This window comes from Pelecanus crispus, chromosome 1 (assembly GCF_030463565.1).
Source record: "Pelecanus crispus isolate bPelCri1 chromosome 1, bPelCri1.pri, whole genome shotgun sequence".
NCBI lineage: Eukaryota > Metazoa > Chordata > Aves > Pelecaniformes > Pelecanidae > Pelecanus > Pelecanus crispus.
Window position 1 is genome coordinate 189,349,784 of NC_134643.1, and position 144,179 is coordinate 189,493,962.

Here is a 144,179-nt window from a genome sequence, read left to right on the forward strand (position 1 = left end):
ATAGTTATGTTTAGTGATGTTACAGTTTGATAAGGCACTATATGCCTGCATATATCTTTACACATTCTCTGTCACAGTCTTCACAATGAATAAAATTTTATGAGAATAGTGGCATGTGGTAGCAGCACATTTGAAAATTACTTCTTCTGAGCTGTGGAAACCCAATAAAATGGAAACTGAAGCATGGAACTGAGGGAGGCTGGGGGGGTTGGTGCACTTTTGGTTCACCTGCAAAGATGGTACACGTACTGCCTACCCTTTCAATATTTAAGTTGTTTTAGTAAAGGTAAGTATTTGTCACTTCTTTGCTTGTACCATTGTTTCCCCTTTCTGATACATTATCTGAACTAAGGCAGGTGGAGTCATAACATTTTCTGTGAAATAAAATGCAAATTCTGCTATGCAAATGGACCATTAAGAACTGAATTAGATTAAGCAGTGGTGGTAAATCAGCAATTATACTGCTTTTTTTTTTTTTTCCCCCTTTTTTCTTTTTAAATAGCAAGATTCCAGCACAAATAAAATCAAACAAGTCTGCAACACATGTTGTAGATGGTAATGCTAGTCACCACTAGAAGAGAAATCGTAGGGCTGCTGATGTGCTTTGCTGAATCTAGTATACATTTTACCACCGCTCTGATGCAGTCTTTAAAGCTAAGGATGCTGAGCAAAGTGCTTTGAGTCAGCTGGTAACACAGTATATTAATTGCAGCTCATAATAACTTCCATTTTTACATAATTGTTGCATAGTTGTGCATGTTATGCCAAATAAAATCCTCAGTCTGGACTGGTGATTGTGATTAATATTTATGCTGCTGTTAAAAATGAGCACTGTTTTAGCTTCATCAATGTTGAAGATTTTCTGGATTATTTGTAAAAAGAAACAAAAATAATAATTAAAGAAATCCCCAAACTGAGCAAACAGGTGGTCCTTCAAATACAATTCTAACTGAATTTTATCTGGCTGCAAAAATGCGTTCTGTGCTAACCAACACATGCATTGAACCAGGATTGGTCTTTCTCCAGACCACTCTTCAAGACTTGGAAATGTTGACTAGCATTTTCTAGTACGCCTTACAAACACTCAGGATGAAGGAAATAAAGAAAGTGAATGAAGAGAGCTGGCATCCACTTACAAGAAGCTATGGGATTCAAGATTTGGCAGCAGCGCCTGGTGGCTCCTCACAGTTGAATGTTATCATTGCCCATAGAAGCTTGAATTTCTGCCAAGCAGGAGGTGATGTGAACTGCACCTTGGACTAGAGGAATTACTGGCTATCAGCAGAGCTGTCTCAGGTTTACATTCCTGATCCCACGGTAAGCTTGGCAAATCTCCATGAAAGCTTTTTGAACAAGAGTGCTTGATTCAGATGTCCTCCAATTGTTCTTGCTTCCCCTACTGTTGCAGTAATATGGTGGTTCCCTGACATTTCACCTATGCTAAGGGGATAAGAAGTAATAGGAACTGAGAGTTTGCCCAAAGCATCATATTCTCTTTCCTCCTCTATCTTGATTTCTGCTTCCAACCACAGTAATTTTTGCAGTTGCAATGGTTTTAAGTCTTAGCAGTCCAGAGAAGATTATTAATAAGTGCTGGAGAAGGAATCTTTTCAAAACGGTGATTTCTTTGGAAATTAAAGCACTGAATGTACTTGCTAGCATTCTACAGGCTTTGCCTGGGTTTTTAGATCTTCCATTCCTCTCCTATTTTAGTCCACTGGAACAGGTGTACTTAGAAATAATGGTGGTGTATTTATAGTCATCAACAGTGTTACTCAACTGAGTTGTGGAGGAAAAGGTGTCCATGAACAAGGTTATATTTGCCATTTTTCCTGTGGCTTTTTTTTTTTTTTTCCTTTTGGGTTCTGGAGACTACTTTTCAAAGACTTTTGCTTTTTCAAAAGGTAATTGTTCTTTTCCTTTTAAAGGACTGTTGTGTCTTACTTTGACATGTACAAAAAGATTAAATCAACTAAACAAATCCACTTTCTATCCACTTTGCACCCCTAAACGAGTCCACTAAACAGACTCTGCTAGAATTGGAGCACTGAGTGGCAGACAGTTGGTGTATAGCAGGGAGCTTGGTTCACTTACTTGCACCGGTTAATGGAAGTGCAAAAGTTATTATGGAAGCATAATTACCAACCACTGGAGTCTCTTTCAGAAGAATATGGCACAAAAGAAGCCCAGAGTCTGGACAGCACTCTTATTCTGGAGCTTTCCACTACTATAGATTTTGAACTGAGGCAAAGCCTCAATGTTTTTAAGAAGCTTATCCTCTGGTCAATGATAAAGGTTTATTAACAGCTGCTAATCTCTATTCTAAATCTCTTATAGCACGATACCATAATGGTATTAAAATAGTTTCACTTGTATTCTTTTCAGCTGTATTTACTATATTCACTTGGTGTTATACAAATCCTTATTCTCAACTTAGAATGAGACACAAGGGAATAGAAAATCATACCTATAGCAAATACGGCTTTAAGCATAGAAACTCAAAGGGTATTCAGAGTAAGTACAATTTCTCATCTGGTCTAAGACAGTCCCTAAACATGTACTTATAATGAAATACATTGTTATAAATCATATTATGGTTAGAAAATACTAAATACATTAGTTAGTTATCCAGAATATACATATCAGATGATTTTTTTCAGTAAAAAAAAACTAAAAAGAAATATTTTTCACTATAGATGAAATAGCTATATGTTTAGTTATCAAGGAAACATCCTGATTTAGAGCTGCCTAGTTTACGAAGTGTGATACTCCTCTTAACAGGATCTCCCACTGAATAGTGAGTGAAGAATTTGTTTATAAAAAGACAAGTGTTTTAATAGGAAAATAAAAATATTGTTTTAATATATTGTAGCAACTTTATTATGATCACATTTTAAAACAAAGAACTTTAAGAAATAAATGGAGGTCTTATCTACAAATATTAATATTTTTTTAATTGTATGGTATGAGGTATGAAACATCTTTGAAGGCAGATGAGGAATCTGCTCTAAATTCTCTACATGAGATAAATTTACAATGTGTAAGTATTTTAAACGGCCATATGAAAAGGAGGGGGTGGTGACTAATAAAAGGGGCACTTGCAGAAATCATTATAGCATCTAGCATCATAAAAGATGCCTGTCGTAAAAGAGTTAAAAATATAGATGGATTGAACATTTTTCTGAAGACAGTAATAACAGAAGTAGATAAATGTCATTTTCTGATGGTCAGACAGATATGGTGTTTCCATTTTAATGTTGATGTCAGCACAGTAATCCATTTTTTATCACTTTCAAATCAAACCACTGAAAAGAGTTCTGTATGTGATTGCCCCTAAAATGATGGAAAATTTGCAGCTGTTACAAAATGTAATTGCAAATTTGTTAAGGAGTATTTCTTCTTGCAAACATACTGAAGATATGTTTTCTGTACTGCACTAGCAATCAACTGATTTCCAGATGGAAGTTCAATGTTGGTTTTGACTTGGAAAAAGTTGAGGATAACTGACTGACTGATCCCCTAGCTCTCTGGCAGCAGTTCAGTAGGTACACTTTAAGATTTCCATAGAGTTAGTGTTCAAGGCACTAAATACAATAAGTTTTCAGAAATGGAATTTTAATTATTCCATTTCTCAGTAGGTCAAAAACTAAATCTGTTGTCCAATAATCTATGTTTGAAGCCATGTCTATACTCTTGCTTATTAGCAAGATAAATCACAGAATGTTTATGGGCATTTTGGAGTTTTGTCCAAATAAAACGTATTATCTCTAGCCCAAAGAACCTAAAGGAGGGAACCATGTCAGAACACTATTTCCATTTTTAAAACTAACAAAGGGCCTACAATTTGACCAACATATATTTCAGAAAAAAATAAAAATAAAAAAATAAAAAAAATTAAAAAGGAATTGGTCTCTGATCAGAGAAAAATGTTTCTCCAAAACTTGAACTAAATGTGAGCTAGGCATTATCAGGAACCATCAGCAATAAATAAACCAAGATACTGTGCTCTCTTCCCTGAATCATAACATATGCATTATGAAATATACATCTCAGAAAATTCTTAGATGGCTCATTAATTCCCTGTTCCATTTCTGCATGCACTACTGATACTAAGGAGACCTTTCACAAATCCAGCTATACATACAGCAGAGAGCTGTCCCTTCTTTCTACTGGAGAAATTTCATTTTTAGGGAAACATTACTAACTGAAGAAATAAGCTTTCAGCTGCTTTCATGTCTTAGACTCAATAAAGGATAAGGATAGAGTATTTATCCCATGAGTGAACACCCTGAAGCAGTTATATGTGGTTGGCTTAAAGGAGATCTAAGAATCTCTGTGTGACAGACTGGCCACTTTCTAAATGAGAAATCAATGACTCTTTATTCTGGGTAAAGAAAAGCCAGGATGGTTTATGACTTGTTCTACATATACTGTGGGGCCAGCCAAGCTCTGAATTACACACAGTTGAAGACAGCAAGACAGCAACATCCCATGTCCATTGAGACCTTCAGCAGCATAAGGTACATTCTGGCAGGACCCTGCACAAACAGAGGCTTGCTAGATTTTGGAATTCAGCCTGTAGAAAGACAAATATATGTAGCAGGAAAAAGGGAAGAAAACAGTGAGGGTTTTCTGTGTCTGGGATAGCCAGATAATTAGATGCAGGCTGGGTTTGTTTCTGGCAAAGAGACTTGCAGAAAACATGCAATGGGTGAAAGGTAATTCTGCCTGCAGGACTAGCACATATCTTCATAATACCTGTAGTATTCTGAGCAAACTAATATTCTATTTAGCTGCCAAAAGCAATGCCTATTTATTTAAATACTCATAAAAAACCCCAAACAAACAGACAAAAAAACCCCAAACCAAACCCCCCAAAAAACCAAAAAAATCCAGCGTGGAGGTTTTACACTATTTGGTGTGTCATTGCTACCATCACAAAGGAGCAGACAGAAAGGGCCACATACTCTGAGGGATTGATGCTCAAACAGAACAAAAAACAAACAAAAAAAGGTTAGTGAAAGTGTTAAATTATAACTACTAACTCAAACAACCAGACATAGAACTTAGTCATATTTTTCCAAGCATTTTGTCACGTTGTTTACAGCAACACGAATAAGATTATTTATCTGTATTACTCAGGCTCTTAAAAAAGAGAAGTTTAGAACAAAACAAAAACCCCAACCCTTTACATTCTTTAGATTTTTTTCTCCACTTGTATACTCAAGCAGTGTTCTGATCTTTCATGTTGGGCTGACAGTCTTTGAGAACTTATACCCTCATTTATTATGCTTTTGGTGAACTCACATGAGTGTACTAAACCAAACTATCCTTTATTCAGCTCCATGTTTCTATGAGCAAATAACAGCCTGTAGGGATTCAGCACATCAGCTGCTTAAAAGATAAACCTACCCAGCTTGATGAAAACTCTTCACCACCTTCCTGTTGAGAGAAAACGGTTACACATTTCTAATAAATGAAGCAGGAACTGTCATTTTTTTTGGCAAACTGATAACTAGCTGTAACAGCCGCATTGCCACAAGTTGCTTTTCCAAAGTAATTACCATCAGGCTCCCTGTGGTATGCAGTGTTTAACACATTTCTTCTGTGTTAATGAATGCAAAAGCAGGCAACACCACTATTAGTAATTGCTTTTTATTCGTAGTCCTCATTTTCCAGATAGGTCACATTAAACACAGCCATTAAACAATAGCGGTTGAGATAATCCATACAATGTATGCTGCTTTTGTTTGGTTTTTGTGTCATTCACCAGTCATTGGTGCAACTTTGAGCCATATGGGGAGACAGGGGCTGATAAATGTGAATGCCAACCTGTATCACAACTGGGCCAGAGAAGTCAAAACCTCAATCAGGTTTCTTTCAACTACACTTCAAATCAACAAATCTTGATAGCCAAAACTCCCATTTGAATTAATGCAATAATAATCACTGCCTGATGTGAAAAGAAAGCAATTAAACAATAATGAGTAGGCGTATATTATGCTAGGCTTCAGACTCCTCCTTGACCTCAGCAATTTCCCTTCCATTGGACAGCAAGCACCTTGAAAGTTTGTTTGAACGCTGCATCTTGCTCCACTATGAGCAATGTTTCACTTCTAGGGGTAACTTGGACTGGGAAACCTATATTCTCAAGTGACATACCACAGTTCAGGAGAATCTCTTTCCTGATAAATATGACAAGAAAAAAACAGAAAAAAAAGGTCTGATTTTGAGTCCTGATTTGATTGGCCAATTGTTTAAGGAACTCCCAGTTGCTGGCTTTCATTAGTAAAAAAAAGATATAGAATGCTTTATTTGCTATTCACAGTGTACAGTACAATTTTATTAGTTACTTAACTTGCCTCCCCTAACTGCCATTCTCTTTATAATCAAGTGGCAGATATTTTCTTTCCGTCTTATAAAACGTGTATGTAAGGAATGAGAGAAATAACTCAGAAACTTTATCTTTCATTGCTGCCTCTTTCTCCAGTGGTGATAGTAGAGATACCGTGGAGAAAAAATACTTTTTTAATTCTTTTGTGTGTAGTACTTCCTTCACACAATCACGCTAATTTTGACTGAAGCAGCAAAACTCACATTGTACAAGCTCTGCTGGTTTATTGGTTCATTATTTATCCATTCTAAATTGTGAAACAGATTTTTTTTAACCTGGGATATCCTTATTGGAAGCAGTATGCCAGAGATCTACAACACAAGGTAGTTGTCAGCCAAATTAAATAAAAGCAAGATTTCCTAAACTCTTCTATAAAGCTGTGAGTCATGAATTCTGAATTACCTCAGAGTGGTAAATAAATAATCACTACTAAATACAGATAATGTGTTAAACAGCTAAAGCTAGTAAATCACTAGTGACAGAGAGCCTTAAGGTAAATTCCTCTTACATTGGCACAGCCCTTTCTCAGAATGTTGTGGTTTTATGTCTTCAGAAACATACAATGAATTGTACAATTGTTTACTCAGTGTTAAAATCATTTATAAAATACACAAATCTCCATCACTTGACTGCATTTACATACTGGCTTAGATTTTGCTGAATAATGGATCTCACTGGCAGAGCTAAAGACTTGGTGCACAGACACTGAAGTGATGGGCACCACGGAAATACGTATAAGAGACTGATCAAACAATAAGAAATCCTCTCCACTATGGAATTTCAAGCTATCAAGCTATCAAGCAAAACCAATCTCGGGTCTCCTGGCCAAAAAAAAAAGAAAAAAATTATATAACACAGACAACACCACATTTTAGATACATAAATTGTCCAAAACATGGAGAGTAGCTTGATAAAACATGTACAAGATCCTTTTTTCACATGTAATTGTGGACTTTTGTAACAGGAGGAGCTAAAAGCAAACTGTCAGAATGGTTGTCTCCCAAAGACAATTAATTGTAGGACTGACTAGCTAAAATCACCCTTTAACAGCAATCTCAACAGCAAAACATGCTGTTGGGTCAAGTTTCTTTCTTGAACTGATAAAAACTATGGCTTTGTGGGATTTGAGATTGCCAACCTCTTTTATGTATGTTTGTACCGTACAGATTAAATTTAGTAAACCTAATATACCATTTTTAAACAATGCGCCACAGTAGTATTTCCAACAGTATCTGAAGTATATGAGACAAATCCTGAGCTAAACATTTTATTCTTCTGCATCCTCTTGTTCTGTGCAAGCTCATTTTGAATGCGGGTTGTTTTTTAACTTTCATCTGAAGGCAATTTTGAATTTTTCAAATGCAATAGAAGCACCCTTAGAAAAAATAATAAAAAGTAGAAACTACATCCCAAGTTATTCCGCAATTACTTTTCAGAACAAAAGAAAACCAGATTAAAAACACCCCCAAAAACTAGCAGTGTATATCTAGAACTGCAGTAAGCAATTGCAAATTCTAAAGAATCAGATAAAGTACTGCCCATGCCACATTGGCACTGACATGTTTTTCAGCTCTATGAACTTAATAGCAAAACTTTGAAAATGGTGGCATCTCTTAAGAAGTCAGTCAAGTATCCTACATTAAACAGGCTGCCTGCATGTGTTTGGGAAAAAAAAAAACCAAACAAACCAAAAAACCAAGGAGGTTCCAGATGTTGGTTCAAGTGTAATTTTTGTTATTAAACATGGGTTTGCAACAGAAGCTTCTACAAGGACTTGCACATAACCATGACTGATGGATGTATTTGTAGGCTGTTCAGCTAGCTCCATCAGCTCACTCAAACACATTTTGAACAGATTATGTACTGCAGTACTTCGTAGACCATACATTAAACAAGAGACTTTGCTCTGAGGCGCTGCTTCCCACAATCCATGGGGAAAAGGAAGCAGGAAAAAACAAAACTCATAGAGTTCGACAGCTACCGAGGCAACACTTGCCATTTACAATATAAGCCCAAATATTTTTGCAACACAACTATATATTAATTTAATAAAATACACAATATAGCTCTTATACACTCAACAATTTGGCTCATATGCACTGAATCTGCAATAAATCAATAAAAATATGTCATTTGATGTAAACACACTGAATCTTCTTACATTTGCACATTTAAATGATCACGTGATTTCTGTGGATGTCTAAGATATTTTCACTTTCCTGAGCTATTTTAGTGTCCACAAATGAATAAAAAAGTGTTAATAATGTTAATTTCCTTTGTGTATTACCCTTAAAGGTAACTATTTTTTTTCAAACTTTATTTTACTTCAGTGTTTTTAAAACTTACTGCTACCTATTTATAGTTTTGTTGGACACTAAAACGCTAAATAGATATTAAAATCTTTTTTTTTTTCTTTTTTATCAAGTGAATTAGCTTATGTATGTGCAGGACAAGATGGACTATATCATTTTACATTTAACCTTAATATGATATGAAGTGTTTTACTAATGATCAGGATATGTTTTGTTGAATAATGGTCTGGAATGGTTTTTTTTTGTTTTCTTGTTTCTCTTTTTTTTTCATATTTGTGGCAGGTAACTTTGTACATAAATGTTTACCACAAATGAATGTTAATGTTTGGTGTCGCTTGGACTACTACAAGAACTCTTTTTAGGACTTTCAGTAGAAGCCTGTGGTGACTGCTGATAATCCACCACAGACCAGAATTATTCAACCCTGTTTTTCTTGGGGTTTATACGTAAACAGTAAAGTTAGCATCAGCTTTTGAGGACAGTCTTAAAGTACCAGACGTATTTCCATTCCATCTTTCTCACACCTTCCTATCAGATTGTCAAAATGGCACCGTCTTTCCTTCTTTCATTTTGTTCTTAGTGTACTTGACTCTGTCCTAATGAAAGTTTGGTCAAAATGAAACCAGTGTTATCTGTCAAAAAGAAAGAGCAGTGAAAAGAACATACTTGTGGGCACTTCAGATGTTCACTAAAAGCCTTAAAGCAGCATTGGTCTTCCTTCATTCCCGTAAATCTGTTACAACCAGGGGATTTATTTTTTTTTACTCTTAATCAGCAGAAGAGGAACATAACTGCCAGCCTGTCCTTATTTTCCCCCTCACTTTCTGATGGCCACAGGGTCGCTTCCCCGACAGTCCTGTAAGAGCTTGTCTATTTCTCTCACAACTTCCTCGGCATCCACCGACTCCCTGCCTAGATCCCGGGCTGAACGGTCTAACTGCTCCAGAACAGAGTCCATCTCACTCGAGTCTCGGCTCACTCGGGAGTGCACATCTGCAAAGGCCCTAGCCATCTGATCTGATGCAATGAAGGGAGTGTCTTTTGACTGTTTACTGGGCGATAGATACTGACTGTCAGTTGACAAGTACTGGCTGCTTGGTTCAGCCAAGGCTCCTGATTTCACTTCACAACCATCCAGTGGTCCTTTTGTTGAGGTGCAAGGCTCAATGCATGTCTTGGTTGGGCTGCTCGATGCTGAGGGAACCTCCTGAAGCAGAGGACTCAGGGCACGTTTGGCTTTTAAGTAAGGTTTAACATTGGCAATGAGAATAGTGTGCTCTCTCTTGTCTTTCCCAAATGTACAAAAAGTCTTTTTCCCAGTGGGATTCACAGTTTCGTATGTCTCAGTCTCAACATTAGCTTCAACTGTGGGTACAAAGAGATTTGTGCGATAATCTGCATTCTCAGCCTGACTGGCTGCAGGGAACTGTGGCATCCAACACCTGTCAGAATGACCAAGCACTCTGCATTCATCTGTGCAGTTAACACATTCTTCTTGCTCTGTAAAACAAAAGAGAAAGAGAAAAAACTCTAATTATAAGTGGATTTCTTTAAACTAATGGATAGGCTATGATGAACACGTGACGGGTTTATTTGACATCTGGTTTCTTAATTATGGAGAAAAAGAAGAACCTATAATTAAAATATTTCAGAAGGATTGCGTAAACCTGTTAGTTGAGACAATAGATTTATTTAACTCTGTTCTCTGTGTATTAAAGCACTCGCACAGCCCAATGGAAGTATAAAGGGGTCATTAGAGAATCATTCTCAGTGGAATTGAGCTTCATCTGTAAACTAATCTGCTGTAGAAATCTGTTAGGCTTTGTTCTATAAAACTCATCCTAGAAAAGAGTGAACAGTACTTAAGGAACTCAAAAGGCATTATCAGGATTAATTTTTCAAATCAAATAACTGAGCAATGACTGCCTTTCTGGAAATACAAATACTTCATAAAAATCAGCAAGCTGGCTTTTCATTTTTGTCACCTCCATTTCATTTATAATTGTTGTGTTGTGTGACAGACACAAAATAAAAAGGTTTTCGTAAAAAGCCTACTTTTCCTGCTGAGAACAGAGAACTAGAATTTTCCATCAGTATGCATTAAATATAAGCTTGTCAAAAAGTGCATATTGCAATTTTATTAGACATGAGTATGGATCATGTAATCAGTTTTCCCCTTTTTTGTTTTGGTGCACGTAAGTGAAAATGGATTTTCTCAATACATACAATTTGGAAGAATGACAAACCGTGACACACTATTTGAATTGATAATGTTTTCAGATAAGATTTCTATATTCTTATTGCTTTCAAAAAATATAGTTAAATAAGATTTTTTTATTCACTACATTTTTAGAACATAAATTTTGATACTTCCTGTCTACAATTCAAAGACATAAAGAAAACTTTCTGCTTTATAAACCTTAGTTTGTCTGTCATTTTACACTAATAGAATATGTTTGGGCCACCATTTACCATTTTATAATTGTACACATGACTCTAACCCAATGTCAGGGCTAAGGAAAATTCCAGAAATATCCCTTAAAACTGTTTTTTAGAAAAACAAAACCCTGAACCAAGCTGCATTCTTTTTCTTCTCAATACGCTCTAGTCAATACTGATAGAATAAATCCTTTTATTACCTCTAGGTTTCAATCAGCTATACACTGGTCTTTAGCTATTAAGCATTGTCTTCCACAAAAAGCAGATGGTTTCAGATATTCATTTTATGTGAGGAATTTGGTATTTTAAAAATGCCTGGAATTCCAGTTAGACTAAAAACTGTGAGTACACCTTTAAAGGTAAGGATGAAACACACACACAGAGACATGCACAACAGGTCTTCAGAAAAGCAGACAAACTTGCCAATCCAAAGATAGGGAAAATTCAAGTGATAATCATCCTTCTAAATTAGAAAATAAATTCCTAGTAATCTTGTAATATCACCACCAGATTCATGGACAGTTGCACTGCAGAAACCTGACACAGAAGAAACGCCAAAGGTGATCTGTGAGAATCCAGTAGTGTGAATGGCTTTGACTGCTTACATTTCTTAAAAGACATGAATAAATGTGACTTAAATTTAAATAAAATTTTGTTATGTCACAATGATCAGTTAAATCAGGGTGAGATAATTTATTCAGAACCGATACTTGTTAATGATACATTTCTGTGAAAAAGTGTCATTCTGTATACATCCTCCCCTCCTTGAAAAGTTTAAAATCTAAGACTGGTGTAAGCCCTAAAAAAATATCAAAAGCAAGACAGAATGAGATACAGGGAGAGTACAGAGTGATTTTTGAGGAAAAGAATGTAACAGAAAGGCTTTAAATATAAAATTCATAGAGGTGAGTCAGCCTCACCTCTGTGCCTGGTAAGATCATGGAACAGATCTTCCTGGAAGTTTTATCAAAATATATGGAAGACAGGGAGGTGATTAGAGACAGCACCTATGGCTTCACCAAGGGCAAATTGTGTCTGACTAATCTAGTGACCTTCTACAATAGAAAGACTGCATCAGTGGACGAGGGAAGGGCTATGGATGTCATCTATGTAGACTTTTGTAAGTCCTTTAATATGGTGCCCCACAATATTCTTGCTGCTAAATTGAAGAGATATGGGTTTCACAGATGGACTGATAGATAAGGAATTGGCTGGATGGCCACATGCAAAGAGTTGCAGTCAATGGCTCAATGTCCAAGTGGAAACCAGAAATGAGTGTGACCCTCAAGGGTCCATACTGGGACCAACATTTAGTATCTGCATCAACGACATAGACAGTGGGATTGAGTGCACCCTCAGCAAATTTGCAGAGCACACCAACCTGAGTGGTGCAGTTGGTTCACTAGAGGAAAGGGATGCCATCCAGAGGCGCATTGACAGGCTTGAGGAACCCATTTGAACCTCATGAAGTTCAACAAGACCAAGTGCAAGGTCCTGCACCTGGGACAGGCAAACCACCAGTATCAATACAGGCTGGGGGATGAAGGGATTGAGAGTAGCCCTGCGGAGAAGGACTTGGGGGTACTGGTGGGTGAAAAACTGGACATGAGCTGGCAATGTGCACTTGAAGCCCAGAAAGCCAATTGTATCCTGGACTACATAAACTGAAAGAGGGTAGATTTAGATTGTGTGTGATTGTGAGATACTGGAACAGGTTTCCCAGGGAAGTTATGGATGCCCCATCACTGGAAGATTTCAATGTCAGGCTGGACAGGGCTTTGAGCAACCTGATCTAGTGAAAGATATTCCTGCCTATTGCAGGGGGGTTGGACTATATGATCTTTCAAGGTCCCTTCCAACCCAAATCATTCTATGATTCTATGACCTCCAAGGAAAAGTAAGCTGCATGCTAGTTTTGGTGTACAATAAAAATTAGAATTATCATAATGAAAAGCAAGAGTAAAAGACAACCCCAACCCTAGGACTGTAACTCACTGATAGAACTGAGAAGAGTTTAAGGAAGAGATTTAAGTTTGTGGTGTTTGATTTTACTTCACTTGAATGATACGGCATTGGTATGCATAACCGTAGAGACAACATGTGGTGACAATTGCTTAATGAAAAGGGAGCTATACAAATAAAGGACATTGTTATACACCTCATCCCACCCGTTGGTTCACCTCCACTAAAGTTCTCTGGATCTAGTTTTCCAGAGCTTCTACAGCATCAAAAAGCTGCTGCTTAAAACAGCCAAGTAAAACTACTTCTCTCTCTCTCAAAAAAACAGAAAACATAAAACATGAAACAAACCAAATCAATATATTTTAAAAGGCACATGAGGCAAGAGCATTGGAGAAGAAGGCTCCAAACTTTAGTATGGGGTGGGCAATAGTTAATATTAACCAGGTTTGATTGCATTTTATCACATAAATCAAACAGAAGTAAACAAACAAAAAAAATGCCCCAAGCCTTTCAATGATAATTCTAGAACTTTACATTTTACAAATGCTTGCTATTAATTAACTTTGTTCTTTTTCTCTTGCTCCTAATCCTACAGAGTAGATCTGTGGCAAGCTCAGCCTCTAGCTTTAAAAATGGACCTATATAATAAGGAGAAATAATAGATGTTTTGTTTAGGGTTTTCTCTAACCATATCTAAAACTGTTTCTCTCTTATATGGAATCCATGACAATGCTGAGTAGAAGTTTTCTGGCACTTTTAAAGGTTTCCCTAAGCAATTAATCAGCTTTCCAACTAACTGTTTTGTTTTGTAAACTTAATGATCCTTTGTATGATTTTTTGTAAATAATTTGGTCCCTTTTTAACAAAAGATGAAAATAAAACCATGCTGCATGTTAGCTACCACAAAATGCTCAGAACTGCACAATCAATGGACCAACATTTCTCTCTGCTGCTCTCTCACTTTTCAATTATTCCATGAAAGTAGGACTCCTCTTTGCTCCTTTCTTTCTCACAGAAAAAAAAAAAAAAAAGCAGCATTTCCTGTAGAACTTTCTAACCGTATTTGAAGTGTCAAGAGCTCATAGTGTACTGGGAGGCCATCAGCAAACACAACTGGGAAGATTTCAATACATTGCAGCCTATTTCACTAAACCACAGAAAGACCATCTATAGAAGGGAAACTCTTCCGGCCTTTCTGGTAGTTGTTCTGTGTCATATTATCTTCAAATAAATTAAATAAATGTTCATATATTTATAAACAATTCTCTGCTATCTACATTGACAACATATATATATGCACATGAAATATACAACTGGGAAATTCCATTTCAACATGGCCTTTTATTCTAAAACTTGACTGAAATGTATTTGCTTAAAAAAATTAATAAAATTATTCCCCGAACGAAGATTGAAATGAACAAACTTCAGATGAAGGGTAAAGATCAGAGAATTTCTCAGCCATTGGAAGTGTTAACTACACTACGTACTCAGTACTGTGCCAAAAACTATGCTTTGAGAATTTCAAGAATGATTAGGTTAATTTTGCTATAACCATGTTCTAAGATTGTAATTCTTAGCTCTTATGCATGTGTCTACACATACACTGGATATGAGGATAACTCTCACACAGTATTTACATTATTCATTACTGCCAATAAAAATACAGTTTGCTGGCAATCTCTATGTAAAAGAGATATATATCATGTAGCAAATATGTTATATATATTGCATGCCATATTTTCCTTCCCCTTCTCATTTCCTGCATTTGCTAAAACAGTTTTTATACTTGCATTCATACTGACAGTATCGACTAACTTTCCATTTCTGCTCCCTGGGCATCCTAGCAGTGACTGAATTAAATATGAAGCCAAAAAAGAAGAAGAAACAAGTACTGAATGACCTTGAAGTGAAAACCACCTGCATTGCATGAGCTTTGGTGCTCTAGTCTTGAAAATCTGTGCCTTTTCACTTCACTCTCTTATGTCACATCATAGGGAACAGATTTTGAGTATTGATTATCATACATTATAACCTGCTTGTCTCACCATTAGCCTGTAATCTTGACTGCTACAGCTAGCAGACAGTGAAGAAAATTGAACAGGCACTTTTGTACTAGCAGCAGAAACTATAACATGAACTATCACCACCAAGGGCCAAATTAGTATGTATGAGAAAACAGAATCAATTTAAAGGTAAATATATAAATATATATATGTAAAATAGGTCATACACTGTGCTGTACAGCAAGATGCGCTGGTAGGGTGATACGCACCATTGGTCTTTACCTCTATACTCGTCTCCCTCCTGTTGAAAATAAACCCCTAACACTGCAAGTGTGTACAATAAACAGAAGCAGCCTAGAGGTTTTCCTAACTCTCTGGAGCTTTAAGGATAAACAATCAGAAGTGCTTTATGCACTTAGGGGAGAACATACACTAAAATAGAACTGCTAAATTATCAGCTCTAGAAAGAAAAGGAAACAAGCTATCTGGAAACAACAGTCACCTAGATAGGAAATGTATACTGAATAGAAATTTAAGATGGTGTAGGATGAAAGTTACGTCAACAACGTATAAAACACAATGCAAAGTATTTATTTTGGTGCAGCATAAGGCATATCTTACATATTTTGTTCTATATCACCAGAGGAGCTATATTTAACATCTGCCTTCTGTAGCAAGGTTAAGGCAAAGGATACTTTTATTGTGTTATCTTTAATTTCCTACACTTTCCTCATAAATATTGTGAACAGAATTAAATATAGGTACTGATTTCACCCTAAATGTATTACACTATAAATTTAATTAATTAATGCTTTAGATAGACGGCTCTTTTCAATGGCTAAAACTGAGTTATCTTAGTTTGACTCACTAATTATATGAAATTTGCATAATGATAACAAAGAAGAAACTCACGAATTCTTTTTTTAAACAGTGACTCAGTGTCGCCAAACTGAGTTAATAAATACAATATTTTTCTAAGTTAATTGGACCCTAATTATTTAAATTACACATACACACAGAAAGCAGAAAAGCAAATAAAAAGTAAATAAACCATGTACATAAAGCATCAGCATGCAAACATTTTCAAGAAATATTTCATGTACTGTGTTTATACGATGAAGAACACTATACTCTGTATTGAAGTACTCCATATAGTGCAATTAGAAATGTCCAGGCTTGTGTATAGGGGAGATCAGACTTTAAACATATGTATAAGCACATATACATATATGCTTTTATAAATTCATATGTGTGTGTATATATATATACACATATATTTAAAATCTGATTTCCCCTATACACAAGCCTGGACACAGACCTAGACCTAGACCTAGACCTAGACCTAGACCTATACAATTGCATTCCTCCCAAAACCTGTACATGATGTTATCAAATTGTATTTGAAGTTAAACAAGGCAGACAGAGTTCGGATTATTGTAACTTATAAGATTTGACCTGGTAAATGGTCATTCTTTTCCAAGAAGTGTTTACTCACAAAATATAAAAAAATGTAGCTTTGTATTACCATATGTTCATCAATGAAGGCTAAATAAGAATATGGCTAGATAAGTACATGAATAGCACTGAATATTTTAAAATGTCAGTAGCTTTTGTTATTTTTTTATTGTCCTAGGACATGCTACCCTGTCTTTCAGATATCTTACTTATTCACACTGTTTTTCTCTTGCAGCAGGTGATGCCTACTTTTTACTATTACATGAACACTTCCTTCTAACTGACTTTTTTTTTTCTTCTTTTCTATAAATATGGAAGCTAAAATATAATCATCAATTGTCAGAGATAGCTCACTGCCCGACTCAGTAGACTGGAATGGCTATCAACTAACAGCTCTAAATGAAAAATACACTGGAGGGCCCATTCCAAAATGTCTCTTCTTTTTGAAGCATGCAGTTTCACACTGCTGATACAATCTACCTTCACTCTTGAAATGCTCTATTCTTCATTGCATTACAGAGTGAACAGTAATGCACATGTTTTCTGACCCTTGTTTCACATTACAAAGAAAAAAGTTCAGCCTTTGAATGCATGCATGGATTTCACACTGACTTCTCTAGGGGATAGATTCATTTCAACCTTGATGTTGTGAATTTGTGTTCATTATTGAAAATATTTCCATTTAGAAATCATTCAATAACGAAACAAGGTGTAAAAACCTCTGTAGCTTATATTTCTCTGGTCTAACCACAAACACACTGTGTAAAAAAACCACCAGTACTTGTTTTAGATTAATAAAATAAGGTACGTTTTATGTATTTTAATACCTTGAACAGATAAGAAAGATCTGTATTTTCTGTACATATGTGTAAACAGATGGACAATAAATGTCATTAATGTCTAATAGAGAATATAAATAACTCTGCCCTTCATAACTTCAGTAATTCCTGTAATATGACCAGAAAACCTCCCAGAACCGATATGAAATGGTGTCTTACTTTTTTATTTGAGACAGGCAATTGCCTTTACTAAAGGACTGAAAAGACTATAAGTAGGTATTTGTTACAGGAGAAAAATAATAGGCTGCTTTGACATGTCCTAAACACTGGGGCTATATGACACTTCTGATGAGAACAATCAGATAAAATACTCCTTCTGTGGTTGCATTCCTGTTTAATTACAATTGATTTTGACATAAATGAGCAGAGGTAAACAAATACTACTATACACATGCTTGCTGTTATTAAACAGAGCTGTCTCCAATCTGAGTATTTATATTGGCTTGTCTGTTTAAGGATCCTTTCAGTTAGGCAAAGCAATTATGTAGCTCAGATTAGCAAAATGACTGGCAGTAAAATAAGAATGGACTGCCACTTTTTTAAACCCCTTGGATCTTGTGGTCTTTTCCTGATATTATAACTACAAGCTTCTGAGATCTATAATCCTTACAGTTTTCCCATTGTTGGCTGTTGGGTTTTTGTTTAGGTTTTTTTGTTTGTTCGCTTGTTTTCTGGACACAGGATAAAGTGAATATTTTTTTTTTTTTTATATTGACATGGCATAACACACTTCAAAAGCAATAAAAAGATGGCAGACCTATGGATTTAATTCTAGTTCACATTTGTCCCAAACCATAAACATTGGACGAACGTTTCAGGATTATATGGAGCATTACAGAGCATTTAAAATATTTCTTACAGAAGTATGCTTTAAATTCATGCTTATGATTTAATGGCAATCACATATTTTTATTTAAAGACAATGTGAGAGCAAGAAAACATTTACGTTACCTGAAAATTTTCCGTCCTCACAGCGGGCTGGTCCACAGATCCCAACAATGGGTCTTTGGCCTCTGCCTTGCTGTTCTGGAGGCAAATCAGACCTGTGAGTCACAGACAGGGATAGGCTCTGCTTCCAAAATTCACAACAATGTCAAAACTTCCACAGCAGAAAACCAATTTCTATCTGTAGCCCAGACACAGCTCACAGCCCTTGAAATTTTTCACTCTGCTTCTCAACAGTACAAACACAGAAATTTATAGTTTGCAGTGAACTGAAAATGTCTGACTAGTAAAAAGGGTGTCTCATTTCTTCCTATCAGAGGAGAAAGAGAATGAGAATGGACACCCAGTTTTGGTTTCCAATGTTTGCCTGTAAATCAGACTAGCACCTACTCTAATTTGCAGCAAAAAGACCATATGGCAGTCGTGAAAATATATTTTGGCCTCTTCCCCATCCCACCATAAAAAACTCTTCCTAGCCCAGGGCTGCAGGGAGTAAACAGGCTCTGCCAGCCCTGCACTTAGCTGAGAAGCTACAGGGAAACTTTAGTAATCTAAAAAATTCATAGTTTTAAACAGTAAATCTTTGCTGTAGACCCCAAAAGCTGTTTCCTGGAAAAGAAGAGAAACAAAACTGCAGTAATTAACAGAAGAGAACAGGCTTGTGGGTCTGTTAGAAAGAACACTTCTGATATAACACATTTTCCTACTCTTGATCAAGGCAGTTCCACAGCTTTTACAGTGGGTTTGTTTCAGTACTGGCACCTAAAAATTCAATGACTCTTAAACCTGAAACCTAACTGAATTTGTGTAATCATGTGCAGAATTTGCATGATATTTACATTGTTTTTTACTAGCTTCATGGTGAGCTAGTCATAATTATAATATCAATAATTTCCATACCTAATTTGTAATATTTAGTAAATACTAACACTCTATATTGTACTGTGGCAATGTTTAGGAGTCCAGTCATTAACCAAGTCCATTGTGAGGCATCCTCTACAAATATTAATAGATTGTACAGTTAGAGACAAAAGGTAACAAGTAATTATGACTAACAAAAGCAATGAATGGGAAGGAAAGACATTAATGAAAATACAATCATGCTGTTGACATTTTCTGAAAAAAACCCAACAATATAAAGGCTCCATAATTTAAAGAAGCTATCCCCATCTGTCACACCATCAAGCCACGAACAATTAGGTATATATTACACCACTGAGCCTTCCTCACTGGTTGCCAATTACCTCAGTTTACAAATCTTTAATTAGAAGGCACCAAGCTTTTTGCTTTGTAAGCTTGTCTCAAATTTGGATATGACAACTTGTTTACAGACTTTGATTGATAAGGGTGCCACTGAGGAGAGAGACATGACAGGCTTCTGAAGAAATCTGTTTCTATGTCTTTTTGGTGGCTCTGTTTGGATCCTGACTATAGGTAGACTCTCTTGAATGAAAGTCTGTCAGGTTCTGTGTAGGAGCAGGATTTTGTTCAAAACAGAATCAATGCAGTAAAGTTTTTCAAATGCTATCTGTTTTGCTTTACAAAGTCTCACAAAAAATGACTAAAGGCTATATGGATGCTGAACCATTCAAAATCTGGACACTTTGGTGAAAGAGAGTAGTTTCCTCCACATTCCTGCCAGCATGCCTGGATTTACATACAAAATCTCCTTTACCAGACATAATGAGACCATGTCTGTTTTATACTGATAGATGGAAAAGCCCACTGGGTATCATTCTCTGCTTCAAAAGGTTGATGTCATATACAGGTCATACACTTTGGACTTCATGGGAGGTACAATGCATCTGACAGAACAGGAGGAAGAACACTTTTCATGATGCTGCTCTCAGAAAAACCCTGAAGTTGTCCAGGCATCTTAAGGAACTCTCACTTGGACATACAGTTACAGAAGTATCTTCTTAGGAAAAAAGAAATTATTTAAGAGCTTCATATACAGTCCCCCCTATGCTATGCTAAGTAACATATTCATTATTTTGATTAGATGGGGCCCTAGACTATTGTTTAGCAGATTGCTGGTGTTGTGTTTTATTACCCCCTTCAAAAGAGATTTGCAGAACAGGATTACCCTCATGCCAATTTATGAAGCACCCAGATTCTCTTAGGAATCTGAGTTTCATAGTGCTATCCTACTTAGTTTTCTGCCTGGAAAGTGCTCCAATTAGTTCAATTAGAAAGAATAATTACAGATTACTTTCTCAAATCTGACTCTCTAAACAGAACTAGTTTGGAAAATAGTATTTTACATGTAAACAGATTCAATACCATATTTTCAGGTTCCCCATGAACTGTAAACGAATTTCTGAAAGACACTTACTGAAGATGACTTCGGAATATTCACATCTTTCTTTCCCCAGATCCTTCATCAATGACCTTAAGTTCCAGATCACTTTCTTATATTTCAAGGACTGAGGAGATTATAGTTATTAACAACACTAATACAGAAAATCTTTCCTGCTAGTTATTTTTACTTGCAGCAGCTGAGCTGCTCAACTGAAAGTCACCTTTTTACTTGTCATCTTTACATTTGTTATAGCTTCAACTTTGGTGTTGGAGTACTGTGATGCAACAAAATGTATCTTTAAGAAAAATTGGTAATTTGAGAACTATTTCCAAAGATGATGTCATTATGTGCTCATTGTTTTCACTAATTTCTTCACTTTTTAAGACTGCTAACTGTTAGAAGCTATTTTTCTGGTCTCTAGCAACCCCTCATCTGAGCCGTGTTCTTATAAAAAGTGTATTTTAGTCCTGGAGATAGATTTAAAGGCTAGTTACAAACATCACCACCAAGTAAGATGCAGTCAGGGTAATTTCTCTTAGCTGTGCCCTCAGCTTACTTATCTGAATACCCTACAAAGGAAATCCAACAATGAGGCATTAGATAAGTTAAACACTGTCCTGGCAAGGCAAGTAAAAGATGCAGCTGCTACCTTTAAAGCTGCTGCAGGATTCAGAATATGTCAGTCAGCATCAATCTATTGACTTCTTTTAAGAATATCTTTGTAGAAGTGATGAAGACACTACACCCCTAGAAAGGGGGCAGACATGCTATAAAATGCATTAAAACCTATTCTAGACATGGATCATGATCAACTTTCTCGGGGTATTTAAAGAGACCTTTTAATTTATCACTATATTTACTTGACTTAGAGTATCATGTATGCTTTCCACCATGACTTGATCTGAATGGGTCCCCCTCCTCCCAGCCTTTTTGTTCTATTGGAAAGAAAAGGCAAGAGATGTGTACAATTATTATTGGCTTGAATTTTTAGTATCACAGATAATGGGAAGCAAAGAAAACTGAGCCCCAATATCTACTGCATGGTTTTTCAAAAGCAGCCTCTGGGTTTCCTAATAAAAACATAGCTTTGCTTTGTTTTTCTTTAAGAAAAAGAATTGCTATAAATCCCAAGGAGACAAAAATTGTGTGTGAAGTACCATATCTGAAAGGAAGGCTCAGTCTGACCTTGAACAGGTTCTGTAAGGAATTAAGGTAAGAAAAAATTGTCTTAAGGGAAAAAAAAACAAACTTTTTTTTTTTTTAAGTCCACCTGTTAGAGCACAAGCATGATATGTATCTTACTCCTCAGGTATCTAAGAAACAGTTTAGCAGAGCTCTAAACTTATTTGTAAGCTCTCAAGTGACTCTGCAGTTCCAGCTGAAGATGGATACAAGGCAGCTAATTTGCTACCACCAAGGGAAAATGTTATAACATAAAAACATTCCCTCCCTTAGCTTCAAAACTGTCGAGTGCCTAGGGAGCCTGACTATTTGTAGAGTTGATACTATGCATATGCTTCCTCTGTAACTGTTACATGCATACATCTGGCATCTGTCTCTGTTAAACAGACTTAATTATCCCTAGTATTACTATGTAAAAAACCTCTAACCTAGATGTTTAATGAAAAAGAAATAAATGAAAGGATATATGTGATTTTTGTAAAATTATTTTTGCATTATTGGCAAGGTATGCAATGAGCTCTGCACTATGGCTATAAGCAAAATATTTTAGCTCTGCCTTCTGAATAACTTTAAATAGAGATTATGCTCTTTTCTTAGCATGACATTTGGCACTTTGTACAGCCTCTTAATCAAATGGGGTTGTTTTAGCTGGAACTCCTTTTTCCATTTATTCTCCTTTTTTTTTTTTTCTTTTTTTCTTTTTTCCTTTCTTGATTGTTGATCCTCCTTTTATCCACATCAGACTTCAGAGCATTTAGTCATTTGCCAAACATAGCTGGACCGATTCTGAAGATATGTAATTTCTTTTTTTCAGGTGATATTAGGGGGACTCTACATGTTAGTACATTATTCAACTCACTGTTGCCAGCAAAGTCAAGACTCAGGCAAAGCACTTGATTTCAGATTTCAATATATTTTTAAAAGATCAAAGAGCATAGCAAATCTTGTTTTTTGGTTAGGCAGACCATGCAGAACAGTAATACTCTAAAAGATGGAGGTAGCTGCATAGTACTAATATTAAATTGAAGGCCTTTTGAAGTTATTTTAACCTTTGTGTCAATGTTCATCTTCCCCCCTGCCCAGCAAAGTAAAAAAAAAAAAAAAAAAGCTTCTAATTGGGAAAACATACAGAAATTACTTTTTCCTGTAAAGTAAGATTAAAAAAAAGGTGATCTGACATCTGACATCATTCATGATAGCAAAAATTAAATATGCTCAAGGTGCATCTTTTACTAAGAATTATTTCTTTGAGCAAGACTATAAAACATAGTCTTTCCTAAGGCACCTGTACCTGCCTAAGTCTATTTAGGATTCAAGGAAAAGGTATTCCTACAGCTGAGGTCTTCTGATGAGCCTCATTTCCTCCTACCATGTGCACTAAATCCTAGTGAGCAGGAAGACAGGCTATAGTTTTTTCACCCCTCCTGTATAAGCTTTATTATGATGCAACAGGGAAGCAAACCAGAGAGAGCTTCTAATCTGCTAGTTAAGGGAGAGTTCTTGTCAATCAAGGGACTGAAAAAAAAAACCCCACGGGAAGTTGACCAGACACTGAATATTGGTTTCATCAGGTGCCTAACAGCAGCTATAACAGAGAATAATTTCATTCAAGAAACAGAGATAGACACATAATTTAATTTCTGACAATTAAAATTAGGCTAGAATTCTTATGCTGTCTCTAGAGGCAATGGAGAAGGATGGATTCAAAGAGACGTTCAGAATGTGAATGGCTCCAGATCTAAAACACTTCCCAGATAGGCTTACCTTATCCTCACTGAATGTGCATGAGTTAATGTCCTGAAGTTATCTACCTCTGTGTTAGAGACATATACCCATCAGTCTGGCTTTTCCTATCAGCTATGTTAAGATTTTCTGCACTCAGAAAATTGTCTGTTTTGAGTCTAAAGGCCCAATATTCCATAATTTAATGTAGATGGGATTTAGGCATGTAACTCAGCATCGTGAGTCCCCTTTTCCAAGATGTGCTCTTAATGCACATTGTCCTCCCATTGGTAAGAAAATTGTCCCCTTGCAAACTCATAACTTAGTGATTACATGCACATATAACTTCTGTGATTTCCACAGAATATTCATTCAGTGTCTAGTCAGATCAAGATTCCTCGTATTTTTCCACTATTTTCTTGCAAAAGCAAAGCAACTTTCTTTCTCCCTTAATGCTGTGTTACCATGCTTATACCAACCTACTACTTTTTTTACACAACTCAAATTTGTGTCAAAGTGTTGCATTTTGAATGCCTGAAGGAACACATTAGGATCTGCTGCTCTTCACTGAGGCAAATTGTAGCTGATCCACTCCCTTCTTGCAGCTGCAGCTCTGGCTCCAACTAAGTTCTTGTCAGAACCATGGCAGGGAGTGGCTTTGCTGATGTGTATAGGTGCTGCCACCTTTACACAAGCAAGATATGTGACATGGTGTGAAGTGGCCTTGTTTTGTTTTGTTTTGTTTTGTTTCCAAAAATTTAGCAAGAGAAATCCAGATCAGCTTATCAACTATACTTTGTCTACAGAGCAAGTTGGCACCTTAAGTATGAGCAGAACATCATCCTAGCTCCTGCTGGAATTCAGAGGCAGAGGCAGATGAGAGCCAATGTCGTTCTTGCCAACTCTTCTGTCCAGCCGTACCTTGCTTTTGCAGCCCAGGCTCTGTTGGCTCACAGATCTAGCTAAATCCTAAACACAGCAGAGTACTGGATACCTTGCAAAGATGTTAAATTCCAATTTTCCCTTTCATCTACAGTTCAAACCTACAGATCTTCTGCAAATATTACCAAAGCATACATTTAGCTTTTGCTTAACTAGGAAAATAGAAGGAAGGGAGCTTCATGAATCATAACCCATATTTATGTACCAATTTTTTCATGCCTACCTGCCTGTCCTGAGAGTACAGCATTGCTTGGATTTTGGAGTCAGACTTTAAGTTATCTGAGATGCCCAAAAGTAAATCATATTATGTCACTTCTCTCCTTTCCAAGGACAAAATAAAATTTATTGAATTAGAGCAGCATACCTGGAATTCCCACCAGACACTGATTCCATTCACAGAAACAAATCTGAGCTCAAAATTCTTATTTTAAAGGTTGAGTAGGACTGAACTTTTCCATTCATTACGTCTGTGGCTTTCAAAATCAACCCAAATATTCCTTCTTTAAATAAATTCTCAGTTTAAATTTGGCATGTTCTTTTTGATTCAACAATGTTGAATTGGTATTTCTCAGAGAGTCAGACTGGGATGATAAACAACTGTCAACAACTTTGTTCATAAAACATCAGTCACAGTCCTCTGAAAAGCTGACACACTTATTTAGCAGTTAATTTTTCTTTAAACATAAACAAGTGGAAAACCAATGATGGTAATCCTGTAAGAGTACATCTGCATTATCAAATATTCCCGTGATATATTACCACAGCTACATTTAGCCACTACAACCTACTGGTCTGCATGATATACAAATAAATTCAATTGCACCTTGATGTTACAAACTGCCTTCAGCATTTTCATCTGCAGTTCATTGCACTTGCATAACTTCAAGAAGTATTTCAGACCCATACTGGACAGGGTAGCAAGGCTAATATTCACAACATATATTGGGATACAATATATATTGGGGTAGATATTTTCAGGTTTGGAGCATTGGGGTTTTTTTGGTAGAAAAAGGCTAAAGGCTGTTAAAAAGAAAATAATCATAATAAAAAATATATGAAAAATATAAAGCTAGCATGGGAAAATAAAAGGCAATTCTTTGATAAGTTAAGCAGTCTGAATAAAAAGAAGTTATTATGTAAGTCTGATTTTCAAGTCAAAAAACAAAAGAGAAGATAACATACATTACATCTAAATGTTTATGTAAAATGTCCTCCCTAAAGTCTCCTAGGATTGATTCTTTAGAAATTAATTTGTTTGCAATCTTTCTTTGAAAAAAATCATATCTAAAGCAATATATTTATTTTGTTTACTGTGAGAATCTATTTTCTAAAACAATCAGCAAATGTTATCCTTGAATATAATTGCCTATTTAATTTCAAACAGGAAATCAAAGTGGAGTAAAAATATAGAATAAAGCATTTCACACAGAGAGGGATATGTATATATCTGACACTTTTTATTTTCTACCTTTGGAAAGGAACATACAGCATTTTCTATAAGCTTTCCGTGTCACAGTTAGCCTGCTCTAGCTATGATGACAACATGCATCTTTAATGACATGGATGAATATATCTAAAATTCAAGTCTTCCTTCTAGCAAAACTGTAATCCTGTACAGAAGGTCAATGACAATCTGCCTATTAAGGCTAACTGTTTGTAAGTAGTAAGCAGCATTTTCTTGCTAGGATTTTTCTCTCTGCTTTGCTATTTGATTTCTTCAGGGACATGCATCTATTTACCACACTAAAACCTGTTGTTCATCTTTTGCATCTAACATATTCTTTGTTCATTTCCTAGAGGTAGACAAACAGAACGGGAGTTATTGTTAGCACTGTCCAAAGACAGTCAGTGCAGATCTAGCTAAAACCCTCCTACTTATTAATCAGCAGTCGGTGTCTGCCAATAGGATTTCAGAATCCCAAAATACAATGTTTAAATGGAAGGGTTAAATTCAGTTTGTTTAATGATATTCTCTGTTCCTGGGATCATTCATCATATTCACGGAACCTGTTTCATGGAGGGACCTAAGGCTGCCAATTAAAATAAATTACACTAGATGGACAGCCATCCAAGTGAATGAGATTGCTGTCATGATGTGAAGTAACTTTATTCATGGTGAGAAGCCATGTTGGTACAGACAGTTCTTTTAATCTGCTCCAAAGGCCCACACATTCCTTGCAGAAAGTTGTGTTTGGGAGGTATCACCTCTAGAGCTAAGCTCCCTGAGAAACGATCATATTAAATGAAACCTGCTGGGGTAATTCATTTAACATTAAAGTGAATTTATCAGCTACTCCCAACTTTTTGAGAGACTAATTGAATTATCAAAGGCTGCAATGGGAAATGTAAAGCCTTCTGAGAACAGATCTGTAATATAGATAAAATCCTTAATTCGTGTCATGTGGTTATCTTAAAATGGAGTAATCACCTGGTACTAAAACACACCCAAATATAAGATTTCTTTTACCTGTCTAAAGCTTCTCTCTATGCACCAAAATTATGGGAAATGTCAAGTGTTTGGGACAAGAGAAAGATAAATTTATTTTAAAACACCTTATTTATTCTGTGCCTTCTTTCAGTATCTTCAGGTGTGCTGGGTGCTCACTACAGTAAGTTCTATCAGATTTATTTTTCAACTGTTTACACATTATAATTTAATCTTTTACTTTTTATAAGCTTTCAGAAAGAATATACAATTTCCCTCATTTTCAGTGGGATCACACATTACAATCAAACATTAATGCATCATCTCCCTGAACTAGGGCATATAATAGTGACAGAAAGGTTGCTATTAGTGCAGACATTAATTTCATCTGTGAAAATTCAACCTTGCCCAAAATTTTGCAAGATAATCATCTGACAATTTATTTTTATTTTTTAATTGTGTCTCTTTGATATACATATATGTTTGGAACTGTAGAACAGATCCTGGCAAAAGATACTAGTGGATTGGGGGTGGGTGAATCTGGCAAAGTTACAGGACAAACAAAATTTATTGTATCCCGCTGACATTTTGTCAGAGATCACCTTCATATACACACATAAACATAAACGTTCACAAGGATTCTGTTGAACCTATATTACTGTGCTTGTTTTGGCTGGGGTAGAGTTAATTGTCTTCATAGCAGCTGGTATGAGGCTATGTTTTGGATTTGTGCTGAAAACAGTGTTGATAATAGAAAGATGTTTCCTTTATTGCTGAGCAGTGCTTACACAGACTTAAGGCCTTTTTTGCTTCTCACATGACCCCATGAACAAGTAGGCTGGGGGTGCACAAGAAGTTGGGAGGGGACACAGCCAGGAGAGCTGACCCCACCTGACCAAAGGGATATTCCATACCATATGATGTCATGCTCAGCATATAAAGTTGGGGGAAGAAGAAGGAAGTGGAGGGATGTTTGGAGTGGAGGGACGTTTGGAGTGGTGGTGTTTGTCTTCCCAAGTAACCATGGCATGTGATGGAGCCCTGCTTTCCTGGAGATGGCTGAACACCTGCCTGCTGATGGGAGTGTTTTGTTTTGCTTGCGTGTGTGGCTTTTGCTTTACCTGTTGAACTGTCTTTATCTCAACCCACGAGTTTTCTCACTTTTACTCTTCTGATTCTCTCCTCCATCCCACCAGGGGGGAGTGGGTGAGCAGCTGTGTAGTGTTTAGTTGCTGGCTGGGATTAAACCATAACAATTATAGAGAAAAAGCTGTGTCTACAATACATACATTTTCATACATTTGTAGCACAAATGTGTGAAAAGTACTTAATTACCCTATCAACAATTATAAAAGTAATTGTAAAAGTACAAAAAGTCATGTTAAAGCTGAAAGTATGAGAGTAAATCTCACAAGACTTGCACGACAGAACAAAAGATACAAGACTAGCTTTGACCATGTAAACCTCCTATGCTGCAATCAAGTGCAGTGACAACAAGCTGGCAGTGTTCACTGGACGAAGAGGTGAAAAGAGGTGATTGCAAGAAGTGTGAAGACAATTCCTATATCCATAATGCATACATCCCAGAGCGCAGGGACATCTGTCGAAATGCTTTTTCTTAACAAGCAGCTTTGGAGATACTTGAGTAAAAGCAGGTAAAGAATCACAAATAGGGGATAATTTAACAAGATCCTATAAGGCATTAGAAAGGACATATATTGTAACTTTATTCTATCGTAGAAGTGTATCCTGTCCCATGAATACAACTGGTGATAATTGTGAGTAATTAATAATTATACCAAGAACAACCTGCTTATCTCTCATGCACAGAGCAAAATCTGTAGCATTCTCAAAACATGCTGGTGTTGTTTATATTTTCCCTTTCTCTTATAGAGACCTCCAAGAGGCATGCAGAATCCATTGCTCGGTGAAGTGGACCAGGGAGTAGATCAGGAGAAGCTGAGGAGCTATTAGTTGTCTCTAATTTATTCTTCTAAATAGAAATTGTCTGCTTAAAGAATATGAGAAGGGAAAGAAAAAGATAACTCCCCCCTGCATTAGACGCACATATATTCTTTCAGTATTTGCAAATCAAACATCTTGCCAGACTGTCAAGAGCCTCAGAAGTCAGATTGCTTGTCCCTGATTTTTGGAGTGCCATTTCACAGCCAATTCCATCTTCTGACTTTCCATCTGCCACCAAAGGAAATTTAAACTTTTTCACAACTCTGAATAGTTTTGCACATTCACTGGCCTTTCATCATCTTTGTTCTTCTGGTCATGACAGTTTTGTCCTCCATGCATTTCTCCACAGGACTGTTAGACTCCCTGTGCTTAATTCTGTTCACTAGACCTATTTCTGTTGCATTGTCTACAAAGATAACATGCTAAGAATAACATATAGTTCCATGAGCAATGGAACTTATTAAAGCTTATTTTCTGAAAATTTTTGTATTATTATTGACTAATGTGTCTTGGAAGGCACAGTCTTCTTGAAGCTTTCTCAGTAACTGAGGCATTGTTAATGACTTTCTTCAGTCAAGAGTCTTCAGTGTCTAATAATCTGTGGCATCAGTTTTTCACTTATATTGAGCACTTATATAGTCTATTACAGCTGTCTATATCCATAAAATTTGTGGAAACTTATTTTTGAGGTCTCTGTCCTTGGATAGATACTGGTTCAGAAGTTACAGGTAATCAGGGAAACAGGCAGATGCAGATTGCAACTTCATGGAGTAAGTTCTAAAAAAAAACTTGAAAATGTATCTAAAAATCAATTTTTTTTTCCACAACTCGTTGTTGAAACACTGCTCTCCTTGCATAACCTTTTTTTTTTCCTTGAATATCTGGAAAGCACCTAGGAGATCATGAACGCTACCATAAACTATCTATTGGTTAAGATTTCAAGTATCACTTTCTGGCCAAATCAATGTAAAATATGTTTAATATTGTATGTTAGATTTTAAAATATGTTAAAATGACTGATTAAAAAGATTCACTAATGCATCCAGGTTGATTCTGACACTGAACTAACTCAGACACTTCCACTCAGCATGCAGTACTGCTTTGTGTTGTTCACACAGACAGGTACATACATTTACACCTAATTAAGGAATGTAAGTGGGACGTAGGCCTAGATTCTGACACTTGCCTGCCTCCAAGGAAGGTGTCCATATGCCAGATAGGCGTCTAACTTCCCATTGTGGTACATGGAGACCTACTTTAAGAAAGTCAACACCATGCACATGCTAGTGTAGATATTTACAGTTGATGTGAATCCCATTGCTCATTAGATGTATGAATGTGGACCAAAATTGCACTCCAAATGTCTAAATATAGATGGAGGTTACCATCTTTAGGCAGAAATACTTGGAAATACTTGGTTCCCTACCCTAAATACAGTCTTCTATAACGAGATACTTTGCACAGAATTTTGGCAGTGATTATGAACAGAGCTGCAGAACTGACATCTAATTTGATTCTTTGTGTTTCTGTGTTAGGAAAGTCCTGTTTTGATTAATCAGTCTTGCTACAAAAATGTGCTATGTCTTTCACAGCAGTTTTGAAGGAAGCTGTTTTGAATTTTCTGGAAGACACGTTCCAGCTTGTTGTGCCAGCTGTGTTACATCACACATCACACACCACACTCACACATGATTAATGAAAACCATATCATCCTACACCAGTCAAGAAAGAACTAACTTAAGTTAACTTGCTTATATTCCTACCCCTTCCATAAGGAGAAAGATCTCCTAGTGTTACTTTAAAACATCGAGCAGATTAGCTTCTGTACTCTCATACTTGGAGGAAAGAACAAGAAAGGAGAAGTTTCAAGAGATTACAGGACAAAATTAATCATAAGAGAACAACATATTTCTATGAGATCAAAATATAAAGATGGGGGGGGGGAGGGGGGGAAGGCAAAACCTGAGGAAATACTTCTGCTGAGAACTGTTTCTCTAAATCAGAATTGCAAGTCTAGATCTACCATTCTCCAGCATGCAACATATTATAAACCTTTAGCCCACAATAAATATTATTTATTTGGATTCAGTTTTAAGTAGAATCTAAGATCAGTTCACACAAGGAAGGGAAGTTTGTTAATAGAATCTTTCAGGTCAACAAACTAAACCTAGCAAGCTTAAGCATGCCATTTTTTACATGAGTAGAAAAAAAAAAATTAAAATGGAGCATTTATCAATAAGTCATTCTGAAGAATTCAAAGCACAAACAAAAATTTACAAGTATGTACATAATACAAGTATGTACATAATACATGTTGGCAAACATGCAGTAAGAGGGAATGTCTGGTATATGTGTATTGCTTTGTTGAAAGACAAAATCCTGTTAAAACCAAAATGAAATAAAAATAACATCAGTGATTATAAAACACTCCTAGTCCACCTTCTGAAGCAGTTTCTTTTCCTCACTAAGTCACAAATACCTTCAAGCTTAACTTTTTAGCTTATTTCAATGGTTGTGTTTAAGCTCAGCTGTGTTAGGTGTGGCTTGCTTGTTTTGCTTTTTTTTCCCCTTTAAACTGGTATTAGGCAAAACTGGAAAAAAAATGGTATGTAACACAAAAGAAGTTTTTTTTCTCCAGTGAGCTCTAAACCAGAATGCATTTCAGCATGACATTTTACTTGAAGATTGTTTTACCAGTATTGGTTCTGTCATAAATATATAGTAAAATTATGTAACTGCAACCACTTCCATAATCTAAAATTAAGAATTAATTTTGCTTTGTAGGAAAAATAAATGTGATGAATTTTAAAATATGTCCAAACTTAAGTTGCTCCACACTTCCATAGTTTTACTCAAAAGGAGGTAAGCTGAAATGAAGACAGTGGGACTTTTTATCCTATGCACATCCAGAGGATATCCTTTTAGAAATATATATTTATATCTGTGGTGATGAACAGGAGAAATACATTCTGAAAAATATGTTTGTTTTCATGAAACAGAAACTATTGCCAAACATGAAAAGCAATATATTATTTAATAATCCTTTTTCTTTTCTTTTTTTTTTATTCTTCAGTCTTTTTTTCTCATCTTGGTTTTCTGTTTGTCTGATCATGTTTCTTTTCCACTGTCCCTCCTTCAAAACGTGTAACACAATGCTCTTTTGATAATTGATGTACAGTTTTCTGGTGTCCACAATTTTACTTTTTCATTGAATAAAAATATCCAGAACTAAAAATAAGCCACAGAATTAATCTCCAAAGCTGAACAAAACCTGAATGGTTATCACCTTTAGTTATTTTAATTTGCATATTTTAATAAGTTCTGTTTTTTTTCCCTCATGAAGTACAGATTTAATAAACTCATAATTGTATACTGACTGCAGTTACATGACACCACGTAAGACATGGAGTCAGTCACATGCACTTATGCAGGCAAAAAGCAGAAATAACATTTCAAGCTGTATATTTTTGGTCAGGTATAGAATTTCTAACAATATGGACAGGCAGATTATAAATGAAAAACTTTTTCATTCTCAGCTGAAATCTGCAGTAAAACAAGTAATAATAAGACAAAGTATTTCATGCTTTAGCAAAAACTGCCTTTTCAGTAAATTTACACTAGGTAGTAATGAGCTATATTGTGCAGTGTTTAATCTGCTCTAAAAAAAGTGGGAAGAAATTCTTCTGCCCAGCTCTCAGGTATTAAGTCCGTATATCTTTTATGTTGACAGTTCAGCTTCAGGCTATAAAATAGAACCTGTTCTACATCTACTGTTTAAAACAAGAGCAGGAAAACTAAACCTCCATCAATCTGCTGTCTTCGTTTTATGGCTTATCTGTGGCAAAAAATGAATCATAAGAAAGATTTGTTCTGATTCCACAGACAGATCCATCAACCCACTGATACCCGTGAACCATGCTTTCCTATAGAGATTGGTGGTAATGGTGCAGTTGCAGTATTAAACATACTATAACATTGAGCTACTGCTATTCACTTGCAATTACAGTAAGGATCTGTAATAAGAATCTATCTAGAAAATGTGCATTCACACACTACACACCCAAAGTAACATAAGTTCACATGGTCTTTTTTTTCACATCTATACCTCTTCCAAATGGCATACTTTCTTTTAGAAGCTCTATCAGGACCAAAGCAAATAGTATAAGACAGTGATACAATTTTTAATATTTTTTTCAGAGGAAATTTCTGTCCAAATCCTTTGACTACAAAAGGCATACAAATATGGGGTTTCTTCATCAAATTACTTGTAAGCTCTTCAAGAAATAACACAGTCTATTGAGTTCTGAGCTGTGACTTTTTAAGCTGCGACTTTTCAAAAAACAAACCCTATACAGCTTTATAATCTCACATGTAAATTTTGGATCACAAGAGAACACAGCCAGCAGATGAAGTATTTGTTCATCTGAAAGAAGCAGTTCAACCAACTGAAGTCTACTTGTGATGGTATGTAGGGTGAGGATAGCAAAGGAATGTGAAGTTGGGAATGCTTGAAAAATAAAATATTTTTAGTTAACAAAAAGAAAATTAAAAATTTGGGGAAAGGATTTATTTCACATCTGAATCCTTCTCCCAAAATGGTCTCTGATTTTATCTTAACCTTGTGAACAGCCATCTCTGAAAAAGTGTGGTAGCAGTTGCATTAAAGCACATGATTCTTTTGGTTACCGGCCACTGCAGAGTGTATTCAGGAATAACTCCCATTGAGGTAAATAGTCTACTTAGGGCAAAAGGGAGTGTACAGTGTAGTGGTGAAGCAAATGATTTAGCATAGTAATTCTGCATATAGTTTCAGCCCCCATTTTCAGATAGCTCTATCCTGACAGCAATTTCATAATGCATTCAAACCCAGTGCCAGAAAATATCAACTAAGTGGAGAAAAAAATTGAGACATTCATAAAAAATGATAGTTCAGTTTGCTTTAAAGCATGACACAAGTGTGAGAAAAAGGGACAGAAAACCACAGAAATATATTTTAGTGGCATTTATTCCATAAAGATTGTGAAAAATGTATCTTGTATGGATTATTTGGATATTTGCAAAGCATGGAAAAAACAGCTAATTACATAAGCTATCAACAACTTCCCATGGAAAGAGCTTATAAGGTTTCTGACCTGATATCATATTCATTTAATCTAATTTATGAAACTGCTTGAGGAAACATTCAGCTGCTTTCTGAAAGACTGACTTGGGGATTATTGGAGCTGTATAATTGTTCAACTGATCAGACTTAAAAAGAAACATTTTGTTTTACATTAATCTTGCAGAAATGGGCAATGAATTTGAGAAATAGATTGCTGTCTAAAAGTCTTGCCAAAAAATGTTTAGCTGAGAGCAACCACAACTACTTTTTTTTTAAGTCTCATTTTCTTATTTTCAATCTTTATTCAACATCTGTTCTTTCCTCCTTCCTCTGTAACAGAATTATGCAGAAATCCAGCATAAAACAGGTTGAGCAGTTAATAACAGGCAGCTTAAACATTTTTTCACACTGATGCCCTGCAGATGTTTCTTTCTTTTTCCTTTGGCTTCTCATTTAACTTGTATACGTTTCTTTCCTGATCTTGAAGTATGCTCTCACAACATATGGGAGCACCTGAAAATAAGTCTGGGAAATGCACATGCTCATAAGCCCCTTATTGTGATAGGTAGTGCATTTAAAGGGAGAGAGTGAAATTCACAGTTCACCCAGTTAAAGCAGAAGGAATTTGATTGAGGTAGATAGTCTCTCACCGCACTCACTCCAGAAAGCCTTCCAGACCTTTTAAAGACATTCTGTATAAAGGTTGACAGTCTTTCAGTATATGTCTCTGTGTATGTTTTCTTTTCTCCAAAATAGGTTCACTTTGCTTTTCTGTATTTGACGTAAACTCACTACACATCTCAAAAGTAATTGTGGCTTCATGATAAATACTCCTCATTTTGCAATACTTCATTTCAGTAATTAGCACTTGACATTTAGACTAAAAGAGATGGAAAAATGTTTTACTGACAGATGTTCAAAAGGTCCACTAAAATATAAGGGTTTTTCCATGCAGAAACAGGTACAAGATGCTGTTTTCCCCTGAATTTCCAAAGAGTTCACTGATTAAGATAAATAAAGGATCCTAATTCATCTGGAAGAAAATGTTTAAAGAAGTCAGGGTGAACTGAGAAAAAAAATACTAAAAGTCTGGTAAATATTCACTTTAGTTCACACCAGAAAAAAAAGGAGTTAAAAATTACAGAAGACAGTACTGTGCAGAAATAGAATGGATTTAATTTTATGTAATACATGTAAACAAACAAAGCACAGTAAGTGTAGTTGAATGTACAACCTATTGTAATTAGAGGATTCTATCTTCAAGTTTGCATAAATACTTTAACTGGAATTATTCCATGAAATCTTGAATTGGTTTATAAAAGATGAATCCAAACAAGACTGATAAGAGTGAACATTCTCCCCATAGGTTTAGAAATGTATAACTCCTCACGTTTGCATTCTGAGGACTGAATAACCTGGGGTTTTTTTCATATTGTCAATAGTTCATTTTTATACTTCTGGTATTTGAGGAAATTATTTTATATTTTCCATATTTTCTGGCAGACTTGTGTAAAAAATATTGATTTTAATATTTTTCCAGCCTGTCTGCTGCATGAAATTTTTACATTTATGTGAAGTTTCACTCATGTATTTATTATATTACAGTTGGATGAGATAATACCCTTTATTAATGAGACAGCATGCAATCTGATGGCTCCTGCTGGAGGAAAAGCATTATCCGCTTTCATTTGTCTCACAAGAAGTGATGAATAGTAAAAAATTAGCACAGAAGACACATGTAAATTCCTAGTTTATCTATGAAACATTTGTTCTTTAAGAGGGTCACAAAACTACAGCTTCTAACCTGTAAGGTTTAAAGTAAAAGAGAAATTATGCCATTGCAGTAGTAAAGTAGATTTGACACAGATAAATCAAAGAATGTTTCTTAACTAAATAAGAATTTTTTAAAAAATCTGAAAGATTAGTATCTTTTCTTTGGGCAAAATTACATGTAGGTTAGTTACAGATTATGAGATTATTTCATTTTCCTTTCTTCTATTGAAAGATGTCTGGTTTCCCTCCCAGGCAGAAGGTTAAAAATAATTTTCAAATGAAAACAAAAAAAACCACCAAACCCTAACCAATCAAAACCAAACCCCAATTTCAAATCTCCCTTTGTGATAAGGTGAGAAAAAGCATTTGATTTTTTTAAACAGTGCCTAATGCTAGAAGCTTCTTTAATAATGAAAGTTTACATGGGTAGCTTTTGTAATGTGCCCAGTCAAGTTAGCTATAAATATGTGCATACATAAGAGAAAAATTCTTTTGTAATGCAAAATTTTACTTTGGAAAAAAAAAAAAATCCATGAAGGAGTTCTTCAGCGTATCCTTCAAAGGACTATCTTTATAATTTCACTTTTAAATTATCAAAGTTGCAGAAGACTCTTTTTGTTCTGCACCATCCTCGCCTACTCCCAGCAAAGGAAACAAAGCAGAAGCAGCAGTTTGGAAGCAGGCAGGAAATGCTAAAGAATGTGAGAAGAAATTGAAATACACCCTGCATCTGGTATATCCTGAAATACCTTGGAAGTCTGCTTAGAACTACCTGCCATGTAGTGTGTTGCTACTTACTGTGCACTCACATGTGCCTAGAAAATTGGGATTCTTGGAATTGATTCAGCCAGGCTATTGGAAGGGGGGTGAGGGGGGTGGGGAGGAGGTAGTAAAAAAAAGAAAATAAAAAAAAGAAGAAGAAAAAAGACAAAAAATACAACAGCTTCTTCAATACAAACACAAAAAGTTCTTTTATATGAGATTGATATAACTGTGGTATGGTTTATGGTAGAGTTTTCCTGCACACTGTTGTAGAAGTATTAACAAAAAGGTAATGAGATACTGTATTGTTGCACTGCAAATTAGATCCTCCTCAGTTAACTTCACATAACCTCTTCCAAGCATCATACAATTTTCTTCAGTTTCAGCATTTACTGATAGGAATTCTACTAAATAGATTACTATAGAAAGTTACTACAATGATTTCACTTGCAGTTTTATGATATTGGGCCCACTGCTCACTATGCTGATCTGAAAAAGGTTCATAATTTTATGTTCTTAAAATGACTAATATTACCAGAATCATGACTTCAGGACATCACAAGGACATGACTTCATGACATCAGGAAGAGCAATACACAGTACTGCTACTGATAGTGGATGTCTTTTTGTTAAACTTCACATACTCTTTGCATGTATGTTAGGGTAATTCTGGGGAACTAATCTTATGCAAAACCAGTTCGTCTTAGATTTAAAATACAAGAGCAGAGAACAATTATTTCTTGTTAGAAGAAAAAATCCTTTCTATACGAGAAATTCAAGATTTTTTCCTACTGTTCACCAACAACAGAGATTTTGTAATTGCTGTTAAGTAATGTTTCATGTGCAGCAGTAAAGATATGATTACTATATATACACAACATCAGTTTAAGTTTCTACCAAGACACGATAGCTGTCAGAAGAAAGTAACGTCCTCATATCTTTGCAGAGGGAAATTTTTCTGGCTTTAAAATATGTTATTTAGAAAGTTGACAAGCCTCAATTAGACACACCAATATTTTTTGGTTTCTTCTTCCATCTGCCAGTCTGCTCTGTACTGAGTTTGCAGTTCACTAGAGGCCTCTAAAAGAAAGATTTCTGTCTTGTTTTCTTGGATACGCACATGATGTGCACTGGCAGACTGATATTTCACACAGAGAAATTCCTCCTGAATTATGTTCAACTCTTTCCCCCCTCCCCTTTATTTTCTGATATTTCATTTTGATTCTTTTCTATTTTCAAGATTTATGATGTTCTACATATTGTGATAATTGTCCTCCTCCTCATGAGATCTGATTTGTATTCTTATCTCCAGATTTCATCACTTCAGAGTTTCCTGACATTGTTGTCAAATTTTCAGGAAATAAGTTTATCCTTGTATCTTGCAAATATACAATTCTGTGTAACCCTGCATCTATGATCTTAATGTTATAAAATATATATTTATACACAGAACAAACTCTTCAGTAGGATAACAAATTAAAATACCGCTTATTTATGGATCTTTTATTAAAGAACTGAAAAAGGAGTTCACTGATACCTTGTTTATAATGGAATGGAAAAATCCTGGGTTTGGGACTTTTTGACATAAATATGGTCAGAGTCCAGCATGACTCTGGGGGTATTCCCTTGCCTTCTTGCATGAGCCATTTCATTACAGATTGTCTTGTCCTGACCTTTGGTGTTCTATGTCAAGATAAAAGATACTAACCTACAAATGTCTCAAATTGACCATATCAGTAACTTTTGTTAAAAACAGTTCACATTCAGACGGCTTCCTAGACTGTTGGATATATGTCAGCAATAAGTACAAGCTATGTGTCTACCAAAAGTCCCAAAATTCAATATAGCTATTCACCAAAAAAGAGGATCATAGCTTAAGAAAATGGTGATCCAAAAAATCTGAATTCTGCCCTTTGCAGCTTAGGAAGACAAACAATGACAACTGGGAGGTAGCTGGTACTAATCCTAGCTAGAACAGACAGTCAAATAAGTCATCTTTCCTTTCTTTGCAAAACCAGTATTCTAATAAATGCTAAGAGATTCACCAACTATAACAAACTGACATTCACTATCCAGTCATCTAAATCCTGAGCAAGCTATGGAAGATGTTAATTAACAAAAATATCTAAGCAAGTTTAATATCCTTGAAAATTCAGTCTGTACTTGGGTCACAGCATAGACTTGACAGTACAGTGTTGGTTGATCTAAAGAGAAAGATAACACATTAATTACTCTTATACTCCTGTATCTCCATATTATTTAATACAGAGTCAACTATGAGATCTGTCTAGCTTGTTTGACCTAGGGAAAATGTGCTATACCTTTTTGTCAGAAATGAGCAATAATAGAACCTATCCTCCACAACTAAGACCTGCACTTTTGGCGAACAGCATAATTATCAGTGTACTTTCAGGTCCTATCTATATATCATGATTAGATGACATATCGTATATATTAGGTGATATAATTCACATGATAAGGACTGAAAAGCCAACAGCTTGCATGTAGCAGACAGCTTTACCTCTCTTTATCTCAGGAAAATGATGCTACCTTCACCAGGGAGATACTTGGACAAGATCAGCTCATGAAGGAATATTTACTAGTTCAGCAGAGTAAATGGTCCTAAAAGACTCACAGGCATATTGTGAAGCTCTCAGAACTATACTGGAGTCTCCTGGGGCTGAAATTGTAACACTATAAAGAATAAAATAATCTGTGTTCTGGGAAGGCTACATTGCTTAGATATGTAAACTGAGAAGTTAGCTTTTTATGCTCCCTACCTACTCAAGGGAAAAAGAAAGGCTCTTTCAGAGGGAATTTCAGTTTAAATTCTTAATATAGAGATTAAAATACTTCTGAAGTAAGGTCTCACTCTTTTTTGGCTACCAAAAATGTAGAAGAAGAGTCATTAACCTCATGAAGTTCAACAAGGCCAAGTGCAAGGTCCTGTACCTGGGTTGGACAATCCCCAATATCAATACAGACTAGGAGATGACTGTATTGAGAGCAATGCTGCAGAGAAGGGGATACTGGTAGATGAAAAAGTGGTCATGAGCTGGCAATGTGCACTTGCAGCCCATAAAGCCAATTGTATCCTGGGCTGCAGCAAAAGAAGAGTGGCCAGCAGGTCAAGGGAGGTGATTCCCCCCTCTGCTCCACCTAGTGAGGCCCCACCTGGAGTACTGTGTCCAGCTCCAGGCGCCCCAGCAGAGGAAGGACATGGACCTGTTAGAAAGGGTCTAGAGGAGGACCATAAAAATGGTCAGAGGGCTGGGATACCTCTCCTATTATGAAGAAAAGCTGAGAGAGTTGGGGTTGTTCAGCCTGGAGAAGAGAAGGCTGCGGGGAGACCTTATTGCAGCCTTTCAATACTTAAAGTGGACTTGTAAGAAAGATCGGGGGAGACTTTTTACCAGTGCCTGTAGTGACAGAACAAGGGACAGTGGTTTTAAACTGAAAGAAGGTAGGTTTAGGTTAGCTATAAGTGAGAAATTTTTTACGATGAGAGTGGTGAGCCCCTGCCCATGGTAGGCGGGTTGGACTAGATGATCTTTAAAGGTCCCTTCAAACCCAAACCACTCTATGATTTTATAATTATAAATCATATATCTTAACTTTTGTGTTCTTTGTTAGCATGAAGTTGTCACAAAAGACAACCTATAAATAATATTTTCCCTTTTTGCTGGTTGGCTACAAAACTGTCTCAGCCAAGCAGAAAGTGATCTGCCCTTGCTCAGGTCTTCCCTTCTCAGATGAAATGTCATCTATGTCGATATGACATTTCATAGTTCAACCAGAATTACAAATTTTAACTAGAATTGAAGTCTTTTGGGACGTAGGCTACCAAAAATGTATTAATTTAAAGTTGAGGTACTCAGCTGTTTTCCCCTTCTAGAGAGAAAATGAGAGATCTTAAGTCAAGAGCTTAATACACCACTGGGAGACACTCAAATACTGCTGTGATGAGTATCAACAGAATGAATAGGAATATCTAATGCATAATAAAAGCAATGTGAAAAAGGGTTGACTTTCAGACAACTACCTGCTCTTTTCATGATAACTTGGCAGCACATGTGCAAGGCATGCATATATATTTATAATCCTTTTTTTTCTACTGCACAATGCTGATAGCTATCTCCTCCTTTACACTATGCCCATTTGACGAGCCTGATTTCTTCAGAAAGAGATACATGCTTTTCACATCCAAATTGAAAATATGGCTGAAAGGTCTGCATGCTTTTAAGTTACTACATTTTGCCAGAACAAGCACGAATGCTAATCATAAGTGTGAAATAACTAACATGAACAAAACTAGCAACGAACCATCCTGCTGGATGGTAGCACATTGGGATGAGTGCAGCATAAAGATTAATATATTAAACAGTGAGGTGGATGACAGAGTACATTTGCTATTACACTTTTTTTCCTGTTGGACTCTTGTTTTGAAAAGCAAATTTAAAAAATAATCTGAAAAAAGACCATTAAAAGATGTTTAGGGCAGGAAGGATTTGGGGCCATTAACCTTGACAGAGCTCTCTTTGCCCTAAGCAATCTTTGTGCTTTCACAACATGAGCCACCAATGTTCATCTGGAGACTGAGATGAAAATACAACTGTATTTCACTCATGGACTAGTACTTATGCTTTGTTAGATGTACCCACTTAGTCACTGACATGGACTCGCTTTCCTGATGCACCTTAAGAGAAATTGTAGTTATTCAAATGTGAAAACTCCATACAATTCTTTTTCTTGCTCATGTATTCCAGTAATTTAGGCTGCGTCCAGGATGATCATGTAACCACCTTCAAATGTATTGCCCTAATCTATAGAGAACTGCCAAGAAGTTTCAAACTTAGACTTCTAAAAAAAGAAAATTACATAGCTGTAAACAAGGACAAAACAATATACAAATTTCTTACTAGAATAAAAAATAAGATTAGAAGCAATGTTTCTGATCAGAGGGAGTCAAACTAATAGAATGAGGTTAGCCAATAAAAAAGAATGAGAAAACGAAAACTGTAGGGAAAAGTGGTGAAAAGATTAAAAAGACATGCCTTATGCAAAATAGGAGAAAAGATGATCAAAAAGTAAAAAGCTAATTATAAGATCAGAGATAGATGCAACATACTGTAATTAAGAGGTAATAAGAGGAAAAATCAAATAGCAAGGTGAAAAATAGTATGAGACTAGCAGGAATGATCTAAAATACTAAATAAGAAAGATAGGAAAGGTGATAGTGCAAGAAAAAGTACACAAGAACACCAAAACACATGAAATGGAAGGAATGTTAAAAGTAAAATGCTGAAGGAGAAATGTAATTTAATAATTGGATCAAAGAAGTGTGGTAGAAGTCACATGGGTGTTACTAAGAACGATTAAGTGTAATAATAATGATGAAGAAGATGATTGAACTGATTTGTTCTAAAAAGAAAAATCAGGAACTAAGAACTGTTATGATGGAAATGAAATAAAATTCACAAAAAGAACAATTTGAGCCACTTGCAAATACCACTAATATCTGTGGAATCTGACTAAATGTATACTTCCTAATGCATATTTTAGTGCCCATCAACAGTACATAAAGTATTACACAGAAATGCATACATAATAATAACACAAGCCTAAACCACTCAGCTGTATCACAAATAATAATTATCTGGGACACTAAAAGATCATGGCAAAAGCTAATCTAATAAGTCTTCCATTATCCTTTAATACTTTAAAACTGTGCCGTGAGCTAAGCAGTTGTCAAAATTGAGTTCTCTTTACACCGAGCTGAGTATCAGTGAAACAAACAGAGATCACTGCTGAGCTCTAATTACCAAAACAAATTGTTCTCTCTGAAATCGAGCTGAAAAGGTTAGTCTCCTTCTCCTCCTGCCCCCCCCCCCCCCCCCCATCACACTTTATGCTTTTTGGAGGCACAAAGGCAGATGAAAGATCATATGTCATTTGTTGAGCAGATAGGAATTGTAAGAGATAATAGACATAATAGAAAGACCCCACCAGATAACGCTGATTAGCTGCTGCCTTGCAGGCATGAGGTCACAGAGAGCACAGTGACTACTTTACCAGATATTGCATTTCATTTTAACTCAGCTAATGGCATACTCCCTTCTCTCCAAAGTGCAGTGGCTAAAGTGTGGTCTACCAGATAAATGCAATCCATGGCTATCCTCCGCAAGGGAGGTACAGACTGCAGAGGTTATGCAGAGAGGCACAGGGGATCTGTTCTCTGCTCAGTGCCGGTCTCCATATCCCATATGTGAAATCTGCAGTTGTATACACTCTGCCTTTTGCAAATATGATCTAGCATAAATATTTGTGGAAAGTTGACTGCATACGGATTCAGGGACTATACTATTAATAAGCCTGCCTCAGAAGGCTGAGTTCAGATTTCATATTGTGAAGTACTGCCCATATGAATGTCCAACATGAACGAAAGTAGAATAGCTCACTACTTATCATGTCTTCTAAGTTTTTATTGACTCCTACTGGGGAAAGATCACGTGCTATTTGTTTTGCAGCAATAAAGTCTTACATTGATAGGCACTTTGATGTCCAGGTCCCACTTCCCAACCCTCTTGCCAATATTTTTCTTCTATCACAATCACAGATTAATCTAGCATCAGTATAGATGTTCATGCCTGAATATAAAATGTTGACTGCATACTAACAGCTATGGTTGTCTGTACCATGACTTCTCTGCAGATATGTAGATCATTTCTTGAAAGAAATGTTATTACAATGCAACGAAATATAACACAGCTCCTCAGCAGGTATCACTGTGGTGAGAATAGCCCATCACAGTCAGACTGTAAAAATTTGTTTTACACAAGCCAGTCTCTGCTTGTTCACTGCCAGAGACAATACATTTTGCATCATCACTTACGTTGTTTTCCTTATCTGGCATGATAGTTACAATCTATATTTCTCAGCTCTGTGCCCCAGGGACTAAAACTATCAAAGTACAAGGAAAGCAAATATGCTAATAAAAATGCAGTACCAACCCATGTCATGAACAGAACCACAGTCACCTTTGATTTCCAATGTGCTCACAGCCCTATCCAAGACAGCTGCTAAATTACTACTTTAAAACTCTGAAAGCCAGCATGAGAAATCTCTTATTTTATGAATAACTGGTACCGAACACACACAGCCTAGCTCGGGTAAGAATACTGATTCATTATAACTAGTATGCAGTTTTGCATATAGAACTCAAATCAAAGAAAAGATTACTGAGAAACTTTATTACAATGGCAAAGCGTACTGTTCCTTTGAACAATGAATTGTAAAAACAAAAACAAAAACTGCAAAAAAGGCAATTAAATCTACTTAATTCCAACTTCCTACAAAACTACACCAGATCTAAAAATTTAAGGCTTATTTAAAGCAAATGGAGTGGGTCATTAACAGCTTATTGAAGATGTCAATCAACTGGAGATGTGGGAAGAATTTAAACACATGCAAGTACTGACAGTCCTCATGCCTGATTTTTTTCTTGTTGTTCTACTAAGGGGACAATTTCAGTCTTGCACCCCTATTGGAATGAGAAATTCCTCCCAAAGTAGATTTCCATTTATAATTCTTTCATAAAATATCTTCTCTAATACTAGGGACATTAAGAAACCTCGTACTCTACAATTGGAATGTCTACCTTCTTTATCTAGACAAATAGAAATAATTTTAAAGTTTGCTATTAGCACCTTGGGATTTTTAACACATTTGACTAGGTGCATTGTATCTCCATCCATATTTCATTTGCAAAATCTGACTGTTATAGATGTTGGCATCTTTAAAATTCCTTTAAATTTGTCTGTATTATGATGAAAGTATACATTTCCTTGAGTAGTTACTAGCAAAATGGGACTTGAAATCTGATTAGGCCTGTAATACAAACATAAAACAATAAATGATAAATAATAGAACTTTTAAGCTCTTACCTGTAAATAAGATTTATAATTAAGATGTCTCCTTTAAAATACAATGTAATATGAATACATTTGATTTAAGAGTTTGATGTCTCATACTTTACACAATGATAGTTTTCATCTTGCTTTAATTCTGGTTTGGTAATTTGAAAATCTAACCTACTGCTTAAACTTTAAGGCCTACATTTTTTGCTTACTCAGAACAGGCATTCATTCGATCTGCATGCCAAACAAGTAGTTTACATTAAAAAGATAAAATAAAATAGGACAAAATTGTAGGAAGAGATATTGTAAATAGTTTGAGACCATCTTGCAACATCTTCCCTATATCTAGCAAAGGACATGATTTTTTTAGAAAATGAATGAACACCTTTTTTTTTTTTTTTTTCCTGTTGCAACATCTGTGAAAATGCACATAAAAAATTCTGTGTCATGATATGCCTAATTCCAGAAAACTGTACAAACTGCAACAGGCTAAAGTAACTGTCCACTTCATTTGGTAAGATTTTTATCCAGAGGTGTAAAAAAAAAAGAAACTATGGCAGTAGCCATCTTTTTGGTTTGCTTTAAGCAGCTTTGCAGTGTGGATTCCTGACCTTTCAGGCTATCAAACATCATTAGAAAAGACCTAGTTCTGACAGAAGCAAGCTTCTCCTTTCTTTAGCCTGTGGTTCCACAAAATGTAAAGCTAAGCCAGATTAATACTGCCTGGCATCCACTCTGAATGTGTTTCTGCCCTGTTTTAATATTATGGTGAGTAGGTTCAAGTGGCCAAAAGAACAGAAAAAAACCCCAAATAGTTTTCTGTCAGTTCACCTTCCTGAACTGGCTTGCTGCAGGACCATGAGCCGTCTCTCCTCTAAAATCCCTAGCTGGAAAAAGGGGAACATACCGTGTTGATGGAACCAGGACTGTTTAGCTGATGTGAAAAAAATGAGTTAAAATTGTAAAAGTAACTTTCTTTGTAAAGTAACTTTTGAAAGTAACTTTTCATTGGAGAGACTGTAATGAACCATGTGCTCATAAAGAGCTAACACTTATTTTGGACAGGCACTCTCATTTTTATCTCTACCTTTAATTTTAAAAGTTTCCTTCTTGTTTTAAACACATTAATGTCTTCCTAGGAATTGTCCTTCTTAGGTAATAGCTGCTTCCACTGCCAAAGCAAGCTGGTCACAGAAGAGATTCCAGGATGTAAATTCTTCACAGTAGGGACATGAGTCTCCCCATGCAACCCAGGACCATGAGTTACATTCCGAATATCTATATGTCAGGAATTTCTTCTGTTTCCTTAAATTATATACCATATGCTTACTCAAGTAGTACCAAGTCTCAAGATCTCATTAGACATAGAGAGAATGGAACAGGAATTCCTCATTTTTGCCTCAATAAAGATTGTATTTTTTTGATTTAATAGCAATCATCAGTGTGATAATCTCTTCCTGCTCATACTGTTGAAATTAGCATTATGTAGAAATCCATCGGGGACACATGCATAATATGCATAGAACAAGAAAATTAGTTGTTTAAAAGGACAAGGACCGCAGCTTATCATAACAACAATTCATATTTTCCACTGGTTCTCAATTTACTTTCAATGCCAGCTCAAGAACCTGGCCATAATATTTAAGGTTTTGCTGAGCAGGATACATCTGAGAATAATTCTCTGTTCACTACACAATGAGACAGCTGTGTCCCTCTAGGCCACTCTCGTGAGTGTGAAGCTCTCAAGACTAGAAATAAAATGTTCTCAGTTGATGACTGTCATTTGATGGAAAAGACACATCACAAGAAATAAACAGGGGATCCAGTCAGATTGTCCTACACTAAGGAAGTAATCAAAGCCAAGAATAATAACAAAAGTAAACAAAAACAGAAGCTAAACACCAGTAAACAAAAACTGCCATGTCTGTAAGATAAGGGTTGGAAAGCCAAGCCTGTCATTAACACCTCCATGGCTACATCAAACTTGCGTGGTGTGGATCTACTGGGAAGTACACATTGCCTCTGCCTCTCCATCCGCATACCTAATTCCCATTCTTCTAATGGAAACCGGGGTGCAATGAGACAAAAATTAATTCAACAGAAGTATGGGATCCCATCCTGGATTTTGTCCTAGTAAGCACTTGGCACAAACAGGTCTCACAGTTTGGTCATCTTGCTATCTAAATGATTGAGGTTGTTGGTTCTCACATGCTGTGATAAGAGCCACCTGGAAATAGAATTAAGGGGTAGGTAAGATCTAAATCCTATGGACTTTAGCATACTGTACTTAACAAAATGAATATGCTGTATCTTTCTTTGTCTTTTCACTAGAAATACGACTTTAACATTTTTTATCTCCTCATGCGTTTTACAAGGAAACAGGAGTCATTTTGTTTCCCTTAATATAACACTACTGTCAATTTTTATTTATTTGGCCAAATTCACTCTCCTTGGACACTATTCCTACAAAATAGTTGGAAGAGCTATTTTGGAATCAAAACCATTTCTGCTGGATAGAACAAATGGTAGGATATGCTTGAAGAGTTACACGGCTGGCAGTCACCGCTGAGAATAAAGCATATAATGCTAATTCTCAGCATGCGTCAGGGTGGAATTCAAGCTCAGCTGAACAGAGTTGCAGGTATCCTTGTCTACCTTTGAGCTGTTCAACCTGACAGTGCAGTGTACCATAGCTTTACATTCAGACCTGTTTTGTTCTTTTCAGTAAGGAAATCCTGAATACAGAATTGGTGGCTTTGCTCGTTTGAATCAGCAAGCAAGCTATTAAAGGGGCATGACTAGGTCAAGTATTCCACAAGTTTCAGGTTTTATTGTAACGTCTTTGTAAAACAGAAACGGAAAGAATTTTGTTTTTCCTAAGGTTCCAGGTGAAGGAATTTTAAATAAATATATATTGTAATTGAATGAGAATCTAAGAAAAAAAAATGTAAAACCTCTCAGATAAACTGAGAGACTCAAGATGTGAGTGACACTCTGTGGAGCTCAGAGTGTTGATTCCTTCTCTATGGATTCTTTGGCTGGATCTGGGTTAGTAAATGTAAAAGTGCCCCAGCAGGAAACTGTCTATACCATGTAACTACTCTACATATAATGTCCATGCAGCTGGAATCATGCCGGGCACATCTTCAGCCTGGGCCAGCTATCATTCTGCCAGGCTGTTTCAGACATGATTCAGAAGACAGCACAGTCAAGAATCATGGCTGTGTGATCCTTCTGCCTAGCCTAATGCTCTTCCTGGATTTTACCTTGGACCTTCGCAAAAATTCTGTGTGAAAAAAAACCTTGGTGCTTAGAAAAGCAGGTGACTTTTCTGTGCTGCAGGGTAAAAGAGACTACAAGTATGTCTGTGGCCAGACAATGGAGCTCAGTTTTGGGGTCAGAGAACCCTTGCAGTCAGAGTCTCTATGGTTTATTTGCACAAAGTAAGGCTATAAGGGTGTTACCTGACAGGATCTGAGCAATAGTGAATAAAGATGGATTACTAATATGCTTCTTTTGTGTCTTCTGACTCTCCCTTTATCAGACCCAGCCATGAAGCTGCAGCAAACTCCTTCAAGTTATGGCAGCCTAGTTAGGACCCACAGTAACCTAAACGGATCCCAATGCAGTCCATAAAGCAGGAGTGAACATCAGGTGGACAAAGAACCTAAGGTATTGCTTTGATGAAATACCTCCACAGCTCACCAGTGAACACCAGGCACACAAGATCACATGTACTTCTGTCTGAGGCTACACTGAAACACTCTGGAAAACTATTCCCTATCAATTAAACACACAAATTTAAAGATTTATTCAATCACATTAAACCACTACATGGATATTCTTATATTCTTATTGTTATACTCTTATTTTTTTCCTTATTTTTATTCTTATTCCTATTCAGAACTAAAATGCTTCTGATTCACTTTACTCTCATTCACTATGGAATTGATTTAAGCTCAGCCAAAGTAACTGTATTTTAAGTCCAAATAAAGATATCTATACAGAGATTTAAAGTGATTTAACTAATCCACCTGTAGTGTTAATTTGGACAAATTTTCACAGCTGCTGCAATGTAGAAAAAGATAAAAAACATAAGACTTGTGCTAGAATGAGAAAAACAGTAATAATAACACATTTGCTTTTCTGAGTGGAATTCTGCAATAACTAGTGAAAGATATCCAGAAGTATTTTTCCAAGGGTCAGAAATGTCAAAATGACAACAGGGTAAGGAATGAGCCTAAAATAGGTATTTAGCAAATTGTATAACAAAGGAACAATAAAAATATAATCAAAATATTGTCTTTGATATGCATTATTACTACTATACCAAGAAAAAATGGACATTGCCACTACACGTACTTAAAAATGTTTTTCCTATTTGCCCACACTCACAGGAAGTCTGAGAATAAAAATCAGAAGGAGCAGAAAATAGGAAACGGTGGCAGTCACTGGAAACTACCAATATAATGTGGGTTTTTTTCCAGAAAAAGGAAGCAAAACATTTCATTTTTACTGGAACGTTAGTAACAGGTATAACTATCAAATCTCTCTTTCATAAAAATTCATTATGAAGAGGCAGACTTGAGTCAATTGAATCACAAGTGAAAGATAAAATTCAAGATGAAAATGAGACAGCTATGGATCTCTCTATAATTGATTTGGAATAAATGTGTCCTTTTTTTTCCCTGTCTTTCTGTTATGGCCTAAGAAATGACACTGAAAATTACATCATATTTCTGCAACATTTTCACATGTCTGCAGAGATTCTGTTTCTACTTTCTGATCTTAGATGCTAAAGCTCGTATTCATTTTGGATTGAAAATTGACTTAGATAAGAGGAGGGTATATTTTAATTAGTAACGAAGGAAATGTTTGTAATGAATGGAACACATCCAAGAAGGGTAGGCATCATGTAAGCCATCACAGAATAAAGGCTGGTGACATTTGAATTGGTTATAAGAGAGTGTTTTTAAATTAAACACAAGTGACAGGTGTAGAAAAGCACGTAATCTCAGATAACATGTCAGCTAGAGTGAAGTCACAAACTGTATGCTCAAAAAGGGGAGAAAAAAAGGCCAGAGTAAAAGTTAACCATATTTGGAGAGGGAATAGCAAAGAAAAACTTCAGCAAATAAAATCCCAATTGAGCAGGGCATATAAAAATTAGTAACCAGACCAAACCCAAATATTCACTTGATCCTATACATTTTTTAAGTCTAAAAAATAAGAACTGCAGCAGTCCATTCTAAGTGAGGAATGTGATGTAACAGATACCTCACAGAGGCAGTAGAAAGAAAATACCCCACAGAACCCAGTGTAATTATAATGCCAAGATACAAATTATATAGGCATGATGAAGTACACTGCACTTAAAACAACTAGTTGAAGAGTTCATAAGAGGATGAACATAACTTGATTTACTTTTTAGCATTCAACAGGCCAGGTTGAAAATATAATTATCGACATGCTATACTGTAATTCTGACCATAAAGTACTCAAATTCAATGTCTCTGTAGAAAAGAAAAAGGCAAAATAAAATGACTACAGTAACATTTAACTTAAAAAAATGGGAACTACCTGAACATGACAAAGCTTTTTGAAAGGAAATTGAAAAGGACAACTAAAAGACTAAATGCTTGCAGATAGCATGACAGACTGCTTAAAGATACTATATTAGGAGTTCAGAGTAAGAGTATACCACTTGTAAACACTTTTAAAGGGCAGAAAAATAGCCAGCATGGTGAAACAGGAGAGTAAAGGAGGCCATTAGAAGTAAAAAGATACTCTTAAAAAAGTGGAAATTGTGTGCAGAGTAGGAAGAGAAAAATGCATGAAGCCAAACAAATAAAATACTACAGTACTGTAGGGAGGGATGGAAAAGGTTTTGAATATACTTTGTTCATGACATAGCAAGCAATGAGGAGAATTAAAAAAAAAAAAAAAAAAAACAACCAGAAAAAATGGAAGCCTACCACTGAATAAGTGGATCAGCGGGGCCAGCAGAAAATCAGCATATCACACAACACTGAAAGAAGTTCACATTACCCACCCCTCAAAAAAAAAAAAAAGGGAAAAAGCTTTGAAAAGAAGCAGCCTAGGGAGATTCCCACAATGCAGTTATTTTGGAGATAGGAATGAGTCACAAAAACTGCCTGCAACTGAAAGATTAATAGACTAAATTTTAGAGGAAATGGGTAAAATATCTCCTAACAAATCACCAGACCATATGCAACCCAAATATGAAATTGGAGCATTGTAACACTATCACTTAAATTAGCTTTGGTACCAAACAAATGTGAGTAGTGAAATCTGAGGGTGATTGTGAAGAGCTGCAGATAGATGTCATACTATTGAATGACTACAATAAAATGGCACTTGAGATTCAGTGTCAACAAATGCAGGTAATGTACACGATGAAAAACAGTAACAACTCTCAATATACAAACTATGGACTCTAAAACAGATCTTTGTATTATTCTGGACAGTTAAATGAAGATGTCAGCTTATAGCTCATCAAGAGATCAGTTAGAATAAGAAGAAATCTTGGAAAAGGAATAGGGAATAAACCACAAAACATTACTCTGTTTAAATCCACAACTGCTGCGTCTAGACTTCTGTATGCAGTTATGCTCATGCCATGTTAAAAAGAATATAATAGAACTGAAAAGATAAAAAAGGGCAGAAAAGATGATCAAAGTTATAAAAAGGCTTTCATAAGAGAATAGATTAAATAGGCTAAGATTTTTTAGCTTGGAGAAAACACAACAAAAGGAAAATATGAAAAGATTTTTGAGTCTTGATTGTCACTGAGAAGACTAATAGGAAACAATTATTTATTGTTTCTCCTAAAGCAAGAACTAGGCACTGCCAATGAAATTATCAGGTGGCAGGTTTCAATCAACAGCAGTATGTTTGTACACACTCCTACGTAAGTTGTGGAGATCATTGCATAGGACATTATGAATGCAAGGTGTCCGTAACACCATTAGAGAAATCCATGGAACAAAAATCCTCCCAGATTTGATGGAAAAATGTCTTTTTTCTTTTTTTGCATTCTTTTCTTTAGACCCTTAATTGCACAGGGGTGCAATTGTCCTACAGTCTTTGTGCAGTTGCTGGAGAGTGAGAGCAAATTTCACAAGGTGACTCAGATGTTACATCTAGGTGGATGACTGAATTACCTTCAGCTGGTATAAGTGAAGGGCATACATATAGTACAGTTGCCCTAGACTGCATGAGTTGTAGTTACCTCACAGTAACTTCCACGCCTCAACCTTTACTAGATAGGGTTGTTTTCCTATGTTTTTAAATTCCTACAGATTAGTCTGTTATATACTAAAGAAAATGTTTAAATTGGTGTGATAGTCTCTGAATCAGCACTTGCACTGCACCTTCACAGCAATTTTTATTACTGTTGCTTTCATATCCATTATTCTGAATGTCAGGGAGCTATTTATAAGTACTAGCTTAGTTCAGTTTAATAAAAGATATTAAAATATCTGCACCAGAAAAATTAAAAGAATTCCTTATTAAGAATTTTTTTTCATAAAATCAAATGCATACGTAGCTAACTACATGACTGCTCCAGACAAGCTACATTTTACAGGAGTAACATTTTGCACTCTACACTAAAATAATAATATAGAAAAAGACAGATGGGACCAGGATTATGACAAGTCACAGAAAGTATAAAGTTAAAAATTTCAAATATCCAATAGAAAATTTGGCTACTCTTTCAATAGTTTTTTAATATGATCACTATTATTACTAAATTATTGTTTTAAGCTGAACTTCCTTCCTTTTCAAAATCTGATCTATTCTATTGTTTTCAGCAATAGAATAATCATAATCTTTAATTCTTGCATTTATTAGAATAAAGTTTTTTGATGATTTTCTATGAAACTAAATAAAAGGCTTAGTTAACTTTCAAAAAGCTGAGGGGTCTGAAGCCCAAATCAGAAACAATGTTAAGGGACTAAACTGGTTATTATTGACTCTGTTGATGTATAATTGTACAAGGCAATATATAGAGATATGAAAAGCTGTGTAAAGCTGTAAACTAAAGGAAGTTTGATACTACTGCCAGTAATGCACACTTTTGCCTTCCCACTCTGTAAACTACATAAACTTGGAGTATTTTGTGAACTGTAAATTTAACAGTGAATAGCAAAGCATAAATTAGTATAACAGGATCTTAATCTGAATTACACTTCCTATCATTTCTGAAGTAGAAATTTATAGTCATTAAAAACTGTCTACTTAAGGGTTTCACAAAAATCTTGGGGTTTGCAATTATAAAATGGGTGGGGTTTGTTTGTTTTTATTATAAATGTATTCTCCGTACTCTCTTCCTCTGTAAAATAATTCTTTATTTTTTCTTTTAAAGGAAAGGTTGTCTTGTGGATAAGAAAAAAGGAAACTAAACCATCAGAAAATGTAGTGAAATTTCCCAAAGTAAACTGTCTACCTTGAGGCGGGGGGGGGGGGGGGGGGGGGGGGGCGGGGACGGGGGGGGGGATGCGGATGAGATCTTTACTCCACTACTTGTTTATCTGTTAACAAAGTTGAAAGAACAAACAGAAAAGCAAAAGGCAGTCAAAGGTATTTGACTGATGTACAACACATAAGATTTACTCTCTGAGATAGTTCTGAGAGGTGCTTACAGAGTTAAATAATTGTTATTAGGGTTACTCTGAACATGAGAATGTTTGTAAAACATTCTTGACAATCCTGTTCAATTTGGCGAAAATGCATTTCAATCTTTAACTGTGTGTGCCTTGTAAGAAAGCAGACTATGTTCACTATTAATAACACTGATGCTGAATAGCAACTTGTGAGACCAGATCTATATAGTGAAGTATGGCTGGCAATGCTACGTCATCTAGAAGTGTGAAAAAAAAATTACAATCCCAGTTGACACAGCTATTTGGCAGAAAATTCTGACATCCACATAGCTATATGAATATATGTTTAGTTTAGTTTATCTCTTTCAGGGACACAGTGCAGAAAGGTTAGGAGACCTCTTTGTGCCAGCATGTGCAATGTCTTCAGCAGCTGGCTCTGCTGACGGAGTTGAGATGAGAGTGGCAGGTGTACTCCTGCAGATAAACCCCACCTTACCACCAGTCATGGAACATACTACAGTGGGTGTGATACAACAGGATAGACCCCAAGTATCTTAAATAAATATTTACTTAGATTTAATAGGATTGCTACTGTATGTTTATGAAATGCCAGTTGATTCTTAAATGTATTTGCCAGGGATTAACAGCTGTTCCAGAATCCATTGCTATTTAATGAACACACAAGAACTGCCTTAGATGTAATAAGAAGCTAGGTTTAATAAGATCATGAATTCCTTCAACTCACCAAATGATAAAAATTTACCGAAGATTAACACTATGTAAGGTACAGATGTCTTATGTGGAAGTTAATCCTTAAATTAATATGTTTTTTATTCATCCCTTGGTATTTAATTAACTTAAATTATAATAGTTCCAGCAGTTAGATAAACATGTTAGCTTATTTTGATTTTAAGTAGAGGTCCGTGTAATCTAAGACCATCCCTTTCCTTTCCTCTAAGTCATTTCAGTAAAGCATATCAGAACATAAGGGGTTTTAGAAGCCAAAGTACAGGTTGATCTCCCATTCTAATTTTAAACCTCCAACACACTATTCTTTATTCTTCTGGTGCCAGCAATTTGGCCATAAGAATTCAAAAGAAAAGCCAAATAGTTGATATTTAAGCAAAGCATCAGAAACTATGAACCATACACAGGAACCCAATTTTGTGAGTGAAGAAACAGTTCCCAGCTGCAAATACATAGAAGAGGGAACAACGGCTGTGCAAAGAGAAATCGTTATTTCTTACATGCAAGACAGATTCACCACCTCCACATCATGGCTCTGATGACATTGAAAAGAATTGCTGAATAAATTAATGATGATGACTCCAGAATAAACTTGGGCTGGAACCACTAACACTTATGAATAAGAGACATGGAAGCCATAAAGTTGGTATAAACAATGGCCAATGTGCAAAAAGCTGGTTCCTGCAAAAACACTGAACTGCAATTCATCTTTCATAACTTTAGGTATCTGCAATTATTGAACTACATCTGAGTTAGTCATCTTTTACTGACAGTAGAGAGGAATAAGCATTTGAGGGCGTGATTCGCCTAAAATAGGTCAAATGAATCATGCTCCAGAAGAACCTATTGCTCTCCTTATTAATTCTAAAGTGCTCATCAACTAATTAACTATAAAGAATCAGAGTAACTAGCTCAGAGGTAGGTAAGAAGGTAGGTGAAATGGTAGGGACAAGGTTCCCAAGAACATGTGACTCTTCTTTCCTTCAACAGGGTTGAAAATGTAGAGGTTTGGGGTATTAAGGTTTCTTTTTCTGTTCTTAACTAACAAAACCTTGAAGTCTAGGTTTTCCAGTTTCCTTATACTTACAGAAGATTAAATATCTGTGAGAAAATCTGAGCCTTAGTTTTGAATCTATTTTGGAAAGGTAAAAATCATTCTACATGAAGATGCCATAAACATGTATTTCCTGGATTTCATTAAGACTGTGAAGTGTATTTTTAGCTATCGTAAACTTAACAAGTTTTTTACTTTTGTTATATTTTCAAGAGTACTCTGTTCCCAAATCTTGGCAGTAAACTGAACAAAGGCATTAATTCTCTAAGTAAAAATATCATCATCTATATTTTGAGGAAGTGTTTTATTTTTGTTCAGCTACAAAAGCTTATGCAAGAGTGATGTTATCTGACATGGGGTTAAAAATAAGAAGTTATGTTTTTTTTGATTTATAACAATAAATAAATATCATACTGTGTTGGTTCAAAACGGGCAAGGTGGTACAACTCTTCTGACTCTGATGAGTCAGAAACTGCAAAGCCACAGGCACCTGTCTGCTATGAAATGCATTCCAGTTTAGGATTATTTAATTGCAGCTACCCTCTAGGAAAAATACAAGTTTGGATCACTTTTGGCAGAGAATTAAATTTAACAAAAGCACTCTACCTCTAAAAGTGGGGCACTTTCTTATTTCTTAAGAAATCTGAGTGTGTTTTGATTACTTGCACTTTTTCTTCTCTGTGTTACATTATCTTCCTACACCTTAAACATCTAAGCTATTTTTTTCTCTTTCTTCTTCCTGTAACTTTCTCTCTCTGTCTTTCCATATTTCTGTATATCAGAAAAAGAATCAAGTTTACAATAAAGAAACTAGCTGTATAGCACTTATCTTTCAAATGTGCTTCTGAACTTTTAAGAGTCTTCTTTTTAATAAATGATGAGCCAGCTACTGTTGCCATGTATATCTGTGAAAAGCTGCAGAAATGTAGTAAATTTACAATGATCTGTAATTCTACTGACATATTAATCTATGTCTTTAAAGAATTAAAAGAAATCTTTAGGTTTTACAGAGCGAAGAAATTTTTAGGCTTTATATAGTAGCTTATTTTGTCTTACTTAAAGAGGTCACACATCTCCTGAGATCACTGTAAAATAATAGTGAATTAGTGATGGGTAAGATTTCTTAAAAACAAGAGGAAGCTGGATTCCCAATTTGCACTGATCTTCTAACCTGTCTTAGACTCTTTTCTTGTGTCAAAACTCTAGCAACATAAATATTTCTGCTATTCTCTGTATACTAAGAAAAATCTGACTGTACACAAAATAAAACACATAAAATTAAAAATGAAGGAATAAAATTAAACATGAATAATAAAGAATGGATAAACAGACATCTGAATGTAACAAAAATATGGATATTATCAATAGTTCTGTATAAAGAAAAGGTATCCATAGGCAAAATTAAAAACTTTTATAACTATGTATCAATAACAAGGCTTAAACATCTTGTGGGATTTTATTTTCACAATAAATATCAGGAAGCCATAAAATTTTGAGATAAGATTTATTTTGGAAGTCAAAACTGTTTAAATTCTCTTCTTATATTGAAAAAAACATACAATGATAACTGAGATAGCTTTTACTACATGCATCAAAGTTTTTGATACTTCTGTCCAAGATTTACATTTTTATTATTGTTTTTTTATTGTTTGAAACTTGTAATAAATGTTAAACATAAGAGTCCTGAGTTGATATAATAGTGCTTGCTTTTGGAACAGTTGCAACCTGTAATATTTTTTACCATACATTACTATGTGAACTTTCCAGTGTAATCCCATCTAAATATATATTTTGAGAATGTCCTTATTTGTTTATTATAAGCCTGAATGCCAAAGAAAAAATATTTAATGCTATTATATGCTATTTGCAGTGATTTAAGGATACACAGCATCAACTTTACATGATCTTTTTTATTTTAATTTTTATGGTCCAATTCAGTAGTGTGCTCTGGCTACTCTATGGTACTCTTGAGAAGCAAAAAGCAGCCACAGCATGCTGGCAAGTTAAGATGGGTTTCAAGCTTTCCTCACAGCAGTGGCTGTAATGTTCAAAGTAGTTTTCTTTCTCCATCCTTCTCTATTCTATGCACTTCCCTCAAAAATGCCTACCTTTCCCATGCACCCAGGTATTCCTACCTGGGTGCCAGCCAGGTATCGATGGGTCATAATACTCTGAATTGAGGGAGAAAAGAAAGTGCTACCTCACGTAACTCAGGGTCACGTTCAACTTTCTGTGTTTTATAAGGTAGACACAAATCTTACAAGTGTTTTAGTCAAACTGTTTTAATTTGCCTTTTTTGAATTTATTTACCTATGTGCAAATATCAAGTCTATAAAAGAAATCAGGCTGAGAATTTGACAGAAATTGACTTAATAGACTGTTTTACAGTTTTTTTCATGGAGAAAAATACTTGTCCTTTTTAGGAGTAGCCACCCAAAAATGACACATTGTTGGGGCCACATAATATGTTTTCCCATGTTACATGTGCAAAATTTTACTGTAAGTAAAATATTCATATGAAAGAGGTGTGAAGTTGGTACTTTCTGAAATTATTATAAAGATGCAGTATGAATTTTATATACCTCAGGGGAAAAAAAAAAATTAAAACATCTTCAAACCAAACCGGTAAAGTAGAAAAAAATACCACGTTAAAACTAATCATACACATGAAGTGTAGAACTATTCATATCCAGCAGTGCACACACATCCAATATACACTTCCCTAGGCCACACAGATTACAGATGTGCTGCAAGTCTTTCCACGGTATCAGAACAGAGACAATTCCACTTGTGTTTCTGTTGTTCTTTGTACGTTTGACTCAGAGCTTGGAAGGTTGGTTGGGCTGTGTCACTCCCTAAAGCTCATGTTCAACGTGCAACCTAAATTGTACTTTTCATGTAAGAACTGCATTAATTTGTTCAAGTAAAAATTGAGTAGGATGATAGTAAAATTCTGGATGAAGAATTTAATTCAAAACTCTGAGAAACACTTAAGTTAATAGACAACCCCCTAAAAGTCCAAGGTGCACATCCCTATAATATTTAAGCAGACACAGCAACTATATTGTTATATATATAACCTACGTTATAGGTACATATATATACACACACATATATATGTACGTTATAGGTACAGTACTATACATTATTAACTATATATTAAAAACCTCATTTTTTAAATACTGTTTTTCAACTTTATATTACATTTTAGATTGGCAGGTTTTGCCTCAATATTATTATACTTTCCCAAAACAAGTTTATGATGAAAATACAGTGGCTTATGTAAACAAACTTGTGAATTGTTCTCATATGTGCGGTTTTAAAACAAGTATACAATGTTTTAAAGCTTTCAACTTTCCATATTGTTAAGATAAAGATTTATATAGATTATAAAATCAAATTTTTAGGGACATCAGTTAATGATGTCTTATTTCTGTATTTATGCATATGCATCTGTATGTATATAAACACACCCCATACCACATATACATATACAGTATTAATAATATTAAAAGAAATAATAATAGATGAAGAATTTTTGACATATAGTCACCTGAACATCCCCACTAATTTTTATGAGACAGTTTATGTATAAAAAGCTGGAAGAATACGGTCCTAAATTTAAGCAATACATTTACTTGTCTTAAAGGGTTTTTTTCTCTGCCACAGTATGACTTGGTTATACTGGGCATATGCTCCTTTCCACTTCATGCTGCAGAGGGGAGCAGATGGAATTAAATATAGCTTGGCATGCAGCACAGGGGCAGCCATGGAGCAGTACTTTTTAGTACCATGCAGGCACTACCAGCTCCATATACATTAGAGATGAAACACAAAAAAGGCCATGTCACCTACAGGAAACGGTAGTAGTCAGGGAACATCTGTTATACATGCAGTGTTCCCTGTAGAAAGAACTGAAACATGATGAAATATGCATCAAAAGTTCCCTATGCACTGAGGTACATTAAGTCCCTTTCAAACCATATGAAGCCCACTTGGGGAAGGGAGGTTATTTGAGTGCAGCAGCTGGAATAGGAGAAAGCAGCAGCAGGGAACGGAAACCAGCTGTTCCGCCATTCTGGAAATCAGGATGGGCAGTAGGTGCACAGAGGCTGATACACGGCATGTGTATACCACTGATGTACAGAGAGTAGACAAAGTTTCGCTGAGCAGTAATTAGTTAATCATGCTGCAGCTCTGTCTGTGAGCAAAGTCCGTGTTAAATGCTAAGTACTATTATATTATATCAGGGATTCTTGTTGTGAAGCACCGCATAATCCGTGTTCCCTGTGATTCTCTAATACGGTGAGCTCCTCCTGTAAAAGATGTTCGCAGACAAAAGGCTGCAGAACAGGTCAGTGCAAATGTTCCCTTTCAGTACGTTTAACACAGGACTAGGCGTTATATCACATCCTCACATTTAATTATGGCATCATAAAAAGCAGGGCTAGAGTGGATCCTCTGGCCCTGGGTAAGTTAAAATAAATCTAGGTTATCGCTGACAAATGTGTATTTAACCTGTTTTAAAAACCTCCAGGAAGGGGGATTCTTCAGCTTACAAGGGCAGCATGCTTCAGTGCCTAGCTATCCTCATAGCAAAGTTCTCCCTCATATGTAACCTAAATAGTTCTTCCAGCAAATTAAACAAAAAGTAGAGGAAAGAAAAAGCAACCACCGTCCTATTTATAACAACTTTTTATACACAGAAAGACTTTTATTATGTTCCCGCACGGTCTTTGTTCATTTAAACAAACACAAATTCTAAACAAACACTTCTTTCAAGTTTCATCCACAGGCCCTGTTTTGTAAACCTCTATTTTCTGCTGTTATTCTACCTCTTTGTTGATTTTGAATTTGCCCAGATCTTCCTTAAAAATATCCCTACAAACTGAGTACGGTAGCTGGGTCACTAATTAGAAAGTGCTGCAACTGTGGCCCAAATTAAATTATACCACTTTTCTCCCTCTGGAAAACAGGGCATAGGAGAAAAATAGTATGTACACAGAAAAAGAGCCACGAAAAGGACAGACTGGATTACTGTATACAGATATTAGGAGATACTCTTAGTTCCAGAATAACAAAATACAATTAGTATTATTCCAATTGAAGCATTACTGAATGGAATAATTAACTCCTATCTCTTACTTAAGAGACTTCTGTTATGTCTTCCCCAGCTGGACATAAAACTATTGATAACTACAGTCCAAGTTCAGGTTTCCAGCTAACATGCATTCGTTTGTCAGTAACTTCATCTGCAGAATATTCTTTCTTTTTGGTAACAAGAATGTGTCTGGAATATGCAATGGGATTTTTGTCAAAGCTTGACTCCTATCGCTGTTTATCATAGCTGTATTTTCTGCTGACTCAATAAAAGGAGATACAATCATACAATGATGATTTAAAATGTGAGAGGAGAAGATGTATTTATTTTAATTGTCTCCTTTATATAACTAAACAAACACACACACTCATATATATATATATGGGGTTTCTAACTATAATTCTGTGAAAGCTTAACTAAAAGAAAACTCTAAGTACACCATACAAGGACATTTTCAGACACAGACTAGAGGCAGGAATAGCCTCTCTAGTCCCGTTATAATAGTTTCTATGATATTAAGTATCCATCCAATATATGAATATGTGCCCTAAAATTTTCATTAACAAAAGTAAGCACAGGCAGAGAACATCCATTTACCACCCAGGGAAATGCATAAAGCCTGAAACAGTGAAAACTATCTATTTTCTGATTTCCTTGTTTCAAAAGTTGTTGATCTTTCTATGCCCCCACTTTTCTTTCAATTTATAAAAAGAATCTGAAAAGAAGAAATGTTAGCTGAAGATAATGATTTTGACATAGAAGGGCCTCATCTTACTGAGAACTGCAAATCCTTCTTTTGCTCTTCTAGTGTGAATAACGCAAAAAGATAACTTATGGATTCTAAGCCTTCCAAGAACAAACTGTAGTACAATGGCTGTGCTCAGCCCCGGGAAAGACGATGTCAAAACAGAGAGTACAGAAAGGAAGTAATGAGATATACATTAGTGACAGGGGAGGGATATTCTGTTTTGTTGCCTCTAAAGTAAAGCACGAAGAAATGAACACCAACAGCTACAGCACCCAAATGTTAGAACTTGGACTCACATCTCAGACACAAGACAAGGTAACAGACTTGTGATCTTGAAGTGCATGTTATGCATCCATTTGCAAATAAGCTCATCAAAGAAAACTTTTCTAAAATTTATTAATACATTTATTGGTACGGTCTCAACCTTTTAAGGTGTTAGTAATGATATACCTAAATTGATTCGGTGGTGAAGCTTCCAATGGAAACAAAATACAGGGCAAAAATATAGATAATTTTCAACCACTGAATTAAATTGTAATTATAAAATAAGTAGACACAATGGGGGGGACAAGTGAAATTACCTTTAAAATGTAGCATAACACACCAAATGGTACATAGGTGAAGCTGTGCTGAATGCCTATAATCCCTTCCTCGTGTCACAGTGACGTGTTTTGTATGTGTACAGATGCAGAGAGTTCTTTCTGCATGTTTTGAAAGTCAGTTATAGAAAATTCCCCCCTAATTTGTGGCTAAATACATTAATTAAATGTGGGATATGCTATTCACAAAACTTCACTGCTACCAGATACATGATGATAATAATCTGCCAGATGCTGAAACATGCACCTGATTAAAAACCTGGTTTGGCAGAATTCAACTCCAGTTGAAAAGCAGGATAATAGGCAGTAACAGGCGGCAATAACAGGCTAAGATACTCTGATGCAAAGCGTATTCACTGTCACTTCAGCTGCCAGAATGTTTGCACTGCTTTTCTATTTTGTATCAATGAAGGCAGATAAGTAAGTAGTCAAGGCATTAAGCTAATCCATCCCTTCTCCTTTAGAATGCCACTTCCTTTTCTGACTTCTTTTAGGACAAACATCTGCTTCCTCAAACTGCTCCTTCCTCACCTGGATAGCCTTGCCTGAAATCCAGATCTGCTCATATACTTATGAAGAGAGCACACTACAGAGGGAAGCTAGGCCTGGGAACACCCTCATCTCTAATGAGGAAGCACCAAACAAACTGGACTCTTCTTTGAAACACACCTGATTATCATTCGACCTGATGTCACATAGTGTACCTCACAAATCTAGACTCAGTACTGAAATAACTAAAATGTAAAAAGTGAACTTAAATCGACGGGTAGACTAGAAGGCGGTCTAAAAATAGAAGCTAAAACCAGAAGGATATTCAACATAACTGCAACAGGGGGAAAAAAAAAGTCTTTAATACTTTGAGTAGATAGCAGTTGGTAGATAGAGGAGTTTTGCCTTCATTTTGCCCAAATCCATCATATAATTTGTTCAATACATAATACAGTAACAGATATGTCATAGATGACTGGGTATTAACATGAGAAAGGTTATGACAATCATCTGTATAGCAAAGGCAACTGACCTATGTTCCTCTCTCTAGTTCATTAACTCAGGTTCAAAGGGAGAATATTATTCTGATCTCTCAAAAAAGAGCTTTACAGAATATTTGCATAGCCTAGTTCAGGCTAGGTAAAGAAGTTTTGCAACGGTGTTACCTAGATCAATGGGTATTTCAGATCAAGGCAGTTAAAAAATTTGAAACTTTTATGAGTACTCCTTTGACTAAAAGTGATATATATTAATTTAAAACTTTAGTACTGTTGTGGTTTAACCTGGCAGGCAGATAAACAGCACACAGTCATTCACTCACTCCCTCACCCGTGGGATGAGGGAGAATCACAACAAAAAAGGAAAAGAAAGTAAAATTCACAGGTTGATATAAAAGCATTTAATAGGACAGAAAAAGAAGGGAAAATAATAATAACAACAACAATGATAATAATAAAAGAATATACAGAATAAGTGATGCACAATGCAATTGCTCACCACCTGCTGACAGATGCCCAGACAGTTCCTGAGCAGCAGTTCCCCCCCGGCCCACTCCCCCAGTTTCTATACTGAGCATGATGTCATATGGTATGGAGTAGCCCTTTGGTCAGTTTGGATCAGCTGTCCTGGCTGTGCCACCTCCCAGCTTCTCCTGAGAGGGCCTGAGAAGCTGGAAAGTCCTTGACAAATGTAAGCACTACTTAGCAACAACTAAAACATCAGTGTGTTATCAACATTCTTCTCCTACTAAATCCAAAACACCGCACTATGCCAGCTACTAGGTGGGGAAAAAAAAACCCAAACCAACTCTATCCCAGCCAAAACCAGGACAATACCAATAGAAGTGTCAATATTCCCATTCACCCAGGGCTTCATAAGAAGGATGAGACCAATAATAATATTGCTACTTCTCTTAAATTCAAAAGTACTGTTTCATTGAACAATGTACTCACAGCAGAAAAGTAGGAAGTGTTGGCAGTGGCTTATATGTCATAATGAATTTGTAAAATGCACTGGAGTGGACATCAAACGAATATAAATATGGCCTTATTCTTCATAAAGGTCTGTAATTGTACATAAATTTTCAGTCTTAAATTAAAAATCCCACTGAGGCCAAAATCAAATATCTCCAGGGTGCTGATAACAAATTTTGTCAATTAGAAGCAGATAAGTTAACAAAACAGATAAATTAGTCTTTCTCCTGTGCTAGTCTTCATCTAGGATCACACATGTGCTCACATAAAGCACAGAAGCCAGAAAAAAAAAGACAGAAAAATACCTGGAAAAGAACAACTGAAAGGGGGAGAAAAATCTCATTTTGTGTGGGTTTCACCTAACCATTTCCAGAATTTATAGTTCTAGAAACAGATACTACTACTAAGTGATACTAAGAAAAGAAAAGAGACTCTCAATACAATTAAGTTTCTCTTGTAGCTTGCCTGGATAGTAATTAATCAGACGAAAATTAAGAATGGGTATTGCGTGCAAGTCCTGACATACAACAGCAAGTTAGCATCTTACCTGACCACGTTAGGGATAAGCGAGTTGGAAGGGATGATAGTCCTGGACATAAGGACTCTTAGGTGGTGTCAGAACAAGTAGTGCAGTCTGACAGCTATTCACATTCTGGGCACAGAGAGAATGTGATAGGAGGTGTTCTGTCCAGGGGAAAAAACCTACGGGAGGAAGCAATGTTGAACAAAATATTTCACAGGTTGTGTCAGCTCTGGGGGGACTCCCAGTCTCCATCAGTTTCTCAGCAGAGGCCAACACCAGCTCTGAGAACTTTGAAAAGAAATATTTCTCCACAATCTTCTTTTTCCATTATCTCATTAAGCTGATATACTCATAAAAGAACCCATCATCCCCAATGGCATGGAAAGCATTGGTGATGATGTCAGACAGCAGAAATTTGCTTGATGAACTTTCTGCACTTATCAGTCTAGACTGATTCTCACTCAGTTAAACAGAATGGATTTTAATTATCCTACAGACTCAAGCAAGACTATGGCAAGAAAATTAGTGGATAGTTCAGAAAAAATCTTGGTAAAAAATTCTGATAATTTCTGCTCTGCCGCAGATGGATAATGCAGGATACCCGATTTCAGGGATCATTCTTGTTTAGAAATTGTGAATATAAAAGTACAAGTTACTATAGACTCGTTCTGTGAATGCATTCAGTCGACAAACTCAAGAGTTAACAGTTTTCACTGAGATTCTATAACACTGATATAGTTTTTATTCCTAAGACTGTTGCATGCAGGACTGCATCAGTAGTGATGCATATGTATTTTTGCTGTGATGATGAAGAAAGAACTATTATATTCTTAAGTTGTGTTTTCCTGAAGGTATATTCCAATCCTTTTATACCAGTCACTTATATCTTAGATTAAAATGGTGCTGTTCTACAGAGAAACCTGGTGAGGAATACAGGTCTTAGAGGAGTCTCTGACACCAACGCTGAAGAGTTTTCTTTTACCCTTCCTCCAAGGAGGTGCCTCCGTTTTTTGTTTATTCTCAGGCTCCGCGCTATTGTTAACGAGGCAACAGCACATGCAGAAATGCCCCCTCTGTGGGATGCAGGTGTGAACGGCAAGCAAACGTGTTGAAAGAAAGATGCAATGCACACTAATAAAGCAAAAACTGAAAAACAAAGCTACCGAATATTGGAGATACTTAATGCCTTGGATATTTTTGACAATTACATGAAAATGTAGATTTATGTTAAAGCAAGAAAACACAGACAGACAGCGGAAACCAAAGTAAAAAGGAAGGAAAAATTCCAAGGAAAATCTAACAAAGGTGGTGATTAATGAGTAACTACAAAAAAGTCCATAACTCTATATTGTTTTCCTGTTTATAAGGTAAACACATCCATGATCCACTAAGAAAAGTAGAAAATGCATATCTTGCTGTTGTACTGCTTCCTTGTAGATGTAATTTATGGTTTACGTTATCATTTTCAGCTTTAGATGTCTTTTCAGGAAATACAGAGTATTTCTGTTACATTTAAACCATACCAAACAAAAAGATTATTCTGTTATTTAAATATAAAATGTGAATAATATATGCTAATTCAGGTGGAACAAAAAGGTAACTTGACAGATGTATTCAAAACTATTAATTCTTGTAAGACTTCTAAGTAGGGCAATCTCAAACTGTCCAAACTAGTGATGGGGTTTAAAGTATCAGCAGAAGTGAAAAAAGAGAGGTAAACAAAACAAATCTATCTAAAACCATTCTATTGTAAGAGTAGCAGGCATATGGAACAAGCTGCTTAGTAAGACAGCTGATTCAGATAGCATAAGTAAGCTTAAGAGACAGCTAGATATCTTCATGCAGAAAGTGGCTTGGAATTCGCAGCAAGAGGATATATGGTTCAGATAACTAAAATGGGACATGCTTATTTTAACACAAGACTTGCTGTCCTGATAACTTTTATTGGGTTAGGGTTTTTTCCCCTTTCTTTCCGCTAAGGCCGAGTGATGAGCTTTCACAAGCATTTCATACTGGTATCTGATTTGCATTATCTTCCCCACTTGTGTGAATGTTTACAATCACCACCAGACAAAATTTGCTATTTGGATATATTTTCCTTGAAATAAAATATTTTACTAGTAAACCTACTGAGGCTTTACCATCCACTGTTTTCACTATTTTAATCCAAATCATAAAGTAAGCTTGATTGCCTCCCTTGCCATGCCGAACTCAGATATCTTGTCTACAAAAATTATTTTTTCATAAAATTTTCTACTTCTCTATTACTGAGAGAAGCACAATTGCTGTAGTGTTACTGACACAATCTTTTTGTATCAATATGACCATTTAATTTTCAAGCTGGCTAGGCTAGATTTGCTCAAAACTGTAGTTAAACTACTGGTACTGCTAGCATTCTTATTACTGCCATGGGTAGAAATGGACCTATGACAATAGTGTTTGGAATTACATACAGAGGATGTCAGACTCAAACTTAACTCATTTTTAAATTAGGAATCTCAAGGATCATTTTTCAAAAATGCCAGATGATCTAATAATTAGAACTGTTCTAAAAGCAGAAGTTAAACTATTTTAAATATCTTTAAAAAATAATAATCAAGCCTGAAACTTTGCTACAATATAGTGAATTCCCATCCCTGTGCACAACTGAGAATGATGACAGAACCACAACTTCTGATACTGCTTCAGGTGCTGCCTTAGACAATTGTTTCTAGCAAGCTGTCCATCTCCTTTTCCTGGAAAACAATTTTCTCTAAAGAAAATGCAATTCTTTTTCTATCCTAATCACATATAACATATTTCTCACCCTTCTTCAACTTGGCTTATGACTAGAGAAAGCAATTTTGTTTATCTTCTTTCAAAAGAGAAAAGTTACTTTGGGCTAAGAGCCATAATCGTACTAAGCTCAATGACAAGCGATCATTGATTTCATTGGGAACACCACATTGCACCACATTTGTCACTGCAGTGATCTGTAACCCCATAAGGTGCTCGCTGCAGGTTCAGTTTTCATAATATGCCAATGATTTTATTACCACACACTTGAGACAGAAGAGTTCGTACAAGTAAACAAATGGATACCATTAGCATTTGTAATTATATTTGGGGGAAAAAAAGAAAAGAAAAAGAAAAAAAAAAAGTAGTTCGTCTCTCTACCCTCGTTCCTTTTTTTTTCTCAGTTAAGTAAATTCACATAAACACCTGCTGCTGCAGTTCGGTGCCTGACAATACTTAACAGTCACAGTTTAATATATGTTTAATAAGAATGTGAGGAATTCATATGAGCCACTGGAATAAGTTGTTTCTTGATGAATAGGGCCCCTTATCTAGATATAATGACAAGTGCAAACCTCCACATAACTCTTTGTGTTACAATGAAAATAAGCAACAGGAATGGTTGGCTTAATCTGCTTACTAGAGTTTTTATATTTTGACCAGTATTGGGCTTGATGCTGCTGGACAAACTGCAATATTATGAACTCTGGCCATACAGTCCTTTTCTGAAAAAACACACATTTTTAAGTTGCGTAGTAAATAGTTTTCCTAACGAAACTTTTAAAATTTTAGAACTCTTTCATGGCTACAGTTGACAGAAATCCAGAGATTTGTCTTTTTCTTCACAATACTGAGAAAATTAGATACACACTCAAACAGCTTCTTAAAAAAAAAAAAAAAAAAAAAAATATCCAGTACTGCATCTTTATACAGATCAATGTCCAATTATAAGCAGAGAGTTGCTGTGGCAAAAGGTCAGGAAAAAATAATCTTTCTGGCATTTATTACTTGGAAAATAAGGTCATATATGAGGTCAAGCTTCAAATATATACAGAATAAATTATACTGCAGCATTCTAACTATTCTACACAGCAAAAATTATATTGCAATCTCAACATAATCAGAAAAATGAGGTTGAACATGTATTTCCTGATGACTGTACTACAGTTCAGACTAGGCTAAGAGACAAAAAACCTAGGTACAATTAATCAACAATTAATAAAAAAATTATAATATATTTCTGCTTAATTATAAATGTAGCTGCTTATTAAGGCTGACTTATTTAATAATCTTTTAACTGTCTTTAACATCAAATCATCTTCCCCACAACAAACTAGAATAATAACAAACATACAAAACATTTAAAAATAATTCAGTGTGCACTTCCTTATTGCTTATAGCCTAGAAGCAAAACACGAATACATGCAATACTGGAGTACTCAGTCTGTCTGACGCTTTTAAAAAAAAGAAGTGTCTCTTTTGAAATGAAAGACTTCATAATTAGATAAAACACATCTGGAAAAAATTACTGGGACACAGGGTTTGAGGAAATAAACATGCTTGTTTGTCAGAAGGAATGCTTGCAGAGAGCACTGTCATTGTCCTGATGTGATTTTAGCTGTTTCACAGACACTCATCTTTGGTACCTCCACAGGATGTGAATGAAATTATACTGACGATCAGATTATGTTGTTATTTGACACTTCTCACACTACTATTAATTGTGAAATCAACACTACAAATAGGAAAATACATCCACGAAATGAAAACGTCTTCGGATCCGTTTTTACTCTTGTCTGATATCCCAAGTCTCTTTCTTTTCCTCATCTCCAAACTATGTGAAGAATGTAAATGACTGGCATTCTTTTATCTGTTGCAGTCATGTCTAGTTTGAATTTCCAAATCACGCTTTCACAGAAGGACTGTATGTAATATATCACAGGCAACGCCAGTGGAGATAAAGTATATTCTAATCATTTTGGAAAAATACTTTTTTTTTTTTTTTTTAATCTACTTTGGATACTTGCGGTTTCATTTCATGTTCATTCCGAAAGATACTGAGCATTCTTTGCTCTGGGCGAGCAACAAGATTTACTGTTTTCTCTGATAGTATTATCAGTGGGCTATTCCACCCTGATAAACCACAGCTGCAATACTAATAGGTTTATAATGACGGCTTAAACTTTACGCTTTTGTAAGCATTGGAGGCTTCACTCACCTTGTTCAAGTGGCTGGCTTTTAGTTGAAGTAGTTTTCATCTTGAGTGCCTCCCTAACAGACATGTCACAGCAGGAGCCTTTGTTAGTGTCTTGGTCACTGTCAGCCTGATCACTGTCCCCATGCCCGCTGTCCCTCAAGCTGGCTCTTTCTGGATCCTTGAACGTGGAGCTACTGAAATACATATTTAAAAAAAAAAAAAAAAAAAAAAAAAGAAAAAGAAAAAAGAGAAAGAGAGAGAGTTGTATTTATTTGTTCTAAGTTGAATTGTACTCTCTGGCAAAGCAATTTTGACAAAAATGCAAATGGGGAAGCCGAGAAAGTTATTTAATAGGCCTTACCTTTGAACAAACTGCTGCCTGCTGCCCATGTAATTGGGCTCTGCGGGAAAATTGTCTGTCTGTGAAAGAGAAGGAAAAAAATACGTATAGTTGTACACTGGACAAATCTCCTGCAGAGCAACAAGATTTCCTAGAGGAGAAATGATTAATAATTCAAAAATTCCCTTAATCTTCAGATTTGTACATTTTAATTAAATTGGAAAATGCTGGCATGTAATTATGTGCTCAGAACAATTAAATGATTCCGGTCCACAAATTACCTGCTAAAGTAAACAATGAGGCTCCAATAAGTGGCATTCTCTGTTAGTAACCTGACAGATGACACTGTTTATGTTTTTTCATTAGTTAGATATTAAGACTGATGGTTATTGAAAACGAGAGAAAAAAATTACTTTTGCATATTACAAAAGTGAATTATTCAATAAAACTAATTTTTAATCATAATTACATCTTCTACTGGGATTCTGAGGCCCTTACTGCTGTAATACAATTTCATATATTGCTATATTACTCTTGGATTGAAAAAAAAAGCACAAAAATCAAGAAAATTTGTGGCTGATTAGCTGTGGGGTTTTTTCAAATGCTACTAGAAAAGTGCAAGTACGAAAATATTTGGATTTTCTCTCTTTAATTTTCATCAGTATTAATAGCTATGTCAGTATAATGAGAACCACACATACAAACAGGAACATTAAATGATTGTTGTAGACAAGTAGTTTTTAGAAGAAGACACTTTCATTAAGTCTGTCATGAGTATATTTTTAGCAGCATGAGCTAAGTAACTGTAGAAGCAGAAGTATTTACAGCATCCAGACCAACATGGAGTCCTGCCAAAGGGAACTGAATTCCCCTTGTATCATCAGCTGAAGTTCTTTGGGAAAAAGAGAGACTGCATCTTTCACAAAACTCCGTATACTGTACATTCACGCATGTCACTTCTTCTTGCAGCTGACCTGGTGACAGAGCTTCTACTGTTTTCTGCATCACTTCGTATCACACCACTACGCTCCGCAACAGCTATGAGTTTTGCAACAGCACCTAGCGTATCAGTATCAGTAACGCAGGCAGCGCTCAATTGATGGAGCAGAAGCCCCAAGGTAAGGTTTAATGTCGCACAACAAGTGTTTACACAAGTGACTGGTCTCCTAGATATTTCTTTTTCCCTGCCACTCCCCACTCCATTTTTTTAGCCTTGTTTTGGTTTTAGAGGTAGGTGGTCATTAGAAATATTTGCTACTGCTTGTATGGCTGGAATATTGGAGCTTGGAAAAAATGCATGAAATTACATTGCAAGTTTAACAGTCTCTGCTGTTTGCAACAGAAAATAGGTTAGCCACCTGCCACTCTCAAGGTACATGTGAAATAGATGTGCTTATATGCCATGGATATCTTGTGTGATTTAGTAAAGGGATGGAAGATAAAGAATTATATTCTGTTTGGCATGTATGAAGTCAATTCACACTGTACTTTCTTCTTGTTTCTAGTTAAATGCTTTAGTTGAAAAATTAGGATTATAACGCACATTGTGTTCACATTTTGAAGCTGTTTCTAATTTAAAATGTGGAGCACATAGCATTGTATATGTCATTAGAAAAATAATCTGATGTTTTATCCATGAATTTTCTTTTATTATAAACCGTATGGCAGAATCAGGTTTTACTCATTTGTTTTCAAAAAATAGCATAAAGCACCTATACTTACAATACTAAATGATTTTTTATCATATCAAAATTGCACATAATTTGGAAATCTGGGTGTTTATGTCCAACTAGAGACTTGTTCTTCAGCATCATTATTAAAAGATGGGCTTATGAAAGTTCTTAAATACTGCCTAAGAAATGCAAGCAATATGCTATATTACCGAAGGAGAATTCTGAAGACCTGGGACATCAAACTCAGTGTTGTGTCACTGCTTTTTCAAGTCAGCATTTCAGAAGCTAATGCTTTCAGCTACAAGTATCCAAACTTTTTAAAATCTGGCCACTTCAGTTAGGGGGCAGTTTAGTGCTTTGCACTTAAAACCAGACAAAATCCTGGTTTTAATATATGCAATTAGAATAAAAGCTTCTTTTAACTTTTAACATGTTTAAAGTTATAAATGTAAACACTGAAAACAAAAAAAAAAAGGAAGAAATGGAGGTGCAAAGATAAATATTTTATTATTCTTATATGTAATCTCTTAAATGTAGCACATCATATGTTGGAAGCAGACTTAATTCTGCTGTTTATTCTTTTCTTGTCACAAATTGTAAGCTGGTATCTCTCTTGTGTGCACCAAATCTACAACATATATATACACATAAAATCATTGTGTCACTCACAGAGCCTGATATTTCTCAATCCAAATAGACCTTTACAATTCCAGAACTCATGTTTATTTTCTAGGTCTAATATCTCAACTATAAATGCCCAGGAAAATTGACCTTATGCTTTTACTTACGTAAGAAATCTGCCTCCGGCTGCCACTAGAATCAACATTTCCATTTTTCATGTCATTGTCAGGCAAAATTCCCACTATAAACTGCCTTTTCATCAATTCTCTGCCATTAGAAAAGTTGGATTTCTGCCCTCAAATTAATTATAGCACCTCCTTAAAGGTGGTGCTAAGAACTTATCTATAAGCTGGACCACAGTAAGAACTGGCCATACTTTTTGTTTCTGCTTTTTCATAGCAAAAGAAGCATTTTGCACACCCTGGATTAGCCAAGATATAAATTTTAAAATAGAAGTTATGACCACATCTTAGCTGCCGTCCTAAAAACAGGAGCTGCTTCTGAGAAATTCTGTATTTATGGTAATCATTAATGACCTTTAACTCAATAATAATTTGACCAATTTCCTTCATATTGTATTTTGCAGCAATACAAACAGTTGGGTGCCATGTTACAGTAAGTTCATTGCTGCAAAAGAACAAAAGGATGTACTTGATAACCATATACAGCCACAGAGCTCAGAGCTGAATTATTTTCCTTCTGCTCTAAAAGCATTAAACTTTCTCCTATGAACTGTGGAAGTATGATACTTCTGTTGAGCTGTAGCAGAGCACCCTGAAATACAGGCAGCAAAGAGAGAATTGCTTAATGTATGACAATATCTATAAAAAATTTGGGATAATAAACAAACATTTAATTTTAAAGCCAGGCCATTTAGAGGAATCTTAGAAAGGTAAGCATCCACTTCACAATGGATTACAGAGATGTTAATGCCTAACGCCCTTAAACACTTTTTTTTTTTTAAATCCCAGATGAAGTGAGAGGTCATATACTTAAATTTTCTACACTTTAACATCTATAGAAGTGATATTACACATTTCGTCTCATGCATTAATCATACCTCTTTACACTGCATAGCTGTAACTCTAAGAAATGAGTGCTACTGTAAAAATCTATCAACAGCAAATAAACTATTTGTTCTTCTCAGTGTATACAGCCCTTTCTAGGAAATCAGAACCACTGTGTCTTCCTCTTTGCCTCCAGTTTTAAGGTAAGTTTCAGTTCACCTGCAGATAACTATCTAAAAGCTAGTCACCTACTCTAAGCTAATCAGCTAAGAACCCTCTATAAGCATTACAGACATACAAGATAATTCATCCCATTTTGGGCATCTAGCTTTAGGTACGTACTGCTCCTGGACATTACTTTCTCCAGTAACTGTAGGGGCATCTAGATGACCAGCAAGATGTTCAGTGTAACAGCTAAAGCTATGCAAGAAGCATTGTATCAGAAATTAATTACATGGAATTACGATCTCCTGATACATAACCAAAACCTAATCAAATGTCAGCACTGTTAACCTCCTGAAGAACAAAATATAACAAGCTCCACCCTCACCCTACCCCAAGAAAAAACCCAGAAACAATCCATCTCTAAAAGTCACCGGAGTTAAATAGTAAAGACATGTCTTCTGTCTCTGTGATTCAAGGTTGAGGGCTGGAGTATCAATTAGGTCACCAACTACTAAGATATGGGACAAATCGTCTCTAAAGCAAAAGCAGAACTGTCCACTGGCCTGGTTAGATCCTGGAGAATTAAAAAGTCTGTGATGTCAACCTAACTGTCCATAGCTCCCCTAAAGAAGAGGTCCTGTTTTTATGGCTCATTTTCACAGATTAGTGGAACCAGTTCATTTCCAATGAGAGTATGCTGTTAAACCATTCAACAGGTATACTTTTTCACAGCTGCTACAATCATAGAATCATAGAAACTTTTAGGTTGGAAAAGACCTTCAAGATCATCCAGTCCAACCATTAACTTAATTTACCAAGTCCACCACTAAAGCAATTAAGCAATTTCATGTTTCCTGGCTTGGTGGCTGGATTATTTATAATGAAAGTAAAAACAAGGAATCATTAAGGTTGAAAAGGACCTCTAAGATCATCAGTCCAATCATCAACCCAACATCACCATGCCCACTTGTCCTGGTTTTGGCTGGGATAGAGTTAATTTTCTTCCTAGCAGCAGGCATAGTGCTGTGGTTTGGATTTAGTAGGAGAAGAATGTTGATAACACGCTGATGTTTTTAGTTGTTGCTAAGTATTGCTTATGCTAGTCAAGGACTTTGCAGCTTGCCATGCTCTGCCAGGTGCACAAGAAACTGGGAGGGGGCACAGCCAGAAGAGTTGATCCAAACTGACCAAAGGTCTACTCCATACCATATGACGTCATGCTCAGTATATAAACTGGGAGGAGTTGGCCGGGGAGCAGCGATCACTGCTGGGGAGCTGTCTGGGTATCGGTCGGTGGGTGGTGAGCAATTGCATTGTGCATCACTTGCTTTGTATATTATTATTGTTATTATCATTATTATATTATAATTATCATTACTATTTTACTTTATTTCAATTATTAAACTGTTCTTATCTCAACCCAGGAGTGTTTCTCACTCTTACTCCTCCAATTCTCTCCCCCATCCCATTGGGGTAGGGGGATTGAGTGAGTGGCTGCATAGTGCTTAGTTGCTGGCTGGGGCTAAACCATGTCACCACTAAACCATGTCCCAAAGCGCCACATCTACCTGTTTTTTGAACACCTCCAGGGATGGTGACTCCACCACCTCTCTGGGCAGCCTCTTCCAATGCTTGACTACCCTTTCCATAAAGAAATTTTTCCTAATATCCAATCTAAACCTCCCCTGGCACAGCTTGAGCCCATTTCCTCTCGTCCTATCGCTAACTACATGGGAGAAGAGACCAACACCCACCTCACTACAACCTCCTTTCAGGGAGTTGTACAGAGCGATAAGGTCTCCCCTCAGCCTCCTCTTCTCTAGGCTAAACAACCCCAGTTCCCTCAGCCGCTCCTCATAAGGCCTGTGCTCCAGACCCTTCACCAGCTTCGTTGCCCTTCTCTGAACATGCTCCAGCACCTCAATGTCTTTCTTGTAGTGAGGGGCCCAAAACTGGACACAGTATTCCAGGTGCGGCCTCACCAGTGCCGAGTACAGGGGCACAATCACCTCCCTGCTCCTTCTGGCCACACTATTCCTGATACAAGGCAGGATGCTGTTGGCCTTCTTGGTCGTCTGGGCACACTGCTGGCTCATGTTCAGCCGGCTGTCTACCAGCACCCCCAGGTCCTTTTCTGCCAGGCAGCTTTCCAGCCACTCTTCCCCAAGCCTGTAGCGCTGCATGGGGTTGTTGTGACCCAAGTGCAGGACCTGGCACTTGGCCTTGTTGAACCTCATATAACTGGCCTCGGCCCATTGCTCCAGCCTGTCCAGGTCCCTCTGCAGGGCCATCCTACCCTCCAGCAGATGAACACTCCCACTCCTGCAAACTTACTGAGGGTGCACTCAATCCCCTCATCCAGATCATTGATAAAGATATTAAACAAGACTGGCCCCAAAACAGAGCCCTGGGGAACACCGCTCATGACCGGCTGCCAACTGGACTTAACTCCATTTACCACTACTCTCTGGGCTCAGCCACCCAACCAGTTTTTTACCAAGCGAAGACTACGCCCGTCCAAGCCATGAGCTGCCAGCTTCCCAAGGAGAATGCTATGGGAGACTGTGTCAAAGGCTTTGCTGAAGTCCAGGTAGATGACATCCACAGCCTTTGTTTCATCCAATAGCCCCTTACAAATAGTTTCTTGCACTTATTTGTGCTAATATGTGACCACAGAGTAAATTTGACATTTTAGGAACACTGCCATTACTGCAATGTTGCAGAAAAGTTCCTGAGGATTTCTGTACACACGTTTAATACAGCTTCTTCATAAGGATGAAGCTCATAAAAATGCCATTTTGAAAGAGATCAGAAGTCACATAAACCTTTCAAAAGCTGCCAAAATTTAAAAAAGAGGGTTACTACCTTTCAGAAAATATCTTACAGTTTGATTATGTTACCTTTTTCACCAGGGAGTTGAGGAGGAGGAAAGTAAAAGAACAGGCAAATTAAGCCTGTGCAAAATACACTTTTGCTGGTATGGGGTTTCGGATGTGACAATATAATTGCTACAGTCTAATAATGTGACTTGAAGAATCAGTTACTGGCCAGTGTTTGCATGAATAACGTGTAGAACACCCTTCAAATGCTATCGTCAACTGTCTGTGAAACCATTCATTCTGTTACAGGTGTCAGGGCTGGTGTATTAAGACCACACAGGGGCTTAGATAAACTACAATTGTTGCTAAGTATTGCTCTCATACGGTGAATTTGGAGTACCGAATTTCATAAATTAAAAATAAAACCATTCAGAAGTTTAAAAGTCAACTATTAAAGTTCTACTAATTAATTCTAGAGTGGCTATGATTTCCAAAAGTTTTATTCACAGAAAGGAAAATTATGGCCAAGAACATAGTACCAGAAACAAATTCCTCATAGGATCCATTAACCTTAAATAATCTCATATGAAAAAAAGAAGTGAAAACTTCATCACTGCAAACTGTTTGAAGCAGCCTGGGCAAAGCATTACACAATGAATTATGGGGAATATTTTTAGCAATGGGCTACATTAATTTCTTTTTCTTTTTTTTTTTTTTAATTCGTGTTCACAAGGTATATATGCGTTTACTTCTGCTGAAATGTTTTGATATTTTTATAAACAAAAAGGAGTTCCACTGTGGCTCTGCACACATATATATATTTTTCCAAAAAAAGTTAGGATTAAAATTACAGCCCCATATTAATGAATCAGACTTCAGGGATCCTACTATTACTCAGTAAGACAACAGCAGAGGACTTCACAAGGCTCCTGCTTTCAAGAATTGCTATAAAAACCAGGCTGTCAATTAAAAATTAGAGGCTCCTAGCTATTTTCGGATTTTTTTTTTTCTTTTAATCAAAATCTTTGTTACACCACAATTCTGAAGGTTTCTAGCAATCTTTGGTGTATTACACACTGTTTAAATAAAATCAGAGAAAAATAAAAGAAAAAATTTTCCATTCAACAGGTCTCTCTCAAAAAAAAAATCTTAAAATAAAAAAGACTACAAGGAAAATGACATGGAAAGTGAGAAAGAGAAAGAGGGAGGGGGAGAGTGAGAAATGCAATATTTAAGTATTCTTGACAAATTATGCCCAGAAATAATTGTCATATTAGGGAAAGACGTATTCTAAAAAGTAAAAAAAAAAAAAAAGGGCTTAAACATTAATCAGATTTATGAATATTAGGCTACTAGAATATTCATAATTTTTTTTCAGAATTACAAGAACAAGAATCACATTTTAAGAAATGATTCAATGCAACTCCATTTTATGTAGGTGTTCATACCTGGAACTATAATAAAGCAAAATGTCTTTGCTGACTTTAACTTCTTTTAATTAAACATTAAATGCAAAAATGAAATGAAACATCTCTCCCCTTTATCAGACTGCCACTTAATATCTAACTCAAGCACCTTCTGTGTCTTTTCTTGAAAAGCTTTATTCTGAATATTCACCCTTCCTCCATGAAGCAAAGATCTTATATAATGGCAATCACTTTTCAAGACAAAAGAATTGTATTCTGCCAAATCTAGTTTTGAAAGAGCAGACAATTGTCTTCATTTTGTTAGGAACAGTTTGTGTTCAACACAGTACAATTTTTCACAAAGACTCCTCAGTATAAGACTGCCAGTGAGTGTATATACTTAGCCTGAAGTAGTAGTTTTTGATTTCACCAGACTTCCTTCGTTAAGAAAATGTATTAGCCTAATAGCAAAAAAAATCAAACAAACAAAAAAAAAAACCAAACCAAACTGGGCATAAACTTCTAATAAGTTATTCTATCTTTTTGAAGGAGAAAATTAAATAGGCTGCTTTAACAAATCTTGCCCTAATATGTGCTCTCCACTCTCATTCTTTTGAAAATGTTTTTCAGACATAATTTATATGACATGTACATATTTGGGAAGTTTCACACTTGCTGCAAAATGTGTATTTGGGTGTTACAAGACCTGCAGTGTGTTTATGTGGATTTCTGACAGATGTAACATTCTTCAAAAGCACTCTAAAAACACAGGGCAGCAAAAACAGTCAGATCCACAAGGCAATACCATTCACCAGGCTGCCATACTCCTTATCGAAGAGTGTTGGTGGCTTGTCTTTTCTCTTTCTCTTGAATGAGAAAAGCAAAACTGTGAGGGAAAGAGGTCCTGAGCTATTCAGTCAAATGCACAGTGACTTCTGAAAAGTGAACCTCTGGGGACAGAGACCACCATCCTTTCCTGTAAGTGACGGAATGAAGATTCTTCCCATATAAATGCCTGGTCCATGTACTGTTTTCTTTTAGCAAGTACCATATTTGTTACCAAAGAAAAATTATTGTTGATTTATTGCTTAAGCATTCATATGAAAGTATAGCAGATATTTCAGTTGTGCTTGTACTACAGGCTTAATGAAAACGCTTATTTCTTACATTTTCACAAGAGTTTACTCTGCAATGTACAAGGCACAAAAGAAGACAGAAGCCTAGAATGTAGGGATTTAATACTGTGCAAGGATTAGAAGTCACAAGGCCCAGGCAAGCTTCCTCTGACCTCATTGATGGTTGCACCAAGCCTGAAGGCTGAAGAAGCTAAAAAGGTCACTATAAAGAGACATATTTTTAAGTGACCCTTGTAAAAGATAGACTTAAAAAACACTCAAGAGATGGGGTGAGGCCAGACCTGATCAGATTTTTTTTAATACGAAATAAAAGATTGAAGCCTTTCAGGAACAAGTTTGCTGCTTCTTCGGTGGGGAAGTCAGCTTAACAAAAGCCTTCAATTCCTCTGACAGATCAGATGCAGGATATATGTTTAAATGCAGACTTCTTTCTTTAAGAAAGATGGGACTAAGAAAGAGTGTGGAAGCTGAACTGAAAACTTCCTTCTACTGCAAAGGGAATCAAGAAGCTTTTCCAGACCAAACTTGAATTGCTCTTTGTTTCACAATGATTTCAGGTTTCTGAGCCTCATTTTATTTTGCACTGGAGAAATACAAAATGTAAGTATCTATTGAAATTAGCGTGGTTTGGGAAGACAATGTGCAGAGTTTTCAAATGGGACTAGGAAAACATAACTGTAATATGAGCTCTTAAGATTTACTACTTCTTGGAGAAGATGCAAGATCAGGATGTAGAAAGAGGCGCGAAACCTCACACCACATAGAAGGCTTGAGCTGAAAGTACAATAGCTCTGTTTCTGTTATCACAGCGTCAATAAATAAACATAATGAAATTCACGACACATTATTGCATTGCTCTGTATTGCCTCTATTCATTTAAAAATGATGAACACATTTAAAATAATTCACAACTTGTCAGATGCCTGTGAGCAATGCAGTTAGACTGGTGCTTTAAGAGGCATTCGTGAAGATCTTATGAGAGAGCTGGATATGACTTATATCAAAGTAAAGATGGAAGTATGGGAAAAAGAACAATAACTACTTCACCTGAATCTGCTAGTACAGTTGCATCCAATATATTTACACTGTTCACCAATGATATGTACTTACTGAAGCTACTCTGTCAATAAAAACCACATTAAGAACCTTTTGAAAGAGCTTCCCTGTCAATTAAGCTGCAGATACATTCTATCGCTCCAGTTTTCCTGTCAATTTAATATACTGGATCATATTAACAGTACTGGCTTGTCAATAAGGCAAATCCGAATCCTATTAATGGAGTTATACTGCCAATATAATCGGCTTCCTATTTATCGAGCTCCCCAGTATTTGGGAAAGCTGTGAAATGGGATTATAAGGTTAGGTTACATACATCTGCCTCTGTATTACGCAAACATTTCAGGAATTGTGTCCTGTTGTGTAAAGAAACACATGTAATCACATCTTTCCATAACATAAACTTCAGATGACAGAATAGTATAATTGTTTACAATTGCTGAGAAAACATTAAATCATCCTCATTTATCACATTATGTTTCCTGCTAGCTCTAAGTAACACTGTTATTTTGTAAGGCAGTCTACTTGTGTGCCACACATGTAGAACTGCTAAGAGATGTATGCACTCCCCGACACCTGCACAAGATATCTGATCCAGAAAATAAAATGAAAGAGATAAAACCCATTTTAGGAACAAAACATGAAGCATTCCACAATTTCAATGCTTGTTTAGCTCTTGTACTGTGCTGTATAATCTTGGTGGAACTGAAGCTTGTAAGTATAATTCTAGTGTAACAGAAACTCCTGGAAATAATTAATGAGAGGTAGTAGTTCGTGCATAAAAAAACAGTAGAAGTTCAGCAAGCCTTCTATTTAATAGAAGCCTTAATGAAGTTGAACATTAGTTGCTTTTAACCATATTCAATATTAAATAACTACTTTGACTGGATTAGCAGAATATACAACAGACCATTAAACCTGATTATATTAAAAAAACTCTTTTGCTTAAAAAAAAAGAAAAAAAAAGTAATTGCATTAAAATGTACTGGGCATTCTTTTATCAAATTAACTCTCTAGGTCTAACTTGAAAATATGGATTTGAAAAACATGGTCCAAAATTACTGTTAAAGGTCAATGAATCAAGTTGCCAATTATATTTTCTGGTAGCAGATGGGTGCAATGAAACCTAATGATTGAATTTGAAACGCTTTAATGCACCTTTTATCTATGGCTCCCACCATGTTGAGTCTACCTTAGTATTCCTAACAAATATTAGGTTTACTGCATAACAGACTCAACTACAATTAGCTAACTAGAATGAAATCTGCACTTATCACAATATCCAGCTTATTCTAAGAATATCATACCACGAACTCTAAATAACAATACACTTGGGAGTGTATCTTTGATAACATTAGGGTTTTTTTTTTTATTTTTCATTCCAATCTACATCTTAAATATGAAGCCTGGAAATTAAGACATTAAAATTAGCGAGAAACTTAAAAAAAATAGTGCCTTGAAATTTAAGGAGATGATCAAAGTATTTGTTATAATTTTTAAAAATATTTTTCTCTCCTTGTGTCTAGAACCTTTTTTTCTGTATGGAAACAACCTCATCTTTCCTCTCTTTCTTTCATGCACACAGATTCTACAGTGCAATTGTGAGCTCCTGGCATTTTATTTTTAATTTTAAGACATATCTGAAAGCTCTTACTCAACAGGAATTCCCAGTGAAGCCAGTAAGTGTAGAATTTGTCCTTTTCTTACCACTTCTGTTTTCCAGTTTCTAAGAGCAACAATATCACAAATGTTTTCTGAACAGATAAAAGCTTATAAACACTGCAATACTACACGGTGGAGAAGGAGATCAAATTATGGCCTTTTAACACTGACAAATTGCTTTGTACTCACAATATTTAGTAAGGGGAAACAGAGATACTGGGTATTTTAAATCTGTTAAGTTTGTGTTAACATCTATCCACTATATTTACCTTCCTCTGTCCAACCCATACTCTCACTAAAGGCAACAATAAAACTCCCACAAGCCATGACCTGGGGTCCTCTGAAATCAATGGATGTTTTCAAATTGGTTTCAATAGCCCTTGGATCAGTCTGCTTACTTCAATTATGGGATAAGCGATTCTTTACATAGCGTGCTACATTCCCACAGATACATATGTTGTATGCTGAAGAAAGCTGCAAAGGAGCAGGAAGAAGATTACAATAGTAACAGAAAATGAGAAGAAACTCTTAAATGTAATATTTCTTTATCCCAGCATATGGTCTTCTCTATGGACAGCACTTAAACAGATTTGTAATGGCAGTGACGGGGAAAGGTGATTAGCTAGGCAGCAAACCCTGTATATGGCACAAGGCTCTGGTTCTATTTTCTTCCCTACAGAGTGAAAAAAAAAATAGCAACGAAGATAAAGCAGGACTTGATTCTGAAGCCACACTGCCTGCACACAAAGCACATGTAAAGAGGAACTCTGAAGCTTTCTTCCTAGGTGATGATCAGAAGAACAGAAGTAAATCTGGATCACCTCCTTCGCTTTAAAGCTGCAACCTTATCCCCTCCTTCTTCCTAAAATCCTTCCCCAGAAAAGCAATGATTCACTTAAATTCCTTAGGAATTAGGAAGAAAACCTCAGATGTTAAAACTTACCTTATTACCTTCTGTCTAATTTCTTATTTTGGTCATGCAACTACTTATTTCAACATTTTGTTCAAAAGCCCCAACAAGGTTTTCTATAAACATTTTGTGTCAGGATACAAAGCCCTACTTTTACACAAATAACTTGGCACAATTATTTCCTCTTAGCACTAGAAAAAGACACACCACTAAATATGCTGCCAAAATAATGGCTGAATTTATGACAGAATAGTAGATCATCAAAATTTACAGCCTCACATGCCTGTGCAAGGAGATTTTCAACTGTAAAATTGTGATGAGTTGATTTATTATTTGTGACATAAGATAAATAATTTAAGCTTGCACAAATTTAGCAAGAAGTTCTGTCCGTAAATATATTTTAAAGCCATAACAGTCATGTGTCTATGATGAGATACCTCATAAAATGGAATGTTTGATCAAATACACCATGAATTTAGTAGCAGTGGTCAAGTAGTCTTGGACAGAAAAAATAAGGCCTTTTGGTTATAGGGCTTTGTATAACCGTCCACAGCTCTGTCACTTCAGTATTAACCTACTGTAATGTCTTCATACAGGACTCAATATTAAGTTGATTCAGAACAAGCAAAAATAATAGTTCTCTTTCTTGATAGAATCACCTCATCTTGAACACAACACCTGCTTATCTAGGGATCTCCACAGGCAATCTATAAACTCATAGGTATTTAAGGGCTGACTTTGACCTGTAAATTCTTCACAGCTTGGGGAAAAAATTTCTGGATTACCACAGCTTGCCATATTGAGAGTCTGAATTCAGATTTTGCTGTTAAGATAAGGACTATTTACATAAGATATGTTCTCTGCAAGGATTCCAGGATTAGGAAAAGTCTTCTTTCTGGTCCAAACCAGTGTTGGTTTGTCAACATCTAGGACACTGCTGCAAGGTTCATCATGGATAAAGAGACTGAACATGAATGCTAATATTTGGCTGAGGGGTTGGTTAGAATACAGTGATTAAATTATGGGTTTGCCTCTGTATTTAATTAGCAGGATGCTCACCCAGCATGTGAGCACCATTTTCAAAGAGAATGCATGCAATGGCAACTGAAGAATGCATATATATGTCCACATCACAAAAGCCCCCAGGCCAACATTCAGAAGAAGTGTGTGTTGGGGGAAGTCTCTTTCAAAATGGGAAAAGAAATGAAAATACGACAGATACAGCACAAGAAATTCCAAAGAAAAACTCATGCAAAGGGGAAAAAATAACTTGTTAACATTGTTCATACTGCTCTTCCTGAATGTTTAAACTGGATAATGTGTAACACAGACTAATGCTGCTCCCTGCAGGTGGATCATGAGCCCACATAAAGCCACACCAGCTTCCAACTTCAGTGGAATTCAACATGGAGTTAGGTGCTTAGCTGCAAAGAGTAATCTCCAGGAGCAGAGCCTTTGCATGCAATTCTTCCACACATATGCCCTTAGAACTTGTTTTCAGGTAGAAAAGCTCATTAGGAGACAAAGTAGATTATTTCCACAGAAAGTTATGAATTTACATAATTTCAGGGCCATCTTAACTTACTGGTGCTTCTTTCTAAATAAACACACCTTTGTGCCATTGGGAATAAAACAAAAGCCATACAATAGTAAGGGACTACTATGTGGCCTTCAGTTCACATGCAACTTTACTAACTTCACCATAAATTCCTGAGAATGAGTAAACTTGGGCTTGTTGGTTGTTTTTGTTTAAAATTTCTCAGGCATAGGGTAATAAAGTACAAGATGCCCTTCTAAAACATTCTAAGATCAAGAGCAAGCTCATTCACTTTCCATGAAAAAAGAATTAGGATCTTACTCCTAGGACTTTGTGTATCAAACTTCAGCATAGAGACTTTCCAAGGTAATGGTATAGAGACCTATTCCTAAAGATTTATAATAGGGTTACTGCTTTAACCTTAACCACAGCATAACAAACAGCACCAATATAATGATAATCCAAGCTACCAGCAACCTTAAGAATGTGCAAAGAATACACAGATACTGGCAGGAATTAATCTGCCATTTTCACACATCTGCCCAAGGGAGGTATTGTAATTGCAAAAATTTACTCTTAGACTGCTGAGACTCATGATAATTATGTTTCTTTTTTAATAGAAATAGCCACAGGTAGTAAGAAATTGGGTTTTGAGACAGGGAACTGGGCATGCATTCTAACCCAAATTACTACGTAATTGTCTTTATTACAAAATACTATAGAAAACCTATGGCTCAAAATTGAAACCAGAACAAAACATTTCCTTTAAATAAACTCTTCTCTTCCCATGGCTATTGAATATGTATGCCTATTTCTTCATTTACCAGTATCAGCAAGACCAGTATGTCTGCAAGCACTTTATCTTCATATAAAGATCTTTGCCAATACTAACCAAAATTGCTGAAGCTTACATTTGCTTAATAGAAAAAGCTTTCCCTTGCTTTACTTTCATGCAAGTAAAGTAGACTAATAAGTAGGTCAAAATCTGGAAATATTTTAAATGAACTGAAATTAAAGTTTTCTTCAAAATTCTGGAAGCCTGTTTGAAACAAATGAGCACAGTAATGTACTTAAAATGAGTTATTTCATGCTTGAAGGAATTATTATTTCATTACCGTCACATTATTGTGATATTGAGACGTATACTGTTGGGAAAGATCATACATATGGTGGCCAATGAATAAATAATAAAAAAAATTAATCCAGTTACTTCTGCCCCTTCCAATACTATATCCTGTTAGGCCTGAAAAGAAGCTACAGGTGGTTTAAACAGACAAAATACATTTAGAGATTTAGACAAAATGAAGACTATGCATTTGAAAGAAATACCATAAAACACTTTGTTTTCCCCTCCTTTTCACCCGATGGCTACAAAGCTGACTGAGACTTTCCTTGCCTCAGAGCTATGAGATGCAAATTATTGTGAGCTTTTTAATACCTAACACAGCTGATGGAAGCAATTGAGTGCTGATTATTCTCACGTGTCATATGACTTATACCTCCTTTTTATCACTGCTCTCAATCCTGAAGTCTGGTAGCAGTATACACAGTTTTAAGCAAGATGTATAACTTCGACCATGAAGTGGAAAATGAGGTCCTTCCTTACTTATACTCTTGCCTCAGGAAAAAAATGACAACAGCATTTGTCTCTAAACTTGATGCTTTCTAGGTTGCAGCAAAAGGTGTGGATTGACAGCATCTTCCAAAACACTGGTACACAGCTATGTACAGATCATACACAATATCCAAAAAAATTAGATGCACATAGGTTGTTAATAATACCTTTTATCCAGCTAGATAATTCTTTTGAAAACATGCTGCTCTCTTATCTATGTATCTCCACATACACATCCACACACACAGTTATATTTTCTGATGTATAGTCTAGAAATCTAGTTTCTAAGGCTTTGTGCCTGCCATTTTTAAAAGGATTTAAATTTATTATTTCCCAAGCACTCTAAATTCCACTATATTCTTATTGTCATTTGATCCACTGAAATGATGAAGAGATCAGAAAAGAACACACTTGGTACTTTACAGCTGTGGCTGGATAATCTTGCTCATGATCATCAAAGCAGGATTGTTTTTATGATCTTCAAATCTGCATATCGAATTACACAAGTCTATGTGAAAAAAACTAAAAATATCAAATATTCAGACATCAGGACTATCTCAATAGAGTACTAGAGAATGCAGTTGGAGGCTAAGTGAAACTAACAACTTTTGCAGCTTTGCAGTGTTTTTAAAGTAAAGGAGAGAAACAACAGGGAGCAGTTCAGCTAACACAGACTCACAGACTCTGGTCTGAATTCTGCACATGCTTACGCACTTCAGCAACTCCATTCCTGTGAGTGATCCATTTAATTTAGTGGTGCTATTGAACTAAATTAAAATATTCACTGAATAAGTGTTTTAAGGATCATGCCTTGAAAGACATAATACTAACGCAGTTAGACATATATAAGCCAGTTTCCATAAGCCTTGAAATTACTGATGCACTGGTTAAGGACATGATCCTGCTCTTTCTAGATTTGTGGAAAAGCAGTCTTTTCCTCAATACTAGTAGGAGCAAAGCCCAAGTGCTGAATCTGAGGTGTGTTATTAAAAAAACATTCTTTTTTTTGTCACCTTTAGAATTTTATAGAAATGAAAGATTTTCATTAAGGATTAATGAAAATTTGTTTAGCCCACTTCAGCTTACCTTTTTTTTAAACTGAGTTGTAGTTAAACAATCTGAACCATAAGTGGTTGCTTAGCAATCAGCAAAGAATGAGACAGAAATATAGTAAGTAAAGGAACTGACTGACATGTTCTGCCTTTGAATCATGGCATTCATTAAAAAAAACAGAATAACACTAACAGAAATTTGAAACAAAATTCTATTAAAAAAGAATACATATAACGCTCTTTAGGAAAAAATTATGCATTTAAAAGCTAAAAATTGTAATTCTCATATCTGTTCTTTATAAAAAAACCCTTAGCTATTATTAAAAATACATTAAAATCCTTCAAATTTTGATGAAGCCATTATTTACCTTTTGTTTTTAATTCAATTGTCAAGTGTGCTTCCAATGATTTTAAAAACAGTATATATCTACAAAGCAAGCAAGAGTTTATAGCTTTGAAGACTTGAAATTGATTTTTAATGCACCAGCTTTCAAACACTACAAAGGCTGCTCTCTGCTGATAAAGACAGTAAACAAGAAATTGTCCTTTAAATGTTCCCTTTAATGTTTTTCTTTAATTAAAAATCAATCAAAAAACATTGCAACATTAAAAATTTTAAAATTAAGACATTAAAAGATGTTTAAGGTTTTTGACACATGACGCATTCAAACTAGAATGAAAACTTATGATGTTACTTTTGTTTACTTGTGTTAGTTTAGACTTTCTTTGCGCTGTGAACATTGTTAATCAAGAAATAAAACCACATAAAAGTAGTTTATCACTGAACACAGCTATTTTTATTGAGTAGAAATGTTAAAAATATGATGAAATAAAACTAGACGTTATAAAAGGACTGAAGTAAACCACTTTTTTAATACCTTCAGATTATTTTAATATATTCCTTTCCTCTAATCAGACCAAAGCCTATTTATGTAGATTAGTTACATCTAGAGTCTCATTTATCCAACCTGTATTTATCCTTTGATCACAAAGCTTGTTAACTTAAATGGTCTTTTATTGTTATGATTCGTTTTCCCATAATTATGCAGTTTAACTGCCTGATTTTTTTTGAATAAATATATGCAAACGCGCCGATCATATTCAGCAGTGTTATGCTGGATGCTCAATGAACTGTAAGAGCCATTTCAATACAATAAAACTGCCTGGAAGTGTTCCAGGGCAAGGACTGCAAATACCAGTAATCATAGTGTCACTAGAACTAGTACAGGCAAATACAAGCGTGTCACACATATATCAATAGATGGTCTGAAACACTGCCTGCAACAAATTTCGCATGTCTATCACTGCAAGAACTTACAATGCATTGATCAGAGGTGCCACCCACACAGCTGAAATTGTGCATTTGTATCTTGCAACAAGGCTTTTCCTTTCCCCTTTAGAGTCCTCCTTTGGCGTGCCACGGAGACTGCAGCACGCAACCACCCAGCAGGGAACAGGATGCGATTAGAAACTTTTCTATTATGGGTAAAAGCATTTTATGAACCAGAGGAGCTCTGATCTGATACATACATCACAAAGACAGTAGAAAGGTCCATGGCTAAAATAAAATAGAATCATAGAATACCATTCTCTTGAAAGATTTTACTTGCCTAGATCACTTATAGCGTACTAAATTGAATATAGATCAGCATAGGACTGATTGTCTTGAGAAGTGAAAGAGGAGATATCCCCTTGCTACATGAAAGCGAGATGCAAACTGATCTTTATGCTGTCCTGTACAGGTAACACTAATAATTGGCTGAAACTATGCAGTAATATCTTTATATGTAGAGGGACTCCTCAATTTTGAGAATACATCACCAAAAAAGGAGCTATCTTCTTGTCTCAAGGAAGTGAGAGATGAATTGATCTTATGCTATCCTTTCTTTACAGGTAACAACAAACAACGCTAACTAGTGGAAGCAATTCAGTCGAAGAAAGAGATGCTTCTCATGTGACCTTAATAAGTAGGAATTGTGTCAGCAGCCTTTGGGATTTAGCTAGAAAATATATGACTGCTCAATGAGGTTATTTAAAGCACTGCCTAATATCCTAATTAACAGGGACATTCATATGAATTTGCTTGTTCTGAATGTGGTACTTATTACTGAGTATTTTATCTAAAATGCTTAATAATTTATATATTTTTTTCTTTCTCATAGGATTTACAGTAATTCATCCAGAATCTTCTGCTGTTAAAAAAAATAAAAACGTCTACAGCAGACTGAAAAACAAAGGTTGCACTAAAAAGACCATGACAAATATATTACTAGGGCTTAGAATGCACCCTGGCTAAGATTTACGGCAGGCTGTACACTACTCCATTTCATCTCATCATATTAGCAAAAGCAGCAACAACTAGTTAATCTTCTTGTTGCCCCTTTAAAAACATAACAAATTAAACACTTAAACTCAAGGAACTTTTCCCAAAAATTGTTTTGCCATTCTCCTCCTAGTACCTTTTTCTTTTTTGGTTTTTTTTTTTTTTTTTTTCTATTTAGCTAAAAGCCTGCAGTCCCCTGAGAGTTTCACTTGTTTCCTATATTTTTGAACCCTTTAGCATTAATTTCAGCACTTCTCTTCTTACAGCTGAAGTAGAGATACAATTGAAAGTATAAAGCTCTTGGGCTATCTGCTGCAAAAATTTGTCCCAACGGCTCTACTTTGACCTTTTGACATCAAAGGATTGCTTCTATACTTTTAAAGATAAAAACAGAGCTGTGTTTCTGCTCCGGTCAACAAATCATTGTTTAAGTTCTTTTCACAGAAAATTCTTACCTGTTGGAAAATACTAATACTAGTGTCAAAATGTCTTTTCTTTATTTGTGCAGGCACTCCTCAGTCCTGAAGAGGTATCTCAAGACCTCTGCCATGCATCCTATATGTTTTCTTTAGAAAGAAAACAACAACCCATATACATACACTTTTTATATGTAGAATGACTGTCTTGCATAGTGAAACCTAAAAATAATTTGACAAGGCATTTTAACATTTATAGAAACAACGAAAGAAAGAGAAATTAAGCGAGATCTTTAAAAGTATATGTGTAAATATTTTCTAGTATGTTAATGTTTCCTGGGGAAGAAGGTAGTGAAAAGGAAGTAAAAAATGCTGGGGAAAAAAGAAAAAAAAAAATTCATTTGAAAACAAAATCCCAACTGGTTTACAGTCAAATGTTGTGACTCAGGAGGAAATTATTTTTTAATTACATTTTTGCTTCATTAGTGAAGTCAGGTTGTATCTATGCTTTCTTAATACCGAGTGATATTTGCAAATATTTTACATGTACCTAATGACAATTTTCCACATAACAATATTTGCTGAATTGTAAGAATAATGCTGTATTATGTAGACTTTTAAAAATATATGAAAACGTGAAAATGCATTCAGCAATATGTTCAAATGAGTCTTTGATTTCCTTTCAGCTGCGCGCCTGATTATGCTACGGTTCACATCACCCTTACAAAATCTTCTAAATTCCTGTCTCCTTAATTGTAAAGAAGCTATAAGAAAACATCACAAAAGGCTGAAATCTAAAAATAAAGGGCCAAATCATACTATTCTTCCCTGCACTCTGTAAGGCTCCTAGTCACAATTTACTCTTGAACCACTGAAATCATTGATGAAGTAAAAATTATGCTATTGACTGAAATATGAGTAAGAACAGGCCTTTTCATCAGTGTGGGTAAGGATGACAAAACCTGACCAAACTCTTGTTAAAAGATAATTCTTCAAAGGATCAGTCATCAAAATTGCACTGGTAATCACAAATTTGTGTGGATTTTTCCATTTAAGCTTAGGCAGTGACACTGAGCACCAAGATGAGGAAAGCTCAGACAACTTTCAGAGCTGTTGAGAGCTGTGATCCAGTAAATCCTGCATGACTTGCTTCATGTCCTTTATTTTAACTGCATTAACTTTCTTCAACTCCTATACTTCATAAAACAGCAAGTTCTACAGAGACATTATTAATTTATTGGTTAATGAGAATTTCTGTTCTGTCAATAGCATTTTATTTCTCATAATATCAATATTCTACTTCAGACTCTTAAACTCTCTTTTTATCTATTATGTTTATTGTTCTATATTATAGCATTTCGTCTTGGAAAGTTCTTTAGACCTCATATGGACCTATATATCAGGAATGACCATTTTGAAATAATGTTGCTATAAACCATACCGGCAAGGAGCTCAAGATCGAGACCAGAGCAGATGTAACACAAAACAGGTGTCCGATTGTGCTTTCTATGCCTATTTCAGCAGCCAGGGCAGATGCCACAGTGAGCAGTATGTTGCCAGATCTGGTCCTAAAATATACGTACTTTGTGTCGCAGTACAATGTATCTTGACAAAAAATGAAATAACGCTTCACAAAAAAAAAGAAAAGATCCTGTCCTGAAATTCTTACACAGCCACCCTGGTATTGACTTATTGAATAAGTAAAACTAAAGTTACAGAACAACGTAACACAAAATCGTACTAACTGCAGACTGTATTACACAATGCAAACATTCAAAGGAGTTATTTTGCAAGACATCTAACCTTGTAGAACACTGTAGAAACTACCATAATGCATCTTAGCCAGGTAGTTCTGACGTTTCACCTGATGATAATTTAGTATCCTTAGATACAGCCCTAGAATATGCAGCTGTGAAATTTGGGGAATTATAGAGTACGGACCTGCAAACTTGCAAATGTATAGAAGTGCCCCAGTATCCTCTTGGTGCAAAATGTTAACTTCTACTAGCTCTAGTGAGAGAGCTCTCTCTCCTCATTTGCGACAGGTGATACAGAAATAAAAAATTAGTACCTCTGTTTTCAGATACGAATTTAAACCACTGAGAACGAATGCAAGTTCTGTGGGGAAAGCTGCTTCTCCTTATACTGCAGCAGCTCCAGACTTCTTTTTGCAGTCTTGAAATTTCTGAGCTGAAGTTTCTCAAAGTAAAGCATGGAATAGTATACCTAAAGACAGAGCAGCACTAATATAGCTTATGTTTTTTATTTCCCCTGAAGACTATCTTCTTAGGTACTACTAGACACCTGGCGATGAAGCTGCACGGGGACTTGACAGTAATCTGTTGACACGTCATAAATATCAGGTGCCTGAAGTATTAAGAATGATCTGTACTTCATCTTAAAATGCTATGGGACTGCCTAGTACAGCAGCAACAGTGATTCCCAGCTTGAGAGCTACTTGCAACAGTCATTCTTTTGTAGCTGTTTTTTAGCAAAAGCTATGACCGCTGCTTTCTTTATTCACTCTCATCTCATTCCTGACATATTTACAAACCTCTCCAAGTTGCGTCACAAGTAATAAATAATCTCTAGGATGATCAACACTCCTTGCATATGTAGCTAGTTTTCTACGCTACTGTTATGTCATTTTGAGGAACCTATTTCTGGAACCTATTTGTTAAGGAAACTGTTTGTCTCCCTTTATCCATCCACCCTTTTATCTATTGGAAACCTATAGGCAGAAATTGCGACTTGTTCATCCAGGGAAAGGTGAACTGATTAACTCAGAACTTTTTGGTAGGAGAGGCATAGCACATATATGTGTATGTTTGTACATGATATTTCTTTTTCTAATGTCTGCTCTTCAGAACAAAGCAAAATCCTGTTCGTCTTAGTCAGGTGAGTAGGTCAGCTTGATTTACTCACCAGAATGAAATTAACAGAATTTTCCCAGTAGTCTTTAAGGTCTACAGTGAACAGAAATCTTCTTTCAGCCATGTAGAGTTTCCATTTTCTCCAGCTTTCATCTTTTTTCTCCCCAGTAAAAAGGAATAGTTTGGACCTTAAGCGATTCAAAGTTCGCATGGAATTTTGAATCTGGCAATGAGAATTGTATAGCATTGGCCTATTTTTAAATATTTTTAACTGACTTGCATTTGAAAGCACAGTTTCTAAAGCATGTTTAGAATATGATTGCTGAAGTTAAAAGCAATGAAACATGCTCAAGTGTAGCTGTACTGACTTTCCAGTATGTTACTAAACACTGTTCTTCATCCACATCAACCTCATGTGGGCGTCAAATCACAAATGGTCTATTTTCAGAGGCCCTAAGCACTTGCAAGTCTCTTGTGCCAATAAAAGCTGGAGGTATACTGCATCCTTGGCTATCCATCCAAAATTTTATACGTATATATATATATGTATACATGTTTAAATTATTTAATTTTTATGGTATTGAAGAAGTTCATTGATTCATAAAACTAACACATGCAACCATGGCACATAGCTGGATGCTACAAAGTGGTGATTAAACACACAAGTTGTTAAACTGCGTGACTAATGTATAACAGAAGTCACTCAAAGAGAGGTAAGATTACACCACTCTTACACATATCAGGCAATATTTTCTTCAAGTGCTGGTCATTTTGTGTCTGTCTGAAACTCATAGTCACTAACACTTTACAGGTATTCACTGATATAAATTGGGCTATCTCTAGAATAAAGTACTATTCATGAAAAATAAGGGAATCATAAAGCCTATTGACTTTACTAGCTCTTACTGCAAAACAAAAAAAGTGTTATGCACTGCTAATAAGAGTGAGAAAATTTGGATCTTACTGAGAAAGAAATTATTTATTTGATTTTAAATATTTATAGACTCAATTGGTTGTACTAAGTAATAATATAATATTTAGTATGTATATATATATCTCCATGGATATATAAGTATATACATATGCATATATATAAATGTAGTTTTAATAACAGGCTCCTGCTAGAGAATTCTGCCATTAAACACTTGCCGAGAAAATGAGAATGAAGAAAAGCAGTTCCATTGTATGAATTATATAGTTTGAGATTATCATTGCTCAGCAATATATCTAGAAAAACTAAAGTGAATGTTTGCTAGAGAACACTTACACAGTCGTTTACCTTTCCCTTACTGAGGTAACGAAGAAAACTGCTTTTCTGAATTGACTAATGAAAGGAGATGATAAAGCAGCTGTTTGGATTCTGTATCTTTTTTCCACTGCCTATACCTTTGATTCCTAAATGTGTAATTTACTTTTCCAGACACAGATTTCCTGGAGTGATTAAGAATATAGTAGATCCAGAGAGGGGGCTGATCCTTTACTATTTCTCCTTAAGTTTGCAGTTTGAATTTTACATGAGGCAGAAGTACAGGACCAGACACAAAGTAGTATCTACATTCTCAATGCAAATTTTATAGAAAATTTACTCTGGGGATGTGGAGATGAAGAATACAAAATGTATTATAGTAATGCAAAATTATAGTGAAGAGGATCAGATTTCATCATCTAGCTACTTGAAGTCTGGGCCTTTCCTAAATAGAAACCAACTATTCTGTTTTATACTGTGTATTTGTTTTGTCAATACAGCTACAAAATATAGTATCAATAAGTATGTCTGAAAAGGTCGTTCACTAGGGAAAAATTAATGTTTCCTAATCTACTGGCTGGACCATCCAAACATCCAAAACACTCTGTGTAGATGTTCAGGGAAAGTAAAAACAACGTTAGATATACCAGTATGTGCTATGAGGAGTTACAGTTAACATTTCCCACAGTTGTCATAACGAAAACTGTTATAGAAACCACAACACACCTTTTTAAGGGAGGAAATTCCTCTTTTAGCTTTATATAGATCTCAGGAAAAAAAAAATCATGATTGATATTATACAGTGAACACTGTAAAAAAAGAAATCATATTTTCCATAGGGATTTTACACTACAATTGAATCTTTACTACTCAGTAGCATCAATACATGAATTAATTGCTTTATATAGACATTACATGGTTATAGGAAAGTATATTTTTCTGTCTTTTAGTAACTATTACACTTGTCAGTAGGAAAAAATTGTGGGGTTTTTTTTAGCATTCTGACAACTCCATTTTACAGTAAAAAAGTTGACATTACTTAAACAAGTGTCATTTAAATGTATTTGTTTTTAAAGCATGAATTATAAATCCAATTCTCTCCAGTTGTGCCCTAACTTAAACTCTTTCCTGAAGTGTCACTTTTTGTTAAAATCAATTTCAGATTTTAAGTATTTCTCCACTCACCTAATTGATAGCAACACAAATTCATGATAGGCATAAAATGAAATTGTTTCTGTGACACAACTCAATAGTGGGTTGAGGATTAGTTCACAGTGACCCTGTACAAACAGCCAGTTTTCCTTTTTTTTTTTCCTCTTTTTTTTTTTTTTCCTCCCCAGTTATAAATATTCAATTTACAGGCCATCAGTTACTGGAATTTTGGTTACTTAACCTGCCAATTACCAATGGCTACTTCTATTTAATTTAAAACACTAGATGCAGCTGGCAACTAGAACATTCTGTGTTCACAGACCGCAGGGTATGATAACTCAAAGGGATAATGAATTTTCTTTTGGTACATCAAGTGTCTACAGTGCAACTTCTTTCCCACTAGCTGCATACACAAAATGAGTCTGTGTCACTTCTGATACACTCAGCTCATTCCCCTATGACTCAGAACAGCATATTAGGAGAACCACAGGATAAAACAGGTATGACATTTCAAATATATTTAATAGTCATTATCCAGAGCCTGCTTTCAATCGAAATGTTAAAAATCACTTTGGAACATACCTGTAGTATTCGAACATTAAGCTGCATTTATCATGAAGTAATACTTTAAATTAAATCAACTGGAGCCAAATTCTGCCCTCACCTTCACTCTGAGTTCGCTGCACTGGAATACATCTTCTGAGTTTGGACTTTAAACTACCTGCTAAAAATTAAGTCATTCTTTGATTAGCACCCTGTATCCAATGGTCCAAATTCTGCCATCTCCCACATTCACGAAAGTCAGTAGAGGACAGTGTGGATATAACTGGCAGCAGAATGCAGCCCAGCTGTAATTTCTAAATGAGCTTTGGTAGAAGAAAGAGCATGTAAGTCTTTCACTATAAAGCAATCATCAATATTGACTCAGGCTACTGGAAATCTGACTAGTTGTTTTGCTGCTTTATGACAGGGTGTGAGTTTTGTTAACATTTGGGGGTAGGATGGAATCACCACATACATTTTCTTTCTATTTGACCAAGCAAAATTTTCAGTGCTGAAGGTTTGGTTGTTTATGGGGAGAGGAGGAGGCAATGGGGCCCCAATGATACTGTTCTGCATTAAAAAAAAAAAAAAAAAAAAGTGTATATATATTCTAAAGAAGGAAATTAAAAAAATTAAAAACATACATCTTGGAAAGATAGTTCATTTTACATACAGGATTGGAGGGCTATAATACACTGTTGCAATAGATGTCCTCAGTGTGTAGAGTTTCTCCCACGTCCTGTTAGTTACTACAGATGATATGACTGCTTCAGAAACACCCTCCCCCTTCTCCACCCCAAACCAAAGCAAAGTGAAACCTGTGGAAGCGCCCACCTCTGTCTGACGATCTTCTGGGAAAATACCCCAGCATGCCCCAAAGGTACTAAACGCCTGCCTGCACTCTCACATGCACCTCTTTTGCACTGCCGCAGCTCTGTTTCAGTGGGCATTTACTTTTGACTCACACGGGAAGCACCAGTGTGACAGCAGAACCAGACCCACCAGATGTGGTCTGGTTCCACTTTCATTAAGTCCACCTCTCTTTGGTGACTTGTGTTGGTCCCTTCAGTGGTGCCTTACAGCAGATTTCACTGCAGACAAAAGGTGAAGTTAAACCAGCGTCTAAAGTGAAGTCCAGGGTATTCTAAAAGTCTCCTACCTGAATTATGGACATCCGGCTCGGGGGAGCCTCGCTGGCGTTAGTCCCTTGCCCTGTGAAGCTGGTGTGGCAGCCCACATGTCCCTGGGGTACAGTCAGGTTGTTGGAGGCGGGCTTCAGGTACATCACCTCAGACCTGGGAGAGCTGAGGGGCAGGCGGGTCTGGTAGTCAAAGTACATGGGTGAGGTGGCCAGGGATGGGCTGCTCACCACGTTCATGACATTGAGGGGGCCCCGGCTGTCCTCGCCCTCACTGGGCACCAGCATAATGTCATTCTTGCTGATCTTCTTCTTCTTGCCCTTGCCCCCTCCACTGCCACTGCCTCCTCCTCCCCCGCCACTGCCTCCCCCTCCTCCCAGCTGAGGGTGGCTATATTCGGCAATGCGACAATTATAGGTGCGGATCTCCTTGTTCTCTCGCTTGCACTTCACGGCAATAGTGATCATGGCAGCCAGCAAGATGATGGAGACAGTGCTCAGCGTCACGATCAGGGGCAGCGACAAGTCCCAGTGTGGTCGCCGATGCTGCTCACCATTCACCTGTGGCTCACCAGCCTCGGGCAGGGGCCCTGCCAAGGCCCTGACAATGAGCTTGGCCACTGCGGAGAGGCTGGGCTTGCCATGGTCACTGACTTTTACCACCAGTTCAGCCACAGGGCTGAGCTCCTCCCAGTAGGGGTGCAAGGTGCGTATCTCACCACTAGTGGGATCCATCTCAAAGAGGTGTTCCTCATTGCCTTCCACAATCTCGTATGTGAGGCGCCCACTCTCCCCAAAGTCACTGTCCAGGGCGCGGACGGTGCCCACAGGGTAGCCCACCCCAGCATTGCGTGGCACCTGCAGCTCTGCGGTGTCATTGATGAGGGCGGGGAGGACAATGAGGGGTGCATTGTCGTTGACATCGAGCACGGTGACGCGTACCGTGGCGTTGCTTTCGCGGTGGGGTGAACCTGAGTCTTTGGCCAGCACGCGAAACTCAAAGTGCTTTGTCTGCTCGTAGTTGAAGCTCCTCAGGGCATAAATAGCACCATTGGTAGGGTTGACGGAGACATAGGTGTAGATGGAGACGTCGCCCACATGCCCGGGCAGAATGGAGTAAGAGACTGTCCCATTTTGGCCCAGATCAGGGTCCTGGGCCAAGACAGAGCCCAGGTACTCTCCAGGGATGTTGTTCTCGGGCACCTGTAACACATAGAGGTTCTTGCTGAAGCGGGGCGGATTGTCATTCTCGTCAAGGATCCGGACGGAAAATGACTTGGTGGAGTTGAGTGGGGGGTTGCCCTCATCACGTGCCACAATGGTCACATTGTACTCGTCCTGTGCCTCGCGGTCCAAGGGCCGGTCGGTGACCACAGTGTAGAAGTTGTCATAGTTCTCCTCCAGGGTGAAAGGGATGGCTCCGGGCCCGCCGCCGCCACCCAGCACCCGGCACTGGAGCTGCCCGTTCTTGCCTGAGTCACGGTCAGTGACCCGCACCAGGGCAATGACAGTGCCTGGTGGGGCAGCCTCACTCAGAGCTCCCTGGCGAACGGAGACAAAGCCAATGGTGGGTGCATTGTCATTGCGGTCGATGAGGCGGACGGTGACCTTGCAGTGAGCAGGGATGGGATTGGGCCCCAGATCCCGAGCCTGGACATCAATCTCAATGAGGCCACTCTCCTCATAGTCCAGGTTGCCCTTGACACGGATGAGGCCACTCTGCGGGTCGATGCTAAACAGGTCACGGACACGTTCAGGTGCGTAGCCACTGAAGGAGTAGAGCACCTCTCCGTTGGTACCCTCGTCGGCATCGGTGGCATTAAGGTCGATGACGGCAGTGCCCAGTGGTGCGTTCTCCGGCAGCTCTACCACATAGGAGGCTGCCTCAAAGACGGGACTGTTGTCATTGGAGTCAATGAGGCGCACGTTGATTTGCACCGTGCCAGAGCGTGGTGGGTCGCCGCCGTCCAGTGCTGTCAGCACCAGGGTGTGGTGACTCTGCTCCTCACGGTCTAATGGCTTCTGGATGACCAGCTCTGGAAACTTCGTGCCATCACCACGGGACTTCACATCAAGGGAGAAGAGGCCATAGTCATCACGGGTGAGCAGGTAGGTGCGCAGCCCGTTGTCCCCGGCATCTGGGTCATGGGCGCTGGTGAGGGGGAAGCGGGTGCCCGGTGCAGCATTTTCTGAGATGTCCATGTCCACTTGGTCAGAGGGGAATGCCGGTGCGTTGTCGTTCAGGTCCTGGATCTCCACCTTGATCATGCAGATCTCCTGGTCATTGGCGAACACCTCGAGGGACAACTGGCACTTCGCGCTGCGCCGGCACAGCGCCTCACGGTCGATGCGCTGCTTGGTGTAGAGCAGCCCGCTCTCCCCGTCCACGTCCAGGAGGTGCGGGGCCGAGTTCTCCAGCACCCGAAAGGTGGACTTGGGGCCACGGCCGCCGCCGGGAGTGCCGCGCTCCGCGGGCAGCATCCCGCCTCCCGCCGCGCCCGCCGCCAGCCGTGCATCGCGGCCGATGTTCCCGATGACCGTGCCCGCTCCCTGCTCCTCCGGCACCGAGTAATTCAGGTTCTTCAGCGACAGGGCGGGAGCCCAGCAGAGGAAGAAGCAACAAATGGAAAGGTACATCCCCGAGCAGGGGTGGGGGTGGCAGCAGCTGCAGCGGCGACCAGGGTTGTCCCCGTCTTCTCTGCCTCCTGAGCTGGGTTTGCTCTTCCTCCTCTTCCGTCGTCTCTCTCTTTTTTTTCTTTTTGTTTTTTTCCCTTCTCTCTCCCCACCCCTATATTTTAAGTTCCTGAACCTGTTGCTCTAAAACATCTGCAGAGACACAGGATGAGAGGCAGCAAATGGACCATGTAGCTCAGAGGGAGGGAGCAATCGGGGGGGGGCGGAGGAGGGTGGGGGGAAGCAGCCTCGGCAGCGTTTCAGCAAGCGCTTGCCGTGCTTGCAGTCCCCTCGCAGTTACTTCGGCTGTCCAACTTCGGCAGTGGGAGGATTTCAAAAATCAGAAAATTTGCAAAAGATCTTCTCCAGGCAGGCGAAGCGTTTCCGATCCTTGAATCCCAGCAGATGTACAAAGGATAATAAAAATAATAACAATAATAAAAAATCGCGGCAGTGGTTGTTTTTCTAAAAATGATCAAAAAGATTTTTTTTTAAATATGTGTATTTATATATACATAGGAAAGGGGGGTGGCCACCCATCTGTAAGCAGGGGTAGAAAAGCTTATTTGCTACTCATCGCTTGTGATGCGATTGATGGAGTGGAGTGGAGGGGTGGGAGAGAGACAGAAGGGGAAAAAAAGTCTCAGCTTGTTGTTGAAGCCCTCTTCGTGTGCAGTGAGAGGCAGTGAAATGTCTGATTGCACCGCGGGGTTGTTGGTTTTCAGGGAGTGTTTTGCTGCATTTAGAGATCTAATCTTGCATTGCTTGCGGCAGCGAGCTGCATCTCGCTGCCATCGGTATTTCCCCCCCTCTCTGTCTCGTACACCTTCACTCTTTCCTTCCCAAATCAGAAGGCGAGGGAATAAGGATTGCAGGGCAAGAGGGGGGAAACAAAACACACGAAAAAAAACCCAGGAAAAACTAGTGTCCGAATTTGTAGTTTCGTTTCTCTCCCTCTACTGCCAGCCTCCCACCCGTCCTTTTGTGGGGGGTAAAAAAAAAAAAAAAAATCAGGAAACCCACCAGTTGACCGTCGTCATTAGCACTAAATATATATTTTGAGAGAAATCACAGGCTGTGCTCAATCAGATGCACACTTGGGTTTCTTTAAGACAGGCCAGTAGCCGCCGCCACCACCACATCCTTTCTCTCCGTGTATCTATGCGTGTGTGCGTATGCGTGTCTGAGGAGCTGCACTTTTCTCGATGCAGTTTAATTCCAGTTTGCTTTTCTCTCCAACCGAGAGGAAATCAACAGGCAACCCATGGCTGGACGCATAGATTGGGGGGGGAGAAAAAAAAAAAAAAAAAAAGAGAGAGAGCGCAAGAGAGAGAAAGAAAGGAAGGGGGGTGGGAGAGAAAGAAAGAAAAGCCACCACACACACACTCTCTCTCTCTCTCAATCTCTCGCTAAAAGGGAAACAGTCTCTGTATTCACAGGGCTGCGCTGTCAAGTGCCTCTCTTTTCTTTCTATTCAGCATCTCCTTCCAATGACACTGCCGCCTAGTCCTCTTCATTTAGGGGAGGGGAGAAGAAGAGGAAAAACAATCCTGGAGATGAATAAAGTGGGAGATCTTTTAATCGACTAATTCGCTTATATTAAAACCTATGCAGTTCCGCGATTGGCGTGATGCATTTTTTGCAGTCCTGTCAAGCTTTCACAGTCTCTCTGGGCATCTTGGTACAGGGGAGAAGAGCGGCGGCAACGCCAGATGCGTTCCCCCTCTCTGGTACCACCTTTCCCAGCGATACGGTGTGTAGGTAAATAGTGGGGAGGGGTAGCTAAATTTTATTTCAGGTTCTTTTAACAACCAGAAATAAATGAATGGCACATCCAGAAATGCAGGTGTTTCAATCTGCTGGATGAGTCAGATCCAGCAGAACAAATCACATTCACTATCGCCTCATGTTCCTCCTTTCACAGACATTAGTTGCAGCTTCTTCCTAACGCTTCTCTGACTCACTCTATAGACAGGGGGGGAAGAAAAAAAATAATCAGATTTATATTTTGGAAGGGGGGGAAAGGAAAAAAGAAAAAAAGAGAATGGGGGGGTGGGGTGTCGGATCCAGCTACACTTTTACTATACCTCTTTCTCCGGGAGACTGAGGATCAGGAAAACAAGGCTGTTATCCACTCACTGGCACAGAGGCGCGTCTGTCTCCTGCTTTGCTGAGTGTTTTTAACCACCTTTCCTCAGTGTTATGTGTGAAATAAATCAGAGATCTTTCATATTAAAAGAAAAAAAAAAACCAACAAAAACATAGGTTCCCAATACATGCTCACAGATCTAGTTCCGAGTCTCAGTTCTGCACTGGGTTTTTTTTTTTTTCTCTCCTTTATTTGAGTCCGGACCCAAAGTACACAGTTAATTCTGCAACCTGTGGTAGAGAGGCTTTCAAAAGAAAAAGAAGAAAAAAAAAAAATTCTTCTCTGCCTCATTGATGGGTGGCCCCTCGCAAACAGACGGTCGCCAGTCTTAGCCAGACAGCACGCGAAAGGAACGCCGATTCCCGGTAAACCAGATCCATTTCACCAGCTGCCCGCAGGTAAGTGGAGAATTCAGCGAAAATTCAACAGTTGGAGCCGCTCTCTGCCTCTCTGCACTCTCTCTCTTCCCCCCCCCCTCCTCCTTCTCCTCCTCCTCCTCCTCCTCGCCTCCCTCACTGCAGCACTCGCGGGGCCGCCGCGCCGCGCCGCGCTCGCCCAGCGCCGCTCGCCGACTGCCTCTATTCACCTCACGCCGCGGCTTAAACATTGATACGGATTCCCCGCCAGCCAATGGGCGGCGGCGGCGGCGACCGGCCCCGGGGCCGACCCGCCAATGGCAGGAGGCGGGCGGGCGGCGGGGGGCGGGGCCGCGGCGGGCGCTGGGTGTCATTGAGTAGCTCGGGTCGGTGGGAGACGCGCAACGTGCGAAGGGCTCGGCCGGCCGGGCGGCCGGGTGGGCGAGCGGGCGAGCTGCGGGGACTCTCTGTCGCCGCGCACCGCAGCGCCGCGCCCCCGAGCCCCCGGCTGCTCCCGGCTTCGCGTCATTTATTTATTTATTTATTTATTTATTTATTTATTTATTTATTTATTTATTTATTTATTCCCCCCCCGCCTTCGCCGCCCCCCCCGCCCCGCTTTCTTTATTTTTAAAACATATTAACAAGTCTTCCGTGATGACGGGTGGGTGGGGGAGAGGAGGGGGGACGCGACACCCCCGCACTCCGCCAAAGCCCTTGCGAGGGCGAGGACCTGACGCCGCCGCGCGGTCCCCGAGTCCCCCGGGCGCCCGGCGTACCTCCGCCGCCGCCCCGGGGATGCCTGGCGGGATTTTGGGGGGGGCGGGTGGATGGGGACCTCCCCCGCCACCCCCCGCCCCGGCCCTGCGGGAGCCGCTCCGCTCGGGGCGGGTCCTGAGCGTGGGAGCGTCCCCCCCCTGCCCGCGGTGCGGGGGAGCGGGGGGCGGGCGCGGCGGCAGCCCCGCGGTGCGGGTCTCGGGGCCGCAGCAGCGCCCTCGCCTCCTTTCGCCTCCTTTCGCCTCCTTTCCCCTCCTTTCCCCTCCCCGGCGCGGCGCCGCGCCGTGCCCGCCTCCGCCCCCGCCGCGGCGGGAGGCTCCCGGCCGGGGGCGGCGGGCGCGGGGGGAGGACTGAGGCTGGAAAGGTGAGTGCTCGGATTGCCGGAGCGCCGGTCTCGACCCGCGCCTACCGAAATGAAGCTGCCATTTGTGAGCTGTGAGTGACGAGCGTGTAAGTAGCATGAATGGTTTAGGGGGAAAAGGAAAAAAAAAAAAAAAATGAGGGAAAAAGAAAAAGGAGAGAAAAGAAAAAGGAGAAAAAAGAAAAAGGAGAAAAAAGAAAAAGGAGAAAAAAGAAAAGGAGGGGGGAAAAAAGGAGAAAAAGAAAAAGGAAGGAAAAAAGGAGAAAAAAAAGGAGAGAAAAAAAGGAGGAAAAAAAGAGAAAAACAGGAGGAAAAAAAGGAGAAAAAAAAAAAGGAAAATCAACTCTGGAGCAATTATAAGATGCTCCTGACAATTATTTTAGGAGCGGGTCTTAAAAGATTCAGTTAAGGAAGCTGCTCTTTCGCCTTGCTCAGTGGGATAACCTTCAGCCCTTTCTGAGTTATTATGTCCATAAAAATCATTTGACTCGGAGAAAAGTCTTACAAATTTATAAATTCAAATAAGTGTTCTTTCTAGACCCATCTTCCCGTCCTGAAGACCTCTTTGTAGCTTTGAAACGGATAGTTTGCCATGCGGAACGGGTCTGCTAGTAACCAGTATAAAACTAATGCTGTGTTAAAATGCAGTATATAAATAAACTGCACATACATTAGTGGCAGCGTAAAATCACTACTCTCAGACGTGCCAACTTTCTGTGTGAGAGCGACAGACAGACGAAATAAAGGATGTGTTTACAAAATGGGCTTTGCTTTCTGAACGAGGGCTTCAGATTGGCTGATGAAAATCGGCGTATTCGGCGAAGTCACTTATTTGGAACGGTCCCCTACAAAAGCAGCACGATTTTAAAAATGGCACAAACACCAGAGTAAGCCCCGGAGCGATCAGGAGACCTCGTTTCACTGTAACTCGAGTCCTGTGCTTTCCTTTCCTTATTCCGTAGCCTATGCCAAACCTGCAGGATGTCTCAGGATGTCCAGAGATTTTCTATGCAAGTTCTGCTCATTGGGGGGGGAAAAAGGGTCATTGCAATTATGTAATGGCTCCCTCTAGCGTGCTAGAGGTACTGCTGCATTTGGGGTATATACCCCGCATGTGTGTGCCAAAGTGGGTACACATACTGTAACTCATTTCCTCTCCTAGGGAGCAGGAGAGCACCAGCAGGATAAAACAATAATTTCACCATTAAAATGGCATATACTATGTAACATATTTCTAACAATGTTTCTCATGATATACTTACGTTAAAAAAAAGCCACAAAAGCCAAGATTAATTTGACCTTTTTTTTTTTTTTTTTTTTTGAGGAGGGTAGTGTCTCCATCACTTTTTTCTCCAGCCTTGTGAATGCCTTTCTTTTTTTTATATGACTCAGCATTACACAATAAATACTCTGACTCCACAATGAAGTCAATACATTTGAGGGCACTCTGCAGTTTGTAAAACAAGTACTCGGGACTTTGAATTAAGGGGAAAACTATATAACCCTTTATCCAAGTAACTGGAGTCTTTGCTTGTAAAATCTGCCTTTTTTATCAAACATCTTGCAGCTTACAACATCCCATTGATACCAACGACATGCATGGAATACTTAGAGGAAAAATAAAATCTGAACCACTAGCACTAGATCCTCAAACCTATGACTGACTACCAGGTGATTATCATAAATGAAACGCTTACCCTTTGCCCTACAAGTCACTGTGGTTTTTAGTGTTTACTTCAACAGAGTTACTTTTTAATATTCATTTTCAGGTATGGCTGGTTATTAGGAATTTCTAATGATTTATTGGAAATCATATTATCTTGACATCTTTAAAAATTGTGGCTCTTAAACTCAATAGAGACTTAGGTGCCTAACTGGAAAAAGCCAAATAAAAAATAATGCCTGCATATGAATATATGCCTCTGCCAGGCTGATGTTTGTTACATCAGACAGTTTATAACAACAAAATGGCATTTATTGATTTTAATCCACCTGTGCAAGTAATGAATATTTTATTTGTTCGATGATTTTACAGTATATCTAAAATGCTTTTTCTGACAAATTTGTAGTACACACTACATATTTGATAGCTTAGACTGGCATCAGAATTTTCTATACATTCATCAGGAAATTGCTTATTTTTCACACAGAAAAGTCAGAAATAAAATTCATGAAGGTAATATCAATGAGTGCCAATAATACTTGTATGCTGTGCCATGCCACTGTGTATTGAATACATAGTGTATATTTATTGTGAAAAAAAGTGAAACAAAATAAAAACAAAATTAAAAAATGTTTATTAACAGCTTGGTGAGAAAGCTGTACTGTGAAGAGGCTAATACGTAGACAAAATGCAAATCTTTAATAATAGGAATACACATGTAGAAGGCTTACACTATCTGACAGATAAGAAAAACACATTAAATACAGTGTATAGGAGAAGTTCAACAAAGGAGTAAAGTCCAATATAACAGCCCTAACAATAACCTATATATGGAGGGGTTAAATTATGCTGTGGAAAACTGGTTTTTGATACTTGAAATGTTTGTTTATTGGAAGCTGTAGTCTAACATCAACTAAAATAACAGATAGTAACAGGACACATCTCAAACCCAACTTTTTAAAAATGCTGATTAATCATGAACATACTACAACAGTATTCAGACTTTTGGGGGAAATCTTCATAACAAAACCTAGTGGTTTATTATTCTATCTTCAGCAAAGACAGGTAAAACTTTCTACTTTCAAAAAAAAAAGGGAATAAATAAGAAATATCCTCAATCAGAAGTGTTGAAATGAAAAACTTTAGTCTCAGCGTGGAGGGTACTTAAGTATAGCACAAAAGTCTCAGAACAAATATCCCTAAACAAATAAAAGAAAATAGGAAGGCAAGGAAAAGATCAATATAGTTAAATGTCAAGGTTCAATATTTAAGTTACCTGAGCCTAAAATGTATCATTGGGAAAGCCCAAATCCAATCATCTTGAAAACAACAGAAAGAAGTAAAATTAGAAAGGCCAAGGAGGGAATTTGAGGAACAAAGAATCCATATATAAGAGAATGAATTACCTGCTAAAAAACAATCATACGCTTTATCAATATGAGGAAGTCATGACAGAACTGGCGGGCCTACTAGTTGGCCAGCTATAAAAGGAAAAGTACTGCGGAGAAATTAAATTTGTCTACTCTAGTACTCATAGCAAATGAAGACATTTCCTCAGGTCTACTTTTTTTTTAGTGATAAAGATGAGATGTGGGTGTGTACTGAGGTGTCAACAGAGAGATTCTTAAAGAGCGAAAAGCATCTAACTAAATGGTAGTCATCAAGCACTCTTACAGAATCTGAAAATGAAGTAAATGAACTGTTAAAAATATGCAGTCATTAAGATCAGTTACTATGTGTGAGGATTAAAAGGTACAAAATCTGTTTGTCTTTTAAAAGGACTAAAAGGGTGATCAAGAAATTACGGTGTGGCAAGCTTTAATTTTAGTACAAGGAAAATTAGTTAAAATGGCTATTAAAAATCAAAATTATATGGCATCTAGAGAAATGTAAGAGAAGGACTGTCCAGAAACTCAATGAAATCAATAGAAACCTTTCCACTGATTTGATTCATCCCATAATAGCAAAGCAGTATAACTTACATAGATTAAAAGGACATTTCTCCTGTTTATTAGTATTGTTTCAAAGTAGCAACAGAACAATAGATAAAATTACTTTTTTCGTTTTGTACGTAAGCAGTTTTATGTCAATTTAAATGTGAGTCCACACCAGCAAGACATGCAGAAGAGAGGATAGTTGCTGAGAAAGGGAACAAGAAGTGACAGTGCTGTAGGTAAAGGCCAGAGAAGGTAAATGTCTGCAAACGATGTTAGGGGACTAATGGAGGGGCCGGAGCGAAGAAGAGAAATAGGAAGAGGGTGCTGAAGTGAAGCATAGGGCTATTTAAAAAGGCTTCAGGGAAAGGGAATTAGCAAGTAAGAGATAAGCCTGAGACTGTCACTGAAACAGTTGATACCTATGTCTTCTATCTAGCTGGGAAGTATTACATTTACAGTTGGACCTGTGTCATTTTGGAAACAAACAAACACACACAAAGATTCATTAGGCTTACAGAAAGGGTGACTTGTTAGGCCACAGATAAGTGGTTTATGACTTGGATTCTCATGCCTCTTTTCAGGCATGTTATCTAATGACTGTTTAGCACAGAATACAGAAACTTTTTTTTTTTTTTTTTTTTTAATTCCAGTGAAAACAGGACACACTTTGAGATCAAACCCAGTGTGTTTCAAACAGACTAAGTAGAAGTTTCCTTAATGATTTAAAAAAAAGAAAGCAATTTATTTAAGAGCAATTGAACTAATGAAAACCAGTTTCCTACAAGTGTGTCTTTTAATTTTCCCACTGCCACTACTACCAGCTTCCTCCTGTGTCTTCAGTGATGGTTACCCTGCAGATGTGAGTGGCTGGCTGAGAGGGACGTGCTGCTGGGCCAGACAGCAGCTGCCTGGAAAAGTACAGTGGCTATTTTTCCTTCTCTCAGTTAGGAAACTTCTTTCAGTTGGACAATTTATGTCCAATACATACCCATCAACTGGAATGAAATTTAAATTATGATCACCTTTGAAAAGTCTATCCCACTTGCAAATTTGATTGAAATTGGCCAAAGCTGCTGCGCAGAATGACAGAGAGACACTCAGGTAATGGTCAAGTGGGCTGTTTGTTTAAAGCCTCCTTTAAAAAAAAACTAGAATATTAAAAAATTAAAACATTTTAGCCATTTTATTATAACATGATGCTAATTCTGGGGGTACGATATGGCACAGTAATATCATTGTATGATATGACTTGGCATGTTGTCATAATACATGCACTGATATTACTGGTGAGTTAGGAATACACTGTGTAAATATAGACCTTAGATTGTGTAACATAGCATAGAAAATATCTGCATTTTCAAATAAAGGATATGCTCTGAAGCATTTAGAAACTTTTCTGAAGCAAATATTTTACGGATTTTTCTTAAACCTGGCATTTTTTTATTTAATGGTAAATTGCATTAAAACCTATAATGTTCAGCAGTATGTTTTGTTTCACTGAATAATGATGAAAATGTTTTGTGAATTATTTGTGACAAGTGTGTTAGAGACTAGAGCACATACACCCTTTATTATTATAATGATTTAAATATTTGTCTAGAACTTTATAAACGTCATTAAAATTCATTAAATACTTTGTTTAGTAGATGGTGGTTACTTTGTCTGCAGTTATTGCAGGTTAACGTCTCCTATGTCCTTTAAAGATTATGTGGCAGGACAGGACAGATGTTTGTCGTCTTGTTCCCCTCTGGGTGAGGCTGCACTCTGGAAAGGGGTGAGATTGTGCCTTCCCTGAGATTGCACAAGTGAAAAAAAATTACGGAAGTGCAGGAGAAAAAAGGAGAAGAAGGGTCAAAAAAAAAAAAAAAAAGACGAGAGTGAGCAGAAACTCCAGAAAGTGCTGAGAAAAACAGGGAACGGAACAGCTATTCAAGTATCAGAGGGGAAGGAAAGAAAATATTCTCTTGGGCTTGGGGAGGGGACGGTACATAATCCTCTGCAAACCTGCAGAGCTGCTAGACTGAGACCGTGCATGGATGAGCAGACCTGCCATGTCATGACGGCGCAAACCACAAGATGTTCATCTACACCTTTACTATTCTGTCTCACTTTGGATGTTTTATGAAGCTTTGTTTTGTAGCGAAATCTGATCTTTGGGGTTTAAAACTTTTCTGGGGGCACTGGTAGTGCTTGTTTTAAGGAAAAAGTAGAAGCAGATCCAGCTCAAAGATCTGGCTAAGTGACATACATTTTGCAGATAGAAGTACTGGTAGAGTAGCAATAGAGGACAAAGCTGGAGAAGCTGAAATTAAAGTAACATTTCAAGAAGACCATATCTGATGATACGAAAGGTCAGGAAAGTCAAAGAAAATGGGAATGCAGTCTGGGCCCTGACGAAAGTCTTGACAAATGTATTTCATGAGAGCAGTCTAAGGGCAAAGGCATGTGCTGCATGGAACTGTGAGAAAGATGCTCTACCAAATAGGTAGAGGTTTTAAGGTTATGCTCAGTGAGGTTGGGTATGGAACGAATCTTTTTCCTTCTCTTCATGAAAAAAAAGAAAGAAAAAGACTAAACAAACAAGATTACTGACCCACAAAGTATGAGGAAGCTGCTGGATATTTCTCATGTTTCTTAAGCAGGAATATCCCTAATAATATTAAGATATTATATTATTGTTAATATTATTAATATAATAATAATGAGATATTATATTGATAAGATTATCAATAATAATAATTAGTTAATAATTTGGAATTCACTGAAATATCAGTATAGTGTGTCACTGGACCTCCTTTAAGTAGAAAATAACTGCACCTTCTAAATTATGATATTATTGAGAGAAGGCTGATATTGTTCTTGAGTCAAGTTGAATATCTGGCTAGCACAACAGCACCAATAAGTTTTTTAACTGGAACTCCACAGGCTTCCCACATTTCACACCTTCAAGATGCAGGAGGTTTGAGTCAGTTATTCAAAACATTTTCCCAAATTTTTTTGTCCACCAGGACTTCCAGGTCCTTCTCCACAGAGCTGTTCTCCAGCAGGTCAACCCCTAATCTGTACTGGTGCATGGGGTTATTCCTCCCGAGGTGCAGGACTGTACGCTTGCCGTTGTTGATCTTCATTAGGTTCCTGTCCGCCCAACTCTCTAGCCTGTCCAGATCTCACTGAATGGCAGCACAGCCTCCTGGTGTGCCAGCCACTCCTCCCACTTTTGTATCTTCAGCAAACTTGCTGAGGCTACACTGTCCCTTCATCCAGGTCATTGAAGAATAAGTTGAACAAGGCTGGACCCAGTGCTGACCCCTGGGGAACACCGCTAGCTACAGGCCTCCAACTAGACTCTGCGCCACTGGTCACAACCCTCTGAGATCTGCGGTTCAGCCAGTTCTCAATCCATCTGTCTGTCCACTCATCTAACCCACACTTCTTGAGCTTACCTGTGAGGATGTTATGGGAGACAGCGTCAAAAGCCTTGCTGAAGTCAAGGTAGACAACATCCACTGCTCTCTCCTCTTCTACCCAGCCAGTCATGCCATCATAGAAGGCTATCAGATTGGTCAAGCATGATTTCCCCTTGGTGAATCCATGTTGACTACTCCTGAGAACCTTCTTTTCCTCCACATGCTTAGAGATGACATCCAGAACGAGCTGTTCCATCACCTTTCCAGGGATGAAGGTGAGGATGACTGGCCTGTAGTTTCCTGGGTTCTCCTCCTTGCCCTTTTTGAAGATTGGAGTGACATTGGCTTTCCTCCAGTCCTCAGGCACCTCTCCTGCTCTCCATGACCTTTCAAAGCTGATGGAGAGTGGCTTAGCAATAACACCTGCCAGCTCCCTCAGCACTTGTGGGTGCATCCCATTGGGGCCTATAGATTTGTGGGTGTCCAGCTTGCCTAAATGATCTCTAACCCAATCCTCCTCAACCAAGGGAAAGTTTTCCTCTCTCTAGATTTTCTCTCCTACCTCCAGGGTCTGGGATTTCTGAGGGTCAGTCTTAGCAGTAAAGACTGAAGCAAAGGTGCCATTCAGTAACTGCCTTTTCTTTATCCTCTGTCATCAGGGCACCCATCCCATTCAGCAGTGGGTCCACATTTTCTGTAGTCTTCCTTTTGCTACTGATGCACTTCAAGAAACCCTTGTTGTTGTCCTTGACATCCCTTGCCAGATTTCTTTCCCAGTGGACCTTAGCCTTCCTCACCACATCCCTCCATACTCTGACAACGTTCCCATATTCCTCCCAAGTGGCCTGCCCTTTTTTCCACATTCCATAAACTTCCTTCTTCCATCTGAGTTTTGTCAGAAGCGCCTTGCTCATCCATGCAGGTCATCTGCCCCCTTTGCTTGATTTCTTACTCATAGGGATGTATCGATCTTGAGCTTGGAGGGAGTGATGCTTGAATATTAACCAGCTCTCTTGGACCCCCCTACCTTCTAGAGCTGTAACCCATGGGATTCCTCCAAGTAGGTCCTTGAAGAGGCCAAATTTAGCTCTCTTGAAGTCTGGGGTTGTAACCCTACTTATTGCCCTGCTTCCTCCATGCAGGACCCTGAACTCCACCATTTGATGGTTGCTGCAGCCAAGGCTGCCCCCAGTCTTCACATCCCCAACCAGTCCTTCTTGTGTGTTAGTATAAGGCCCAGCAGCACACCTCTCCTTGTTGGCTCCTCCAACACCTATGTCACAAAGTTATCATCAGTGTTCTGCAGGAACCTCCTGGGCTGTGTGTGCCTAGCTGTGTTGTCTTTCCAGCAAATATCAGGGTGGTTGAAGTCTCCCATGAGAACCAGGGCCTGTGATCATGAGGCTACTTTCAGCTGTCTGTACAAAACCTCATTGACTTCCTCTTCCTGATCAGGTGGCCTGCAGAAAACACCCACAACAGTGTCACCCATGTCAGCCTGTCCTTTAATTCTTACCCATAAGCTCTCTACTCGTTCTTCATCTGTAATAAGCCTGAACTGTAAGTGCAAAGTAATCTATGTGTATAAATTTCCAGGAGATAAAGTTCCTACTGGAAACAAAGCAAAAAATAACAACAACAACAACAAAAAAAAAGGAATTAAGCCAGGTTTTTTATTGTCAGTTATTTCCATATTTCTGTCATTTTAGTTTTTCTAAGTTAGCATTTTGCACCCAACACAACAAAATTGCAAACTCTCCCCAGGGTTTATGAAATTTCTTATACATTGCATACTAAAGATTCTACAAGCTAAATTTGCCTGTTATGCAACCCTTTTGTTTCCAAAGTATTCCCTTATTCAGTTATGCAGTTAGTAGCTTTACTTTAAACATGACTGATTTCAACACTGTAAATTCTGTTGCTAAATCTCACAGAGAAATGGAATCCCATTTACTCTCTCCTAGCCACAATTTCATAAGATTAAAAAGAAAAAAAAAAACAAACCCAAAACAAAAAAACAGGTAATGAAACTGTCTCTACTCTCCACCCCAAAAGTCCAGGGACACAACTAGGAAAAAATAACTATAATAAAAAAATCTGTTGAGTCAAGCGTCACATTTGTATGGTTGCGTTTAAAATGGAGCAACATCTTCAGACTTTCTCTAGGTGAAAACCTTTCTTTGCTAGTTTACACATCTATTTGAAACCAACCATTCCATTTTGTTCCTGCTAACCTTTTTCATTTGTATACTCTTGTGTGAGCTCCAACATAAACAAGACTCGTAAACAGCAGACTATAGATAAGCTTTCAAAATGTTATCTGGCATTTTACCTACATATCTGTCAAGTAAAAGGTTAGAATCTTCACTTTTTGAAGAAAAACATACCAATTAGCAGCAAGGCAAGGCTGTCTAGAGCATGAGGTTTTCAAAGTTTGACACTTCTGTAGATGCGACACAACCCATTTATTTGTATGAATCTCCCTTTCCTTTTCTGATGATGAGCGAGGATCTGGAGGGGGCCCCAGTTCCCATGAATTTACAAGTGCTCACAGGTATTACAGGATGGGGTTCTTTGCCTGATGAGTCCAGTATAGCTACAGTTCGATAACTGGGTAGCAGATGATTGCTTTGCCTTGTTTGCCTACCAAATTGAGGCCTCAGTACTGCTTTCAGTGGCGTAATTGGCAAACAGGGTTGTCAAATGCTCTTCTCCCTGGTGTGCAGGAAAATAAGGGAGACTTGAGGGCTTGCTTCCTGGCATTGGCTAGTGGGACTGCAGGTCACAGTGAAAGCTGGAGAGTGATGACAGCAGCCTGTGTGGGGTCACCGGTCCCCATCCTGCCGGGGCATCGGCAGCTGGTGCTCAGGGACATGCAGGGCTTTGGCTTCATCCCCTCAACACTTTGGCCATCTGAGATGAGCTGACCTGACAGTTGGCTGCCAGCACAGAGCAGTAGGAGTTTGTCCCCCTCTTAGAGCCAGGGGCAAGCAAGAGAGGAAATTATGTTTCTAAAAGTCATAATCATTCCCGTCTCCATTTGCTCCTGGGATGGTGCTGCTATGCATCCCCCTTTCTGCAGGCAAACTGTTGTCTTACAGTCTTGTCATAAGTGATCAGTCAGAATCCAGAGCTATAAAAAACACAGAACTGAATGGAATAACGAAGGTGCAAAATTAATGTTTAAAAAAAATCCTATAACATGCTGCAAAAACAAAAACAGGTCCCAAAACTAAAACATGAAATACTGTATCCTTGAGACCACAAACATTTCTTAGTGAATTTGTCTGTCATTATGAAAGACATTTTAAAGAGAATTGATTTTGTAAAATTATGAAGTTTCCATGTCCTGGAAATTAGGTCCTTTAAGGCATCTTATCAGTGAGTACATAAAATCACTTATTACTCTGAAAACCTTAAAACTCCCCCCCCCCCCCCCCCATATTGTTGGAATACCTATATCAAAATAGAGAAAGAAAGAAATAAAATCAGGGAAAAAAAAAAATCATGCAAATATAAATCCTACTTAGTCTTTCTATTGTTAGGTTTTATCTGTTAGGTACCAAAACAGTTTTTAGTTTTATACAGGAAAGTGTATTCATGGCTGCTGCCCTGAGGAATTTATGGTGTCAATAAATTAACAAAAATGAATCACTATAATTTTCTGTTTTATTATAATATCTTAAATGTTAGCAGACTTAAAGGCTTTACATACATCTAGAGATAACATCTGAGTTGCAAATAAATCACTAGAAAATATATGTTGCAGACAGTTTTTATTTAATGTGCACAATCATTAAGTATTTAAATGGATAAGTTCTGTCATTTGCCTGTTCCACTAAATGCATCCACTGTAGCGTGTAAAGGGGAGTGTACAATATTAAGATGAGCAATATTTTAAATTAAGATTGGTTTACACTACAGGTGTTTAATTTGGATCTAATGAGTCAGTTACATTACTAAAACAGAATAGTTATTCTAAATATGTTTATTTAGATATAGGGACTATATAGTTCATTTTTATCCTTTTTTTACTTCTGTATCTCTTAATAACTAGTTCATGTTTAACATATAGTAACTCCTATTAAACCTAAATTAAATGCTTTTTTGGAGGATTGCTATTTAAAGTTTTACTGAAGTAGTAAAATTTACTTTTGTCATGGTTTATCCCCAGCCAACAACTAAGCACCGTGCAGCCGCTCGCTCACTCCCCCTGCCCCGATGGGATGGGGGAGAGAATTGGAGGAGTAAGAGTGAGAAACACTCCCGGGTTGAGATAAGAACAGTTTAATAGTTGAAATAAAGTAAAATAGTAATGATAATAATAACAATATAATAATGTAGTTAATAATAATAATAATAATAATATACAAAACAAGTGATGCACAATGCAATTGCTCACCACCCGCCGACTGATACCCAGACAGCTCCCAAGCAGCGATCGCTGCTCCCCAGCCAACCCCCCCCAGTTTCTATACTGAGCATGACGTCATGCGGTATGGAATAGCTCTTTGGTCAGTTTGGATCAACTCTTCTGGCTGTGCCCCCTCCCAGTTTCTTGTGCCCCTGGCAGAGCATGGCAAGCTGCAAAGTCCTTGACTAGCATAAGCAATACTTAGCAACAACTAAAAACATCAGCGTGTTATCAACATTCTTCTCCTACTAAATCCAAACCACAGCACTATGCCTGCTACTAGGATGAAAATCAACTCTATCCCAGCAGAAACCAGGACAACTTTCTAATTAACTACTTAATTTGCATGCCAAATTTTGGGCAGATAAAAACATCTGGGGCACTAGAAGATGCCATTTTGTTATGGGGAATGATGACCTGGCATCAGTTACATCCTCATTTCTGCAGTGGCAAAGCCATACAACTTCATTGCATGGGAAATTCCAGCTGACAGGGTGCTGCAGTGCAATTCCTCCACAACGCTGGCTGCCACCTGATGTGTGAAAGCATGAAGCCTGTCTCAGGTTGTATCAGTCAAGTTCAATATCTCACCCTTATCTGAAGGTGCTTAATGATTCAGGGTATTGAAAAGATTGAGTCCTGTGTGAAGACTGGTTGACAATTTTGCTTTTTTGTCCCAGTAGAGTAGTCTGCCATAAATATAGTTTATATGGAGAAGGACCTGACACCTTTGTTGGACAGACCAAGTACAGCAGAATGAAATCCCACAAGAAACAATGACCATTTTACACCTCAACAAGTTTCTGCTTTAGGTACAAGGCTTTTCTCTTTACTTAGCTTGCTTTAATGGAAATATATAGCAAAATTTATATGTAGGTACCTTTAATTTATTAAGACAAAACAGCTCACACTTTTCTCTTTGAAACAAGGATGGCAGAACAAAACTAAACTAGATTAATTTGTACTGCTTGATACATTAATATTAGATGTTCTCATGCTACAATGATGAATCTCTATGTCCTGGTTTCAGCTGGGATAGAGTTAATTTTCTTCCTTGTAGCAGGCACAGTGTTGTGTTTTGGATTTAGTAGGAGAAGAATGCTGATAACACACTGATGTTTTTAGTTGTTGCTAAGTACTGCTTATGCTAGTCAAGGACTTTGCAGCTTGCCATGCTCTGCCAGGTGCACAAGAAACTGGGAGGGGGCACAGCCAGAAGAGTTGGTCCAAACTGACCAAAGGGCTATTCCATACCATATGACGTCATGCTCAGTATATAAACTGGGGGGGGGTTGGCTGGGGAGCAGCGATCGCTGCTCGGGAACTGTCTGGGTATTGGTCAGTGGGTGGTGAGCAATTGCATTGTGCATCACTTGCTTTGTATATTGTTATTATTATTATCATATTATTATTATTATTATTATTATTATTATTATTATTATTATTATTATTATTTACCTTATTTGAATTATTAAACTGTTCTTATCTCAACCCAGGAGTGGGTTTTTTTCACTCTTACTCCTCTGATTCTCTCCCCCATCCCATCGAGTGAGCGAGCGGCTGCGTGGTGCTTAGTTGCTGGCTAGGGGCTAAACCATGACACTCTATCAAAAACCTGTATATTGGAGAAGAGAACACCACATATAACCAAAAGAAAGGTAAAATCATTGCTAATAGGTGGTGTCAGGGACTTAAGTTGTATGAAATACATTAGGTCATCTAAATGTCTGAATTCAGACATTATTGAGCTCTTATTACTAGACATAATCATATAGAAAACTGCTGAAGAAGTGCATTTTAAATTGCTTTGCTGTTTTTTTCTCTAAGAGAAAGTGCTATTCCTGAGCATTGTCTCTGATCTTTAAAAGCTGTAGTCATATTAGTATAGCATTCACTTCTTCAGTAGATTGAAATTGTCTTTACGGTATTATGGCTGTAATCCTGGTTCTGCTCTCTTGCAGATCTTTACCAGGTAACTACTTGTTGAGTTTTCCTACTAAAGGCTCATCAAAGTACAGCCAGATTTAAGCCTTCACCTACATGATCATCTTGTTATCATTTGGCCTGTGTGATGCAAAAATCAAAGAAGTCCCTAAGCAACTGAAGTTACAAACACATGTAGTTAATTAAAGAACTTTGAAACACAATTTCTTTCAGGTTTTTTGTTTATTTTTCAAGCAGTGAGCGAATTCTAAATTTTATCTTGTGACTATTAAGTGTTTCATATAGCAAGCTCTTTCATTTACAGACTTTATGGGAAAGAGCTCACAACCAGGGGCCATTGTTTATTGTCTTGTAGCAAACAGCAACTGTCTCAAACAACTGGCTACAGTACCCTGGGAATTGGACCCAAACCTCTGAAAAGCTACTTATTATACAGTAAGTGCATAAAAGAAAAATTGTAAAAAATATGGAGTAGATTCACAGGAGGATTTTGAAAGACCTCAAAGATACCAAATTGTTTATGCTGTCTAGATCAAAGAGTTTAAAATAAGAAATAACACAAAGTAACAGCTGGCAGACCTAAGCAATACATCACTAAATGTCCACCTGTACAAAGTATATAGCCTCTACTAAGAAACAAAGTTCATTTGCAGATTAATATTTAATCTCTTTATTCTGTTTGGTGGAAGTATTCTTTTTCAGTATGGTCATTTAGAATTGAAGCTGTGGGTGCTCTCTGGCAGATTCTAATACACGTTGTCTTTCCAGTCAGTGGACCAAAAAGAAAAACGTCAATAGTTAATGTTCACACCTAATCACATAAAGAGAACAGAGATGATTAATAAACAGAGTTAGGCAAACACTGATACTTTGGGGGACTTTCTGTTGTATATGACTGGCATGAATTTAAAATTATTCAATCACTTCATAGTCAGCTATAGTATAACCAAGGCCTAACTCTTACCCTACTGAATAGAAAAACATATTCTCTTTGGGTTTAACAGGCCTTTTCTGGTATTGAACATATTTATGCAATTAATTAGGAAGAAAAAGATGATAAAAACATGTGCTTTTTCCCTTCTGTGGGGTAAATAACAGGTGTCAAGACTAACAGTAATGCAGATAAAATTTCTAGCGTATCAGGACAATTATTTGGAAAGTTGACCTGCAGAATAAATAAGTATTGAGGTTTTGCCATCCTTTCTAAATGCCACAGCACTGAAAAACACACAGGGACAAAACTGGAATGTTAATTGGAAAGATGCTGTGTTCCACAACAACAGGGAAACTGAGACACATGAGCTAAAAAACAGCGATGACTATTGGCAGATCCTAAATAAAGGCATATCCCTTTTTTCTTTCTTTCTTTTTTTTGCGTAAAAATATCAGAATCTCTTTATGTCATTGCTTCTGCCCATACAACACTTTTTGCAAAAGCATAAATGAGAATTCACTTCCAATTATACGTTGTTTATTTGCAGTCAAATAAACAACTTTGAGTAATTTGCATTGAATAAATGTGTTCAGTTCATTAGAAAGGAAAGTCTAGGAGACAGATAGCCAGATTTAAACATGGGGAATTATCTTCATCCTTCTGAAATCAGATAGAATTTTGCCATTGATTACCATGCAGCAAAAGTACACACTGTGATACTGAAAATAGTTTTGTTTTGTTTTTTTTTTTCTTTTTTCCTTAATATAGGTGATCACAACAATGATTTTGTTTGCAATCAATAATTTATAAGATTTCTACCATACCAGCCAGAGTAAAACTATCCCAGTAAAAGGTAATGTAAATATTTAAAATGAAGTATGTAAATATACTGGTCTGCCACACTGAAATATTGTTCTAATCTGTTTCAGAGATATGAAGAAAAAGAAAAAGTAGTCTGTTCCAGTGGATTTTGATTTTTTTTTTAAAATAAGATACTTCCAATCAAAATATTTAGACTTACTCATTATCAACACTGACTCACTAGCACCACAAAGTGGAGCATAGTCTCTGGTACATTTTTACTAGGACCAGTGCATTCACACCTGACATTAACAGGTGTGATTGAATTTAACAGGTAAAAAGACATGTTTTAGTTGTAGATGTCAATGTTTCTAGCATTGTTGCTGTATTTTAAAGAAAGAATAATAGGCAAACTTCTATCAACATTATTAGAGCAGATAGATGAAGAGTTGGCATGCATTATAGTCTACATCTCCAGATATGTGGAGTATATGTCACAAATAACGTGAATGCATGTTTGAATTTGGGCAGCTAGTGATCAGTGTAACATGTTGAGCTCTCAAGCAGATTAATTTCTATATCACTTTATGATGACACATTTTTATCTCTTTTGCTGTTTCAATTACTTTGATAAATTCGGGAGGGGGATTGTTTTCCCACAGTAGCATCAGATACAGAAATTTTTAGTGGATTTTTTTTTTCACTTAACTCATCTACATATTACAGCTCAAGAAGCATACCGCTAATCAATCAAGTTAATTACATATCAAGATGCAAACCTTGTGTGGCCAGTTTTGGTTTTGGGTTTTTTTTTTTTATTATTTCTTCTGTTAGTTCTTTTCATAGCTAAGCTAAAAGAAATGGATCACGCACAGCACATTTGCTTTAGAAAGAGCTACTGATTTGCTGCTGCAAGTTTTTCCTTCCATTCCCATTGCTTCTGTCAATAAAACTGAAAGCAGTTGCCCTTATATATTTCTGATATTATAATATTATCAGCGGTAAAGATTTACAGACATTAATTTAACTGACAATATATTATAGAATCTTATGGCCTAATAGTTTAATTATGGGAAAAATTTGTGTGATAAACAAGGTGAAACACCCCTTGCCTGAGGGAACTCCTGGGAATAAAAGGTTCTGTTGTATCTGTGGCTTTTTTTTTCTTTCTCAATTTTTTTTTTTTTTTTTAAAGAAGAGAGATCAAACTGCTGCCACAATTTTTCCCAACATTTTTAATTGATATAAGCCTTGCCTATGATTTCTTTCCATGATTAATTTTCTTCTTTTTTGTTTTACAGATTTAGGTGTACCTGTCTTTTTGCAGCAGGAGCAGTTTGGTTGAAAGGCAGCATATTTATTTCAGAATTAACTATGTCTCAAGCCTGTTTTGCGAAAGTCACAGAGCTCATAGAATGCCACCAGAGGTCTTGTCTTAATGAGAATCAAAAGTATGCTTTAGACCATGATAAAGTCCAAGCTGTGGTTTAAATATGTATCAGCTGGTTGTGGTCAACCTTCAAAGGAAAGGCAATCTGGTGAGAGAATCAAATTTGTCAAGTATATCTGACTCAGACGTAGTAACAACTATTCCTTTTCCTTTGCTTGAGTATAAATCTGCAGGAAAAGAAAACTGGAGATATTTCTGTTGTTTACTTAGTCTGAATATGTTTAAATGCTACTCTGTATGCTTATTTACAGTGTGGTGCAAGATAATAAAGTAAATTTCCTAAGTATTATTTCTTCAACACCATTGTTATACATGCAACTTCACAAATGCCTCATATTTTCAAAAACAAGACTCTTGTCCCAAAGCACTCATAACTAAATTTACACAGAACGTGTGAAGACACCTGAAAGAGGAAAGTGAGGTTGGTTGGCACAATAGAGCAGAGAGGCTATTTTAGGCACTGAAAACAGTTTTGGGGATAGAAATTGGAAGCCACACATGAGATATGGACAGACACAGTAGGCAGGACTGCATCTGAGCCAGGAAAGAGTAAGGACTCAGTCCAGTTGTAGGCTAAGGCAGATTCTTGCAAAGCCTTGAAATTGCAGAGGAGAAATTTGACCTTGTAGTGTAATGAGACAGAAAACCACCTGAGGGACTGAGACATGACTTGACATGATCAGAGTGGTGAACAAGAAAGATAACCTTGGCTACAGTGTTTGGTGTGGACTGGAGGAGAGAGATTAGAGGGAAGAAGGTTACTGTGGCTAAGAGGTCACAGCAGCTGAGAGATAATGAAGGCATGAAGCAGGGAGGAAAAAAAGATGAATAACTGAAGATACCATAGAGGAAGAAAAGATATGATTTGACCAAGAAGCCCAATTTGGACATTTGAAAGTCGATGATTATGTGAAAAAAAATTATTCAAGGTTTCCGCTGTGTTTATTTACTATTCTATTGGCATCCTGCAGCCAACTTGCTATAGTAAAAGTCACAAAACAATCTAGATCATCTGTATCTTTATCTGTCTCTACACATTCACATGTGTTGGTAGATAGCTATTTATATATTTTGACTGTAGAGCAGCAATATGGAATCAAGTGACACAGGTTTATTTTGCTGGCTCTTCCACCGATTGGCTCTGTGATCTTGGACAGGTTATTTCTATATGCTGTGCTACAGTTTCTCTGTCTGTAAAACAGTCAAAACAGTTCTTTCCTTTGTACATTTATAAATGAAAAAGGATAGGTACTGTTCAGTGGATTTAGAATCCTCTGTAGAGCTTGGTTAGAAGATGCCCCTGGGCCATCCCACATGGACACCTTCACAACCACCACTGGGATGTGATTGTCCCTTTACAGTGTCAACATACCAGTTCTGGATGTTTGAGGTTGCAAGACAGTTGAAAATGATTGTGCCCAGCTAGGTAGTTTTGACTGGAGGTGTAAGAGCTCAGCTGTATTTTAAGCCATCATAAACAAAAAATATTTGCAGACATACTTCACCTACCAGTTGGTCTGGGGGATTATGCATGGCTTTGAAACATGTGCTGTCAAAAGATGGTGGTGGTATTCTTCCCTGAGAATGCTTCATTCAGTGTGCTAAAGGACTTTTTAAAATATTGGTAAAATAAGACATAAAGCAGACAAAATACTTGTTGGGAATTTCAGCTGGCAGTACCAATATATTTGGAGTGTCACAATTCTAGTTCAGAAAAGCTGCAAACAACAAATGATCATGCCATAGAAGACAGAAAAAAAAAAAAATCTATCCTAGGAAGCAAGAGCACCTCAGCAGTAAACACAGACATAATAATGACTATAATTTTTGCTAAATCACAAGAGTTAGAATCTGCACTGATGAGTACAAAAACCACAAAAGGGTGGAAGCTGGTAAAGGATATTCTTTCCTCTGAGGTTTTTTTGCCTTAACAGTCGTCTTTGTACTACTAGTGCTGAAGCTAAGATGCCAAGAGGATGAGGAAGAGGGGGGAGTGCTGAAGGGGGGTATAGATGCCAGTTTTTTTCCAGCTGAAATTCTGAATTAGTCAGAATTCCTGTGGAAGTGATTTCTGTGGCTCATTCCTCCTGGTTTTCTTCCTGTAAGCTATGGGTATAAAAAACTGTTTGCAATGGCTGCTGTGCAGATTAGTCGATATTTAGGAAAAAGAAAATTAGAGATGAATAGTGGTGTTTAAAACATTAACTGGACATTAAAAGAATGGACCAGTAAATTATATGTTTTATGTTTACTATAGGAAAGCATGTTGTTGAAAGACCATGGAATAATTTTCTTAGAGAGCAGAAAATTCTTAGAGGGATAAATTCAGGAAGAGATCTTCCCAGTGTAGTAATAACACAGAAAAAAAAAAAAAATCCGTTGATTATTTAAGATACACTTTTTAACTTTCTAAATTAAATTGTTGCCATTTGCTGCTGAGACAATTAGCAGGTGTCAGTTAGAAGACACAATAGATTATGTACCCAATTACTTTCTCTTTTCAGACAACAGTTTGCAGTCACAAGAACGTGTGAGGTTTAATCAAAGATTAGAACTTTTTAATTAAATAGGGCCATATGTGACTAGTCATTTGACATTAATTACTGCTTTAGTTGGATTCCTTTTGATTTGTAAAAGGCCCTGAGCACTGCAAAAATTATGTCACATCATAGAAACTGCTGATTATTAAAACAAAAAAGTTTTCTTCATCAGCCCATCACTCTCCTGCAAAAGAAACATAATTTCAAAAGTGAAACGGCTGCCTTAGAGAAGGAGATCAGTGAGTTTTAAAAGCAAAATAGCAGATGGTACTTCAACTGACTCCCCTTAGAAGGGACAGTCTGAAAGCACTTAATTGTAATGATTGATAAGGTCTTCTGTCAATGCTCAGCAAAACTTTCAAGGGGCTAAACAGCTGGCGTGAGGTTCATTTGGAGTTTTAACTAGTTGACTACCCTTTGGGGTGTCTTAAAGCTAACTAGCATCACTGATATTAATAGAGGACATCAATCAAAATGAAACGCTGTAGCAGAAACTGATCCAAGACTTCAAGTAATATTTTAATTTGTCGGCCTACAGAGAGAAGGATAAATGTTAACAGTGTCCTTGTGTGATAGCTTTACATTCAAGTCCAACGGTGGCATCAGTGTTTGCAAGTCATTCTTTTGTGAGTTTTGCTTTTTCATACACTCCACTTATTCAGAGTAAAGTGGGAACAGTGACAATGAAAATCCTTATCTGAATAGCCTGCAGAAAGAAAAGGAAAAAGGAGAAAGATATAAAGGCAGGAGGAATAATTCTTAGCTCATGTAAAGATTAGGGGTGAACTTCACACAAACACACACACTCGGAGTCATTGTGCCTTTTGTGGTGAACTTTTAGAGAGATTTGAGCAAGGGGGATATGTCTGTCTAAAGGTGAATTAAGAAAGCAAAATCCATCTCCATCCTTCAGCACTACAGTGCAGTTTCTGCACATGGGGCTTGGGTACATGTACAGGAAGTTTTTTTCTTAGCCTACAAAAATGGGGCTCTGTGCCAGGCTATTGGGTCTGTCTGCCACAGACCTTGTTCCTGGGCATCACGGGATGCCTGACACTCAGGGTGGGCAATGATTATCTCATGGAGAAAGTTTGGAAATGTTTGAACTAGTGATAGTAAGATTGCCAGCATTGCTAATACAAATCTGCACCCGTATGCCCCTGTTTTATCACAGTCTAATCATATTAGTAAGCTTTAAATTGGCAAAGCAATTAAAAACCTGTTTCGAACCCCAAATTAACAAAGCACATTGTACTGAGAGTCTTTTGTCGGCAGAAGTATTGACATGATAGAAAGAAATAATATTACTTGGAATTAGCTAATCTCCACAAATTGATATCTGATTTACATGCAAGTCAGCTGCTTCAAACCATCAGCACAGCAGGTTAATCTGCAGTTTGAATGATAGTTAAAGGGAGTAAAGTTACTCGATGGAAAACTGAAGTCAAGTTTATAAACTGGACTGAAACTCAACAGACCTGGGTTCATTTCTGTGACTGTGAAGAAAAAAGTCATTCCATTTCTCTGTAATTCAATTTCCTAACTACAGAAAGTTGGCAGTACCTTTCTACTTCACCTAGTAGACAGTAAGACTTTAGAAAGAAAAGCTATCTGTTACTGGCATTGGTGCAGTGCCTGGGACAAACAGGTGCTCTAAATACTGCTGTTATTTCTAGCATAAATTGTATTTATGCCTGTTTTTCTAGTTTAGCCTCCAGCTTCCTACAGTCTGAAAATCACTGTGGAAACTTTGATAGCAAATGTGGTATTTAGCGACCAGTCTTCATACCATGTCTAGGTTAAAACTTTTCCTAAAAAGATCTAGGTCACAGTGTTTGTGACCTAGTATTTCCTATAGGATTTTATCCATTCAGATAAAAAGTTCCCATTTAAAATGAAAAAACTATCAAATGTATATGAAGACAAGCATTGTAGGAAACTTTAATTCCCTACTTTTTCCAGGAAAAAAGTATGCTTTATTATTGAAGAGATACTGTTTTTCAAGGAAAAAAAAAACACACTGAGGAGAAACACAAAATTATCATAGCATTTTGTATTCACTGCATTGGTTATTTCCCAAAGAAAGCCTATCAGTTAAAATGATTAATTTTAACCTTTACCTATTCTTCTAAAGAACATTCAATTTATATTCTTCAGGCACTTTGCTACTTGTTCACCATACTGATGCAAAATTATTGTTTTTGTAATATTTATAAAGAATTAGTTACAAGTTTTCAAGGACATATTTCAGATCTTTTTCAAATCTAAACCCTCTAGTATAAGTTAAGGTAGAAATGGAACAAAAAGGTAATATATGATACAGTTATATGCTTTAAGACATGAATATTTAAATACAGTATTATATTGAATACAAGTCTGGCGGTCAATAGAAAATATAAAGGTCACGTTATCACAGAGTAGAGAAAGCTTTAAGAGATGAATATCAATGGATAAACATTTCTGCATAGAATTTTTTTTTTCATTGCTTCTGTGAGATCCAGTAATGCCCATATGAAATTAATGGCTTCAAACTCCCTTTATGAAACCCATCCTGTAAATGTTGTTGGAAGTACTAAATTTGAAAAAACAAACACACAAACAAAATAACCAAGCCAGTTTGAATATACGTTCAAATTTAAGCTTTGCTTAGTTTGTGTCTCAAACAACTTCTGTAGCCATGATGTCAATTTTTCTTTAGGCACTTAGGCTTCTGGGCATCATTCTTGAGAGACCAGCAGTGTTACAAATGAATATTGCAGCCCTTGATGTTGCTGCAGTGTTGCAGAGTTAGATGCTGTCCTTGCTCTGCAGTGCAAGGGTGTGTTGGGCTGATAGGCCTGGGATACAAAACTGCCAGTGCACTGAACAAGGAGATGGTGAATAAGAGTGTCATGAAGAAATGGGATGACCTAGGTGTTTACTTGCCTGCTCTAAGGATCACTTTCTTAGGGTAAGGTTCACAACTGTAAATCCTTTAGAGAACAGTTATTTTCCTCTTTTTTCTTCCTGCTGAACATGAGCCAGCAGTGTGCCCAGGTGGCCAAGAAGGCCAACAGCATCCTGCCTTGTATCAGGAATAGTGTGGCCAGCAGGAACAGGGAGGCGAATGTCCCCCTGTACTCGGCACTGGTGAGGCCGCACCTGGAATACTGTGTCCAGTTTTGGGCCCCTCACTACAAGAAAGACATTGAGGTGCTGGAGCATGTTCAGAGAAGGGCAACAAAGCTGGTGAAGGGTCTGGAGCACAGGCCTTATGAGGAGAGGCTGAGGGAACTGGGGTTGTTTAGCCTGGAGAAGAGGAGGCTGAGGGGAGACCTTATCGCTCTCTACAACTACCTGAAAGGAGGTTGTAGTGAGGTGGGTGTTGGTCTCTTCTCCCATGTAGTTAGCAATAGGATGAGAGGAAATGGGCTCAAGCTGCGCCAGGGGAGGTTTAGGTTGGAAATTAGGAAAAATTTCTTTATGGAAAGGATAGTCAAGCATTGGAAGAGGCTGCCCAGAGAGGTGGTGGAGTCCCCATCCCTGGAAGTGTTCAAAAAACGGGTAGATGTGGCACTCTGGGACATGGTTTAGTCTAGTCTACCCTTGATTGGTTTAGTGTGGACTTGGTAGTGTAGGTTAATGGTTGGACTGGATGATCTTAAAGGTCTTTTCCAACCTAAACGATTCTATGATTCTATTCTTTTTTTTTTAAAATTTCTTTTAATTCTCTGTTGAAAATTACGTTTATATTCCTTCAAAAGGAGTGGGCCATGTGGATTCCTTCTGTAGGGGAGTTTGGACCTTTTCTGGAGAGCATCTGAGCAAGCACAGATATAGGAAGTTCTGGAGATTGCTAAGGGTGAGAGAAGAGGCGTAGGAGGCAGCGACAAGTACACCAATGAATTGGGATCCTGCAGGTCTTGGGCAAACTAAAAGTCTTGTTAGAAGCTTCAGGGATGACAGAAGCAAGGTCCCTACTAACTGCAGAAGACTGTGCCATTTGCTTCAGCTGGGAAGCTGCCAGGTTACCTAAAATAAACTGTAGAAGCAAGGATGTACCTTTAAGATCATGGAGAAACTAGGGTGGGGAAAAATGGTTTATAAATTAATTAATTAATTTTTTATTTATTTATCTGTGCTAGTCACTTCGTCTTTTTCTGTCTGAAAAAAATAGCTATCCTAGTTGAAATATAGTTAAAGCCTGGATTTTCTGTGTTTTCAGTCTCCTTTAGAGAGGTCACTCTAGGGAAAAGATCTAGACTGGTCCACCTCAAAGATTTGGCTGATTTGTGGTCCTGCCAAAACTCTTGCAGATATTCCGGTATAGCTGAAATACTCAGAATATTTCATGCTTTGCTATGGAGTACACTGAGTAATGTCTTTTTTATGAATTTTGAATCTAATGATCTAGACACTTACCAATTTAATGCTGTCAGAAGTTTCGTGTTAATATGCATGGCCTCTGGCAATAGCTTAGTTATAGTGGGTATATTACCAGTGGAAATGTTAGTCACCTCCTAAGTGTTATCAGAGATTTGTAAATGTCACTGGTACAAAACCTTCAGATGTAGATACTTAAAGCGGTAGTTGTAGCCTAAGGACCAGATCCAAAGGAAAGCTTGTGTGCTAGTGCAGGTTATTTGCTGTGTCCCAGGAAAAGAATTTTGCTGAATTAGGTACCTAAGAACAGAATATACAAAAGCTGGAGTACTGAGCAGGGTGATTTAAAGATCAGTCAATTATTAGAACTGATAAAAATAGGTGTCTAAACACCCTTTCCCTTCCAATTTGAGAACCTAACTCTGAGACACAATCAGCTGCCTGGATGAGGCTGGATATCATTTAGGATTCTGTCTTTCACACAGTAGCTTGGTGGTTAGAGCAATTGCCACAGAACCTATTTCTCCTATTTCATGTTACTGCACTGAGTAGAGAAGAGCTTTCTGGTCCATATTTTTGCTGTCACCACAAGGTTTTTTATCTAATGGCAGTTTAATGTAAACTAGGTAAGGAAGCCAGTGCCCAGTTCCCCCCCACACACACTATTGAGTACTTCAAGCACTGTGCTGTATTGTTCCACAGCTGTTGTATGTGAATGTAGAATTCCTGCTTGGCACCCACCATCTGAATTCACTCCAAGCTCTAATGAAGCAAAAGTTTGATTTAAGTATGTGCTCAGTTTGTTCCTAAAGTTAGTCTGTATTAAGCCTGAGAATCTGACTTAGAATGAATAGCAGTTGAATTGACTATCCATCATTTAAAGCTGTGTCATGGTTTAACCCCAGCTGGCAACTAAGCACCACACAGCCACTCACTCACTCCCCTCACAGTGGGATGGGGGAAGAGAATTGGAAGGGTAAAAGTGAGTTTAATATAAATGTCTGTAAACAAAATTTAAAATGGAGAATTCTCTCCTATGCGTTTTTTTCCTCTGTACCTATTGTTGAGGTATCTTATATTTAATGTTTTCAGAATAACATCGTAGTCACATATTTCCAGTTGTCTCTCTGTAAATTTATCCAATTGAGTCATTCAAAATGTAGTTTTGCAGTTACTCACACTCTGTCATTGTTGTGGTTTAACCCGCCAGGCAGCTAAACACCATGCAGCCACTTGCTCACTCCTCCCACAATGGGATGGGGGAAAGAATCAGAAGGGTAAAGGTGAGAAACCTCATGGGTTGAGATAAAGACAGTTTAACAGGTAAAGCAAAAGCCATGCATGCAAGCAAAGCAAAATAAGGAATTCATTCAGTACTTTCCATCAGCAGGCAGGTGTTCAGCCATCTCCAGGAAAGCAGGGCTCTATCACATGTAATGGTTACTTGGGAAGACAAACACCACCACTCCAAACGTCCCTCCACTTCCTTCTTCTTCCCTCAGTTTTATATGCTGAGCATGACATCATATGGTGTGGAATGTCCCTTTGGTCAGGTGGGGTCAGCTCTCCTGGCCGTGTCCCCTCCCAACTTCTTGTGCACCCCCAGCCTACTTGCTCATGGGGTCATGTGAGAAGCAGAAAAGGCCTTGACGCTGTGTAAGCACTGCTCAGCAATAATGAAAACATCTCTGTATTATCAACACTGTTTTCAGCACAAATCCAGAACATAGCCCCATACGAGCTTCTATGCAGAAAATTAATCTATCCCAGCCAAAACCAGAACAAGCTGCCACCTGTTTGCATGTCTGAAGAGGTTTTTTTTTCCTCAAGACAATCTCTATGGCAATTTGGATCACTGTCTGATAACATCTGAAAATACTTCTGTAAATAAAACCAACAGGGGTTCATTCCTTAGAGAAAAGATTTTATGTTAGAAGGAAAAATATTAAGATCCAGGAACATCATTGATGGGAATTTACTGATATTCCATTGATGACCTTGGCATAAATGTCATGAACTACACAGCATTGGGAAGGATCACCAGTCCAATGGAAGATCATGTTATGAGAAAAAATGGATGACATGGATGACTGTAGTGTAGAAGGAGAATGAAACCTCCTTGTGTCAAATGCAGTATCATTATCGTAGAGAGCAATAAACTGGGAGCTAAATCAGATGGGAGTGGAAAAAAAAGTAAGAACTAGCTGTAATAGTCTGTCAGGGAAAAACATTGTCTCATGAAGCAGCTCCCTCAAAGGGCATTTACAACCCTAGTATATATCAGGTAAAATTACTTCAACAGTAACAGTAGAAACAGAGAAATAATAATGTCTCCATACAAGGAACTCTAAGTTTGAAATTTTAGTTTGTATTGAAATCTTCCAAACTACTGAAAATATTCCCCTATTCTAAGACATATGCATTTTGTAGGATTCCTTTTTCTGAGGAGCAGATGACATGGAGTCTTGGGAGACTTGTCAGACAAATCTTTTTGGGTCTGGTTCATTTCTGTCCTTTTCCTTCTTAAGTTTTTTTGCCAGTATTAGATAGTGTCTCTTCCAAAGCTCCTGCTGATATGAAAAAGATAGGAATTCTTGCTGAGTAAGTGAGACTAGATATGAAGGAGGTGATGCCTTACAATAGATTAACTCATAACCAGTAAACTTAAAGCCACAGATGTAAACCTTCTACAGTGTTGAAATAGAAATATCAACAATCAAATTTAAATTACTTTGAAGACAACAGCACTGAGTTTAATTTGCTGACCTTATTCATTTACAACATCTGAGAGAAGTTATTTGGAGAGATTGTGGGGGAGAAGGTGTTAACAAATGGGAAGTTTTAAGATCATACATCCTGTCACTGGGATAATGAAAACTTTTGTCTTCTATTCCTTTTGAAGAAGTAGAATTTCCTATTGAAATACCAATGGTATGCCTCCACCCAGGTAAGAGAATTAGGAGGATAAATATTTGATCAGTAGATTGTTGAAGAGAAATAAAAACCGCAGACTTTGTGCTGGGGTCAAAGGGATGACAAGAGAACCACTAATAAAAATTATCAGTATCCTCCTGTATTGGGTCTGGCTGAGATGGAGTTAATCTTCCCCACAGCAGCCCTCACAGTGCTGTGCTTTGTATTTGTAGCTAGAAGGGTGTTGATAACACACTGGTGTTTTGGCTGCTGCTGAGCAGTGCTCGCACAGCACCAAGGCTGTCTGCCCAACTTTTTCCCCCCCTCACGAGTAGACTGGGGATGGGCAAGATCTTGGGAGAGACTTAGAGAGGACAGCTGACCCACTTTGTCAAACTTGGAATGGACTAAAAAAAAAATGAATAAAAGAAACATTTTGTTAGGCTTAAAAGGTGTAATGTTTAAGACATTCCACATTGTAATTTATTTTATTTTGTTCTAAAATTGTCTAATACATTAGTTCACAAACATTAACATAACATTGTTATTGTAAGTTACTAATTATTCTAATAACCACATGTGACCTTAATTAAAAATTGTAACCCATTGCAGAATGTACATGCATATGATGAAAACACAATTCAAATATGTTGTCAGATAACTGGATTTTATTACTTAAGCTAAAGGAAATAGATACATTTTCTAAAAAAATGCCAGAAAGCATGATATTTCTTGATGTTGCAGTTGTTCTCTGCTATCCAGCAGTGAAAACAATAATTATTATAGGTTCTTCATGTTCTTAGGGTTGGCATTGATATTTGTTTGCATGAAGAATGCGACCATGCAAAAGCACAGTAGCACTTCAGAGGAAGAGAAGCTGCCAAAGTCTCTGGTGAGGCTTGCCAAAAAACAGTTACAGTAGGGTGTCTCTACTAGCTCTCTATCAGAGTGCATATAGGTCCTGCTCTTAAGGATAATCACCTGCTACTGAATAGAACTATTCATTGAGGCTGAGGGAGTGACTAAAACACAGTCTCAAGCCTTTCAAAACTGCAAAGTTGCCAATGCTCTCATTTTCTGGGGAGCCTCCTGATGCTTAGTTAACTTGGGCTTAGTGCCGTGTTAACTCTACCACCTAATCTTGGACCTGGACTCAGCTTGTAGCTGGACAGCTGAAAACTGGGATAGGTTGCCATATGAGTCTTTACATCTGTCTATGGAGCCATGTCCTCAGTCTTTCAATGTATCTAAAAAAAAAAAAAAAGGAATCCCTCATGGAAAATTCAGTCCTGTTCATGCTATCATCCTTCTTTTTCATTTTACATGAGACAAGGTTAATTGAGCCCAAGAATGAAAATGGCATGGTGAACTCGGATATATGTCACTCAGCTAAGAGTAAGTAGCTAGTTCCCATGAATAAATTCTTGCTCTGATGTGAAAGAATTCAGATGAAAAGAGTGAGATGCTGATTTTGAGAGCCTACACACCTTGGGAGAATAGACACCAAAGGGAATGAGTTTGAAAAGTGGTGATAAATTGCACTCCCTGTCTTTTGAATTGTAGGCTGGCAGTTAAACCATTCATCCAGTAAGCAGATTTTCAAATCTTGAAGCAATTGATGCCTCCTGTTCCCCCATACAGCATTGGCCTCAATCACCAAGCTCTGTGACCTCCTGAAACACAAGTAGTAAGTTGGTGAGGAGAGCTGCTGATAAATATTTGCCTTTTCTCTTGCAATTAAGCCATTGTATCCAGAAGAGTCAAGTGACCATAGAAAGTGTTCTCCGACTGTCCTTCGACTGGGACAGTAATTGTATTCTTGCTCTATCTCAGAATAGATATGTACTTCCTATGCCATTTCATTACAAGGACGATAGTCCTGGGAGTAAAGACCTGAAAAAAAAATCAGATTTACCTTTTTCCTACTAAATGCCATAACAACTAGAAGAGGGTCACTCATAAACTTGCTGTCTCTTCTAATACTATTACTCCTGTTTCACAGAGGTCCCACCTTATCAGGCGGATGGAACATGCCCTTTCCTGTGGCTGCCATTAAGGTTATGGCCAATGCTGGCTCAGAGCTGGTAATGGGCCTCTAACTTCTGTGAAGAAGAGTTCTGAGCATTAAGCAGATGTGAAAAAAGACACAGCAATATTTTCAGACTTTTCTGGAGTAGATAGCTCACTGACTTACTATCCTCTGATTAAAACTGGAATTTAACTGGGCAATGGGCATGTATCTTCAGTAGCCAAGTCAGAACAAGTATGGCCACTTACAGCAGTAGCAAACTTTAAGCCACACAGGAAGGCATTTTATAGATTTAGGTATTGTAAGGATTAGGCAGTGCTGAAAAGAGATGACCTAGATAATGGTCTGGGCTGTAGTCAAGTTTGGGCTTCTAAATCCCAGTTTAGACTGACCTTAAGTGATCTCTAAATTCTCTTAGTTTCATTTTAGGCCTAAATCTTATATTGGATCTGGCCCATAAAGTCTTTCTTGGATGTGGTTTGTGATGTTAGGCCCTCAGAAAGACTATTTTCCTTTAAGTTTTGAACAGGTTTTTGGTTGTTTTTTTTTTTTTTTCAAAGAAAGCGTTTCTTCATGGAAAACATCTGTGATGATTTATATATTTTGTAGTAATCCCCTAATTCATTAGAAGCAGTATCTCCATTCAGAGGATTACTATGTAAATATATGTGCATAAATCTAGGAAAGTTAACTTTTAAAAGGGACAGACACTTTGGTTTTTAGAAGCATTTTTATTTGTGATGTTGTTTCCAGCTGTGATAAATAAAGGTCTGAATTGCAGCAGAAAATGTAGAAATCAAGACCCTGATCCTGCATTGAATTCCAAGTGGGCAGGAGGTTTGCCGACACATAGTTCAGTGCAGGATCAGGGCCCTAAAATCTGAACTTACAAGGGCTGACTTTTTTATTCTGCAGTGTTCAAATGGACTGCTTAAAAAACCTATAAATGTTTCATCTAGACAGCAGGGCACCATTTCAGGAACTGATTGCCCATTATAGTACTGACAATAAAATAGGAAAATACCCCAAAGGAGAAGGAGCAGGGCCTTATGACTTTCCCACTGAACCCAGTGTGAAACTTATAATTTCCTGCCCCCACTTTGCAGGATGCTTCAGTTTTCAGTGGCCCTTGCATTATGCTCCTAAGCCTCTTTCAAGGAAATCTGAAATGAGGGGGCTTATTACAGTGTAAAACCAGAGAAAATCATGGCAGAAAACTGAGTTCCACTACAATAAAGATTTCTTTCATATATACAAAAGAATATATATATATATATTATATTGGCTTCCCTCTCCCCCAAAATTAATCAGCTAGAAGTAATATTCCTTTGATTTACATTTTCTGTGCCAGAGAGTGAAAATATGCTTGTCATATATAGTAGTGAGCATATCCATTTAAGAGATCTTTTAAGATTTTTTTTTTTTTTTTTTCCAGAGATATTTTTAAAGGATCTCTGAAACAATACTCAGGTAGAACAAATCAGACTCATAGACAGACTCACACATTCTCCTTTCCTGCATCAGAGTCAAGAAACCAATACACACCCTCCTTCTCCTACCCACACTGAATCTCCTCCGTGAAACTTCCAGCAGTCTGTGGTAGCAGGGAGCACCTGTCTGGATAATGTGAAGGGATAAGGGAGTATGTTAAACAAGGGCAGAGGGAATTGGGGAGGGATGCAGGAGACACAGAGCTAATTGAAGCAAAGCATTTTATTAATCTAGAGTGCTGTCTCCAGGCATGCCTGAAATCTAAATAATGATACTGAACTTCAAAGGCCTTATTCTCCATTCCTTGTGCACTCACTACTCCTATTTAAGTCAATGGAACTTCTAAGTATATAAAAATGCAGAATCATACCGTGAATAAGCTGTAAGAATCAATTAGCAATAAAATCTTATACTGTTTACAAGAAGAGAAAAAACTTTATCTAGTCAATTCTTTCCTGTCTATTAGTAGCACGAGTAGCTTCAACATCAAGGTATGTGATTTTGACCCTCTGGAGAGCCATCTAAAAGCCTGGATCTCCTTTGAGACTTCATTGTTTTCCAAATGATTTATTCTGCTGATCTATTCTGCTGCTGTTGGACACTGCACATACACAGCACATCAAGGGTTTGTGTAGAATCTGACTATAAGTTGTGCAGCTTCTCAGGTGGGCTCGGGGATTTGGCTTGTGCATTTTAAAACTCTTCTGTTGTTTCAGAGTCTTTGCATATTGAGTTATGTTAATTTCGTTAAGTAAACATTAATTACTTGATGGTTTCATAGTGCTTTGAAGCTGTAAGGTATTCTGAAAGTTATAATTATTAATTATAATATGCACTATTGTTATTTCGTCTTTATTTTTTAAAAGGCAAAGAACTGGTTATCCTCTTCCTTAAAGAAGCCCACTTACACAGAGGCACAGGACCCCATTCTCCATCTGCCTCTTCAAAGACATCTTCATAAGGATGTCATTTATTGAGAGAGGGGACACAATGGAAAATACTGTTGCATAAAAAGTCCAGTTATTGTTACCTTCGGAACCCCAAATCCAGGGCATTTCTCATTTTTGCCTTACTCTAGCAATACCATCAAAATGGACATCCTAGCACTCAGCTCTCTCTGAAGAGTGGAGAAAATGTTATCTACTTTCACTTATAATTTCTTGTGTTAAGTAGGATATAATCACTGAATATGTTATGTGAAAGACTAACGTTGCTACGTGTCTTTCTCAATTATATCTAAATATTAAAATTCACATGAACTTTTATGGATTGATTTGAATTTTAGAATTTCCATGGCAGATTGTTTTCTAAACCTTTTCTGTTATCAAAGAAGCTTAGTTAGCCTGCTGAGATTGGCTTAAAACATTAATAATAATTGGCTGGTTCATATTTTTAGATGAGAAAAGTATTTCATGGAGAAATGGGAGTTCATCCAAATCAATAGAATTTGTGAGAAAATATCTATTTTAGTTAAATTGATTAGATTTCATGATCATATCATACAGCAGAAGAAAACTAGTCTCAAGATTTATTTGCTTTGTTTTATAACTAAACCAAATTAAACCAAAATTGTTTTCTATATGAATTAATATATTGGGTGTTCATGGCAAGATGTTAGCAGTGAGGGGGCTGCAGGGGCGGCCTCTGTAAGGAGAGGCTGAGGCTGCCCTGTGCTGGACACAGCTACTTCCAGTCACCCGCTGTAGGGCAGAGCTGAGCGCAGCAGCCAACATGGTGGCACCTTGGGGAAAACAAGTTTAAGAAAGGGTAAAAAACACTGCACAGCATCTGTGTGAGAGAGGAGTGAGAAAAATGTGAGAGAAACAGCCCTGCAGAGGGGAGATGTTCCAGGCGCTGGAGCAGAGATTCCCCCGCAGCCCATGGAGAAGACCATAGTAAAGCAGATTCTCACCCTGTAGCCTATGGAGGACCGCAATGTAACAGATATCCACACTACAGCTGATGGAGGACCCCACACCAGAGCAGGTGGATGTGCCCTGGAGGAAGCTGCAGCCAGTGGAGAGTCTGCGCTGGAGCAAGGGAAATGTGTGAGGAGGAAGGAGCAGAAGAGACGAGCTGTTAAGGACTGACCCCAACCCTCCATTCCCCATCTTTCAGCACTGCTCAACATGTGGAGGAGGTAGAGGGGTCAGGAACAAAGAAGTGAAGTTGAGCCTGGGAAAAAAGGGGGGTGGAGGGAGGGGTTTTAGTTTTGGTTTTGTTTCTGACTGTTCTGCTCTATTTTTAATTGGCAATAACTTAACTTAATCTTCCCCAGGTTGCATCTACTTTGTCTGTAATGGTCATTGGTTAGTGATCTTGTCTTCATTTCAACCCACAAGCTTTTTCATCTTATTTTCTCCCCCATCCTGCTGAGGAGGGGAAGTGGGAGATGTCTAAGATGGGCACCTGGCAGCTGACCAAGGTCAACCCACCACAAGGAAGCTTAACATTTTTGTCTAAAAGAATGTTTGGGGATTTGTACCATGAAATTTTCTGGAGAAATTTTCATGAGTGCTAATCAAACCTGAGTTTTGTTCTTTACGTAGAGAAAATCTTTTCTTTAAATATTTTTATAGAAGGTAAAAGCCAAATAATCCTCTTTTTTTTTTTTAATGTCGTTTCTTCAGTGCTGTCTATACAACCTGTTATGCAATTACTTATGTACTTGTATTTGGGGGGCTTGACTCTGGTTTCAGACCTCTGTTGACTCCTTCAAGTCAAAGGGCAGAGAATCACATCTCCAGTCTTCTAATTTCAATGGTCTTTCCATATGCCATTTCAAAGGCTGAAAATTTTAAAAAAAAAATATTTTCCCTTTGCTCTCTGTCTTCAAAGATAAAAAAGCAGCTATGCTCTTTGGGCCAAAGTCAATCATATGAGATTCAACAAGGCTGAGTGACACTGCACTTGGGTCACCACAACCTCATGCAACGCTACAGGCTTGGGGAAGAGTGGCTGGAAAGCTGCCTGGCCAAAAAGGACCTGGGGGTGCTGGTAGACAGCCGGCTGAACATGAGCCAGCAGTGTGCCCAGACGACCAAGAAGGCCAACAGCATGCTGGCTTGTATCAGGAATAGTGTGGCCAGCAGGAGCAAGGAGGTGATTGTCCCCCTGTACTTGGCACTGGTGAAGCTGCACCTCAAATACTGTGTCCAGTTTTGGGCCCCTCACTACAAGAAAGACATTGGAGTGCTGGAGCATGTTCAGACAAGGGCAATGAAGCTGGTGAAGGGTCTAGAGAACAAGTCTTATGATGAGCTGCCAAGGGAACTGGGGTTGTTTAGTCTGGAGAAAGGAAGGCTGAGGGGAGACCTTATCGCTCTCTACATCTACCAGAAAGGAGGCTGGACTGGATGATCTTAAAGATCTTTTCCAACCTAAACAATTCTATGATTCTATGATTCTATGCAGTGAGGTGGATGTCTGTCTCTTTTCCCAAGTAACAAGTGATAGGATGAGAGGAAATGGCCTCAAGTTGCGCCAGGGAGGTTTAGATTGGATAGTAGGAAAAATTTCTTCACCAAAAGTGTTATCAAGCATTGGAACAAGCTGCCCAGGGAAGTGGTTGAGCCACTATCCCTGGAGGTATTTAAAAGATGTGTAGATGTGGTGCTTAGGGACATGATTTAGTGGTGGACTTGGTAGTGTTAGATTTACGGTTGGACTTGATGATCTTAAGGGTCTTTTGTAACCTAAATGATTCTATGGTTCTGTGAGTCTATGATTCTATTATTTCACCAGCCTGACTCTCCTTAGTGTAAAACACACAGGAAAGGCATTGGAAACTACTTCTTTATGAAATGCTTTTCTCTGCACACTTTTTCTCAAGGGAGATGAGAGAAGTAAAGAATAAGAAGCTGCTATGTTAAGTTTCTGAAATATTTCTGTAAGCAAAACATCTAACAGTAGTACAGCACTATTTTTTAGCCTGAAAGGGAATGTGAAAGGGAGAGACTACAACAACCCCCAAAAACTTGATGTATTATTTTACTAGCGCAGTTCACATTGATATAGCTGATGCTTTTTGGGTACAACCTGATGAACTGTTCTTAAGTAGTAATAAATACAATTTGCACATGTAAATAATCTCATTAAGCTAATGAGTCCATTTCAATGGATGAAGTTAGACACATGCTTAGGTCTCTACTCCAACTGAAGCTTATTTATTATATAAGACACTTCTTTATCTAAACAGAATTTCAGCATAATGGACACTTATCAGGTGGAGGAAATATGGGAAGGAGGATAGGAACAAATGATCATTACAGGGTAATCTGCACGGACAGAAGGAGTACCAGCAGGGGTGAGATGCCACTTTGTCCAAAACATCTTGGCAACACCGATGTATTCCCAGGCTATGGGGAGATTACAGTACGGAGAAAAGTTCCCATGAGAGTCAATTGGAGAAGACTGTATGCTGGAAAAGCAGCTCCATCAGAGAAAAGTTACTTGTGGTAGGTGAAATGCATGAGCAGAAACTGGTGTTCTAAAAAGATGTAGTTAAGGTCAGCAGTGGGATTTTTTTGAAAAGGTGTTTGGAGTTTTTCTTGTGCACCTATGGTTCAGCAAAATTGAGGGCAAGGATGCTGGGGTATGGTGCTGGGGGATAAAGTGGTGTGAGATTTTCACCAGGCTGGAAAATTCTTGTGACATGTTACAGGACCAGTGGAAATTTGAAGTATATTCAATGCTGTTATTGGCCTGAAAGATACACTGAAGAAAAAAGTAGTAATCAGCCTATAACACTGTTCCATTCCACTGAAATTTCTCTGGTTTTGCTAATATTTGCTTAATGTGTACTAGTACAGTAGATGCATTGTAAAGTAACCATTACTTCAATTATGAGACATAATAGAAAGTCACTAAAAGATTTTTTAATGATATTTTTATGTTAGTATTTGGATACATAAAGAAGTAATGCTTTTACAGTTACTTTTTGCACATCAGACTAAATTACAATAAGATAACTAATTTAAGCAGGCTCATGGTCTGTTGATTTTGCCATGCATTTTTCTATTAGCCTTCCTCATTGAGTTCTAGCCCAGACCTTTTCTTTCACAGATTACTAGCTGGAAACAATGCTCTGCTTGAGGAGAGCAGGAAGAAGCAGCTGGATATCAAAAAAGAAGAGGATATTTTAAAATATTCAGTGATAGGTAGCCTTATTCCATATTCATAATTCACAATATCCCATATTCACAATATCCCATATTCACAATCCCCACAAAGCTGCTTCTCAGGTTCTTTGAGTAGCTGGAGGTGTGTATACTCTGGCTGTCCAACAACTGAACATATTGACACTGAGGTCAGGGCTGAACATGCTTGAGATGGTGGTTTTGATCCAGAAGCAAGAAGTTTTTCATACAAAATCCTGTTAGAGTCTTAGTCAAGAGGAGAGAAAATGACAGTATACCCTAGTACCAGCTTGGGTAAATTGACACTTATACGCTGGTATTCTCCAGTTATTCTCCAATTAGTACTGAGTATGAGATACAGATACCATGTCTGGAACTGTCTGGGACTTCTCAACCCACAGCTGAACATCCTAGACACTTGGATATAGAACCATACTTTGGTCCAAACTATTTTGTCCTCTACATTACATGGAAAAATGAAGAATACACCTTTTCAGAAAGTGTATTAAAGAATCAATATTTGAAAATTTTATTCTGTTTTCCTCTGTTCTAGCTTCTGAACTTGTAAAATATTTAATCTAACATTCAGGTTTTGTGGTATGTCTTTTTTTTAGTTACTTCTGGTTTATGCAAAATTCCTGAGATGAAGAGTGCTATAGAAAACATTTACTTACACATTTTCCCAGTTCAGGCTTTGAGACAGAGGAGCTCTACATTTTTCTAGAACATGTTGAGATAATATATAACAAAAAAAGAAGTTGAAACCCTGGAGCTTCCATGAGCCATTTTAACGGTTCACTCATTCAGCTGTTTGAGTAAACAGCCAGTTTCCCCAGATTTGTTAGATTTCTTTGCTGTAGAATCTACATACTGTTACAGATGGAGTAACAGGTTCCTTAATCTTTTCAGAGCAAATAAGTAGCTCTTTTTAGAAAGATAAAATTGTAATAGCTTGATCTTTTCAGAAGCAGACTAAATTTACTAGGCTAACTAGCAGAAAATACTTGAGTTTAAATTATTGGGATTTCCACAACTGGAGGTAATGGCAAGATCAATCATGATAGTTGAACATGAGAATTTATGAGATATGTTTGAAGTCCTACACATAAACATTGTGCACTGACAAATACTATTGCTAAACAGAAATTACACAAATGATATAAAGTACTCGTTAAAGAACAGTGTTTCAATTATAATTTTTTGTGATACAAAATATAAAAAAAGACCATTAAATTATTAATATTTCAGCTTGCTTAAGTGTCTTTCCCACTTATTATTTGAGCTGCTATGAAATGGAATTTTAGATGATAAAAACATTTGTCCTGGTTTTATAAGGAATTCTCAATTTAAAACAGCTTTTAATTCTAACTAGTGGTGAACTAATACAAGTCTGCTAAAAAAAATCTGTCTGGGATTTGATGTCTTCTTTGTAAAGTTTTGTCACTTCAGTGGTAAATATTTGACATTTTTCTTGTACCTTTTAGTATTTTTTATTTTATAATCCCCCAAAGTTATTGATGATCATCTGTAGTTGAAAAATATGAGCAGAAGTTTTCCTTTCCTTTGGCCATGCATATCATTTCACTGCATAGGAGCTTATCCCCAGATGATTTTCTAAGTGAAACTGTGTGACTCCATAGATGATTCCGTACAACTATTTGTCATACATTGCTGTTAGGTGTTGAACTACTTAATCCAGTCAGTTTTCTCAATGATTAGCCATATTTTTTTTATATAATGAAGTCTTCCCCATACCCACCACTGCATTCTTTGAATTAACTTATTCTATCCCTTTTCCATTCTGTTTTGTATCAGCTCTTCATATTTACTGATGTATTTTCTGCTTTTACTCTTTCCCATGATTTGCCTTACTCTTCCCACTGCTCATCAGAGAGACAACATTACATTTCTAGTAATGGCAGCATGTCTGTGTTTAAGTGTTACTATTTATTGTGTCTGTTATAATTGCAGTTGGAAGATAATTTTCATTAAAATTCCCAGTCTCAACTTGCTAAACTTTCTGATCATTGAGGAGTGTACTTTTTCATGAATAATGTTCATTAAATGACCATATCTGGGTATGACATGTTGTGTATCAAATCCTGTATATTACCTAACACAATCAAGCTTTTACTGCAAATGTAGAGACAACTTTCTAAAAGCATTTGGCATTACTGGAAAGTCATAATATGATCTAGATGTTCTTGTGTGAATTTTCCCTTAAAACATATGTTCAAACTGACATGGAGAATGACTGTACGTTGAGACCTCAACTGCTGTGAATTTTATATTTCTTAGTAATTAAGTGTTGTATGACAGATTTTCTCTATAGCCAAAGTTCTATAGGACAATTTGATTTCTGTTGCCACATAAAGACAGAATTGTACTGTCAGTTATAATCCCTGTAAATAATCCACCATCTGAATTTATTGTAGTGGAAAACTACTGAGCCATATACAGTAAAGAAAATAGTAAACAGGGATGATTCTTTTAATTTACCTTTACATCTGTATTAAGCAGACACCTACAACTGAGATATTTGTGTAGGCTTCTGTCGTGGTTTAGCTCCAGCCAGCAACTAAGCACCACGCAGCCGCTCGCTCACTCCCCCTGCCCCAATGGGATGGGGGAGAGAATTGGAGGAGTAAGAGTGAGAAACACTCCTGGGGTGAGATAAGAACAGTTTAATAATTGAAATAAAGTAAAATAGAGTAGTAGTAGTAGTAATAACAACAATATAATAATGATAATAATAATAATATACAAAGCAAGTGATGCACAATGCAATTGCTCACCACCCACCGACCGATACCCAGACAGCTCCCCAGCAGCGATCGCTGCTCCCCGGCCAACCCCCCACAGTTTATATACTGAACGTGACATCATATGGTATGGAATAGCCCTTTGGTCAGTTTGGATCAACTCTTCTGGCTGTGCCCCCTCCCAGTTTCTTGTGCGCCTGGCAGAGCATGGGAAGCTGCAAAGTCCTTGACTAGCATAAGCAGTACTCAGCAACAACTAAAACATCAGCGTGTTATCAACATTCTTCTCCTACTAAATCCAAACCACAGCACTATGCCAGCTACTAGGAAGAAAATTAACTCTATCCCAGCCAAAAACAGGACAGCTTCTTTTATTATTAGTGGAGAGAACCAGGCACTCATTCTGTGATTCATATTAACCTAAAGTAGATATCTATAGTTGGTCACATAAATTCCATCCTCTACTGCCTATTGTTCTCCACTGGATATAAAAAAAAAAAAAAAAATTGTAAGTGAATAGTAAATATATAGATGTCTTGTAGACCTCTAAATTTAGGTTAGATGTCTCTTGACCACTTACTTAAATGCTGTGGTATAAATATATTATGTTACTGAATTTTTTATTGCTAGTTATTTTCAGCTGTTGCAATAGTTTTATTCTGTGCAAAATGTGTATATTATACTCTGTAGTTTATAAGGTTACATGGCAGAACTATTTTGCCTTTCCACTAAAACAGTTATTTTTATAGTTCACTTGCATTAGTTGGTAAAATATATTAGTTTAAACTTTTCACAGTTTGCATTATTTTGTGTAACAAAACACAAACTATAAAAATATCTTTTTTTTAACATGCAATTCAGTGAATACTGAGAAAATATTAATTTCATATAAAAGTAACTCAAAAGCTGGAAGAAGAGCAAATATAGATTTAAGAAACTTCTTACTAATAGAAAATTACTAGAAAAATTATATTTGGGATATCATTTATTTTCAATAGACATTGCAACATTATGAGATCTGTTTATTAATGATCATCTAGAATAAGAATAAACTCACCTTGAAAGCATTGAAACAAAATGAAAAACACGATTTGTCTGAAGTTTTCTGTCATATCACAGTGTATTTGCTTTTTCAGGAGCCTGCTGTCATTACTTTCTTTTTAAGACTCTGGTTTCTTTAGAATCACATTTACTTTCTTTGTTCTACAGCTCTTTTTTTCCTTGTTTCCCAACTTCCCTAAGTTTCACTGAATCGCAGAATCAGAGTGAACAAAAAGAATTACCCTGTTCTGTCTCAGCTGGGACAGTATCTTCAGCTGGCATTACAAATGTGAGAGTGAAGCTTGTGAAGAGAAATTATTTCTGTTTTCTTTATAAATAACAAGTAAGCTCACCAGTGGAACTAAAATCTTTAAGAGGAAAGTACAACTTTTACCCAACCTCATTCAATTGCAACAGACTTTTCAGTACCTTTCTATTGTATTTGTGTCAATATCTTAAGCCATAAATCTTGACAGCTGCTGGTTTTTAAATACAAATCCTTCAATAGGAAATTAATATAAAATTATGTAAAAGAAGGAAGTGACAATAACTGTATGAAATTAACAGAATTCAAACTAAAGACTGTTTTATCTAAAAACCTTTTTCTTTAACAGACTTTCAGATTTCAAAGTGAAAAAAAAATTAGGCCTTAGGTGTTTGTCTGACATTGGTGAAATTTGTTGTAGGTATTTAATTAAAGAACTCTATTGCCAAGAAAGATTCTAATAATCATATTTGTTGTTTGCAAAGAAAAGTTAAGGTATGTATTTTAAACATGTATTTCAATACTGCTTGCTAGTTATTAACCAAGTACAGTCAGAAAATATCTGGTAAATGAGTAGATAAAGTAGATTAAATAAGACATGAAATACACATATTAATGAGGGAGAAGGGGAGTTAACTTTCCTTGTTGCAGTATTTTTTGTTACCAGGCTACCCTGTTCTCCAGCCCTGATAAAAACAAGCAAGGTAAAGCAAGCAGTAAAGGCCTCAATATAAAACAGTAACTTCAATTGCAGTTATAAAACAATATCAAACTTTTATATTATTTTGGCCACAATAAATCCATGTTTTCTTGTTACAATTTCAGAATGACTAATCAGAGAAGAATTTACCAAAAGTATTAGGCCATATCTAATCTCAGTTAATTTAATAATCAACAAGGCATTAATTTTATTGTAACTTTATGCTGACACCAAAACCAATATGATCTCAGAATATAGAATTGTATGTATTGAACTATATTGACATGTACTTCAAAATTATGAACAAATGATGGTGATTTATTTAATTAAAATTTTAGTTTTATTTTGATTTTTTCCTTTCCTTTACATTTTAATTTATCTTTTGTCATTTTCATGTCTACCCAGTCTTTAATTTTCAAAATGTCAAAACCAAAAAGTCTTATTTGAGCATAAAAATAACACTGGTTGTGAATCTGTGTTTATTGTGGCACACCGGAAATATTTTTATTAACAATATTGTTCTAATTCAGAAAAGTGGGGTTTTATAATTTGTTATTGAAGGATTTGTTAGTTGTCTTTTACAGATTTGCTGATTAGTGGATAAATAAAACTAGTTTTCTAATGGACTTCTAAAACTTAAACTGAGATTTGAAAATCTTTTTTTTGAACCAACGACACTTGCTGCTGGACAAATTTTCCTTAGTTATTTTTTCATTGTGTGTGTATATATGTATGTTAGCAGCCTAACTGAATTAAATGGATCATTCATGTAGATATGCAGCAGAGCTTGACCTTGAAATGGAATCTTAGGTCACAACATTGCTGATGACCTACAGATATAAAAAAGGCATGCCATGTTGAGGTGAAAAGAGAAAGAGGAAAGGTGAGGTGAAACAAAGCGAGAAGAGAACATCCTCCATAGTTGTATGAACTTTGGAGGAACAGTCATAGAAACACATTTTTTTCTTAAATGTGTGATTACACTTAACTGTTACATTATTATTTAACTTTTTTTCTTTTTTTTTTTTCAGCTAATCATTCCGCATTGCTTATTTTCTAACACTCTTTGGGAATGGAGCAATGGGACTACATTTAAACCAGTTGTAATCCCAATTAAGACAGAAAATAACATCCAGATTAATTCAGTTTTAGAAAATTTTCATTGATGACAATTGAGCAGAAGCACAGAAAAAGAAAATTTCTCCCATATTAATAGAACCCACACACACATTTATGGACCCTGGAGAGGTCCTTTACTTTTCAGGACCTAACTCTTACACTATCGTTTGCACATCACATTTTACTGAGAGTGCAAATATTATCACCCTATAAGGCTGCTTGCATTTGCATGCTCATGTTGTATTGTAAAGTGACATTTAGCAGCATTTACTTTTTTGGCTGCCATTTCCTCATCTTGCATAATACATTTTTCTTACATTAGAAGCTGAGGCACAGGAAAATTTTAAAGTTTGAGTGCACCTGTGGGATGACAGTGTGATAGACATCTGTGAAATAAATGCAGACTTATGGTGAGCAGGTTCAGCTGCAACCCCCTAAAATGACATTTTGTAATATGGCAGGCTTAAATGGTAGAATGTTGAACAATCACAGAAAAACATTACATCATGTAAAACTGTAGTACAAGGGGGAGAATGACAACAGTGTGCAAAGCTGCAGCTGATCCTGCTTGCCATATGGTATGTCACTCACTGTAATAACACTTACATTCCCTCAGTAAGTGCCCTTAAATATCAGGGAGTGAATAAGGCAGTACACAGATTGCAAAAGGAATCTGTAATCATATACATTATGGACTTTGTACTTTCAGGAATCATTCTATCCTTACATTAACACAATACCCTTTAAAATGCATGTATCTCAGAACATTCCCAGGGCTAGATAATTTAAAATGTACTTGTGTAAATGGTTAAAAGCAAGGCTTCCTTAGTCAATATAAAGAAAAAAAAAAAAAAAAAAAAAAAACCAACCCCAAAAAACAAAGCCCAAACTGTGAACAGATAACTGCTATAATTTCCCTTTCCCTCCCCTTTCAGGATGCTGTGATTTTCACACAAGTACAGTTTTCTCATATTTACGGTTTTTTTTCAGTGTATTTTGTTCTAAGTGATCCTGATGAGAAACCAGCTAGCTCAAGTTGTTTGAAGGATGGTAATTTGCTCTTTGTCACGGATGTATGGTAAACTGTTTAACTGTTCATTATTTCTTACAATGCAAAATCTAGAGAGCACTCAATGCGAGTTTCATGCAGCAGTTTTGAAATAAACAAAGGAAGTACTTTGTCATATCATGCCTGTAATTAAATTGTGGAACTCATTGCCACAAGATGCTACAGAAGCCAAAAGTGTAATTAGATTCTTAAAAGGACCGAGGACAGGCCCATCTTCTCTATTGAACACAGAAGTCTGGAGCCTTCATCTCAGGAAGTCCCTCAGACTCGTGCTGCTGCAAGAGCATGCCAGGAGAGAGGATCACTCTAGGCATCCCTGCTCCCCATACTCATGCCTGCCAAAGGAAGGATTCTGGGACAGATGAATCCTTGTCCTGCTTCGATCTGCTATTTTATTGAAGTAGTTACATTGGACTGAATTCA

At 37.3% G+C, this 144,179-nt stretch overlaps 1 protein-coding gene across 1 annotated transcript; it reads right to left on the reverse strand.

Moving 5' to 3' along the window:
- Positions 1 to 9,523: 9,523 nt before the first annotated feature.
- Positions 9,524 to 98,098, reverse strand: PCDH17 (protocadherin 17). The gene is made up of 4 exons (XM_075727744.1): positions 95,483 to 98,098; positions 69,133 to 69,191; positions 68,793 to 68,965; positions 9,524 to 10,206 (listed from the first exon to the last, which is right to left on the reverse strand). Exons 1-4 carry the CDS (start codon positions 98,096 to 98,098, stop codon positions 9,524 to 9,526), a joined length of 3,531 nt encoding a protein of 1,176 aa, XP_075583859.1.
- Between the last annotated feature and the right edge of the window lie 46,081 nt (positions 98,099 to 144,179).

Bases quoted from the DNA above. Each gene is read 5' to 3' on its own strand.
- PCDH17 (XM_075727744.1), bottom strand. From the start codon at position 98,098: ATGTACCTTTCCATTTGTTGCTTCTTCCTCTGCTGGGCTCCCGCCCTG. The intron at 69,192-95,482 runs GTAGGAGACTTT...TCTCTTTCACAG, and splicing joins GCCGGATGTCCATAATTCAG to ACAGACAATTTTCCCGCAGA. The intron at 68,966-69,132 runs GTAAGGCCTATT...TATGTATTTCAG, and splicing joins AGGCAGCAGTTTGTTCAAAG to TAGCTCCACGTTCAAGGATC.